General features: G+C 35.0%; 22 protein-coding genes across 32 annotated transcripts in view; 8 read left to right on the plus strand and 14 right to left on the minus strand.

The window, feature by feature from the left end:
* LOC18025210 (alpha-glucosidase 2) overlaps positions 1-5218 on the minus strand; it is an 8170-nt gene extending 2952 nt beyond the window's left edge. Inside the window, exons 1-16 of one of the 3 annotated variants that reach the window (XM_024159350.1) lie at positions 5026-5218; positions 4248-4515; positions 4068-4136; positions 3854-3991; positions 3637-3754; positions 3365-3447; positions 3150-3245; positions 2870-3038; positions 2633-2775; positions 2454-2540; positions 1890-2075; positions 1333-1500; positions 1028-1148; positions 866-935; positions 303-390; positions 75-195 (exon numbers count right to left, since the gene is read on the minus strand). In XM_024159350.1, coding sequence (XP_024015118.1) covers positions 75-195; positions 303-390; positions 866-935; positions 1028-1148; positions 1333-1500; positions 1890-2075; positions 2454-2540; positions 2633-2775; positions 2870-3038; positions 3150-3245; positions 3365-3447; positions 3637-3754; positions 3854-3991; positions 4068-4136; positions 4248-4515; positions 5026-5189 — 2089 coding nt within the window. In that variant the 5' untranslated portion in view covers positions 5190-5218. Of the gene's footprint in view, positions 1-74; positions 196-302; positions 391-865; positions 936-1027; positions 1149-1332; positions 1501-1889; positions 2076-2453; positions 2541-2632; positions 2776-2869; positions 3039-3149; positions 3246-3364; positions 3448-3636; positions 3755-3853; positions 3992-4067; positions 4137-4247; positions 4574-5025 lie in introns of all 3 variants that reach the window. The other 2 variants (XM_006405937.2, XM_006405938.2) reach the window with 2 other exon arrangements.
* Positions 5219-8639: 3421 nt separating this feature from the next.
* LOC18024020 lies at positions 8640-8832 on the plus strand. Its single transcript, XM_024160033.1, is given in 2 exon segments — positions 8640-8662; positions 8664-8832. Coding segments are annotated over 2 exon segments (159 nt in total). The 3' UTR covers positions 8800-8832.
* Positions 8833-10521: 1689 nt separating this feature from the next.
* On the plus strand, positions 10522-10963 carry LOC112089020. The gene has a single exon (XM_024159892.1). It carries the CDS (start codon positions 10588-10590, stop codon positions 10720-10722), a length of 135 nt encoding a protein of 44 aa, XP_024015660.1. The 5' UTR covers positions 10522-10587; the 3' UTR covers positions 10723-10963.
* Positions 10964-15804: 4841 nt separating this feature from the next.
* Positions 15805-17140, minus strand: LOC18024993 (adenylate isopentenyltransferase 7, mitochondrial). Its single transcript, XM_006405940.2, has one exon. The coding sequence runs from the start codon at positions 16928-16930 to the stop codon at positions 15932-15934; it is 999 nt and encodes a 332-aa protein (XP_006406003.1). The 5' UTR covers positions 16931-17140; the 3' UTR covers positions 15805-15931.
* Positions 17141-23889: 6749 nt separating this feature from the next.
* On the minus strand, positions 23890-25939 carry LOC18024994 (ribosome production factor 2 homolog). The gene is made up of 6 exons (XM_006405941.2): positions 25803-25939; positions 25364-25567; positions 24824-25069; positions 24434-24676; positions 24268-24333; positions 23890-24157 (listed from the first exon to the last, which is right to left on the minus strand). The coding sequence occupies exons 1-6, from the start codon at positions 25869-25871 to the stop codon at positions 24041-24043; spliced, it is 945 nt and encodes a 314-aa protein (XP_006406004.1). The 5' UTR covers positions 25872-25939; the 3' UTR covers positions 23890-24040.
* A 218-nt stretch (positions 25940-26157) lies between these two features.
* LOC18024995 (dual specificity protein phosphatase 1) lies at positions 26158-27838 on the minus strand. 3 transcript variants are annotated; one of them, XM_006405942.2, is made up of 6 exons: positions 27744-27838; positions 27328-27475; positions 27109-27244; positions 26887-27007; positions 26608-26753; positions 26158-26481 (listed from the first exon to the last, which is right to left on the minus strand). In XM_006405942.2, coding segments are annotated over exons 1-6 (591 nt in total). In that variant the 5' UTR covers positions 27746-27838; the 3' UTR covers positions 26158-26443. The 3 variants fall into 3 exon arrangements, with proteins under 3 accessions (XP_006406005.2, XP_024015146.1, XP_024015144.1); XM_024159378.1 differs by having other exon boundaries at positions 26174-26476; XM_024159376.1 differs by having other exon boundaries at positions 26194-26354.
* A 16996-nt stretch (positions 27839-44834) lies between these two features.
* On the plus strand, positions 44835-47765 carry LOC18024996 (probable disease resistance protein At5g66900). Its single transcript, XM_006405943.2, has 5 exons — positions 44835-45432; positions 45526-45917; positions 46025-46380; positions 46468-46673; positions 46793-47765. The coding sequence occupies exons 1-5, from the start codon at positions 44835-44837 to the stop codon at positions 47623-47625; spliced, it is 2385 nt and encodes a 794-aa protein (XP_006406006.1). The 3' UTR covers positions 47626-47765.
* Positions 47766-52412: 4647 nt separating this feature from the next.
* Positions 52413-53071, minus strand: LOC18024997 (plant UBX domain-containing protein 12). The gene has a single exon (XM_006405944.2). It carries the CDS (start codon positions 52926-52928, stop codon positions 52476-52478), a length of 453 nt encoding a protein of 150 aa, XP_006406007.1. The 5' UTR covers positions 52929-53071; the 3' UTR covers positions 52413-52475.
* A 936-nt stretch (positions 53072-54007) lies between these two features.
* Positions 54008-55950, minus strand: LOC18024998 (endo-1,3;1,4-beta-D-glucanase). Its single transcript, XM_006405946.2, has 7 exons — positions 55710-55950; positions 55531-55552; positions 55122-55248; positions 54865-54955; positions 54635-54724; positions 54403-54503; positions 54008-54329 (listed from the first exon to the last, which is right to left on the minus strand). Exons 1-7 carry the CDS (start codon positions 55855-55857, stop codon positions 54189-54191), a joined length of 720 nt encoding a protein of 239 aa, XP_006406009.1. The 5' UTR covers positions 55858-55950; the 3' UTR covers positions 54008-54188.
* A 397-nt stretch (positions 55951-56347) lies between these two features.
* Positions 56348-63815, minus strand: LOC18024999 (non-lysosomal glucosylceramidase). 4 transcript variants are annotated; one of them, XM_024159270.1, is made up of 19 exons: positions 63479-63815; positions 63264-63382; positions 63047-63157; positions 62909-62965; positions 62665-62741; positions 62480-62579; positions 61902-61975; positions 61713-61813; positions 61528-61631; positions 61038-61091; positions 60898-60953; positions 60770-60808; positions 59951-60092; positions 59572-59756; positions 58985-59052; positions 58752-58824; positions 58565-58626; positions 57249-58464; positions 56348-56880 (listed from the first exon to the last, which is right to left on the minus strand). In XM_024159270.1, the coding sequence occupies exons 2-19, from the start codon at positions 63342-63344 to the stop codon at positions 56628-56630; spliced, it is 2853 nt and encodes a 950-aa protein (XP_024015038.1). In that variant the 5' UTR covers positions 63345-63382; positions 63479-63815; the 3' UTR covers positions 56348-56627. The 4 variants fall into 4 exon arrangements, with proteins under 4 accessions (XP_024015038.1, XP_024015039.1, XP_024015037.1 ...); XM_024159271.1 differs by having other exon boundaries at positions 63264-63350; positions 63468-63815; XM_024159269.1 differs by having other exon boundaries at positions 63468-63815.
* Positions 63816-68914: 5099 nt separating this feature from the next.
* Positions 68915-69930, minus strand: LOC112088843. Its single transcript, XM_024159144.1, has 2 exons — positions 69420-69930; positions 68915-69330 (listed from the first exon to the last, which is right to left on the minus strand). Exons 1-2 carry the CDS (start codon positions 69928-69930, stop codon positions 68915-68917), a joined length of 927 nt encoding a protein of 308 aa, XP_024014912.1.
* A 2196-nt stretch (positions 69931-72126) lies between these two features.
* LOC112088844 (F-box protein At3g28330-like) lies at positions 72127-75164 on the minus strand. The gene is made up of 3 exons (XM_024159145.1): positions 75107-75164; positions 72524-72943; positions 72127-72302 (listed from the first exon to the last, which is right to left on the minus strand). Exons 1-3 carry the CDS (start codon positions 75162-75164, stop codon positions 72127-72129), a joined length of 654 nt encoding a protein of 217 aa, XP_024014913.1.
* A 206-nt stretch (positions 75165-75370) lies between these two features.
* On the plus strand, positions 75371-76468 carry LOC18025146 (putative F-box/kelch-repeat protein At3g22730). The gene is given in 3 exon segments (XM_024159146.1): positions 75371-75407; positions 75410-75555; positions 75557-76468. Coding segments are annotated over 3 exon segments (1095 nt in total).
* A 2234-nt stretch (positions 76469-78702) lies between these two features.
* LOC18025147 (putative F-box only protein 9) lies at positions 78703-79802 on the plus strand. The gene is given in 2 exon segments (XM_006405951.2): positions 78703-78838; positions 78841-79802. Coding segments are annotated over 2 exon segments (1098 nt in total).
* A 287-nt stretch (positions 79803-80089) lies between these two features.
* Positions 80090-86136, minus strand: LOC18025148 (mediator of RNA polymerase II transcription subunit 33A). 3 transcript variants are annotated; one of them, XM_024159440.1, is made up of 13 exons: positions 85803-86136; positions 85532-85642; positions 84955-85266; positions 84479-84798; positions 84287-84378; positions 83702-84014; positions 83362-83572; positions 82973-83087; positions 82723-82884; positions 81983-82640; positions 81537-81743; positions 80357-81421; positions 80090-80276 (listed from the first exon to the last, which is right to left on the minus strand). In XM_024159440.1, exons 1-13 carry the CDS (start codon positions 86072-86074, stop codon positions 80266-80268), a joined length of 3849 nt encoding a protein of 1282 aa, XP_024015208.1. In that variant the 5' UTR covers positions 86075-86136; the 3' UTR covers positions 80090-80265. The 3 variants fall into 3 exon arrangements, with proteins under 3 accessions (XP_024015208.1, XP_006406015.1, XP_024015207.1); XM_006405952.2 differs by having other exon boundaries at positions 80090-81418; XM_024159439.1 differs by having other exon boundaries at positions 80090-81421.
* Positions 86137-93189: 7053 nt separating this feature from the next.
* Positions 93190-95788, minus strand: LOC18025149 (ribonucleoside-diphosphate reductase small chain A). The gene is made up of 9 exons (XM_006405953.2): positions 95431-95788; positions 95034-95194; positions 94887-94935; positions 94383-94509; positions 94239-94304; positions 94043-94159; positions 93785-93947; positions 93616-93686; positions 93190-93506 (listed from the first exon to the last, which is right to left on the minus strand). Exons 1-9 carry the CDS (start codon positions 95585-95587, stop codon positions 93392-93394), a joined length of 1026 nt encoding a protein of 341 aa, XP_006406016.1. The 5' UTR covers positions 95588-95788; the 3' UTR covers positions 93190-93391.
* Positions 95789-98275: 2487 nt separating this feature from the next.
* On the plus strand, positions 98276-100631 carry LOC18025150 (endo-1,3;1,4-beta-D-glucanase). Its single transcript, XM_006405954.2, has 7 exons — positions 98276-98495; positions 98632-98653; positions 99182-99308; positions 99550-99640; positions 99799-99888; positions 99992-100092; positions 100265-100631. Exons 1-7 carry the CDS (start codon positions 98348-98350, stop codon positions 100403-100405), a joined length of 720 nt encoding a protein of 239 aa, XP_006406017.1. The 5' UTR covers positions 98276-98347; the 3' UTR covers positions 100406-100631.
* Positions 100632-109259: 8628 nt separating this feature from the next.
* Positions 109260-111795, plus strand: LOC18025151 (protein DETOXIFICATION 19). The gene is made up of 7 exons (XM_006405955.2): positions 109260-109626; positions 110030-110574; positions 110660-110746; positions 110843-110899; positions 110984-111222; positions 111351-111469; positions 111565-111795. Exons 1-7 carry the CDS (start codon positions 109348-109350, stop codon positions 111664-111666), a joined length of 1428 nt encoding a protein of 475 aa, XP_006406018.1. The 5' UTR covers positions 109260-109347; the 3' UTR covers positions 111667-111795.
* A 184-nt stretch (positions 111796-111979) lies between these two features.
* On the minus strand, positions 111980-116529 carry LOC18025152. Its single transcript, XM_006405956.2, has 14 exons — positions 116492-116529; positions 115902-115983; positions 115512-115615; positions 115278-115404; positions 114823-114917; positions 114386-114509; positions 114211-114291; positions 113998-114096; positions 113756-113911; positions 113612-113666; positions 113467-113537; positions 113080-113124; positions 112685-112855; positions 111980-112590 (listed from the first exon to the last, which is right to left on the minus strand). The coding sequence occupies exons 1-14, from the start codon at positions 116527-116529 to the stop codon at positions 112138-112140; spliced, it is 1701 nt and encodes a 566-aa protein (XP_006406019.1). The 3' UTR covers positions 111980-112137.
* A 3633-nt stretch (positions 116530-120162) lies between these two features.
* On the minus strand, positions 120163-120634 carry LOC18025300. The gene has a single exon (XM_006405957.2). The coding sequence runs from the start codon at positions 120632-120634 to the stop codon at positions 120218-120220; it is 417 nt and encodes a 138-aa protein (XP_006406020.1). The 3' UTR covers positions 120163-120217.
* Positions 120635-121093: 459 nt separating this feature from the next.
* LOC18025301 lies at positions 121094-127455 on the minus strand. 2 transcript variants are annotated; one of them, XM_006405958.2, is made up of 23 exons: positions 127158-127455; positions 126433-126618; positions 125172-125495; positions 124977-125078; positions 124832-124891; positions 124530-124759; positions 124326-124449; positions 124054-124234; positions 123935-123963; positions 123710-123858; positions 123531-123633; positions 123324-123419; positions 123161-123216; positions 122947-123070; positions 122791-122853; positions 122629-122688; positions 122395-122556; positions 122243-122316; positions 122063-122156; positions 121828-121964; positions 121675-121755; positions 121465-121570; positions 121094-121366 (listed from the first exon to the last, which is right to left on the minus strand). In XM_006405958.2, exons 2-23 carry the CDS (start codon positions 126607-126609, stop codon positions 121286-121288), a joined length of 2613 nt encoding a protein of 870 aa, XP_006406021.1. In that variant the 5' UTR covers positions 126610-126618; positions 127158-127455; the 3' UTR covers positions 121094-121285. The 2 variants fall into 2 exon arrangements, with proteins under 2 accessions (XP_006406021.1, XP_024015659.1); XM_024159891.1 differs by having other exon boundaries at positions 126433-126670.
* A 9101-nt stretch (positions 127456-136556) lies between these two features.
* LOC18025302 (cyanate hydratase) overlaps positions 136557-137458 on the plus strand; it is a 1556-nt gene continuing 654 nt past the window's right edge. Inside the window, exons 1-2 of the mRNA XM_024159129.1 lie at positions 136557-136918; positions 137013-137084. Of these exons, the coding sequence (XP_024014897.1) occupies positions 136647-136918; positions 137013-137084 (344 nt within the window). The 5' untranslated portion in view covers positions 136557-136646. The remainder of the gene's footprint in view (positions 136919-137012; positions 137085-137458) is intronic.

Below are 137458 nucleotides of genomic sequence, written 5' to 3' on the forward strand. Positions count from 1 at the left end.
TAAGAACTGTCGAGAAAGACCATATAACCAGCCTACTATGCATACAAGTTGTCTGAATCAGAAGCTCAACTTACCATTTTCATCTAATGACACAAGTAGGGTTAAGTCATCTGACAGACTAGATTCCCCAACATGTAGATGTGGAGGACCAACTGATATGATGGATCCACCTTGTAAGTATAATGTCGGCAAATCCTGACATCATGATTGGATTAACCAACATGTAGAATATACAAACACAATTGAACTTCTTCAAAAATACAGAAGAGAGAAGAGGAAATCGAAAGTGTCAGTAACCATACCGGATGTGAATCTTCAAAATCAAACCTCAACCAAATTCCTCTGGGCAATATATGCTGCAACTCGTGTGATCCTTGATTAGAAAAAGTGCTAGCCAATGATAAAACAAACCAAAGACAACGTGATGAGTTTTGGTTTGGCAGTTTATAAACTACACAGCAATTATAAGGATGAATAAACAACATATTTTCCTGAAAGCTTTTACAATAAATGACTCAAAAAGATACCAGACAGCGAGAGAGACAGATTAATAGGTGAAAGATTTATGATAGCCGTAATGTTATCCAGTCGTGATAATCAGAAAATTGTTTGATTTTAGGCCACTTGAAACACCTTTATGACCAATCCTCGTTACTTGTCAATCAGTGTACCTAAAAAATAGATCTAGTTCAACATTCTAAAACTCTCAAATCTGATCATTTGTACCGAAGTAAGTGAACACAAATCACATAAAAGATTTTAACTCATGAAGCCCGCAAGCTTTGAGAAAAGGGATGCAATGATTCAGAAAATCAAGATGCAAAAAAGGAAGATTCATTATTCCATGTCTAGGGAAGAAGAAAACCTTGCATGGATAAGAAGTGAACCCAAAAGAAAGGCATTTTCAACTGTCCTTAGCCGGGAATCTTTAGGATCTGCATATACGAAGTCAAGAAAGAAAAAGAGAGCCTAAGACATTATTGCATAAGTTCAAAAGATGCAATACAATATATCACACAAAGGTTACCAGCAAAAAAGATCGGAGCTGCAACGGGAGCACCAGTTGTATGAGCAATGTAAAATAGGGTGTAAAAATGTGGTAGGAGTTGGTAACGCCTCTTCAGTGCGGCACGACAGACTTCCTCACACTAATTAAAAGACAACAGTTAATAAGTAACAAAATAAAAATAAAAAAATCCTTGAAACAAGAATGGTTGATTTTGTATAAGAGATTGCAAAGTTACTAGTAGTTGCAAGTTCTTTGGAGAAAAGGTAGTATTTGTCCATAGCGTAAAAAAATTGAATTGTAATGCTGAAATAGGAAAAAACCACCTCTTCCCCAAAGGACCATGGTTCATGGTCATCAGTACCAGCCTCAGAATGACCACGACAGAATGGAAACATAGCTCCAACACCCATCCATCTTCCAAATAGCCGCGGAGTGGCATTGCCAGCAAAGCCACCAATGTCTGGCCCTGATAAGGGCTGACCACTAAGCCCCTGAATGCAAGTTATTAACGGTGTTGCGGATTGTTAATTATGGCCTGAGCAAGAAAAACTTTATCATTTCACATAGTTCTTTGCCAAAATTAAGAAATACAGAAAAAGAAAAAAAACAAATCTTTACTCATTTCTGCTGTTAGCTCTACTAAAGTGAAAAAGAAATATAAGCAACACTAGTATTCAAAAGAATAAAAGGAAATTACTAATGTAATGAAATCAACCAAAGCAAATGCTCGTGACTACTAATTCTTAGGTTCTCACTTGAAAAGATAAATAAGGAGTATTAGGTGGACAAACTAGACTAACATCACTCATCATAAATGATAATCACACACCCAATGTTTTAATTATGTGATAAGGATGCAGTGGACTCTTGAAATTCTTACCAGCTGAAGTACCATGGATATAGACATATGTAAATGTTCCCAGGTTGAAAGGTTATCTCCTGTCCAAGTCGCAGCATATCTCTGGCTACCTATGAATCCAGCCCTTGTCAAGACAAAAGGTCGCTTATTCTTATCAGCTAGCTCCATCCCTTCATAAGTTGATCTTGCCATCAGCATCCCGTACACCTAGACAGGACAACGGGAAATTTTGATAAAATTAACTAAATACAGGTATAAAAGGTATCTTTCCTAGGCAAAACGCATCTACATTCAATAACCAAGTTCTTTTCACTTGTTTTTCAAATGTCCTTTTTTATCTCCTCAAATTTAAATTACCCTCAGCATAGACATTCATAAGAATCTTCTAGTAAGCTCCAAGAGAAAATTTCAAGAGCAATAACAGAGTACAATACAAGACGAGTAATAATGGCCTGTATCTGTCTATCACCCTATATCTATATATACATACTCCAGAAAGCAAGGACCTACAGCATGTTTATATAACTCGGATAAATTCAAACATGCATAGAGATAATTTGAAACTTGATAGAACAAGAGAAATACATTGTGGTAGTGTGAGTGGTTTTGAACACCTCCAAGCTCATCATCTCCTCTGTGAATATTGTTTTCAGGCATCGTCTTTGTCACGACCTGGACATTGACAAATAAGACCACATGAAAACTCGATAAACAAAATTATTTAGAAAATTCCAAAGGATGAAAGCAAAGTATACAACGATTACTTTAAAAATGGCTGGCTCATTCATATCATTCCATATACCATCAACACCATTTGAGATAAAGTCCTTAACCAAATTAGCCCACCAAGAGCGAGCTTCAGAATTTGTATAGTCAGGGAAAACGCATGGCCCAGGCCATACCTCACCTAATGAAACCAAACATAAAATTCTGTAATTTCTGAATAAATTCAAAGAAACATGACAAGACAACATGAAAATCATAACAAGGAAATGAAATACCAGTAAATGGCTTCCCATCTTTTCGTCTAATCCAAACGTCATTTTTACTTCCACCATCGTAGACATAATAACCTTCCTCCTTCTTTATTCCAGGGTCAAGCATCCAGATCGCTTTGAAACCATTATTATGGAGATGTTTTGCCAAAGCACTAGGATCCGGGAAACGCTCCTGAACATAGCATTCCATATAATGTCAATACCTAAAACTTATAAAATTTAGCCTATGTAAACAATGTTAAGAACGGATAAAAATCCACTTGGGACTAAAGAAAAAATATGCCTTGTCGAATGTAAAACAACGAAAGCCATCCATGTAGTCAATGTCCATCCATATCACATCAGATGGAATCTTCTTGTCACGAAATGTTTCAGCTATCTGCAATCATCAACACAATGATGAATGGCATGACAGGGAGGCCCAAAAATTTCAAACACTGACCATAACCTTTCATTCTTTCATTAGCTCAACCAAACAGCCATAACAAAAACACTGACCTCGGCTACTCGCTTGTCAGACATATAACTCCAACGGCATTGATGGTAGCCTAAGGCCCACTTTGGAGGCATAAAAACAGTTCCTGATAAGTAAAAATTATAAGTTATGTAAAGCAAAGTGATGTTTACTAAAAATAGGAGAAAGAGAGAACAAAAGTAAAGAGGAAACACTAGTCTCAAACAACATGTCACTTCTAGTCACCCAGCCAGGTCAATAGTTGAAATATGAAATGTTTCAATGGCATAAAGAAGAAGCAGAATTAAGAAATTACCAACGGCGTGAGACAGGGATTCCAAAACAGCAGTCGGTGAGGAGAATGGACCAAATGTGATTATTGGATAGGATGTTGGTGCGATAATTCGTATGATTCCCTCTTTCCTTAGATCAATCTAAGGGCAAGAAAAATATGTTATACAAGGAAAATCACAGATTAGATTGCAGAGCAAGTCCGCAAAAGAGGGCTGGCACCAGCTAGGATATTCATATACCTCACACTTTCGCGTTGTATCAGCAAGAACACCTAGTGTTTCTCCACTTGGAAGGACGGCTAGTACCCATGGATGTGACTGGTACAGTGAAGTGGTTCCAGACCCATATCCCCATGCATCAGTGTTCCATGTAAAAACCTGAAAAATATGTTCACCAAATCAATTAGGTGGAAAAAAAGAATAGATGATGTAATGTAAAGTGAATGAATCTCACCCGTTTCCCTGTTCTCTCCAACTGGCCACCAACTTCTCCAGTACCATAAAACGAAGTTCCCGGAGAAAACTGCATCAAAACTTAGCATTAAAGGTTATAACTTTTTGCTCCCGACTCATAGCTAAACTGACACATTTATAAAACAAGTTGTAAAACATAAAAGAAAATAGAAAGGCTAACCTCAAAGGTGACGACTTGTTTCTCCTGAAGACAAGCACAAGTAGGAGTATACGCTGGAACATTGTGACTTATAATTGGCACTTCACGGTCCTTGCTGTTCTTAAAAGAAACACTTGGAAACGCTGATCTTCTATGCTCCACAGAACAGTCAAACCGGAAAACTCCTTGCTCCAAGATTGGCTCAAAAATCATACCGGTTGGAGCCATCTCTATAGTTTCCGAATCATCTCCACGTAAAGTCATCCTAACTAAAGATCTGTTTCCCTTTCTTCTGCATGCAAGGTGGTAGTACTAGTAAGTACTCCTTGTACAACTCTTTTTTAGTTCTGTATGACATCTCTCCCAAGCAAATAAGGGCATAAAGAAAGAAACAATTAGTCTCTATCTAACGAGAAAAGAGAAAGACAGATCATCATGTCGCAAAATCCAAGCAAACTAATTAGAGTCTAGTCTTAGTTCTTGTGATTGTGTATCATTGCTAAGCCTAAGCAAAAGGGAAAATCAGATAAAAGATTAGACGGAAAAAAGAAACACATACTCTAACAAATAGTCTCCAGCTTTTAAACATCATACTCTAACACAGCAATCGTTAAGCTTTAATTTGATTTCTTTTTTTTTAATTCAATGTTCGAATAGAATTAATACTCATTTTCGTCAAAAAAGCATTGATAGACACCAAAAATAGTGGCAATTACCCAGAAATCAAGCTCAACAATCAAATTAATCCTAAAAATGAGAGAAATCAAAGAGGAAAACTGTAATGGAGCAAAGAAACAACCTGGTAACGACGAGAGCGGAGGATCTGATTGCAGGAAGGAAAAGCGACGGAGCGATCGGATTCAGCGACGGAAGAAAGCGATCATTAGAGAAGAAGGAAGAAGAAGAAGAAGCTCGAGCTCCGCTAGTGAATGATGACGATGATACTACTCCTGCTAGTTCCATTGGACTCGGCTCAAAGTTGTGATTTTTTAATATTACTCACCGATTATTTCCACTTTCTTTTCTTCTTTTTTTTCAACAATTTTCCACTTTCTTTTCTTTTTGAGTAATAATTAAGGAGGACGAATATGAAAAAAAAGCTTTTCACCAAAACAAAAAAAAAACAAATTAAAACTTGATAAAAGTAGTGCCATAAGAATTATATCTATGTGCAGTGCAGATGTTACTAAGTTTATTGAAAGATGATTAAATATGCAACCTTTACATTTCCAAAGGTTAACTTAAGAACACAAAGTTTAAACATGAAGACCAAAAACAAAAACAAAAACAAAAAACTCGAAAAATGAAAAATCTAGAAAACCATCAAAAAATCAGTTCTAACTAATAATAGATAAAAAGCACTACTAAAAACCAAGATATGATATTTCATATCATCCCAATTTTTTTATGTTTTCTTTGAATCCAGTTATTTGGCATTTTATAGGAGACTGTTATCAAAAAGTCCTCCAGTCTTTCTTAGCAAGCTCATGGAACAACAGCATCAATGAATTTTGTTGCATGAAATTATAATGCTCCTTCAAATGTTGTCCAATATCCAATCAATTCCACAAACATAATTAATCTTCAATCTACATAGCAAAAAATCGTTTAGAATAAAATGTTCCAATATAATCTTTACGATTATAATATCACACTTGAGGAAACAAAAAAGAAAAAAAAATTGTTTGTAAACAGCCCAAAGCCTAAAAAAGAAGAAACAAAAAATGCATATGATGAACCCAATGCAACTGGTATAAATTTGGCGGGTATCTACAGTCACATAAACTGTTAAAGAACCTCTTATTTCCCATCTTTACATAACCAAAGTGACATGACTAGACACTTTGGATGGTGGGGAAAATAAAAATGAAAATCTACTTTTTGTTTGGAATGTTATGTCAAATAGATTCAATTTGGAATAGTCTTATATATGAAACCAAATTTCAGAAAACTGGCCTAAAATTGTCTTGATTTGTAGGATGCAAATTTGAACCGGTTTGCTCCGCATATCTTTGGTCCATTACAACATCCACGATCAATTTTTGTCGTTCAAAGCGTCCACAATCTTAACACATACAAATGCTTCTAATTAATTTAAATCTGAAATTTATGTAACACAATATATAATGTATATATATATATAATATAGCAAGACTTTATCATTATATATCAAAGCCCTATGAAGTTGGCCATATAAATGATCTTGATTTTTGTAGGATGCAATCATGCAAGTCTGAACCTGTTTGGTCCACATACTTTTTAGTCCATTACATCATCCACAATCTTAACACTTACACATGCTTCTAATTAATACAAATCTTAATCTGATATAACACAATAATATAGTATAAGATACCATATACCAAGATATGTAATTATATTGCTAGAAAGTTTATCAGAATAAAACAAAAAAAGATGGTGAAAATTATTAAATTGGAGTGGCATTTCTGTTTGAAAACTGATATTTGGAAGACAAGAAGATTATGTTTATTGTGTGTGTTCAAGATATGAAAGGGACAGCTTGTAGGGTTAATACAACCAATTCAAGCTAATTGTTGAAGATAATATAAACAGAAAAGGTAGTTGTCTTTTACTATCACTATTTAGTTTTTGTTTTTCTTTTGTTTGTTTGTTATTATTGTTATGATTTTTCTTTATCACCTTTCTTTACCATATTTACCTATATCTGATTCAATCTATATAATAACTCATGTTTACAGATTACAACCGATATGATTGTGATTTGTGAATAACATAAAAATAGAGGTATTGTTTTAATCTACACTAATTTTGAAGGTGTAAAATAGGTCTAGATAATTATAATTTTTTGAGATACTAGTAATGAAAATTTGATAAACCGTGTACATGAAAATTCAGTATGCTTGCGTAAAAATGACGTTATATCTTACTATAGTGATGCATGGCTTTATGATATCCTCAAAGAACAGGAAAATCAAATATGCGGATACCAAAAGACAACATATCGTCTTCTTCCACATTTCTCGAGCAAAAACCTAGTTAATATACCATACATTTGTGGACCTGATTTGTATCACAAATTTCAACACTACAACTATGAAACGAAGACATTTCTACATAAAAATGAATAAATAAATCAAACAGATAATGTTAACTAATTGGGACTAATCGATACAAATTGGAAAAGTTAAGAAATGATAAGTTAGTGGAGGAGGAAAAAGCAGAGTCAGAATTAAATGAAAGACGAGCTTAAGAACGTGTATTTATGCAAAATATTCAAAGAGTTGCATGAGGTTGGGCACGTGAACTTGCTTCACTCTTCAACCTACAGGTGGACCCTCTCCGTCCATGCGCCAATCCATTAATACTTGCATTTATATTGTTCTTAATATTGGAATAGTTTGTAAATAAATACCTTTATGTTGTTTTCTAAATGATATAATTTATATTACATGCATTTGAGTTAACTAAGTACCTGCTTTTATATAATTTTTAGGCTTCACAAATGCTTCTTATAATAGGTGTGCTTTGGATTGAAAGCCTTAGCTTAATACGGATCCATACTAAGACGTATCAAACATGGGAGATGAGTTATGTTTGGTTATATATTAGTTTTAATATAAAAAAAAATCAGTTATCATTACAGTAGGGAATGTGATGCAGCGAGATATTCCAAATATCTTTAAAATTTATTTATATATTTAGATAATTATTATTTATTTATATTTTAATTATATTTATATTTATCTTTTAGAGTTTTTTTAGAATATTTTAGAGTTTTAGAAATTTATTATAAATAATTTATTTAGGGTTTTTATTGTAATCATTTATGGTTTGATTAATTAAAGAAGATTTTTTTAAAAAAAATTGATAAATTACTGTGATTCATAAACTCTAGTTTCTAAATATTTTTAGAATCAATGGATTTAGTTTTATCTCTAAAAGCTTCGGCTCCATCAGGATGTATGCAGGATCTACCATTTCATGGTCATCAATTATAACTGCGGTAGCAAATAACTGTATCAAATTAGTGTTATTGTTTATTTTTTGGTATTGCTATTTAATTACTTGTTATCTCTTATCTTTTCTAACTACTCTGGTAACGCTTACCGTCTCTTTCCGCTATAAACTTTTATTGCTTTGTGTACTAATCAGACTTCATCTTATATATATGATTAAATATGCATGGCTACCTTTTTGTATGTCTAATTGTACATACACCCACAAACATATGATGTAAATAACCATATTCTTTTTATACAATTATAGGTATCTTTTGCACGTAGGATTCCGACAGAGTTTCATGGTGTTTGGACACTTTGTATATATGTTGGAGGTTGAGCTCAAGTGTATAGGTGTGGGATTGTCGCTTCTTCCTTTGGTCGTACGTGCAGGTGTTTGCATGTATATAAATGTATGCGTGTGTATGTATATATGTGGGTGTCCAACATATCTGGAATTGATGAGGCAGTTGATGGAAACGATGAAGGAGAGGTTGGAGAAGATGAAGAGGACAATGAGACAACAGAGAGCAAAGCTTCATATCATCAGAATTTGCATCACTTTGCTTATCTCTTCTGATAATAACTCTTGATCTCCTTTTCTTGTTAATTGTTAACAATTCCTTTTTTAACTTAGTTTTTTAATCAGTCATCGGCATTTTTGCTTACATAATGTAATAAAATGTAATCGTCGGACTTGTACATATATTGTAAGCTTGAATCAATACAGAAGAAAGGTCATTTAATTTCTTTTCAAATTTCAGCGACATATAATCCTCAAGATCTCATGGACAATTTACCTGCCAAAGTATAGTACCCGCTACAGTCTAAATTTACCCCAAAATTAACGAAATATATTGTTATATGAAGTACTTGTATATATATATGTTTAGTACTTGTGTGATTGATAGGATAGACTTAAGGTGCATTTATAATCCTTATTGAATGGCTATAACTATTGGATACAAGTATATATCACTTTATTTTGGATAAGTAAAAGTAAAACACTATCAAAGACTAATAATAATAGTTCGTTTATTTTTCAGCAATATTACTTCAATTAAAAGGCCAACACTTATCTTAAATGTTATAATAAAAACAGAAACAAATAATGGTACTCGATAACCCGACCAGTACCAGCACCAATGGGTAACAGCTGCGTGAGGCATCATACGTGTACAACCAAATGAAACACCATACGTGTACAACCAAATGAATCGAAGTAACAAAGTCACAACTGCTTAGTTTAAGTTCTTTTTATGTCCCACACATCTACACTTAGTGAAAGGGATTAAACAAACACTTGACCCAAAGACCCGACAATTACTTGAGTTGTGTTCATTCTTGATTCATATCTAGGGGTGTTAAGCAGGACAATCCAACCCGATTCTGAATTATTATCCAAAATATCTTGCGAGTCTGAGCCCATTTTTTCTAACTCACTACAAATATATATATATATATATATATATATATATATATATTAATTTCTCATTGACATCCATGGAAAAATGGCCAAATTTCATAGTAAAGTTTTTTCCGACGACCAAAAATTTATCGGAAATTTCTTTGCTAAATTTTGGGATTCAAACCCAAAATAGGTTGATTTTAAGACTGGCTGGAATTTACATATCATTAGTCAACAACAATAAAATTAGAAAAGAACAAATAATATAGAGCTTAAAGATGATATAGTACTATTGGTTCCAAAAAAGCTTATCAGATTGATGTCCAATTATTTATGGATTATTTTAATTTAAGTTTAACAACAAATTCGTGCTTGAGGCTCTACTAAGACTTTCATCCTATGGCCACAAACGTAGCCATCTCAAATTTTCTGTTTTGTTATGGACGAAAATGAGAAAATGAAGAAAAAGTCTTAAACTTAGAAATGTCAAATCGGGCAAAATCGGAGAAAAATATGCATGTAGTAACATGCTCTATATATGAGAACTGCGAATAGGAGTTGTATTTGTACATATGTACAAACACGTAACTGTTCGACTTGTTTTATCATTACCTTTTTTTGGGGTAGAAAACGTGATAAGTGAGAGTGATATGTGAAGGCAAAGCGAGTGAAGGAAGAAGACAAGAGAAGGAAAACAAGTAAACTCAGCTTTGTCTTGTCCATCTTCTGTAGAGTGGGATTCCACTTTTTTTGTTCTTGTCACCTCTCTCTCTCTCTCTCTCTCTCTCTCTCTCTCTCTCTCTCTCTCTCTCTCTCTCTCTCTACCCACACGTATACTTAATGACCACTTTAGCCTCTATATATTCCACAACTCTCTGTACTTATAGCTACTCAGGAACCACTTCATAATAGCACATAGAGGTCTTAAACATTAAAATCAAACACATATAGAGGTTGTGATTTGTGAATAAAGATGAAGATGTCGGTAGGACGAGTTGGGTCAGGTCGGATATCGAAGCTCCGGTGCTGGGATTGGTGTAAGGAGCAGAGAACACGTGCTTATATCATCTGGAGGTGCTTGCTTCTCTTGTTACGATGGGATGACTAATGATCGAACAAGAAGAGTGATCAAGCCTAAAATGATTCATTAAAACAGTCTGTACAAAGTGGAAGAAAATCAATGTAGATTTGGTTTAGAATGTTTTCCTTTGAGTCTTATGTATATATGGTTTTTTACGGTCAGTTTATTTAGTACACTTTCAATATATAATGTTAGTTGCTTCAGTTATATACTTTAGTCCACGTAACGTAAGTAAATCTGACCATATAAGGCTGGTATTAGATGTTTTAGCCGACTTTGTACAGTATTTTTTCACTTTATTTACATTGCTTATGATACTATTTATACTGGAATTGCATAAGCACCGATTACTTTATTGACAAAACAAAAATAATATGATCCAGGAAAAAGTTTCTCTAAGCAAATACTCGTTTAATTTGTGTGCAAAGACTAGGGCCTAGATGAGACACATTATTCGTGACTTATTAAATGGCGTTGAATCTTCCACTTCTATGTATTAATGACATAAATACAGATTTTGATTGGACATGTGAGGATACAAATTTGTTCAAATTATTATCTTTTGGTATCATCATGACATCATCATCAGGTATCATTTTCGTCACCATCATCATGATCGTTATCAATGATCATGATCATACAAAATTAAATATATGAAATCATTTATTTTATATTATTTTGCTAAAAGTATATGAAATAGTTATCGTGATCATATAATCAAGCTGGAACAGGATTACCTCCAGCCTCCAGGAGAAACTAATTAGGCCAGCGAATCACTAAGATGTTTGTTTAGCAAAAATAAAAATCACTAAGATGTTTTGATCAGCAGCCACTTCTAGTGTCTTCTTGGTTCGGTTAATCCTAAGGCCCAGTCTCCATATGTTTTGGAGATAAACGCATCCTATATATTTGTTTTGGCAATAGATGTTCTCTTTAAGATGACAGTAAGGCGAGATCGAATGACCGATAAAACTTAGTCATTGGCCCGGATACGGCCCACGCAAGATCCAAATAAAAAAATATATGAGTATTTTTGACATCTAAAGCATTTACGATGACCAAGTGACCAAGTGACCAAGTGTATGAGAAAAGAATAGCATGTATTTGTTAGTAAAATTATGATGAGAATGAGAATGAGATGCCCACGGGTTACACGCATGCATAAGATTGTAACAGTGTCTCCAAGGCTCCCACAAAAGGAGAAAGATGACAACGTACGTGGAATAATTCACTCTTTGGAATAAAAATTGTTTTAGAAATTAAAATTCTCCTTTTTGTATTTATGTGCATATAAACTGAACTTAGGCTCCATTTGTAAAAGTTGATGTTGACCTTTTATATTCTTCTTGTACTTATGGAAAAGCTAAGAATAATAAAAACCAAGACGCCTAAACAAAATGGGCTTTAAACAGAAAAAAGCACATCTAAATAATTAAAAGAGACGAAGACCTACAAAATCGAAGGCCTAAAATTCTGCAATTGTTAGATTCCAGATAGCTACGAGCATTGGTCATATATTCATATTCCCACTGTTTCATATTAATTCTTTTAGGTATGCTTTTTGATTCATGCATAATTTTATATTTTCACTGTCAAATTTCTATAAACTTGTAATTTTACATTTATCAACCATATTATATTCTACGGTGATATACATGGTCTAATGTTATTCAGTTATAAAGAAAAATCATATTAAACATCCTATCTAACGTCATATACCCGCTTAAACTCTAGTTTTGGTGTACAGAATTTAAAGATAACTAGATAAGCATGCTCCGATAAGGAATATGTAAAATGCAATCGATTGATTGAAAAAGTGGAAATAAAAGAGTAAGGAGTCACTGAAGTTGGACCAATAAAATCTGTAAATAAATACTTAGCGCACCACAAAAAGATTTACTTATTTTTATAGAAGCTTTTTAGGGAAAGATTCGCCATTTTCTCCTAAATATCATAAGAGAATTTCCATTTGCGACACAATATAATAAATATAAAGTATTGAAGGGAATAAATAAAGAGCAGCTTTTAGTATTTGCAGTGTTCAATTTCAACCATTGATTTGTCATCGTTTCATCTTTGAATTAAGCCCTAAAAACATTCTACTCATATCTACAATTCTATAGTGCCCATTTAGAGCCGATTCATCATCATTATTATTTATCTTATTACTTAATAATACAATTTATTATCAGATGAGTTCTTCTTTTTTGTCAAACTCATATGAGTTCGAAATTTGCTTTCATTAATCTTTTGTTGTGTGCGGCACACATATTGAAGCACACAGTGTGCCAACATCTCTGAATTAATCGTGGCCGGTAAGACCATGTTCAATGGTAACAACTTTTAAGAGGTGCTTAAATATTATTTAATTATTAATTTGAAGTTAAGAATTCTTATTAAGCAATTCTGATTTTGTAAGCTCCAATGGGATGCCCACTATTAAGTGTCTCAATGCAATGCAAAAGCTGCTCAGTGTCAAAGGCATCTGGAGAAAACCAAAAAAAAAACGCAGGCGTTGAAATCAACTAAAATGTTCTGAGCTGAATATCAGTGTGACAAATCAAAAAAGAACAATCAAAGAGAAATCCATGGAAGAACCAGTAAAAAATATACCAGGATGATCGAAATTGTATTCTTACGCATGCTTCAGTTCTTTAGATGTCAGACCACGGTAAAAGAATACTAAGCAACAAAACAACATCAGAGTAAAGTAAAAGAGGGGATTTTCAGGCAAAACAGTACATCACATTTCCAAGCTCCCGAGTGATTTATGCTGGTAAAATTCATGAAGAACCCAGTCGACGACGATCCAATTCCTTGCTTTGCTCTGGGAGAGATTTGAGAAGATAGAGGATTGGAGGAATCTGGAGAAAGTCGGAGGACTCCGGAGGGGTTAGAGGAAGCCGGAGGAATTAACTCCATTCGGCGGCACGATTCCAGACGATCCAGACGGAGAAATCAATGTTCCGAGTTTTTTTTTTGGATGGAGAAGAAATGAAATTTTTTCCCACGACCCAGAGAAAAAATGTTTTGCATTCACACTTGAAGCCTATCAGTTTTTGACACCTGTCTAGTAAGCACTGATGCTTAAAACGCTTGTTTGAGCGTCGATGCTTAAAATAATGGAGTATTTAATTTTTTTTTTATTTAAAATCACCTAAGCATTCCTCTTAAGCGTTCACATTGACCATGCTCTAATACTCTCTAAATTTTTCCATAGAGAAATTGTAATGGCCGAATATATAGTAATTAATACGAATGAGAATCCAAGTCCTGAACACGATTTATTTCTTTATTGCTTTCAAGCTCATCTCAAATTACTAACCCCACATATCATTATCAGAACAGTCACAATTGTAAACCATAAGAAAAAGAAAAAAAATCATCTATTTCCTCAAATAAAGAGGGAAAAAAAATTATAAACCAAAGATAAAGGGAAAGAAAGACATCAGATGCTGCCTCCTTATGACATTTGTTTAGTGCTTTTTTTTTGTTCATCACCTCCTAAGATGCGTTATGACTTGACATTAGTACAATCAAATTTAATAGATGGGTCCATGAATAATAATTATAACCAAAACAACACAAAAACACTAATAATAATAATTGATTTATTATACTAAATGAACTAATGCCTCTCATTCACAACTGTACGAAACGTCATTTATTATGATTGATGCTAACTTCTCCACACGCTTTTGCTCTTGTGTACGGAAGATCCTAAATTTTTAAACTGCGCGTGCAATTTCTCCGACTCGTTGACAGAGACATGTTAACCTCACTTGCATGCCACGCGCCTTTCCACGCGCTCATACCCTTTTTTCCTTGTTCTTTCTTCGATTCTTCCCCTTTCCCAACTTATTAAAGATTCCTCCTCTCACTTTTTTAGTTTTTGCTATAATTGTTCAAGAATTTCATTTACTTTAACTGTTATAAATTTTGTAGCTACACGGAAGAGATCTTTCTCGAAATCAGTTTGTTTCTCATAAGTAAAAGTATACTGACGAGAGTCAAACAAAGGAGCTCAAAGATGCATGTACTAAAATTTCACATAAATAGTAGATCATGTGACTTGTTTTTTTCCGTTTATAGTATCTTTCAGTTCAGCAACACATACAGTATATAGATGAGAAACACTAACGTTCATAACAGAAACAGAACATACATGTATGAAAATTAATATACATGTATTATTTGTGATACGACTAATTTCATATGATATTTTTTTTTTGTTTCTGTTAACTAATTACTTTGAAGTTTATACTTGAAATCCTTTTCTCAACAAAAAAGTTTATAATTTGAAAAAAAATCATATCTTTTAGACATTTTTTAAAACTTGTGAAACAATGAACGCAAGAAAAAGAAAAAAGAATTCCCTTATTTGAGCTAGTTTTGGGTATACATTAAGAGTGGGTTACTGCACATGTTCCAAGAAAATATATATTTTAAGGATATTTTTATTTTGTCTAATATTTGACATTGAAGGCCCGTATCAAAAAAAAAAAAATTATTAAACATGATTTATAGACTATGCTAGTGTTGTTGAGTTAATTATGGACTTGGTTTTTTATTTGCTTTTCGCATTTGCATTTAAAAGTTTGTAAAAGATGTTTAGAAACGTTAATTAAAATGATTTATTTGTAATATGAACTACTAATATCCATGATAAATTAAACATCACAAAAGAAATATAAATCAATGAAACCATAGTATGCTTCAAAATATATATTGGTCTATTGGGCATAAATACTAACTGTTGTAATCCAAAAAGACGTTTTCAAATCAGGGGAATTTAACTGTTATAATGAATTGTTTAGTTTCAGCCAATAACATGAATGCGTAAATGTAAGGCCAAGAGATACCAAAACAACGAAAAAGCAAGAATTATGTGTATCATTTAATATAAAAATAATATTTTTGTCTATTTTATGTTTTTATATCAAAAGATATAATACACATAATTTTAGATATCGTGGCGCAAAGAATGAACTTTCGGTTATCGAGAACTCGTAGTCAAATAGGTATCAAACAATTAATATAAGCGAATATAAACTATACAAACATTTAAAGACAAAAGAAAAAACACTTTGATGTTTTTCTTTTTTTCTCCGAGGTACTATACTAACACACCTGTACGTTGCAAAACCTCCGGGGAATCACCACCACACACACGAAAATTTTCAACTCTCACACACTCCAAAAAAGCTTCACATGATCAAAGACAAAAAAAACTTTTTCAAATCATATTGTGAGCCCTACTTCCACTTCCTCGGCCGTAAGACGCCGCACCAATGGTGCTCAAACAATGATCAACATCATCATTTCTCATCACTTGGCTATTATAAAACTTATCTACGATTCTCTCGCTCGGTCTCGCTACTAGATTCTCCCAAGCCTCCTCTGCTTCTTCTCCGTTACGTCTCAAGAACACTTCCGTTGCGTCCACACGGTGCATAGACAACTTCCACTTCTTGCTCAGACGTTTAATCTTTAGTAATTGTCGACAAGCTAGTATCTCTGTATTCTCTTTGATCTTTTTAACCGCTACGTCAAGCATCTTTCTTTGTGTGGCACGGTCTACTAAAGATTCGTAACGTAAGTACTCGTGAAGCTCCGGGACTCCAATAGCTCTTCGTATCCCGACAGAATAATCCGCTTTTGGATCATATATTTCTCTTACTTCCTCGAGTAATCCTGCTTCCATCATACGATCGACACGTTTTGAGACGAAGGAGTTAAGAACCGGTAAGGAAACGTCGACCCAAATGAAACAGCAATGGTAGTTGTTTAACAAGAATCCAGAAGAATGATTCGCAAGTGCTTCGATGTATGAGTTTGATCCACCGGCTACTATAGGAAGCTTGTGGTTTGCTGAGAGTGTTGAGATTTCTTGTGACGCAAGTCGGCTGAAGTCGGTGGCCGTTAGGTTTCCGGCTTCCGAGTCAAATACTCCGAGCAAGTGGTGAGGCACACCTCGGCATTCTTGAGGTGTGACTTTGTTTGTAAGGACGTCAAGGCCCTTGTAAAGTTGGATCTTGTCGGAGTTTATGATCTCTCCACGAAAACGTGTTGCTAGGTCGATGGCTAGACGGGTCTTACCGGATCCTGTAGCTCCCATCACGAAGACGACTTTTTCTTGGGGAGGGAGGAAAGAGTTGACGTTGACCATGGAGAGTTTGTTCTTGAAGCTCAAGATTGGTTGTACCTGCTTCAGTGCTGAGATTGAGAACTTCATGATGAATTGACTTTTGAGGTGGGAGAAAAGAATATGTTTTGTTGTTTTGTCTTTTTGTGTGACCACCTCAACGAGTCTTGAATCTTCAAAAAATACTTAATACTTCTGCTTAGAAAGATCAAACTTGAGTGCGAGAGAAAATTTGTGAGAGGTAGAAAATGGTTTACAAGCTTTTAAGTTTTGAGTTGTTAGGAGGCTATATATATACACATAGACAGTGCCGTGTTTTCTTTGACTGAAGCGAAGAATTAGCCTACGACCTTATTAAAATAGATTTTCGAGGCCCCATAGAATAGAAAATCCGCCTAGCTAGTAATTTCACAACTAAACATTTAAACTATAAAATAAAGCCCCTTATAGTTTGTTCTTCTTGATACCTTAATTCCAATTTGAATGAAATTCAGATGAAAAAAAAATGTTCTTCTTTTGTCTATCTAAATTTAAGTTCAAGCATGCTTAGTTATGGTTTAACTATTTTTTTATATTAAATTATCTGAAATATTAGTACTAGTTTATTATTTCTCAATTGGTCTAATAGGAACTTAAAAAATTTACCGGTCCTATGTGGATGACTTAAAATCTAAAATTTACATATTTTATTGGCAAAAAAAAATAAATCCAACCTTGTTTTTTTGGGTGTGGTAAAATTGCTTTAAGATATCTCTGAAATACTATGGACTTATTTGGATACACTGTAGAAATAAATCTTAGGGAGGTTCACTGCTCACTAACCGAGTTTTATTTTAATCCATAGTCGCATCCACATTTTTATATCCTTAATTTCATATGATCAAGTTTTAGTTAACATTTTGTAATTTATGAGCTCTTGATCTGACTAGAGTAAAAAATTTGAAATTACAAAACTTACAATTTAAGCTGTGAGAAAAAAGAAAGTTGTCAACAAATATTGTACCCTTTTTTGTTGTGGGTCATTCTCGCCGTCCTCGTCGAATCTTAAACACGTGTGTACCTGTTCCCTGTCCGAATACGGATAGTGTTCTGTTCAGATCCAATGCATAGATATCACACAGAGCTAAAGATTGAAATACATGTAACCCATTATTACACATACTCATCATGTGAATATATGTCATAATGTTTTTGTTTTCTATCGCCTTATCCCCATGTATTCATATGTGTGCGTGTGTATAATTATCCTCTAATATAAGGATGTCCTAGACGCGGAATAAATATCCTCTAATATCTCGTATGATATATATAGAATTAAAAGAGGAAGTAGATTAAAAGAGGAAGTAGAGAGAAATTTTGATTTTTCTTTGGTATATACACAAACAAACAAGAAAGACGGTGTTATGGAGTTTATCTTCCGTCATAATTTGGAGGCTTTACGTCATATCGGACGCAAAGCTGTTTCCAAGCTAGTGTGGGACACCACAAAACTTAAAATCAATCAAGATTTTAATAATAACATTGCCCCCACATCTTTTATCATCTTATCGTATAATTTTATATATTACTTACTATATCACACGAGCGGGAAAATTAAATAACGCTGTTCCACCTCAATCTGTGGCCACGTATGTAGAGGTGAGGGCTCCTAAGATAAAATACGAAAGTCATAGTTTAAAGCTCCAATACAACCTAAGCTCACTATTTTGTGTTTATTTAGTAAAACTAAAAAACAAACATTAGTATTGTTATTTCTACTTTCTACGGTTCTACCCTATAGCAATACATTTCAGTTGTCAGCAGCCAATTTATGCTTTGTTTGGCTATCTTTCGTCGTAGTGGTAAACGCTTCTACCATTTAAAAAGTAAATAATAAAAAGTAGTTAAGAAACAACTTGCATAGATTGAAAAAAATATATATCGATAGGAATACGCTTTTCTTATGATTTTCATCAGTTGTTTTGAGGCAGTGAACCTGTTTATGAACAAAACAAAATTGTAAAACATCTAATGATTTGAAATGAAGGGAATACAAATCTTTGTTTTTTAATCTATGATTAGTCAAATCCAACAAAGAGTTTGTGGTTTAAAATTAGGATTCCCAAGGCTCTCAGTGAGTATTTTATTACTAATATATTCTCACTTTGTTCTTTGATTCTATCCGTAGAATGAAACAACGTTGCCAATTTGGGTGGATTTGATATTTTCGGAAATCAGTGGAAAACGAGAATTTATTTTTCCATTTAGTGGGTTCTGATGCTTAATTACACTTATGTCGTTAATACAAAAATTTTAATTTTGTTTTCTAATTAACTAACTGCTTTTTTCTTTATATAAACAAAATTGATTAAATGCTTTCACATAAAAGTAATAGGAGTATTAAATTCTGGCTAAAAACAAAACAAAACTGGACCCGAATAGCATTAAATAAATCACAATCACGTCAAAAAATTCCTAATTACAATTAGTGACATTTTGAGAAAATTATAGAAGATAACCAATATTTTACACTCGAGAAGCTAAACGATGGATGTATTAGTGACCACTATAGCTGAAGAAAATGATGAGGTGAAAATTGGTCAAACCACTAGTTAAAAGATTAGTTATCGTACATGCTTTAAAAAGAAAAAATAATGATAATTTGATCAGAGAATGCGACAGTTACTGTTGAATGAAGCGTTCTATAACATCGGAAAAAGGCTTGTTCTTTCACAAACGAGTCCATAGGAGACAACATTTGTAAAGTATGTTGTAGTTAATTGTTCATGAAAGGTATACGGATTAAACGGATTCATAAGATGGCTTTAGGCATCAACTTTTTTCTATACATCTTAAGTTTCTAAGGAGCTGATGGTTATGGCTTACTGCATCTATTAGTATTCTTGGTTTGTGAGGTTGCTGTTATGGCTTACTGCATCTAGTATTCTTGGTTTGTGAGGTTGCTGTTATGATGTTGATGAGTTATAGAGGATTGTGAACGATAGATTCTCATATCTCTGATGTTATTGAGAAATGTGTGTAAAAACCTTAGATATCACTTAATTTAGATGTTCATACTGTATTATAAAACAAAGAGTAGTAATTATTTTACCAATTATAATTTCTTAAAAAGATTGTTTTATATATCCACATTCACTATTTGAATTTTTGATCACCAATATTCTATTTTTCTTAGAAATCAAGATATTACAAATATTTCACTTATAAAGTTATATCTTTTCATCGTAAACATCGTTATACATCGGCGGTATGAGCTTATAGCACTAATACTACTTATAACTTCTCCACCATCATAATCCATAGACTTTAATGTATATTTTCAATTATGTGGAACTATATTTGTCTGACCTTAGATGCACTACTTCATTTTTTCTTAAACAAATATCAGCTGAACTATATTTTTTACTATGAAATTTTTTCCATCTTTTTATATCCTCACTAAAACTGTAATTATTTTTGTTTACTGGATTAAAAGATTATTAAAGTCAAGATATACCCCAAAATAAGTACCAAACCGATGATTTATACAAGATAAAATACTTTGTGTTGTTAAGTTTCAAAAATCGTCTGTTCTAATGTGATATAGCCAAGTTAGCATCTTGTCCTCATCGATTTTATCTATTCTATAAAAAATTGCATGTAAGCAAAAATCACTTTATTTTCTAGCTATCTAATTATTTATTCTTCTACTAGATTACATTATTTTTTATATACAGTTTTTTTAATAGGTGGTTTAAGTCAACTCGTGTAGGAATAGTCATATGACCTATGGGATTTCACTAGACTTGATTAAGATATTGCACCTCGACATAATGTGCCTCCTCACAGATTTCTTTATAAGTGTTAAGTATCATTTTAAAATTGGATTTAACAATATCATACTAAATTCATAATGGAGCATAATCATTAGCTTATGACCGTCAAAGCAGTGGCTCTAGTTACTTAAGGTTGCTTGCTTAAATTTATTAAGATTATCTTCATTGCATGGTTTGTCCTCCACCTCAAGAGTTATTATTATTCCCTCTCGTTCGATTAGCCGCTTCTTTAAATCCCAGTTTATGTTTATGATTCGTAAAAAAAAAAATCGTTATTATTCTTTAGAGAATAAAGAAAATGGATACTCAATTGGGATTTTTCAACGTTGGAACGATGAACTCAACGCTATGAATTAGAAATATGAATCTCAGGAAAAGGAAATATTACTGATAGTCAATATTAAACAAAACAATAAAAGCATTGAGAAACCCCATTTTAGATTGGAAGATTCTTTAAGCCGATAACTGTTTACCACAAAGTCTTATTTTTTAAGCAACAAATAGAAAAATTATAGTTAAAAATTGCAAAGACGAAAATTAGAATTGCTATTACATTAAAAATGAACCAATATAAATTGTATATGTTTTTTAAAGGTTAATTTGTGATATAAATCCTTATTCCGAACAAAAAATACAAAAATTTATACTTAAAAAATCTTTTGCATTTTTTTGCATAATACTTGTTGCATAATATTTTTTGCATAATACTTTTTTCATAATATTTTTTGCAAGCCATCGTTAGTTCTATGATATCCCTACCAGTATATAACTAAAACAATTGATAATGAATGCGCTACATATATTAACTTAAATTAAATATACCAAAAAGTAAAAAGAAGCGATGGAAAAGAGCACAAATGATCGCATCATACGTGTAACCACACAATCTATGGCATTAGATAAGTATTTGTTTATGTACTTAAAGTTTTCGTCTTTACATTTATAAATTCTAATGGAAGAATCTTTAGGTAACATTATAAGTTTCTTTAACATGATCTATAGGTATTTGTTTATGTACCCAAAGTTTTCGTCTTTACTGAACAACTTGGCCAAATTTTTTTTTTTTGTTTGAGAAAGGCTTAACTTGGCCAAAGTTATATATATTATCTATGCAATATACTTTTTTCAACATCATCTATCATCTATACTTTTTTTTCTCATTATGAAATGAAAAACTATAGTGGAAGTAAGTCAGTAACATTGTTACTGGTGTTGTTAGTGATATTTGGAACGATAAAGATCCATAATCGTGGACAGTAGAATTTGAATTTCCAATTAAAGAGGGCTTAAATTGTCAAAAAAGGGAAAAACAAATTCTGATGCGAAGTGTTGGTGATTACATCATAATAAACTAATAATGATTGCACAAGAAGTCGTTGACTCATTGTTATTCTGAGCGTGCGATTTGTCATCATTAACGAGTTCAATTTGTTAAATTGCTGAAGTATTTGTGGGAAAACAGAAAAGTGTTGATGATTTAATGATGGTGATGGTATATAAAATATTCTTAGTATAGGAAACAAATAGTGGAACGAATCCATTATATATATATATATATATATATATATGGACAGTGAATTTTTCACTGTTTCATTATTTTGTAAGAGTAAACCATGAACTATAATTTATAATTAATTTACATAGTAATTGTTAATGTGTAAACAGACACAATCGGTGTATATTTAATTTTAGTCAATGGAGATTTATGTCAATTTCTTTCCAATAGACCACCGATAGTGTACAACGGTATACGTGCATGCATTAAGTCAAAACTTGCAATACAAATGGACTGTCTTTCTACGCGTATGGACTATAGAAGAATACTTATGTCCCAAGCAGCGTAATTAATTTAATAGAATATATATAAGAATAACTATTATTAAAATAATGACTAATCATATAAATTCTTAAGTGTCGTTAGGGGTTAGTATTCTACAAAAAAAATAACTAAACATATTTTTCTCTTTTTGTTTATATTCCGTAAATAACTTATGAACCTTTCATAAATCGAAGTATATTCTAAATTTTAATCAGAATAATCGCATAGTTCTATTTCTTTTGTTTTGATATTTGAAAAAAAAATATTATGATTCATTTTATTTTTGTTCATCAAAAAATTTTGCTTATTATTTTTTAGTTTTGTTTTATTTCTATTTTCCATTCAATTTGAAACAAAACTAAAATAAGATAAATTTATACATTTCAATTATTCAGATTTTCGACCTATTTCCAGGCTAAAGCTAGGCAATGGGCTAGGAAAGCCAACTTTTTAATTTTGTAATAGGCCACGGATTTTATTTTTGATTAATAGTTTATAGGTTTCAAAATTTAAAAATTATATTTTTCTTTAATTTTTTTTCCATTAAAAAAACTGTTTGCATCACAAAAAATCACATATTTTTTCTCAACTCGGTCCAGACCGGGGCTGCCCGTTTCCGTAAAGTTATCATGACTTTCCATTTGTTAACCCCTAAACGGCTAAACAAAACATTATTATGTTAAAATAACAATATTTTTTCCTATTTATTGCTCTTATATTGGTTTTATTTATTTGCTAAAGTTCGTTCGTTTCCATATCTAATTGAGTATGGTTTGAAATCATGGTTACGATTGCGTTTGGTTTAAAATGTATATAACTGTTGCATATAAAACTGAAAAACAAAAATGTTGAAGAAGAGTCCGTAGGGTTAGGTTTAGATTATCGAGAAGGTATAAGCCTAATGCGGATGATAGAGACGGTTAACTGAATAAAAAGCTTAGTTAGGCTTTGAACTCAAATATGGATCAGTCAATATCATTTAAAAGTTGGTAGGTTAAAAAAAAATACGCCACTTTAATCATCATTTTGGACTGCCCTCCTACGCAAATATAACTTAACAAAACTCTTTTGGCCTAAATACCTAGTAATTAACAATAAGAACAGAAGAATATTCACCGAAAAGTGAGGGGACGTGTTCTTATCTGCCATTCTTTTACCTGCATTGTTTTACAGTTCTATGCCATTTTAGCTTTCTTAAAAACGAAATTCATTTTGAAAACCTACAATTAAATACCAAAATGATTTTTTTTTTTTTTAAAAAAAGTCTAAACCAATTTCTGACCGTTGAAAAGCACACACTGTTCGAAGCAGCAACAAAACTAAACAGGTTTTAGGTTGTTAGTAATCAGAGATAAGACGAAAATGTGTTTCCTCATCTCTAAATACTCTTTTCTTTTGCTGCAGAAATTTTAAGATAACAAAATGATCTCGATAAATATAAGCGTAGAAAAAAACATTCAGAAATAGATTCTAACGAAAAACAAAACTCATGTTACACTGCAAAATCATCTCATCTTCCTCGCGTTGAAACTGTTGTCGACGCAGCCACGAGTGGTTTTGTGAGTTTTACTCAGACTCTTTTTTCTTTTTGGAAGCAGACCCTTCTTCCTTGTTCTTCCGCTTAGACTCTCTTCGCTCTCTCTTCACTCCCTTGGATTTATCAGCCAATGGCATTTTTTGAAGCTGCACAGAGATTGAAACAATCAGTTAAAAGATAATGAATGATCTCAAGAAATTGGATATATATACATATGTATCTGCTTTGCATATTTTATGTGTACTATCTTTCTTACCTCCTGATCTGGAACATAAATCTTCCCAAGCTTCCCTCGAACTTCATCTTGATCAACGTTTTTAATCTGTAGAATTGGATACAAAACGATAATGATTGGTCATCCATTTCTCTAAATTTTGAAGGAAACATAAGATGAAAGTTTAGAAATCGTTTGTTTGTTTTACCTTCTTCTTAGGCTTATCCTTGGATGTTTTCATTGCTTCTTTTCTTAAGCCTTCGTTGGGAAGACGATTACGCCGGATAACCAAGTCCATTGATGGACCGACTTCAACAAGCTCTATTTTAGGCACGATGGTCCCTGACTTTTTAAGCTTAATCGCGCAATGAGTGAGAAAAACCTTGTTTGGTGATATCGCTGAACATATGTAAGCACGATCTAATCCAGTAAGATTTAGATTATCAACAACCTGCAGACAAATAATTCCACTTCTTTCAGATTCTGTTATAAGCCAAATACATTCATAATCAGAATCAAGAACCATTAACGTGAAATCATATTCCTCGACTTTGGTTAAAAGCAGGCCATAAGGGTCAAACATTTCACGAAAGCATACCTCGCCTCGAAACAGATCAGTCAGGACTTCTTTTAGTTGCTTCAGCTCTTGAACATTCTCAAACCCTTCTCCAGTAAAGCAAATGAAAGGCTTGGATCCTTCATGAGGTGCTATTTTCTTGTCATAGGAAAACGATAGCAGCGATTTAAAGTTCTCAATCCCAACTTCTATAAGATCATAGACGCGGTGGTCGTACATTCTTCCAAGTAAAAGATTGTCAGGTCGTTTCTTTGAGTGAGAGCCATACTGCAACACAAACCATTACCCAAACCAATGTTAAAGACTCACATCAAAGTAAGTTTGTAGTAAAGCTACCACAAAAGAAAATATACAAAGGCAAACAAGATAGCAACAGGATGCCTTAATATGAACTTATATTCACAGGTTCTACAAATAATCAAGAATCTAAATAGAAATGTCTAAGATAATTGCAGAAGAATCAAGAATCTATGCAGAGAGATCTCAATTTTGTCACACCATAGCTGCAGCAGCTGCCAAAAGCTTTTCAAAATGATTCTATTATGAAGAATATAAACTTACCACAAAAATGCTACAATCTGTTTTGAGAGAGAAGAACTCCAATGAGGTTTCACCTCCACTCTCAAATGGCCTAATATTCTCATTCCTCCTCGAGTATTTAATGGCTCCTCCCTTCTTAAGACGGTACAGCTCCATCAGTACAGTGCTAATCGTAGCGCTCGTCTTCGTTCCATGAAGTATCAATGTCTTCTTCCCCGTCTCAACCTGGAAAATTCCGAGATTTAGGGCAGGTTTATGTCAACTAATCAGATGCAAAGTGTGTAACTTTCGAGAGATTCTTCAGAAATTGAATTCCCATATAGATATCAAAACAACTAATTAAAACAGCAACATGATTGATTACTTCTCGTTCTGTGAGCTTAAAATCTGTTTCCTATCTTATTCTCAGATTTTCAGAGAAACGAATCAAATGCATAAGAAGGAGATTAAGAAAACTCACCAACTTAGGAGCTCGCTTTTCGAGTACACGCTTGGCTTTGCCAGTCTTCGGAGTTCGTATTTCCATCATGACTGTTAAAATCTCCGGCAACTTCCACAAAACGCGACGGCTCGGAAAGAAAGAGGAAGAAGAAGAGGTTTTTCGACAATTGATTTGGGAGCCTAGGGTTTTAACTTCACAATTGGAAGCAAATTGTAGTATAGTCCTAACGTTATTACTTGTTTTCTAATTCACCCCAAACTCTTTTTTTGTGTTCAAAATAAGACCCCAAAGTTTAGCTGGGTCAACGACGGGCTGAAATTAAAAGTATTGATGGCCCATGAAACTTTTACGTAATTAACATTTTGGACATTGATTTACAAAAGCTTCACAGATTTACAACGACATTGATGAAATATTGAAACTTTACAGAGTCGTTTCCAAGTTTGAGTTTGTCAAGGAGAATCAACAAAAGATATGATGATGCTTCGTGTGAGATTTACAAGTTTCCCCAAAGACACGATCTTGGGTGAACTCTTCAGGCTTGACATTGTGCAATCGGTTCTTGCTTCTCTGTTTTATAGAGAGAGAGGAAGATGCATGTAAGAGTTTATTTACATGAACTGTCTTGTTCCTTTCTCCACAACACTTGCTTTTCATCCTCAAATGGAACAAGTCTTGTCACTCAAATCTTCCTTTACTATTTAAAAATAATCTCCAGCTTAGATTCACCACAGGGATTACAAGAACAGGACCAAATAGTTTTACACACCAAGATGTCATAAGTAAGTGTGCATATGAGTTGAGAAATACAGAGAAGACATACCTTGCAAAGACTTTTCGAGGTCTTGTAATTGCCTGATGAAACCGGCATTAGGACTAGCAACGGGTCTTTTGCTCTTAACATGTTGCATTGCTTGTGTTAAGGTCATTCCGTGTTTCTTCATGAGGTAAGCAACAACTATAGTGACACTGCAAAGTGAACAAAAGAGCAAAACATTGAGGTCCATCAAACAAAACAAGTTCTGTTCCAAATTTGGGTTACCAAAACCACTTGATGGCTGAATATCTAAGAAACCATACAAACAAATAAACAAAAACTGACCTCCGTGATTTTCCAACGAAGCAATGGACAAGCACACTACCTCCTTGTCTCTTGGCTTCATCGATGAAATCAACACACTCATCGAAGTAAATTTCCAAATTCGTGTCTTCCTTATCCACAACTATCACATACAAGCAAGAAGGTAAGCCACTCAATCCCAAAAGGGCACAAAAACACATTTTAAAAGGTGAAAACTTTATAAAGATCATTATGTTATTATACCTCGAACAACCTTGTAGACAAAGTCATCAGGGTGAGCTGGTCTCAACGAGCTAGCTACAGTTAAGATATGTGTAACGTTGTAAGACTTCAATACATTCTTGTTGCAGGCTGCTGCTACGGATCCAAGATAGAGACCCTGAAAGGTTGATTCAATCAAAAAATGGACCATGAGAAACAAAGAAACAATGGCTAAAAAAAAATGAAGTCTTTAAAGTGGACCTCTTCAATTTGGGATGGGACATTGTCTTCTCTATAGGTACGAGCAACTTTGATAACACGAACAAGTGCTTGTATCTGATTCTTCACGGTTTCGTTATACTGATCCATCGCTGGTAAAGAAGAATCGGATCCTCTGTCTCTAGAACTCCTGAAAATGGAAATGAAATCACATCGACATATTAAAATTACAGAATCGAAAAATCGATTCAACAAATTTCGATCGTATAAGGAAATCAAAATCCTGGTCAGCGGAAATTGGGTATGAAATTGGATTTTTGCAGATATGAAAAACCAAAATCTACGAGTTTTGCATCATCATGTGAAAGTCTGCAACTATTGACTAGTAATGGGATTTTTAACATCAAAAGTTGAATTCGATACTCTGGATAATATACGGAGAAGGAAGAAGATCTTACATTGAAGAAGATCTAACAAACAAGAAGAAGAAGAAAACGAATCGGGGAAAATGGTGGGTGAAATTCGAAACTGCATGGTCTCCAGATTTTTTGGGAAGGAGGAGAGGGAAAAGGGGCTAAAAGATAAATTTTCTTTTCTCAAGGACAAAATATATAATTATTTATTTATTTATCCCAGTCCTATTATAGTAATAAAATTGAAGATTGATGCTTTTTCTTTTTTTTTTGGGGACGAAGAACATTGAGTCTTATGATACTGTTGTTTGTAGGACTTTTCCGACTAAAACTATAAATCGTTTCAATTTCGGGAAATTGCGCGGCAAGCGTGAAGCAGGAACAGAGGTTTTTCGTTTTTTTTTTGGTTTTTTTTTCGATGGATTTTGAAGTCAACGAGTACGGGAATTCTTTGCAATTAAGCTAAAGCTTTTGAGTCTTCGTCTTCCTAATAGAAGTTTCCGAGATTCATAGGAATCAATGGGTCAATCTCAAATTGGTCAAGTGGGGTCTATCTGTCTATCGTTTCCCCTTCTTAAATATTCAGCCTTTCAGCGAATATTTAGAATCTACAGACAAAATCTGAGAGCTTTATCACTTTTCTGAATCTGGGTTTTCTCTAGTTTTTGCCAAAGATGAACAAGGTGGCTGAATTGGGACCAGGTGCTTTAGCCTCTGAGCTCCTGAAATCGCTGATTACAGAGGCGAAGAGGGTGGTGGAGTTCAAATCCGTGTATAAGGATCTCGCGTCGATGATGGAAGAATTGCGTCCGATAATCGAAGAGATCGAAAAGTTGCAAAAGGTCGAGGAACTAAAGAATCTCAAGGACACAATCAACAAAGCTCGTGTACTGGTTGAGAAATGTTCACGCGTCCAGCGATGGAACTTTTTCTTGAAATCTTATTACAACAGGAAAATCGTGAGAATCAATAAGGAGATGATAAACTTCTGTCAGGTTCAGATGCAGCTTCTTCAATACAAGAACCAGTTGCAGACTGGTAAAAAGCTCGATCGTTTGAATGCTCAAAGACCGTGCGATTATTGGTGTTGCTGTTGGTGTTGCTGTTGTCCATGTTTTTTTACCGGACCCGAATGACTCGGAAAGTTTTTTTGGGTTGCCGGATCACTGGTCAACCTGGATCAATCTCAGTCAACTGCGGATGTTTGTTTTTTTCTTTATAAATTTTATCATTTTTGTTACATTTTTTCTGCTGAATAAAAAAACAGAGTGTTTTAAATTATGTCACTGAATCAAATTAATTATCATATATCTTTTTTAGTATAATTTTTATTTTTTTCAATAAAATCTATACTATTATTTACAAAGTTAAAAATCTTAAATATCATCTCTACAATAATCGTCCAACGTATCATTAATAAAAAAAATATTATGTGGTGTTATCATTAGTTATCATTGATTGATCATTAATCCTACGTGTTTACATATGACATGAATTTTCTTTCAATAATGGACCAACTAATTTGTTTATGCATGGGTCATCAATTTTGTTCTTGATCATAGCCACCGATTCTGGTAATGTGGTACCAACGTCGAAACCTTAAACCCTAAAACATCTATCATATTATATATATCTTGTATCATCTACATATTTTTAACATATAACAACCGTCTTCTAAAATCTAGCAACTTTTACAAAACTCGTCCACCTCATTTTCACAAATTTATCTTTTGTATATCTCAATCTGGTTTAAATTATATCATTTGATTAGTTGGTTGTTCTTCTGTGCTAACATTTTTAAATGTTTTATTCCGATCATGATTCTTCTATGCTAACTGGTCAAATATCTATGTTTTTTCTCTATTGTGTTCTATATTACTATGCATCACATCTACCTTATTTTTTAACCCATGTTTTACTCTTTATATGATTTATCATCAAGATATCATATTTGTGTTCTTTGTTTTGCTTTGTAATTCTATATATAAAATTTGTTGCTTCCGTATTAGATATTCATGTTCTTTTTTATTAAGTTTTTCCTATAGATATATTTGAGTTATTGTTCGTAAATATAAATTTTTGTTTACCCCTGATAAGAGATAAAACCAGGTGAAGGAAGGAGAGTCACAAATACAAAGGAAGAAGAATGTTTGCTAGAAAAATATTCAGGTCGTAATTTTCATCATCCTTGTAATTTGTTTCAGCTTGCTGGAACTACATCGTAGTATCGAATAAATTGATGATTCTCTGACACCAGAATCTAAGAAACATATATGACTGAAGTTCTTGTGAATTGAAGAATGAACATACTCACATGTTGCATTTCTTATATGTTTTGATGTGTAACAAGTAATTCTTGTGTCGTATAACTTCGTTTCTTTAAAATTTTAGTTTTTGAATTAAATTTATCCTAAAACAGTCCGTCCTTTGATTGCTTCTCTAAAACCCAAATCTTACAAGACATACCTTATACGGTATCTTCGAAGAAGAGTTGAAGAATGAGATGAAATCTTGAATAGGTTTCCATGTTCAGAAAACTCAAATCAGATTGTTATGTGTTTCTGAAGTTCATTGGTTTACTTGAACACGAGCCAACAGAGATTGAACACTCAGACATTGAATTCAACAATACTAAAACACATCTGAACCCCTGACTGAAATGCGTGAGGAAAACACGATAGCTAAAGAAAACAATGGGTGAAACAAGGAAAGATAGTTGAATGGCGAAGAAATATGTGATTGATATAAAAAAAGTGGAAAAAGATGACAAAGGCTTGAAGGTAAAGAAGAGAACAAAAGAGAGAATTAAGGAGATAAGGCTAAAGCTATGTTGTAAAATTTATCATTAATTTAAAAAGAATAAAAAGAAGAAAAAGAAGGGAAAACCTAAGGAGATCTAAGTTATGAATATAGAGAGGGAGGAATGCAGAGAGAAAGAGACAGAGAGATGGAGAGAGAGGTAGAGAAAGGGAGATACAAAGATAGGGGGAGAGGGAGAGGGGGAAAGAAGGAGATACAAAAATAAGGGGAGAAGGAGGGCGAGAGAGACAGACAGAGAAAGAGAGAGAGAGATGAAATTATTGTCCATGCAAGTAAACGAATCAGAATACCGAGGCGAAAGAAATAAGAATCGGAAAACAATCATTTTGAAAAGATGAACACAATGAAAACTAAGAGGAAAGAAAAGACAACAAAATCAAAATAAAAAGTTGGAGAGACATAGACGATGATGAAGAAAAGGATGAAGGATAAGAAGATTGAAAGATATGTAAGAGGAAGAAGAAGATGTCAAAGAAGAAGAAGTATAAGTAGAAGTCAAAGACGATGAAGAAGAAGCAGGAAAAAATGAGGAAGAAGAAACTCTAAAAGATGAATAAAAGGAAGAAGATAAAAATGAATTTGATGAGAAAGAAGAAGAAGAAGAGCACTACAAGAAAACATCAAAAATTCCAAAATTTTTTTTTAACAATAATAGTCGTTGGAAAATTTCCAACAAAAATCTTACAATAGTTTAACAAAAATTAATATCGTTGGAAACTCGTCACAATATTCCAACAAATATGATTTTTCAAAATTGTGTCAGATAACTCGTCAGTAAATTGTCAAAAATTTCTAATAAAATAAAGCTCGTCAGAAATTACCAACGAAATTTAAGTTGTTAAAAATTACTGATATATTATTCGTCGGAAATTTATCAGTTTGTCGGGGGCTAATTTCCAACAATTTGCCGACTAAATTTTTTGTTGGAACTGTTCTGATTATCTTTATCACTAAAAGAATATCGAAATCGTAATTTTTGTTGAAACGGTTGGACCACTAGATCAATTAATTAATATTTTTATTAGAAATAATATGAATATAATATTAATTATCTTCAAGATAATATATGAATCACATACAACATAATGATAATCAACTAAAATTCAAAAATCGAACTTGCTATTATATAGATAAGTAACAAAATTCTCTATAGTAAAAAAAATATATATTATATATATTTATTATATTTTAAAAAAATATCATGGTCGAAAAAAAAGAAACAATAGAAAAAAAAAACTATTGATAAAAGAAAAAAACTTCTTATTGTGAATAAAGAATCTGATGGATTAAAATAATTGAAAGTTACAATTTTATTCAGAATCTGATGAGTCGTTTGATAGACTAGAATCATCAGAGTCATAAAATTCTCCAACATTGGCATCATCTTCCTCATCTATATCATCAAGTAATTGATTTTCAACATCCACCAATATTGTGTCTTCGAGAGAATGTTCAACCACAGTAGTGACACCTATTGAATTTTGTTGTAATGGATCATGATCCTTCACTCCATCTATTCTTCCCCGTGGATTAATTTGTGCAACTGTGATTCATGGATTGTTGATTTGCTTAACTCTAGGATATGGAAGGTAGCACACTTGGTCGGCTTGGGATGCAAGAATAAATGGATCATACCTATTTAGTTTTCCATTTGAATTAATCTCTGTAACGCCAAATTTGGTAAGCTTAAACACCACGTCCATTTGTAGGATTATACCATTTGCACTTGAAAAGTACACATTTCAAGTTGATGAATCCAGGATATTCAACTTCTATAATGTCTTCTATCACACCATAGTAGTCTGTATCCGTCGTATGCACAACAACCCCATAGTTCACCGTCTGCCTATTGTTTGAAGTGGTTCTTTTCTTAAACACATATCCTCTAGTGCAATATATTGGCGACGAAATCGTTTCTGAAAGTGGTCCTCCGACTAACTCTTCCAGCCAAGTTGGATTTACTTCACCCCTTGTAGACGCTGATTGAGCCTGAAATATTAAATACTAATGTAGCCACTTGCACATTTCAATAACTAAATGATTAAAGGAAAATAATTAACTCACGTAGAATTTTAGCCACTTTGCAAATTCTTCTTGTTTCATGATTTCAATTTCAGAATCACTTTTGCGTGGGTGTGCTTCCTTGACTTGTTTAACAAATATGCTGATAAATTATACAAAGAAGTTAATACCTACAACACAAAAAATGAATAATTTTTTATTAAGTAATAAAATACCTCTCGTATGATAATACTTCTTCACAATTACGAAGTATATAAGTATGTATATGGTTATACTCTTCGTCTGACAACCAAACAGATTTTCGTTTTCCACTAAGCCGTCCGACTTATACTACAAGAAAACAATCGTTTTCCAATGGTCCATTACGACGGTTTTCAAATCGTCGCAAGAGTACACCGATTTTACGACGATCTAACATCTAATTTTAAAACCGTCGTAAAATCATCGTATATAAAAATCGTCATAAACTCGACGTACAATTTACGACGAATTACAACGATTATACATCGATAACGAGAGATTTGCTAATAAATGTAAAATCGTCGTAAATTCGTCGCATAATTACGACGAATATACGACGACTACATTTCGATGTACATGTTACGACGATTGTACGTCGAAAAAGGAGTTAGGTGAAAAACATTTAAAACATGTTTACCTAACAATTGTAGATGAAAAATTTTATCGCAAAATCGTCGTAAATTCGTCGTAATATTATTGTTGAATGTAAACCATCATAAAAAGTCGTCGTAAAAGCGTTGTAAAGCCCGAAATTTTCCTATAAATAGATCTTCATTCCTTCATTCAATCACAACACATCATCATTCAAACATAAGAGCATCTTCACTGAACTAGATGTTGATGAAAATATTTTCTTAATAGACCCTCGGAACAGGCAACTTGAAGATCTTCCCGATGATACAGAAGAAGAAGGTGATGATGAGTTTGCTGAAACCGATGATGACGATTTGGCGGAAGAAGACGGTGATGGTGATGAAGTAATAGAGGAAGATGAATCTGATTGAGTTTCATGCATTGTATTTAGTGAATGTTTGTTATTATGTAATTTGTAACTTTGTTTGTTTGAATTTTTTAAAAACCATAAAATTCGATTTTACGACGGTTTTACGACGGTTTTTCTAAACCCTAAACCCTAAGTCTAGGTTTTAAGCCCTGAATGAATAGGGTTTCAATAACCTTTGCATTGTTCTTTATGCAATATCCCATTTATAAGATTTAGGGTTTACTCACTTTTTTAAAAAACATCGTAAAACCGTCGTAATATAATCGTAAATTTACGATGGTTTTACGACGACTAAACCCAAAACCGTCGTAAAACCGTCGTAACGTTTGCACCGGATATGCTCTTGATCCTAGGTACGAGGTTATAAATGTTTAGACATTACGACGATTTTACGACGGTTTAGGGTTAAATAGTCGTAAAACCGTCGTAACGGTCAAATGCTCCTATCACGACACGTGTCATGTCATGCAGTGGACCGACTGTTCTACAACCAAATCGTCGTAAAACCGTCGTAAAGTTACGACGATTTTACGACGATCACAAAATATATATAAGGAACGCGAGAATTCCCCCTTTCGTCGCTCATTCCTCTCTTCTCCCCTCTCTCTCTACAATACTTTCTCTCTCTAATCCCTAAACCACTCCCTCTCTCCCTACTCTCAGAGCCAAAAGTTGTAAGTTTTTTTTTTAAATTAATTTCATTACATATTATTTTAGATTTAGGTTCGGAATTTAGATTTAGGTTCGGAATTTAGATTTAGGTTTCGGAATTTAGATAGGCCCGAATTTTGTAAATTTTAATAAATATTTGAAAAATTAATAACAAATTTTTTAAAATTTTGTAGATTCTATCTCGATGGCTCCTCGGGCTAAGAGATTTCACTACCGACAGCTCGTCGATTCTGACGGTACGGCCCCGTCTACCTCGGCGACCGGATCAGCCATCCCGGAGTCCTCGGAAACACAACGGACGGTTTCCCAACCGGTCGTTGTTCCGCAGCCGGCACCGCCTCCACCACCACCAGCAGAACCAGCGGCTCCCGCATAGGCCGAGCCTGAGGCTGATCCGATCCCGCCTGTACCGTATGCCCAGTTTACGGTACAGGATCTTCTGGCGCAACCCGGTCGTGGGACCATGAACAAACTCGACCCGGATCGAGCCCCCAGCACCTATTAGTACGTAATTTTTTTCCTACAATATTTTTAAATTAATTAATATTTATTCTTATATATTTGATATTAATTTACTTTTTCTCTTTCCATTTGACTAGGTTTACGACCGACAATGCAGTCGGTCGTAACGTTGCGGATATCATCAAAGGGTTTTTTGTACAACCCCATACCAGCTGGAAGAAGCTGGATCAGGCCACACTTGACACTTGGTTCAAGTGTTTTGCGGTAAGTAATTTATCATTTCGTTTAATTTTAATTTTAAATTTTAAATTTTTACAATAATTACTAACTTTTTTTTTTTCCTAGCAAAACTCGCATTGGGAAACATCCGCACACGGACGTGTGGAGACGGCCTTCAAGGAGAAGGTCAAATTCCGCCTCAACAACACCGTTTCCGACTGGAAACGGAAGTGGGAGGTTGATGGCGACAAGGCCAAGCCGGCGCCTATGTCCAATACCGTCTGGCGGGGCCTTGTCCAGTACTGGTTGGATCCGCACAACCAGACTACGGCCGCCAAGTGTTCCGGATCTAGGTAAGTCGTAGTTAATTTCAATAATATTTACATTATTTTTTTCTTATAATAGATTCTAATCAAAAAAATTTTCAGGAACGCTACTGACGATGCGGGAAATCGGAAGAACGTTTCGCACACTTCCGGCCAGATTCCTTTTGCCGGAAGACGGCTTATGATGGTAAGTAAATTAAAATTATTAATTTTTTTGTTTTCAAATAATTAACTCTTATTTCTTGATACTAATTAATTTTTTCATTTTGATTTTGTAGGTCGAAGATAACGGAGGAAAACTTCCTCCGATGACGAAGGTTTTTGCCGAGACGCATAAAAAACGTAACGGCGAATTCACGGATCCTCGGGCGGAGGAGATCTACAACGCCGCCTGTGCGGCGATCTACAACGCCAATAATTATTGGAAAGTCGAAAAAAATGCCAACCGAGACATAACAAACTCAGCAAACAGGAAGAGCGACCGTCGTGGTTTAGGGATGGCTAAGCACACATGTGGGTCAGAGCCATATGTCCGGAGAAGAGAACGGATGGTAATCTTTATTTTTATGCATATCTAATTTTTTTCAGTTCACTTTTCTTATATACATATGTTTACTTTTTCCAAATGATTAGGGGGACAAGGTGACAGGAGAACTCCCGGATATGGTGACTTTTATGGAAGAAACCCATAAGAGAAAGTCTGATGGGGTGTTTGTGTGCAAAAAAGCTGAGTTGATTGCTAAGAGGTGCCGAGATATGGAGCAGCAAATTCTCACTCAACAGACTCAAGATGATGGTGATGCTCTTGAGTCTAACCATCTTACACAGGCCGAAATCGATGGCATATTCCAAGAGGTAAAACATTAAGAACTATGTAGTGTTTTCCTTTTATTATAAATACTAATTAATAAGCAAAAAAGGAAAAATGCATTGAAATGGGATATAGATGAAGAATACGAGTAAAACCCGAAAAAAGGAAAAAGTTATGGAAAGAATTGATCAAACACAATGAAAAAGAATAAGGGAAATACGAAGAAGAAAAAACTGAAAGATAAAGAATATGAAGAAGAATTAAACAAAGAAAGAGGAAGAAGACAAATCAGAAGAGAAAAAAGAAGTAGAAATAGAAGACAATGAAGAAAAGAAATAAAATATGAGGGATAAGACATCCGAAAGATAAATAAGAAGAAGAAGAAGAAGAAAAGGCAAATACGATCAAACATAATTTTTTTAATACATGATTCTTTTTATTGTTTATACGTATTGTAATTGTCTAAGCTTTTTGGCTATAACTGGTCGTTGATTTTTGCTCTCTTATAGTGCGTATGTGCTTCCTCTCTTTCTTTGTATTTTTTGAACATGATTATCGTGTCATCTCTATGTAGGTATTATAGTATTGATATTTACGATCTACCTACACCGATATTGGATAATTGGAAGTTAATAAAGAAAAATAAAGAAAAGATGATAAAGAAGAACAACCAAAAGATAAAGAGGAAAAAAAAATGAATAACCAATATGTGGAAATTAAGAATTCGTGTTTGTCTTAGTTCTATTGGTTTGTGGGTTTCATACACTTATTTAATATTGGATTTTGAGTATTTAATTTTATGAGTTTGTTTTATTTTGATCATATACGTCTCAATTTTTCTAATTATCTTGATTCACATAATATAAAAATTTGTTTTATAATTTTAAATCTCTCGGAGGCTAGCGCAAGATGCAGACAAGACACCTAGTTTTAAAGAAAATATACACTAAGTATAGTGATCATTATAACTATATTTTTTTATCATCTATAATTATATTTTTCATTCTATTTTCCTTTTCATTCTATTTATTTTCTTTTAAAACTATTAAAGTTTTACTAGAAAACTTTATCTTATAAAACTTATTAATGTGTTATAAAACTTATTAATGTGTAATGGTGAGAAAGTAACAAACCATTCAATAAATAAATAAAATAAAAAACAAACATTTATTACTACTAAAAACATTAAAACAAAAGTATATTAATTATCTCATAAAATCCAAAAAGTAATGTATAAAACTCTAGCCAATATCTCTTAATTTTGCCGGCGCCTCCTCTTCTTCATCTTTTGGTACTCTAAATTCTTTGAATTTCTTCTAATTTTGCTTTTCAGAACTGTATATATATATATATATATTTATATATATTTTAAAAAGAATCTTATCGAAATAGTAGATTATTCTTTTTTATCGATAAAGTTATAAACTGTTATTTTCTTTTCCAAACCTGTAACATGTTTGGGTGGAGTTTTTGCTGGTTCACCGGGTATAAACGAGTTTTTATAGGTTTAAACAGTTTAATAGTATTCCAAATTTTCAACAAAAACCAAACCACAATTTTGCGAGGTCACAGTTCAACAATCGGACCGTCTGATCTGATCCGGGTCTAAAAACATTGGGGGTTGGATTTAGCCTAAATCTGGCCCACAAGCGTTTAGTCAGATGATCGTCATCAAAAAAATCTTGGGCCCTAAAAGCTGATGTGATCATGGAACCAGAAACACAAGTGGAGGTTTCGGAATCAGCCTTAGTCGTTCTGGAGGGTCCCTTAACGTGGTCCAAGACCCGGAAGCTTACTGGGGCTGTTCGGAGTTTGCTTGAAAGAATCAAGAACATGGAGGTTCATGGCTGGATCAATGATGATCAGCTTACACTTGCCATCTTAACCTCAATATCATACTAGAAATCGGATTGAGGTTTGGCCGGCGTGTAAGTTCATGGTATTCTTTTTCCTGTGCTCGGTTTTGTCTCAATGGGTTTTCCGGGTGGAGGTTTTAACGAGGCTATGGGCTTACATTCCTTTCCCGGCCCAAACTCATGAAGAATTCCAAGAGTCATCTCGGCTGGCAGTCCAAGAGTCAGTCAACGCAGTCAAGGCAGCCGAGGAGTCAGTCCAAGCTTTATTTATTTCGGTCTTAGCTCCATTTAATAAAATTGTCTTTACCAAGTATGGATTTTCGCCTGCTCCTTCCCCTATATAAACGATGTAGAGATCCCAGATCTCAGGAATATTCTTTTTTTTCTTAATAAATTTTTTTAGAGAATTCTCTTTTGTTCTTCGTGAGTTTTTCTGATTACTTGGTGGTTAGTCATTTGATCATTTCGGTTTCTCAAGTGTCCTCTATTACACTTGACGCAGCCTTCACCCAGTTGTCTCGTTGGGACGTTCAAGTAGTTAAAGGGGCTTAAGGATTTTCGGGAACTTAGTTCTCACGCCTTAACATCTTTTTTCCGCGGATCCAATCAGCTAGCTTAGTCACCCACTTGTTTCAAACATTTCACCGCGAGCTTGGACCTAAGGATCTTTGGGTTTTAACCCACCCCTTAGCATCTTCTCCGTGAATCAGCCAAATCCGATCAAGAGTGTGATTTCCTTGGGAAGATCGTATCAAGTGGTATCAGAGCCACACCCTTGAAATCGGTATTTTCTATCCTTTCATAGTCTTTTAAACTTCTGCCTTATCTTTTTTTTTTTTAAATCCCAGATCCTTTTAAAAAAACAAGACAAAAAAAATGAAAATGAAAAAAGAAAGATCTGGTTGAATTCGAAAATTCTTTTCTGTCTATCTACTATTTCTTCTTCATAATCCACTTGATATTCTTTTTTGGTTTGGGCTTAAATCGAGGTTTTCTGTCTATGTACTCTTTTTCTTCTTCATAATTCGCTTGATATTCTGTTTTGGTTTGGGCTTAAATCGAGTTTTCGATCTAGTTCTACAAGAACCGAGGAGAGTTTCTAGTGTTGTGAGGACATTAAGAGAGACTGAGTGAAACACTGAGTGAAACACTTCTGAGGAAATTTTATTAACTTGTTGTTCATTTTGCGAGGTACATCATGTGTTCTAGTGAAGATCCATCCCCTGTTCGATCATGAGAAGTAAGGGACGCAACCATGGTTCATAAAATGGATCAGATTACCCGGATGCTGAATCACATGAACCGGCATATAGAACAGATGGAGACTACACAACCCATAAGAGCTGATGAGGCCGGACCTAGCGAAGGTGGTTGAAACCATACAGGCCAGAGGAGGAGAACTCAAGATCGGGAAGAGGTTGTCGACGAGAACCCATTTTATCATGACGGACACTCCTCGGGTGAACGCAGGAATGGGCATAGACGAGGTCGGGAGGATCGCAATCAGCCGAACTTAAGCTCCGAACTATGACCGCAAGCCAAGACGAATTGATCGAGATCAAAATCAAGGTCGAGACGAATCAGATCAGACTCGGGGACGGAATGACAATGACATCGGAGGACTTAAGCTCCGGATCCCATAATTTTACGGACAAAACGATCAAGACGCGTTCTTGGAATAGGAGAAAAAGATTGACATAGTCTTTGCGTCAAAACTTTTCCGAGAGGAAAAAGATTAACATTGCTGCGACCGAGTTCCATGGTTATGTGGTCGACTGGTGGGATCAGGTTGTGACGAACCAAAGATGGAACGGGGACCGACCCATTAGTACATGGGATAAGATGGCAACTCTGATGAGGCATCGCTTTGTACCTACATACTATCACCGTGAGCTACACACTAAGCTCTGACGGCTGACCCAGGGAACAAAGAGTGTGGAAGACTATTTCCAGGAGATAGAACGGCTTATGCTAAAAGCCGATATAGAAGAGTCGGAGAATGCTACCATGGCGCGTTTCTTGAGAGGTCTGAACCGTGACTTGCAGAACCGAATGGAGTTGCAGGAATATGTAAACATGTCCGAGATGCTACACAAGGCTGTGTTGGTGGAGCAACAGCTTAAGAGGAAAGGCGTTTCTCGGCCAACTTATGGTTCCAGTTTGCGGCCCAGCTATCGAGACGAAAAGCCAAGCTATCAGCCGAGGTCCGATTTGAAGTCCAACCCGGATCTCAAGCGCAGTTCATCCGCATCGAAATACAAAGGCAAGACCGAGGCTAATCCGGTCAGAAGCAGAGATATTGAATGTTTTAAGTGCCGAGGCAAAGGGCTCTACGCCAACAGGTGTCCGAACCAGCGGGAATGATTTTACTTGACTCGGACGAGATTGTATCAGATGGCGAGAAAGATACTAGACCAGTTTTTGACGATGATGAGGAGCATGCAGCCAAAGCTGAAATACTCGTATCCTGACGAGTTTTGCTAACTCAGGAACCGGTCAAGGAAGAAGAACAGTGGGAAAAATTTTTCCATACCAGATGTGTTGCTCAGGGAAAGGTGTGCAGCCTTATCACAGACGGTGGGAGCTGTACGAACGTTGCTAGCACTATCTTGGTGGAGAAATTGAACTTTGTCACTCGGAAACATCCGCAGCCATACAGCCTTAGGTGGTTAAACAATCAGAGACAGTTGAAGGTTACTAAGCAGGTTTTGGTGCTTTTAGCCATTGGCCGATATGAAGATGAAGTGGTGTGTGATTTGTTACCCATGGAGGCCGGCCATATATTACTCGGGAGACCATGACAGTATGACCGGAGGACAGTACACGACGGCTTTACCAACAAACATTCCTTCGAGTTCAAAAGCCGGAAGATTACCCCTGCACTATTATCACCCGCGAGGTTTATTTAGACAAACTCAGACTCGAGCAGAACAGCAAAGGAAAATCCGTTGTGAGTGATCCCCAAAACACTCTTTCTACTAAATCTGAGAGTGAAAGTTCAAGGAAAACCCAGCAAATGGCTTTTGAAAGTGAACCCGAGAGGTCATACACTTCTTTATTCGTGAGGCCGAGTGAGATTAAACACGTCTTGCTTTCTAGGCAGCCTTTCATCCTTCTCTTGTTTAATGATGCTTTGACTAGCATATCTGACTCAGATCCGGTTCTTCCGAGCAGTATTTTATCTGTTTTGCAGAAATTTTCCAATGTGTTCCCAGAAGACAAGCCTGGCGGCTTACCACCAATCCGAGGGATCAAGCATGAGATTGATATTGTGCCTGGAACCTCATTACCAAACCGGCCAGCTTACAGAACCAATCCAGTTGAAACAAAGGAGCTTCACAGGCAGGTTGGCAAGCTTATAGAGAAAGGCTATATCCGGGAAAGCATGAGTTCATGTGCTGTACCCGTTTTGCTTGTGCCAAAAAAGGACAGAACCTGGAGGATGTGCGTAGACTGTCGGGCCATCAACAACATCACAGTTAACTACCGCCATCCCATTTCCAGGTTAGAGGATATGCTCGATGAGTTACATGGGTCTAGTGTGTTTTCAAAAATTGACTTGAAAAGTGGTTATCACCAAATCCGGATGAAGGAAGGTGATGAGTGGAAAACCGCTTTCAAAACCAAACACGGTCTGTATGAATGGCTTGTCATGCCATTTGGTCTTACTAATGCACCCAACACTTTCATGCGTTTAATGAACCATGTCCTTAGGTCTTTCATAGGTGTCTTTGTTGTAGTGTATTTTGATGATATTTTGATTTACAGCAAGACTCTAGATGATCATGTGGGACATTTGCGACAAGTTCTAGAGGTGCTTGGGCAAGAAAGACTTTTCGGCAACTTTAAGAAATGCTCTTTTTGTACAGATAATTTTTGGGTTTTGTGGTTAGTTCACAGGACATACAGGTGAACGAGGAATTGATTAAGGCCATTCGAGATTGGCCAAACCCTAAAACGGTCGGAGAGATCTGAAGTTTTCACGGCCTAGCCAGTTTCTATAGGCGATTTGTTCAGGATTTCAGCACCATTGCGCACTACTAACCGAGGTCATCAAGAAGGATATGGGCTTCAAGTGGGAACAAGCTCAAGAGGATGCATTCCAGCTGCTAAAACTCAAGCTTACTCACACCCCTTTACTTATTTTACCAGATTTTCTCAAAACTTTCAAGATTGAATGTGATGCTTCTGGTGTAGGTCTAGGAGCCGTACTGATGCAGGAAAAGAAGTCGATTGCTTTCTTTAGTGAGAAGCTTGGTGGAGCCACGCTGAACTATCCGACTTATGATAAAGAGTTTTATGCCTTAGTCTGTGCATTTCAGACCAGGCAGCACTATCTCTGGCCGAAATAATTTGTGATCCACACCAACCATCAGTCTCTCAAACACCTTAAGGGACAACTGAAGCTGAACAAGAGGCATGCTCGGTGGGTAGAGTTCATAGAGATGTTCCCTTACGTAATCCAGTACAAACAATGCAAAGAGAATGTGGTGGCCGATGCCTTGTCCCGACGCTATGCATTGATTTCAACTCTTGACGCCAAGATCCTTGGGTTTGAAATGATCAAGGACGCCTATGCCACCGATGGTAGTCTTTCTTTCTTTCAGGAAGTCTTTCTTTCGTGTGAAAAATTCACATATGGCAAATATTTCTGAAATGAAGGATTTTTGTTTTATGAGAACCGACTATGCATCCCTAACTCTTCATTGCGAGAAAAGCTTATCAGGGAAGCACATAGTGACGGCTTAATGGGACATTTTGGTGTGGCCAAGACCTTTCACATCTTTCAGGACCACTTCTTCTGGCCTCATATGAAACGCGATGTGGTACGGATCTGCGGCCGATGTACTACTTGTAAGTTTGCTAAGTCCAAAAGCCAAAATCAAGGTCTTTATTCCTCTTTACCCATTCTTACCAAACTATGGACATACATTTTGATGGATTTTGTTTTAAGTTTGCCTAGGACTCGGAAAGGAAGTGATTCGGTCTTTGTTGTGGTAGATAAGTTCTCGAAAATGGCCCATTTCATACCTTGCCATAAAACCGATGATGCATCGAAGATAGCAAATTTGTTCTTTAGGGAAATTGTTTGTTTGCATGGAATACCTAGGACCATAGTCTCGGATAGAGATACCAAAATTTTGAGTTACTTTAGGAAGACCCTTTGGTCTAAGTTAGGAACAAAACTTTGTTTTTCTACTACTTGTCACCCGCAATCAGATGGTCAGACCGATGTGGTTAATAGGACTCTTTCCACACTTTTGTGTGCTGTGATTAGGAAGAACATTAAGTCTTGGGAAGATTGCTTGCCTCATGTAGAATTCGCCTACAATCATGTTGTGCATTCTACGACCTTATTCTCACATTTCAGCTTGTTTATGGTTTTAATCCACTTACGCCTCTTGATCTAGCTCCTTTACCTTTGAGTGAGCGTGTAATCATGGATGGTAAGAAAAAAGCCGAGCTGGTCAAGCAGATGCACGAGAAAGCAAAGCAGAACATTGAACACAAGACGGAGCTATACCGCAAGCATGCAAACAAGGGCCGGAGCGAGAAGATATTTGAACCAGGCGACCTTGTGTGGATTTACTTGAGAAAAGAACAATTTCAGGAGGAAAGAAAGTCCAAACTCTTGTCCAAAGTGGACGGACCATTCACTGTCTTGGAGCGGATCAACAACAATGCCTACAAGATTGATCTCCAAGGTAAGTATGTTGTGAGTTCTAGTTTTAATGTGGCTGACATCATTCCTTTTGTTCCAGATGGACCAGACTTGAGGACAAATCCTTTTCAAGGGGGGGGGGATGATGTGATCATGGAATCAGAGGCACAAGTGGAGGTTCTGAAATCTGCCTTAGTCGTTCTGGAGGGTCCCTTAACGCGGTCAAAAATCCGGAAGCTTGCTGGAGCTGTTCGGAGTTTGTTTGTAGGAATCAGGAACATGGATGTTCATGGCCGGATCAATGATGAGCAGCTTACACTTGCCATCTTGACCTCAGTATCGTACCAGGAATCGGATTGAGGTTTGGCTGGTGTGTAAGTTCATGGTACTCTTTTTCTTGTGGTCGGTTTTTTCCCAATGAGTTTTCCGGGTGGAGGTTTTAACGAGGCTATGGGCTTACACTCCTTTCTCGGCCTAAACTCATGAAGAATTCCAAGAGTCATCTCGGCTGGCAGTCCAAAAGTCAGTCAACGCAGTTAAGGCAACCGAGGAGTTAGTCCAAACTTTATTTATTTTGGTCTTAGTTTCATTTAATAAAATTGTTTTTACCAAGTATGGCTTTTCGCCTGCTCCTTCCCCTATATAAACGATGTAGAGATTCCAGATCTTAGGGATATTCACTTTTTCCTTAATAAATTTTTTTAGAGAATTTTCTCTTTTGTTCTTCGTGAACTTTTCTTACTATTTGGTGGTTAGCCATTTGATTATTTTGGTTTTTCAAATGTCGTTCATTACACTTGACGCAGCCTTCATCCAGTTGTCTCGTTGGGACGTTCAAGTAGTTATACTTAATCTTTCGTTGTTGTTGCTGTTTTTGTCGGGTTTGTCTTTAATTTTCTTTTTGGTTAATCTGTTATCTTTATAATTTCTGTAATTTCTGTCAAAAAGAGAAAATTAATAATATAATTTTCACATTTTTTTAAAAAAAAAAAACTATAAATCGTTTTAATTTCGGGAAATTGCGCGGCAAGCGTGAAGCAGGGACAAAGTTTTTTTTTTTGTTTTTTTTTTTGTTTTTTTTTGTTTCCGATGGATTTATAAGTCAACGAGTACGGGATTGCTTTTGAGACTTCGTTTTCTTTGTCTATCTGACTATCATTAGCCTTTCAGCGAATTTCAGTATCTACAGACAAAATCTGAGAGCTTTATCACTTTTCTGAATCTGGGTTTTCGCTAGTTTTTGCTAAAATTTTGTAACAAGGATGAACAAGACGGTTGAATTGGGACTAGGTGCTGGTGTGGGAGCTTTAGCCTCTGAGCTCCTGAAATTGCTGATTGCGGAGGCGAAGATGGTGTTGACGTTCAAATCTGTGTATAACGATCTCGCGTCGAAGATGGAAGAATTGCGTCCAACAATCGAAGAGATCGAAAAGTTGCAAAAAGTGGAGGAACTAAAGAATCTCAAGGACACGATCATCAAAGCTCGTGTACTGGTTGAGAAATGTTCACGCGTCCAGCGATGGAACTGTTTCTTGAAATCTTATTACAACAGGAAAATCGTGGGAATCAATAAGAAGATGAAAAACTTCTGTCAGGTTCAGATGCAGATTCTTCAATTCAGGAACCAGTTGCAGATTGATAAAAATATCGATCTTTTGATTGCTCCTGGACCGCACGTTTACAGGGATCTTTGTTCGGTTGCAAAGCTTGATATAGTTCCTGTTGGTTTGGATTGGCCATTGATGGAGCTAAAGAAGAGGCTCCTTGACGATTCTGTGGTTAGTCTTTTGGTATCTGCTCCTCCCGGTTGTGGGAAGACCACGCTCGTTACTCAGCTTTATCACGACCAAGACATCAGAGGTTTCCATCTTAACCATAACCATATATGCATACATGTCTTAAAGTTTCAATCTTTACACCTTAACTGTATCTCTTGTTCCTAATCTGTGGCAGGAAAGTTCAAGCATATCTTCTTTAATGTTGTGTCAAGTACTCCTAACTTTAGGGGAATAGTACAGGACTTATTCCAGCACAATGGTTACCAAGCACTTACATTTCAGAATGATGCTCAAGCACTTGATGGCTTGAAGAAACTGCTGGAGAAACTCAAAGAAGATGGTCAGATATTGTTGGTATTGGATGATGTGTGGCCTGGAGGGGAGTCCTTGCTTGAGAAATTCCGAGGTTATAAGATTCTTGTGACCTCGCGGTATGACTTTCCGAGTTTCGACTTCACTTATCATTTGCAACCTTTGAAAGATAAAGATGCTAGGTCCCTTCTCATTAAGTGGGCACTGCCGCCTCACCACACAGTCACAGATGAGTATGAACATCTTTTCGAAAAGGTAATTAGTTTTTATCTCTATGGTAATCTAAGCTTTTGGTTGTCTTTTTAAAAGGAAGCAACAAGATTCATCTTCTTTCTTTGTTTTTCACATGGTGCGGAGTGTAGATATTAAAACGCTGCAATGGATTCCCACTTGTAATTGAAGTAGTCGGTGCTTCACTTAAAGGACAAGCTCTACATTTATGGAAGGGCCAAGTGGAAAGCTGGTCTGCAGAGGAAACAATTCTTAGTAACCCTCGTCCTAAAGTGTTACAATGTCTGCAGCCTAGCTTCAATGCCCTGAAACCCTATCTTAAAGAGTGTTTCATGGACATGGGCTCATTTCGTGAAGACCAAAAGATACGTGCTTCGGTAATAGTTGACATATGGGTGGAACTATACGGTAAAGGTAGTAGTCTCCTGTACATGAAATACCTCAATGACCTTGCTTCCCAGAATCTGCTTAAACTTATTCCTCTCGGGTATGTTGTTTATGTGTGAACATTGTGTCTTTGCACCTTATTGCCATGTCGATCATTTGATGAAATTTTTTTATTTATACTTACCAGGAGTAATGAGCACAAAGACGGATTCTACAATGAGCTGTTAGTCACTCAACATGATCTCCTGAGGGAGTTAGCTATCAATCAAAGCGAATCTGGAGAGTTCTTGGAAAGAAAAAAAGTAAATTTGGTGATACGAGGAGACAACTATCCAAAGTGGTGTTTGAATCTAAAACAGGCTATCAATGCCTGTCTCTTGTCTATCTCTACAGGTATTTCTTTATGGTCCTTTTATCTAAACATTTTAACATAGTGATTATATCTGCTGTTTTTAGAACTATGGCTTTCCTATAACAATGCTTGGTCTTTCTTTTTTTTTTTTGGGTTACAGATGATTCATTTTCATCAAGCTGGGTGGAAATGGATTGCCCCAATGTTGAGGCTTTAGTCCTTAATCTCTCTTCATCAAACTACGCTTTACCAGACTTTATTGCTACAATGAAGAAACTGAAGGTTGTGACTATCATAAACGATGGTCTTAAGCCTGCAAAACTGACCAACTTGTCGTGTCTCAGCTTGTTACCGAACGTGAAACGGATCAGATTGGAGAAAGTTTCAGTCACGTTGTCGGACATTCTCCAATTGCTACTCGACGGTCTCAAAAAGCTATCTTTGGTAATGTGTAGTTTCAATGAGTCTTCCAACGACACGAAAGAAATAGATGTCTCTAAAGCTCTATCGAGTTTACAAGAGATTGACATAGACTATTGTTATGATCTCGATGAGTTACCTTACTGGATCTCTGAAGCTGTTTCATTGCAGACACTTAGCATTACAAACTGTAATAAACTCTCCAAACTTCCAGAAGCTATAGGAAACTTGAGTAAACTAGAAGTGTTGAGGCTGAGTTCTTGTATTAACCTTTCCGAGCTGCCTGAAACCACAGAGAGACTCAGGAATTTGCAGTTTCTGGATATTTCTGATTGCTTAGAATTGAAAAAGTTGCCACTGGAGATTGGTAAGCTGCAGAAACTGAAGAAGATCTCAATGAGGAAGTGTGGAAGATGTATATTGCCGGATTCAGTGAAGTATCTAGAGAATCTGGAAGTGAAATGCGATGAAGAGACTGGGATACTGTGGAGAAGATTCAAACCAGTAATGAAAAATTTGATAGTTCATGAAGAGGAAACAGAACATAACTTGAACTTGCTTCAGATATTTTAAGTTGATTTTTTTTTAATTTGCCGAGAAGTTCGGCATTTGACACTAGTCTTTGTGTGCATGGAGGCAGCCTTTATTCTTTTTGAGAAGAACCTTTTTCCCAAATGGATTCGTCCTAGTTTTTTCCCTGTCTAGAAAATCACCAGTCCAAGAGTCACTTGGTTATATATATTTTCTTTATGAACAATCACTTGGTTATATATATTGATTGAAAAAACATTTTCGTAGATTGCTTGAGCTCTGCTCATGTAATCCAATATTTGGAAACAATGGTGTATGTTTTTTTTTTCTTTTTTTAAAAAAATATATTTTTAACTCGATGCTATACAAAACATTAAGTATTTTGATTAATGTTTGTGTTTTTTTTTCTTTCTAGTACACTACTCATGAATATAATATCTAAAGTACGAATCTATTTTTATTATTGATGGTTTTTGGTTTTGTTTGATTCGGTTTCGGATTTGGTTTTGATTTAGAATGATTTAGTGAAATAGATCCTTAATTTTTTTTTTAAAAACATAGTCTCGTTTTTCGGTCAGGGTTTGATTTTTATTTTCGGTGTTTTAGATTTAGAGAAAATAAATATATTTCAACCCTATTATAAATGGTTTGGTTATCAAATGGTTAATCCGTATTGAACACTACTAATTTTTTGAGGAACTAAAACACTATAGATAAATCTACCAATTATATAATTGGATACCCGAATATTGAAACAAATAATCTTGACGGAAACCAGTAAAAAATTAAAATAGTTCTCAAGTGATATCTTCCAAGTTTTTCCACCTTTGTTCAACTCAACCCAACATATCAGTTTTCATAACCTCAAAATTTGGTAACTGAATAATTCTAATAGTGATTTCATGAAACAAATTAAAGGTTAACAAACACGAAAAAGTTTAATACATCCTCCATGATATTGACTTTGAAACTGTCTTTATGTTTATCGATGGTTTGGTTTTATTTGATACGATTTGATTTCGTTTTGAATCCAAATTTTCAAGAAATAAATCCTTTAATCAAGTGGTGGTGGTGATAGTGGGTGGTTCCTTTCTTTGGTGAGAGTTACTATGTTGGTTTAAGTCAGAGATCGACTCCCCACGGAAGCGGAATTGTAACATTTAATATTTGATCATCAAGACATTTACATTTCACATGGTCTTTTCGGACTCTAGGATTAGTCGATGTTGGAAGAATGATGCGCTGGTCTACAGTCAAAATTAAAAATCCGAAGTTGTGCTGCCGACGATTCTCTAATTCAGCTGGATCACTTGAGTTATATATAAAAAAAGAAATAATAAATTATTTAATATTAAAAAACCAAAAAATTAAATCCTAATTACATAGACAAAGAGAACCAAAATTGGCATCCAATTGATGGCCAATGATACCTTTCATCTTCAAATGCAAGAGCTCTCTTTTATGGAAACCTATAAACCAACATACTTCAAGCTCTCTTTGATGGAAAAAGTGAAGAACTGAGTTAAAATAGGATTGGCATCTTCACTTTTCATGAACACAGAGATGATGATAGTTCTGAAAAATGTCAGCAGCTCATCCTTCATTTGAGGACAGATTTGTAGAATGTTGAATATTGTGGAGCGTCTAACAAAAATACATTCTTTTAAGGGAGCATCTAACAAAAATACATTTTTTGTTAGATACATTGTGGAGCATCTAACAAAGAAAATAACGAAGAAACGTAATTCAGAGACATAGAGATCTTCATCAGTTTTAGTTTTGATAATGTCATTCATCATCCTTAAAGCATTTACAAAATCAAATTCCAATACCTCAAGCTTTTCTTGGTTACACAATCTGAAAAGTTCTGTAAAATTGATTTGAGACAAACTAAATTAAAATAACCCAATCATTTTAAAACGGTTATATAGATTTATTTCTATATCAAAATCTGAAACCCAACACTAAACCGGAACCGAACTCCTAAGCGCAAACATTAATTCTGCAAATCCTAAACAATTCCTCAAATCCTAAACATTTCCGCTCAAACTAAAAAAAAACCTTAAATTGACCCAAAACTGAATGTTTATCCTAAAATCAAAGAATTTACAGGTGAAAGCTACATGTCGAGAACCTCTAGATGTTTACTCTGATGTTGGGTATATCTTGTTCTGGGAATTCATCTGCCAGAGGGCAATTCTCTTAGTCCCAAAAAACCCCAACGATGATGTTTGATCCATAATCAACTTAAACCTGAAAAAAAAAGAAGGAATATTTACATAATTTGGTAAAAGGAATTCTAACAAAACAAAACATCGAAAAATCATTAGTGCAAGAACGGATACATACATTATTTTCTGATTCCATGTAAGAAGAATTCAATACATTATCGAAATGTGTCCCCAAATCAGAAACTGCCAGAACACAAGATCAATAAAATAAGATAAGAATATTTACAAAATTACAAGGAAATAAGCGTAGTAAAAAAAAAAAAATTCAGAAACGGTTGTCTTACATACAATATTGGTGTCATCGCTAACTCTCGATTTGGAATTTTTTTTGCATAAGACCGAGTTATAGATTGGCAACACTCCAGTTGAGTTAGCTTGTTAGAAAAAAGTATGAGGCGATATCTTCTTACTCAGTTCTGAAACTAAATTGAGATGGTCATTTGTAACTCTTTGAGTGTAAAAAATTATAGAATATTTCTCAGCCTTTCTGGAAGTGAAATGAAAACATAACACCAAATTTTCCAAATTATGGCTGAGTTCATAATTGAAAAAATAAGCCATTGAACCAGAAGAGATTTGAGATTGAGAAAAATAAAGTTGAGATCGAGAAAGAGAGAGTTGATATTTGATATCAAACACTAATTCTATAAATCCTAAATACCGGCAAAGGAAGATTAACATTGGCATTAGGAGGATCATCCCGATCATCAATTTTTGCAGTCAACAAAGAAAAAACAATATTTTGGATTTTATTAAAACCAAATACTAAATCTGAACCGAACAAAAAAAAATTATAATCTTAAATAAAAGGTTTTTTAAGGATTTATTTTAAAAATTCAAAATCATACAAAACAAAACTAAACATAAGAAAAAAAGTAACTACATATTTTTTTCAGTTGAACTTAATGATGATGGATTTTTTAACTAATTTTTTTTAGAAATCACATCAGTCAAAACTAGTTTTTTTGGCTGAACACAATTACACAATGATGATGGATTACAAAAGTAAGAGAACCAAGAAAAAAATATGGTGTGCACAAAAGATGAACCTAAATAAGAAATAGTACATAGACTTAGTAAAAATTTACATTCTTAATCTAAAAAACAGAGAGTTTAGCTGTGATTGAGAATATTTTCCTTTTAAATGAAAACTGCTGAGAATGTGTTTTTTTTTTTTTTTTTTTTTTTTGCTAACAAGAAAAACAGATACTTGTTGTTATTAACAATGCTAAATGTTGTTCTATTATTGATGTCTTGATAGTTTAGTTTTGTTCGATATGATTTTGATTTGGTTTTGATTTGAAATTTAGATTAATAAATCCTTATAAACTTTAGGAGTACGAAGATCTCAAACAGTTTTTAACTGAACTCTTCAATCAAAAAAAAATTTGAGGGGTACTTGATCCCAATATGTTTATTGGGATGATCAAATGAATAGGATATGTTAAACACCTAGATGATACTTCATCCAAGTTTTTATGTCACAATATCAAAGAATCTAGTTATCTCCAAATATGGAAAAAACTAAATATTAATTTTAGTTTACGTCAAAAATATCAATTATCTTTTTGATTAAAAAGTTAGTAAAATTTGTAAACATGCAGTACACTGATAAGAGATGATTTTGCTATTCTAATGCAAAATTCCAATGGTCAGTTGGTCACCAACAAAAATAATTGATATTTTAACTTTGTATTAAACTTTACACTGTATGTTTAACTTTAGACTTTCTGTATCTAATGTTATCATTTTTTAAATACACAATAAATATGTTTAATCTTTTTTATTTATAATTGGATTTTTTATATAATTTTGTATAAAGAAATTTTGGGTAATTTTAGATAAGATTTTGGTAATTTGGATATATATATATATATATTTATTTTTTTTTAAATAAAGTAGAGATGTTCGGTTTGGTATGCAGTTTTGTTTTTCAAATTTTTGAAGTTCGATTAACAAATATTTTATCATAAAAAAAGTCCACTCTATTATCAATAGTTGATTTTGTTTGATACGGTTTTGATTCAAAATTTAGTTAAAAAATCCTTAAAAAACCATTGGTTAACTCTTTTTTTTTGGTTTGGCTCGGGTTTAATGTTTGGTTTTAGGTTTCGATAAAGAGAAAATATACTACTATCAATTTAACCATTTTTAAATGGTTCGGTATCTCGATTCGGGTTCTTTGTATCAAATCCATTTATCCCTAGCTAGAACTATAAACAATTTTACCAGTTAGATGATTGGCTACGCGAATAAATATAATGGAACCAATAATTGACTGAAACCTGTAAAAATTATTATGTTCTTGCCTATATTTGCTGAAGTTGTTCCACCTTTTGTCAATTCAACCCAACAATTGTTTATCGTCACCTCAAAATATGGTTAACTGATTAATTCTAATAGTGAATTATTAATCAAAAGGTTACCAAACACGAAAAAGTTTAATACTATTATTGACTTTGAAACAGTGTTTATGTTTATACGATTTGATCGGATTTTTGACAAATTTACACAACTGAGAATCTGATGAGATCTTTTTCGTGTATTTGCGATTTCAACTGTTTTTTTTTCTTCTACAAATCGATAATGAAGAAATACAAAGAGATAATAGTAGAATCACTACAAAGTTATAATTTACAGATCCAAAATCTACAAAGACCTTCACGCCCAAGTCACCGAGATCAACGAGTTCGCGAGCCCAGATTGTTCGAAAGTGGTGTTAGATCCGTAACAAAGAGTCTTGTATTCACCAGGAAACGCTTGAATCAGCTTGAAAGGCTTGATCCTCTCCGATTGATCAATCTGGGAATAGCAAAACGACCAGAGAAGCTGAACCGATTCCGATTTGAGGAAACTTCTCTGAACTCTTCTCCCGTCGGGTAATCGAACGCAGAGTCTGCACAAAACGCTCCGATCCGAATCGCTATTATTTGGCTCTTCGGGCAATTCTGGGAATCCGATAAAAGCGTTTGAAATTAAACACATAGTGGTGCTTTCGGTCGCTGCTGCTGATGCTGCGTCAGACCAGCGTTTCGGGCGTTTGATATCCACGAACGGCGATAAATTCTCCAGCAAGGATTGACATTCGAGCATCGTGAATAATCTTTTCGTCATTGATCGGAATCGATTCCTGCTGGTTTCGGAGGAAATTAGGAAGATAACCTAATTTTCTCAGAGTGGATTTTGCGATTCAATAGCAGCTTCTCGGTTAATTTATAGAGAGGCGTGTAGAGAGATAGAGAGAGAGTTTCCTTTTCCTTGATAATAGATTTTTATTTGGTCCCAAAAAAATATATTATTCATAGAGATATTTCGGCGTTTTTTTTTGTTGTTTTTCATAATTTGATAGCATAAAAGTAAAACTACGTAACAGTTTTCCTATTTTATTTTTTTAAATGCGCAGAGTAGATTATGAGGAATTTACCAAATACTATTATTGATCATAAAAATGAGATTTGCTTCTCTATAAAATCCTCAACTCCTGAATTTAGTATCTTTCTTCGAATATCAAATAAAAATAGATGAAGTTTATGCAGTAATATTTTAAATAATCTATGGATCATTTTCTAATAAAAAAAAATTAAAATTGCGAAAAGAGCCAAAGTAGTTCATGAAAACAAAAACTTAAGTTGGAAATTTGAGAAACGAAATCTCTTTTTTTAGTGAAGATATTGACCCCGATCAAAGAGGTAATAAAAGATAGTGAAAGAGAGAGAGTTTCCTTTTCCTTGATCATAGATATATTTATAGATTTTTTTTGGGTTTTTCATAATTTGATAGCACAAAACTATACGTAACAGTTTTTTTTTTAATTGTAATTTTTTGTCACATTTTAATTGTAATTTTAAAATGCTCAGAGAGAAGATTATGCGAAATTTACCAAATACTATTGATCATAAAATTGAGTTTTGCTTCTCTACAAATCCTCAATTTAGTATCTTTCTTAGCCTATCAAGTAAAGATAGATGAAGTTTAACGGGAGAATTGGTTTTATTTTCTTTTCAAAATTTAAAACTGCTAAAGGAGTCACAGAAGAACTTAATTTGGAAATCTGAGAAACGAAATATATATTTTTTTGGGTGGAGAAAACATTGATTTCGATCAAAGAAGAAGTTTTGACAAACTTTTGCCATCCAATTCCAAATAAAGATAATGAGAAAGGGAAAGTTTTGCCACAATAACTTTTTTTTTTAAAAATAATGATGAACAAAAGGCATCACAGACTAATCTCATAACATGGTAACATACTTCAAAAGCCCTATAGACAGTAGAGAGTAGAGACAGAAACCAACTGTTTATACTTTTGTTTCTCCTTATTTTCATTTTATGAAACAAATAGCTAACATGATCACTTAAAGAGAGAGCATGGATCAATCATTTGACATAAGTCACAAACCAATCAAGCATCTCCTTGTGAGCTTCTTCTGCAGCTTTAACCGCCTCTGGATCATCAGTGTTGTACCTAACTGTCCATCCGTGCGCGACTTTCGGGTATATCTTCACACAACTATTCACCTACAGAGCCAGTTTACAGTTAGGTTTCTTCTTCTTTCTCAGCTATCTTAAGTTGCAGAAAAGCAGGCTTTACCTCGGATTTGGAAGCAAGAATCTCCTCAAACTGCTTCAAGAGTGATGGTGGAGACAAATTATCAAACTCAGCTCCTAATATAGCAATTGGAACCTTCCCACCTGCAGGAAACCGTGAAAGTCGATTAAGGTGTTCTAATCAAAGACCTGTATAAGTATCAGCAACTAGACCAATCACAGTGTGTCTAAGTTTATGTGAGCAATCAAGATGGAATTATATTAAAGTCACTTACCCTTGATATCATCAACAGAGACAAAAGAAGGATGAAGCAAAACAGCTGCTTGAATAAGCTCTTGCTTAGACAATTCCACCACCACTTTTGCTGAAGATCAACAGCACAAGAGAGAAAAAGAAATACGCATTAGACATTTCCAGGAAATACTAGTGATAGAGAGTGACAATTTCTCGGCTTAGTAAAATTGGGAGAAAGTATAGTTCAAGACAATAGAGAAAAACACTCACCACCCCAACACATCCCTGCAGCTCCAATGGCGGTTATGCCTTTGTTCTTTATGGCTTCAAGTACTGGCTTTGTGTCTTGAAAGCCTTTATCCTGGAAAAAGAGAACATGGAATTTCAGGTGGGATTTATCAAAACAACAGAAGAAGAAGGCATAACACCTAGTGGAACTTGTGAACAACGATGTTACAGTAGAACAAAAACTGCAAGAAAATGTTGAGAATGTAGAGGGAAAACTGTATTTAAGGAGGAAGACGAACAGGGCCATGGTCTTTGATCCAGACAGGAACTTGTCTCTCCTGGTTAGAGGGATTATAAGGATCTCCATAGAAGTAATCAGGAACCACAACATAGAATCCAGAAGCTGCAACCTTATCCGCAAGCGCCCTTTAACATAAAAATAAGTTTTTTTTCACTCCATAAACACTGACTTTAGCAACAAAGAAAAGAACTTGCAGCTCAGATCATCCAATGAAATCAGATAAGAAATAATTTCGAATTAGACAAACCAATCAAAGATTACACCTTTTACAAAAATTGAGATTTAACTCATATGTAGCTACTGAAAACCATACACTTACTCTGAATTTGAAGCAACAAAACCCAAATCAACAAAAGATTCCATTTTCAATAGTCGAATCGATGAAGAGGGAAGAAGTAATATAATACCTCAAGTTTGGAGCTTCGTACCCTGTGAAGATTATGAACGAAGCTAAAGTCAGAATACAGTGATGAAATGATCAAATAAAAAAAGGGGTCCAAATCAAAAACCATTGTTACTCGATCATGTCTTTGACTAAAAGCAAACGACTTTAATATCAGAGCAAAGAAGAAGAAGTATGATTTACCAAAAATATCAGAAATGAGGAGGATGCACAACTTGGAATCGAGAGAACCGGAGACGTAGGCATCGAGTCCACCCAGCTTCTCGACATGACCCGACCCGGAAACCGGGTTAAGAGCCGGCGGGTTTTCGCAGCACTGAGGTCCCGACATTTGTTTGTTCAGAGAGACAGGAGAAACACAAACTCAATCATACGTTTTTTTTGTTGTGCCTTATTAAATATCGCTGGTTCTCGTGTCATGATCTTACGGTTACTAATAGGTCTTGTGCTTTAATGTCAGGAAACATCCAACGGTCTAGAATTAGTAATCGATCTCAAAATTCTCTGCAAAAAAAGAATCTGTGGAAGAAAACGATTATTTTCTTCCAATTTTTTTACTTTATTCATAAACATCTCAAGTTAACGGCGACATTTATTGTAGAGATTCGTAAAAGAATCGACAAATTGTTATGAAGCAAACGCAGCCACATGTGACTTGTGTAAGCTCTTGCGTAGACAGTTATGCTGAGATTATTAAACACAAGAGACATAATTGAGAGACAGCCATAATGGATTAAATATGTTTCAAAAACATTTGATTAGCTCCATTGTTACAACAAGAACTGAGTTTGTGCTCTCGAATCCCTTATTCTTGACAAATGAAACCAACAAATCATAAGATTAAACACATGATGTTCTTTTGAGGTTATTAACCCAAAAAAGACAAGGGTTAAGTTACAGACTTTTATCATCTTCCTGCAAAACATTAAGTCTCTCCCTCTCTCTCTCTCAGCAAAATGTACAGCAACATTATAGGAATGTTTCCATTATCTTTCATGGAATATTTCCCACCTGTAAATATATTACAACGCAGAACCTCTATGTCGGCTAATTCCTTTTAAATAAAACTGTATTCTTTCTTTTTAGTTACTCCGATTATATTCAGCAGGTACAGTTTAGTTTAGAGTTGCCAAAACACTTAGCTTTGTGTTTGACAACTTTGACGTTGTGGGAGAATCTACGGCTTCTAGGGGACATGTGAACTCTGTCCATCATGTTGATCTTAGGAGCATCAAGAATTGCCTTTGGCAGCGATAATGCCCATTGCATTCCCCATATTGCGAGCGGTCTCATGTATATCAATGACCGGTAATGCCCATCCATTGTCCAACCTTCCGGTGTCTGGAACCAATATCTGTATCCAGTCCAAACTTGTCAAGTCAAAGAAACCTCCAAAAAAACTAACACACACCTCAACAATCAAAGTCTAAACCAACTAGCAACACCATTTAATATTTTCTAACATTTTGACCTTCTGTATAGATTCCTATACATAAATTCTTCCACTATACGAGTATTTCACTATAGTAGTTGTTTTAATTCTTGGAGATATCCTGTTCTCGCCGCATCATCATTATTACCATACTCATTTTTTTTCATTCTTATGTATATTTATTACTACTTTCCAATGTTTAGTAGGTAACCAGTGTCATTTTGAAACGTCTATCTATGTTTCTGTGTGTGTGTGATACGGATAACATTTGACAGACTGGATAAACTTACCCGAAACCTTCTTCTGACCAGCCAGCTGTGAAAATTCCCTCAGCGGTAGTGAACCCTTGTTCTTCCATTCCAGAGAGGATCATAGTAGCTGCAGCTGCATAAGTGACACCTGTCCATATCTCACGCGACTGCATGCATGTCTCATCCACCTTCCCATCAGGATGCATCCCATTTACAGCACCCATTCTGCCTCCTTTGGTCTTCATCACATTGAAATCAAAGATCTTTTGCAAACTGCTTCTGATTTTGGATTCCTCAAAAATTGGAGGCAGGCCTGAAGATGCCGTATACCATTGACCCGCCAGCTGATCAGTCTGTATGGATTTGCTGTTGCTGCTCGCTCCACTGTCATAATTGAGGTACGATCCGTTCCATAGTTTCGTTTCCAGTGCTGCCTTTGCATTCAAAAACTTATTCTTACACAATTCTGCAAAGAACTTATCACCGATTTGAAGAGCCATTGCCGCTGCAGCTTGAAGAGCCGCAAGCCACAGGCAACCGCAGTATGCACTCACACCATGAACGGTCCACGTATCATATGTCTGATCTGGGAAACCGTCATTCTCTATTAGATCGTCATTGTCTCTATCAAATTGTTCCATGTACTCCATAGCAGCACGAACTGCGGGCCAAACGTCTATTCCAAATTGGTAATCCCCTGTAGCTGCAAAATCTCTATACACCTGAAGCACAAACTTTGGGTTGAGATCCTTCCACTTGCTTGTGTCATGTATGTTGTAAGCATTCATTTCGTTCCATGGATCATGCATCCCTAGATCGTGAGGAACAGCGCCTCTGACCTTGCGAATTCCCCAATTTCCTTCTGCTAGGAACTTAACCTTTCTCCCATCTTCAGACAACACAGCTTTAGCAAAATCCCGCTGAATATTCAGTTCGATCTTTGGGAATAGCATAAGAAGCGCATACGATGCGTAAAAGTGCACATCATATGTGTTCCACATCACATATTCCACGCCTTCCAAGTACAGAAACCGGCCAACATCATCGTCATCATCTACGTGCCTAGTGTCGACAAATAAACCATTCTTCTGGTGAATAACTGATGCTTCCCCATTGCTTTTTATTCCATTGCTGTCGCAATCATTAAGGTTATTCTGCTGGTCTTTACTGTCAACTCCACTTGCTTTACCATCTGGATTTCTTGAATTCGATTGTTGAAGCTGACTATCCCCATTGGCATGGAGTGATGCAGAGTCTGCAACCGAAAATGTATGAGACAGGCAACAAAATTTTCAATCACAGAGACAATTTTATACTCAAAATTTGCATTTGAAGCATATACTGTAGATGTGTACCTATCCAGACTGTACCACCGGCTACCAAAAAGTAAAGCTCATTGAACAGAGTGAACTTGTACCTACAAATAGCAAAAACAGTTCAAAAATTATTATTAAACGTTATCCATAATGAAATACATGAAATAATATTAAAAGTTACTCAGAAAGTAACTGCAACGCTTTGAGTATACAAAGAAGCAGTTACCACTCAGGGAGTCTGTCATCTCCAAGAATAGGATTTTGCCATGCTTCAATATCTCCCTCCCATCTCTTATAATCTGAATTTGAAAACCAAAGCTAGTCACTAATACATAAGCACCATTCTGTGTATGTGTAGTAAGTTTCAATTAACAGCAGTATGAGGTATACATCCGAACAAAACAGAGTCAACTCAAGTGGAGCATAAGACGCAAAGACATTGAGACCACAGGTACATACGTGTTAGTGCATCATGCACAAGGTCTAGAGCTGCTCTTGGCGAAGTTCCATAATATTTAGTGTACCTCCTGCAGACCAAAGACAGAGAATGACAGAAAATAGAGCTCAGATAATCATCAGCGTTTGACATAAATAGTACTTGATATCTTATATCTAAAAGGCATGTTCTTCATACACTCAATTCAACCACAATGTTTAGCTTTGTTAACCAACTGATACCAGAAAGGGGATATTCAGCCATTCAGGCATTCTCTTCACTTTTAGTTTGCTGAAGTGGCAACCTACATTTGCTTGCGCACTTTTAAAGTATAATAACTAGTGTTCCTAGCTCTCAGATTCAGTCTTTTGGTCGAAATTAATCAAATGAATAAAACACATGGCTGAGAGCGTTAACAAAATTTAAAAGGAGATCCAGCATCAATGAGAAAATGTAAACTATATGGTACATAAAAAACTGACGCAATGGAAAGGAGAAGTGGCCATTTTCATGACAACAATACGAAATTAGGTTGGTGACAATAATTGAAAAGTAAACAACTTTATCTCTCGATTTTAGGAAGAGACCACAAATGTTGTACTTTATTTACCTATCATATGTGCTTCCCTTTGAAAATTTCACTTTTGGTGATGACCACGAAAGAGCAAAAGATACAGTGCACCTGCCATGAGCCTCTACCCATGCTGAAGCTGAGACAGCTGCACAAATAGTATCTCCAGCTGATGAAGGCATACTCGGCCCACTATTGAAGTTTGCTTGATCAAATTTCCCATCCTTTTAAAAGGAATATCTGAATGTCAGTCCCTTTAGAAATTATAACAATTACTCCAGATATATGAAACAGACGTTCTTATATGACTTGACACTTGACAGTTCAGGAAAAAAAAAAATCAATTATAGAGTCAATAGCATGTTTCGGCCAAGTATGAAATATGCAGTCTGCAAACGACGATGCAAAGAATTTTCACCTTTTCCATCATATCCCACATATCCTTTGCTGTCATAGAACTATCTTCAGACAATCCAAAGCATGGTAAAACAGTCACATTCACATTCTGAGTCTCACAAGCAGAGATCGCAAATGTAACAGGAGGGTTACCCTTGCCTGTCCTGAAAATTTATCACATATTAAAAAAATTATATATATAGTTTCGCTTACAGAAAAAAAAAACACAACCTTCTAATGTAACAAGTTTATATTCTACCAAATCAACTTCATCCATGGACCATGTAAATAGATAAGCCGGAAAACAATGTCAAACACTCAAACAGCGATAAATAGTGTAAATTGTTTAGCAAGAGAATTTATTTGGAGATCCTTCCTTTAGGCAGTGAGTCAGGATAACGCGCCCATCATTAAATTAATAGTCTAAATGCAACAGATCGGGCCTTCACACGTGGAGAAAAGTCTATCTAGGGAACATTTTCCTGATAAAAGTGAACGGGAAACTTCTCGCTCAACTAGTTGTGTTCTCTAGGTAATCTAGGTAATGTGCATTTACTATTGACTAACAAGGTGTCTTTAGTCGGTGAATTTGTCCAGTGATGAGTTGGTACAATCATATCTTTTGTTTGTTCATCGGATCAGTTATTTGCACACTTCAACTGTAAGGAATGGAACTGCTTTTAACAAATAACACTTCAGGTACTACCATCTTCCTAATCGTTCTCCATTAAACCATTAAGAAAGAATGGCAATGTGGACCACACCTTTCAAAGCATTGAATCTAACACGAAATATATGCAAACCAATAGTAGTTTATAGCTATTAAGGAAATATGTCGTACTTGTGATGTAAGAGGACACCGGAGACCCCATCTTCACCACTGCAAGGAAAAACGAACCAAACGAAAAATTACACATTGGCTTAAAGCCATAATCACTTATGGAAAAGATGTCGCATATTTCTGCTTACATGAATGGCTCATTCACATGACCCCCTGACATATGCGAAGTCCCACCAATTGAGTTCTGCACAATACAAAGCTGGTAAGCATATCTTTCCCCTGCTGTTCAACAGATAATGTAATAGAAATGAATCAGATGCAAACTCACCGCCCATGTAAAAAGAAGGCTGACTTTTGCCCTTTCCTTTCCAGTGTTTACCAGCTAAAACAAAAGTAGCAACTCATAAGGTTTTCCTCAGATTCAATTAGAAGGTGATCAACACCTTACATATTAATAAAAGAATATGTAGAGGTTCACTAAGTAACTTGCTCCGCCATCAAACATTCAGAATCAAAGTATTAAATCATGTTCCTAGGATGGATGGGGTATCCCAGCAAATAAAATGTCTCACAAATTTGTGGTCTAAGCTACAATGACGAGCCCATGGCAAGTCCATCTACATTGGCGCTTTGATAACCAGCTAATCTAAGGAAATGGTATTACTACAGACCCATACATATGGAATGTATGCGGTCTAGATATTCAGAAAATATAGTATGCTCAAATATTCATCCATTATTTAGAACTAAGAATTTTTCTATTTACAGAGGCAGCGCCAACTCCATATGAATATGCACTAGATGAAAGGATTACTTACTGTATATACGAAAACAGATGCTGGAAGACTACTATCTCGGTAATTGTTAGGTATAAAAGGCGATATTTGCCGACATGAAATCTTTAACTCTGGGTCAGGTTCACCTACAAACAGAAGTACCATTACAAGTGATATACCAAGAGAAGTATGCTAGCATTAAAAGACCAAGTCACGAAGGTTGGTACCATCATATATAGTCCAGGCCCGAGGAAATAGTGCATGATAAGTTGAATGCTGGCCATTCAGATTCCAACCCCATGAAGAAATACCCTTATCACGCGATTTTCTGAGACCATAAAACCAGTCCAAGGTATGTGGATTAAGAAAAAACTGGCATTGTTGAAATAGAAGATACCTATAAAACAAATCCTTACCCTAAACTTCCATGCTGGCCTGGCGCCAAAACTGATGCATACTTTTTGTGCCCACCATCTCGAGAAATAAAAATCTGCAAAGAGTGGGGCAAGGAAATGTTATAAGAAACACAAGTGACAAACATCTCTTGAAAATTTTGGCAGGTAATTTACAAGCAAAAAAACATTTGTCGAAATTACATACAAAGAGAAAGCCTACTAGTTAAATGACGATCAAAACATACAAATACTAATAGTCCAGTATCGGCATAGCATTGAAAGGATATCAACTGTGATGGAGTTACCATAAAACCATGACGGAATTTTTTGCACGAGTAAAATTTGCAATTGAAGTAAGAACAACTATAATGGAGGATTTTCGCAAGAATCGATGTCTATGCACTTGCAAAAGATCATAATGTTTCAATGGTCAGCCTTCATTCTTTACGACTATACAGCTGGAAGAGTAGATTTCAAGTGCAAGATCCAGAAATAGTAAATCCGACAAAGTATAAAAAGCTACAATGAGGACGAATAATGTAAAAAATGGGACTAACGATTCAGGGATCACGTCCACTAATGTCATAGAATAAACTTACAGAAAACTGGTTGGACATCATAGGGGATGGATCGCACGTTCCAGGAGTAATTTGCCACTGCTTAAATTCACCCCTGAAGCCCCTAGATATGCTTCCACTTCTGCAATTACCAACAGCATTGGTCAAACCAAAGCTGCGAAATTATGTCCAATAAAACCAAAAAGCAGAGGCTATCTGCTATTTACCCCATTCCTCCGAGTGGAACACCTTGGGATGCAGATGGTTTGCAGTTCTCCTTGGTGAAAGGATCAATAGGTGCTTTCTGTAGCAATCAGAAGTTAATTCTTCACAAAAAAAAGACCAAAACTTTGCAATATTACCAACCATAAATGAACAAAAATTCTATTAAAAACATTCATACAAAAAAAAAATCTATAAAATGAATATTTATGGTATGTATCAAGAGAATCTAGTGTTCCAAGGAGTTACCCTTCCATGGGAGGCCTCTTCTCTGACATAAGACCATAAGCGTATCCCCAAGCGTACCTAAAAATCACATTTTGAGAGTTTGGCATAAACCAAAACGCAACTACGAAATGAAGGAAACTATATATCTTGGATACATACCATTTTAATGGCTTCTCTAAACGTTATAGTGAATTCTTTCAAGATATTTGCATGGCAGTTTAATCTCCTCCTCCATGCGTGTGGTGGCGGAGCAGCACTATCGAAATCTAGCTACAAAATTGAGCAAATCCAAAAAAGGAAAAAAAGTCAAGTCCAATTTCTCCCAAATGGAAACGAATCTTTCTCCAACAAAATCTGAAATTTTTATTAGACTTACTAATTGCAAAGTGTTTCTGCTGATAAATTCCTCAGCAGGCCATGAATGCTTTCTACGGTGAAACAAAGTTGCGCCCACCATATCCGACTAAAAACAAAATTTCTCGAATTCTACTAACACTGATACGATCAAAGAAATTGTGGGTCGCGATTACGAACTCACAAAAAAGAAATTTGTACTTTACTTTGGAAAAATCGAATTTACCTTGTTCTTACATCAAAGGTCTTTTCTCAGGGAAGATAAATTTGCATCAAAAAGAGGCTCAAATGAAATCAATCTCGGCATCCAATTGTTGCTGTCAAAATTCTCAAGGCTTAAAGGAATAATTGCATCACCGTCAGACGAATCGGAGAGTCAAAATTGCGGAGAATCAGAAATCGAAAACTGATAAAAAAAAATTAAAACGATGATCAATGAAATCAAATCTAAGAAACGGTGAATCTCGAATCAATAAGAACCCGATCAGAATTGAAGAAGATCGAGAGGAGGTTGTGTAAAAGATGAAGTTCGTGTTCGGTGATTCTTTGTTTGGTCAGAGAAGTGTACCTTTTAAGCGGTAAAGCGAATGGATTAAGAACACCAAAGATCTAGACTTTACACATATCAACGGTGTGTACACAAATACCCAAACCACCACTTTTTTTCCTTTTTAATTTTAAATCCAATCATCATAAACTGATGGCTTCAATTTTCAAAGGAAAAAAAATACTTTATAGTATAGATTTTTTTTGGGTGCACATGTATAGTCTGAAAATTTTACAATTGATTACAAAGGAGTTGAAATCTAAGATTAAAAAAGGTAAAAATTGTCTTGTTTTTTTTTGTTAGGATGATGTAATTTATGGGCAACATTTGCTAAATAACATAATGACATTTTCGTAAATAAATGATACTCAATTATATTTACTTTATCATATAAAATTACATTATGACCTAATGACATTTTTCATGATTAAATGCATGCATATTATTGCTAAAAATCATAAAAGTTATCTTACTTTTGAGATAAATACACACAAACATATATATTATGACATTTATATAAATATAGAGTGTGATGATTGATGAAAATAGTAAGATCATTACTTTACTTAGTAATTTTGAAAGCTAGACACTTTTTTTTGCATTCCTAGCACAAAATAAGAGTCCAAAAAAAAGAAAAATCGCTATTTTTTTTATATTATAGGAGATTACAAACAGTCGGATAATTTTATTCGTATTGTCGAATAATAGTTGCATTAGAAATTAACATGCACATTATATGGAGTAATATTTTTTAAATTATTTTTAAATTCAATTTTAATTTTTTGGTTAAATTAAAATTAGTAACAAAAATTCTTTTAATATAAAATATAAATAAATAAAATTGATGATAATTAGATAAGAGTACATATATAAATATCACACAACCGATATTTACTTGTATATATATCATCGAATAAGACTTTGAGCTAGTTTGATTATGCGGTTTAATTATTAGTAGTATTTAAATGTGAAGTTGATATAATGTTAATATATATATATATATACTTATATATATACATACATGGGTTATATCTAAATATATATATTTATAAAATAAAAAAAATTAATTGTGAATGTTTTATAAGAGATCAAAGTATCAAACTATCATTTTTAGTTAGTAAATTATATAATATATGTTAATAATTATTATATATACGATTGTCAATGTGGATAAATCCGTCTACTTAATTTATTTTTATAATTTATGAAAATATTTTTTCGGTCAACCCATTAAAAAAAATCTAAATTTTGAAAAAAAATTATTTCAGTTTGTTATAAAAAAAATTGACTTGATTTTCGAGAATAATACTAATTAATTATAAATGTACAAATGCAAAATATTGCAAAAAGTTAAATAGATTTTTTCATATATATGGATTGATTATTATTTAAAATAATAAAATATATTTTAATATTTTAATAAGTAAAAAAACTTAATAAAATTTTAATTTATATTCATATATATTCAAAACAAATCTGAACTCTATATTTAGTTATCTCTTACAGAGAAATATTTAATTGAACTTCTATATTTTTTTTTTTTGAACAACAAAAGATATTATAACTTAACCGGAAATGGCATGGCCAGAGTACAATGCGTTTTTAATTAAGCGATCAACAACATCATTAAAACGTCTAGGAATAAATTTAAAGGAGATAAAGTCAAACATCTTTGAGAGGTAAGAGATATCCTCAAGGATTTCATGTAGCTCCGAAAGGGGAGATTTGGAATTGATGGACCTGGTTAGGAGTAGGGAATCGGATTCAACTGAGAGATTCCTTATGTCTTCTGAAGCAGCGAGAGAGATAGTTGTGCGCATCGCCATCCCTTCTGCTATTAATGGGGATGGGACACAGTCAGTTCGTAGAGAAAAGGATCGGACCGAGCCAGTTGCAGGGGAAGATAGGGTCCAGCCGAAGCCAGCCATTTCCTTGATCTTGCACCAGGCTGCATCGGTTTGACACTTTACTCCGAGCGGTTGCACAATGCAGGGTTGTGACACCATAGGATGAGGATCCTTGGGTTTATTCACTTGAGCAGAGCACCATTCCAAAGCATCCGAGATTGCCTTGTTCAGGACGTCCATTTCTGAAAAAGATTTGGTATTGAAGACCAGATTGTTCCGCGCTTTCCAAATGTTCCAGCAAAGCCAAGGTGCCAGGACACTTTTTGGGAGATCAGTAGAAGGGATGCATTCAGAGTCTTTCACCGATTTCCATAGATTAGCAAAGTGCTGAAGACCCTCATTGTCCGGTCTTGATGTTAGCGGAGCTCTCTGCCAGATGGCTTTAGCAAACTCACAGAGGAAGAGGAGATGTTCAGGCGTTTCCTCGAGGCCACATCTACAGCACAGAGGGTTAGCATCAGGAATGCGAGTAGCTAAATTAGCCCCAACAGGAAGAGCTCCTCTCGCAGAGCGCCACAGGAAATTTTTAACTTTAGGAGCAGTCGGGAGAGACCATATATCCGGTATCCAGTCGACCTGGTTGCTACAAGGAGGGTGTGGAAACTCCTCGAGAGCAGCAAAATAGCCAGATTTGGTGGAGTAAATCCCGGATTTCTCCTTCAACCAGATCCTCTTATCATTAGCTTCGAACATGCTCGTCTTAATGGATAAGACAATCTTGGCCACCTGGGAGATGGTATCCAGGACTTTCAAGGCATTCCAGGTTAAGGTGGTCAGGTCCAAGAGGTCAGAGACACGAAGATTCTCGTTGTCCTCAAGGCATGGTCCTCCTGGAGCTAGAGGGGAGGAGGTGGAGAGCCAGTTGTCATTCCACACATTAATACTCTTGCCGTTTCCCACGGCCCAACCAAGATTCTTCTTCAAGAGGTCTCTACCGATGAGCATGCTTCTCCATCCATGTGACGCCGATGAAGGGCACACGGCTTCAAGAAAGGAAGAGCCCCTGCAATATTTTCCGATCAAAACACGGGCCAGAAAGCTTTCAGGGTTCTGGAGAATCCGCCAACTCTGCTTGGCGAGGATAGCATCGTTGAAACAGGCGATGTCCCTAAAGCCTAATCCACCATTCCTTTTGCTTTGGGTGAGTTTATCCCAGGATACCCAACATAACTTCCTCTTATCCAGAGTATCATCCCACTAGAAACGGGTAATGACGGATTGAATCCTCTTGCACAGCGATCCAGGGAGCTTAAAACAGCTCATTGCATACGATGGCATCGAGGACAACACACTTTTGAGGAGAATCAATTTGCCCGCACTAGAAAGGAACCTGGATGACCAACCAATAGCCTTCTGTCGAATCTTATCTACGATGCTCGTAAATAAATCTTTCTTGCGGCGGCCAAAATGTTTGGGGAGCCCCAAATATTTCCCAACTCCTCCATCTTTGTGGATATTTAACGCATTCATTACCCGGGAGCGAATATCAGCAGGGGTTTTCTTGGAAAAACTAATAGAAGATTTGTTGAGATTTATGGATTGACCAGAGGCTTTCTCGTACTTCTTCAGAATATTAGATAGAGCAGCTGTGTTGTCAACACTGGTGTTGCAGAAAATCACCGTATCATCAGCAAACAGAAGGTGACTAAGGCGGGGTGAATGTCGAGATGCCCGAATACCTCTCAGTGAGCCATCAGATTGAGCTTTCCGACACAGACCAGACAAAACTTCACTACACAAGATAAATAGGTACGGAGACAGGGGATCACCCTGTCGGATACCTCGAGATGGTTTGACAGAGCCACTAGGTCCATCGTTTAGGAGGAAAGAGTAAGTTACCGTACTGACGCAGCACATAATCCAGCCAATCCAGCGCTGGTGGAAGCCAAATCGAGAGAGGACCAGCCTGATGAAGTCCCACTCGAGGCGATCGTAAGCCTTAGACATGTCCGTCTTCACGGCCATGGAGCAATGGCAGTAGATGTTTTGAGGAAGTGCAGCATCTCGTGAATTATCAGGACATTGTCCGTAATTGCTCGGCCAGCGACGAAGGCCGATTGGTTCTCAGAGATGAGAGTACCCAGGATCGGTTGGAGACGTCTTGCTAGAAGTTTAGAGATGATCTTGAAATAGACATTGCATAAAGCATTTGGTCTATAGTCAGACATTTTCTTTGCACCTTGACCTTTAGGAATCAGTCTAATGAAGGTATCATTACTATTAGCCGGTAAAACATCACTGGAGAAGAACTCCTGGATTTCAGAGACTATCTCGGGGCCGATGGAATTCCAATTTGAGTGGAAAAACTAGCGGGAAAACCATCCGGTCCGGGGGCCTTATCCGCGTGGATAAAGAAGGTTGCGAGCTTGATTTTTTTCGCCGTTGGGTCCGCAATTAGACGTCTGTTCGCGTCCTCCGAGATCATAGGGTCTAAGGCTTCCTCCACTATGGCGCGTCTATCATTGTCTTCCGAAGTGAACAGTTTTTCGAAATAAGAGACCACCACATCAGTGATTTGCTTGTCACCGAATTTGGGGACACCAGCGTCATCTTCAATGACAGAGAGGTTGTTCATAGCCTTCCGGTTTTTGGTGATAGCATGAAAATAGCCCGAGTTTCGATCGCCGAGGCTCAGCCAAAGGCTTCTGCTCCGCTGTTTCCAAAATTCTTCTTCATCTTGGTAGGCTTTTTGGAGTTGTAGATTCAGAGAGGAGATTAACGGTTTGTCGTTCACCGGAGACGACATCGCCTCTTCAAGAGCCAATTTTACCGATGAGATGACTTTTTGACTGTTTTGGTGATGGGTTTTATTCCATTCAATTAAGGCTCATCTGCATTTTGTGAGACGGTGAGCTACAGAGCAAGGTGGGCGTTGAGCCCAAGTGGATTCAATGGGCTTAGAGACTTCCGTATTGCATCGGAGGCGACGATCGTATCGGAATGGGCGTTTCCTTTTCTTCTTCGAGACTTCAAAGTGGGACATGATCGGACGATGATCGGAGCCTTCGAAGGACAGGTATTCACTTCGCGCTGAGGGGAATTGCTCGATCCAGTCGCTATTGGCCATCGCTCGGTCAAGGCGGCACCGGACCAAGTGCTCGCCTCTCACCCCCCCCGCCATGAGAGGCAGTCCCCAGAGAAATTCAGGTCGTACAGATCACCCTCAGAGCAGAATGAACGGAAATCAATGAAGGTGCCTTCTGCTCGCACCGCACCACCTTACTTCTCGGAGTTGTCAAGGATGTCGTTGAAATCCCCGGTAAGAAACCATGGGGCTTCGCGAAGGGATGAGAGGGAGATGATAGAATCCCATACCGCTTTGCGTTTGGATCGCTCAGGGTCCCCATGCACCAGCGTGATGAACAGGAGTTTGCCTTCATAGCGAATGGAGGTGTCGATGTAATTTGCACATGATGAGATGATTTCCAAGTTGAGGTCTTGCTTCCAAAAGAGAGGCAGTCCTCCGCCACAGATATCATGTGGGGGAACCAAATGGTGGTGATCATATTTGAGACTCTTAAGTTTGTTTAGGATAAAGGCGTCTGCATTTTTGGTTTCAGAGAGGAACAAAATATCCGGGAAGAGCTTGCGCCGGATATTCCTTACTCGTTGGGCTGTCAAGGGGTTCCCCAAGCCTTGACAGTTCCAACTCACAACTTTTAAGGAATCAGACTTAATGGTGGATGAAAATCCACCTGCCGTTTCTTCGTCTTAGATGTCGGACCTGGAGCTGGAGGTTTGGGGTATGGATTCATGTCCCGAGAGCCCACCTCATCCAGAGGGTTTACAGCACTAGGGCCACCAAACTCTCTCGAAATTGTTCTATCACTCCCTCTGGAGGAAGATTCAGATGGATGTTTCCGTTTAGGAGGAAGCGCACGACGAACCTTCCTGATTTTTGTACTAGTTTTTGCCAGGGGTAGGGGGCTTCGAGGGGGTTTTTTGGAGCCCGGGGGTCGTCCAGGTTTCCTCTTAGGAGGAGGCAGAGGCAAGATACCTTGGCCCTCACCATGAGAGATCACACTCTCTGGGTTTATAGGACCAAGACAAAGCGAGACAGGGATGCGTTCCGAGGATAGAGGGAGAGCCAGCGAGGTATGTTCATGAGTCTTGAGGTTTGATTGAGCCAGGTGAACAGCAGATTCTAAGAGTTGCCCTGACTCCTCTGCTTGTCTAACTCGTTCCTTTCTTGCTGCTTGCTCTGTAGGGTCGGGAACACTGGAATATATGGTCATGACATTCCTGAGCTCGTCAATAGCCTCATTTAGAGCTCCTTGAGGAATGAGTGGGGGTGGTGTCACGGGGTTATCCCTGGGCTCAGAAGCTGATCTCGTCGGTCGGGAGAATTCAATGCGTTCACCCCTGGGAAAGGCCACTAGAAGCGATTTCACGGAGCTTAGCCCGCTCAGCTTTCCCTGGCCGATGAGATGAACTCTGTGGTTTGAGGGAAGCTCCAGAGAGGTCAGTCCTCCCTTTGGGGAAGGTTGAAGACCTTCTAGAGTCAAGGCTGTCGGCGGCCTCAAGTGCACTGTTGGGGAAAAGAGCTCTTCGGCCAAGGGGTCCGTGGTGTAGAGGCAAATGGGGTTCCCGTCTTGGACTACGACGAGGATTTAAATCCCGATCGTATTCTCCCTTCCGTCGGGGTTCGACGCGATCTCTCGTTGACTGAGAAGCTCTGGCTCGGTCGATATCATTCCTGGCATCAGAGGGGGCCAGGTTCTGTTTTCTGGGAGATTTGGAGTTAACAAGCGATGCTGTGGGGAATTCCTCGCATTCCTTGTCCTCATGGATAAGCATCATGCAGCGAGAGCAATGGCGCTCCAATTTTTCATAGACCAAGGAGGCAAGGACCTCCTCGCCATCCGGGTACTCAACAATGGAAGTGGTGACAAGAGGCTTCAAGCCATTGACGTGGACTCTGACTCTAGCTGAGAGTGACGTGATTTCAACCTCCTCGCAGCCCAGGGAGTCACTAAGGCTTCTAATGGTTTCCTGGGTCCAGAGGTGAACCGGGAAACGCTGGACTTGAATCCAGAACGGGATCAGAGACGGAAAAGATCTCGAGATCGACGGTTCCCAGCGCTGAATAATAAGCATCCACTTTGCATAATGGTAGAGTCTGTTATTGAGAAGAAGTTGCAGATCTTCTTCATTATCAAACTGGAATTGGAAATGTCCTTGGCCAAGGTCTGCACCTATAGGTCGGACAGAGGTTTTCCACCGGTTGGTGAAGAAGAGAACAATGGACCACACATTTTGATACTTAGGATTTGTAACTCTCCCCACAAGGGTGAGGGAATGTTTCAAGAGAAGGGCTGAGTTGTCCGAATCTCTGACCTTCACACGCACCGATCTTGGGTCGTGAGTAGAGGTGGCGACAGCTTTTCCTTTATCCTGGTAGGGGATTCTGTGAGACATCTCGGCTAGGGGAAGGCAGCGAGGAAGTTTGCTAAGGCTTGAAGGATTATCAAGAGGCACGCTGAGGGAAAGAGACTGAGGAGGGGGTTTCAGCGATTAGACATAGGATATTTCATAAATAGAGGAGGGGGAGGGAGATGGTGAAAGGGGAAGCACAGGTAACATCCGGGTTGATGGAGAAAACGGCGAGGCGGACCCTCCGACAAGAGTCGGGGGTGGAACCCAGGGAAGAGACACCAGAAAGTGGTTTTGGATTTGAAAAGTTGTTATTTTAGAAAAAACAGGGTAGGAAACAGTCCCTTTCAGACAAACAAGGTGGTTAGAAACAACCTAGGAAAACGGGCCAGAGAACGTTTTTTAAGCTACTAGTCTTCACTCATCGTTTTAACTTTGGATTATATAATTGAACTTCTATATTTATAAAGTTTATTTATGTAATATTTTCTAAGTAAAGATTTATTTATATAATATTTTCTAAGTAAAAGTTTATTTATATAATATTTTATAAATAAAATTTATTTATGTAAAATATTCTGTATTATCTTATAAATAAAGGTTCATTTGCATCTATGCAAATGTCTACTCAAATAATAATATAAGAGATTTGTCACGTTAGTACGGATAAGCTTTTCTTACAGTTGAGTGATTTTTGTGTATGTGCTAACAAGTGTTGTTCTTTTAAGATATCTCTTCAACCGGACAAGAAGAAAGAAAAAAGAAAAAGCTCAAAAAGAAACGAAACAACATCATCCAAAATCAAGAAGCAATATTGTACATGTCTCATGATGGTGAGGAAGGGATCCAATGCAGCCAACGCGGGTGAACAAACCTTAAAGTGAATAGTTCGCAGAGGTTGTCCTTGTTCTTCTTTGAGTCCCATTCTCCGGAAAATCTAAGAGTGCGAACGTCGCTGCTACGTTCCAAGTTGTTGTGAAAACCAAACTGTCGTTAGGAAAAGTTTATAGATGCAAACATCTTGTTCCACGACTAGATTATGTTGCCGTCAAAAGGGTTTATATGCCCAAGTGAAAATAATGTTCCTTGGTAAGCAAGGAGATTTCAGACACTAATTGCCATTCCCAGCTCTTTAGCCTCCACATATGTAACTTAAACTCATAGCCTTTACAGACGATGTTGGTATACATGACAAATCCTTGAGAAATTGTGCAACTTCTTGTGTATATCGGATCTTGCCATTCATCCGGGTAACGTGTAAATCAGATTCCTCGTATAAATCATGGGACACAAGAAACTCACCATGATAACGAAGTGAGCTGAAATTGTAGCCGAACCAGTAAATGTTTCCGTTCAAGGTAATGGGATCGATGTTAGACACACAGGTCAACTCAGGATGAAAATAAAGAGTGTTGTAACTTCACAAGTCTGTCTCAGACGAATATACGAGTAAACCCAAGACACCAGTTTTGATGTTAGTTCCATCCATCAAAACAACTTTGTAACCTAAAAGGACATCCTTTTCAACTCGTGTGGCGAGTCCAGGTTTGAATGACTCATCCCGTTGACCTAGAAGACGAAGAGGGCGAAGAGGGAGTTTCACACACTGTCGTAAAATAGGATTAGCCACATAGTAGGTTGGGCTTGATTTAAACCCAACCAAAATCAACCCAACATCGGTGTAAGCCAGGACGCTAATCTTTTCCTTTTGGGTCTTATTCTTGAATGTTTCTCTAAGGAAAGAGAATACGTAAGAGCCTAGAGGTCGTGCAAGTCCCCAAGTCTCGCATCCGTAGTGAGCCACGACTTCTTTCCGAGAAATCCTGTTGACGAGCGACCACGAAGGGTGCGAGTTTGATGATGAAACAGGAAACGCTGAGAAAAGGATATTTTTTTTCCTTTTCTCCCTTCGTACATGTTTTGGAAAGTTGTTATAAAATATACAGTATTATACTAAGTTGATGAAGCCGGAAAAAATTCAAATTCGTTAGCAATAATATTAACAATATGCGCCGTTTTGTGGATTTGGAAAACGATTTCACCCAACACGACGTCACTATAAATTAATAATGTTGAGACTTTAATATTTTATTAATTTATAGAGTTATTAATTAATAAATTTCAAAGTAAAAATATTCTTTATTTTTTATTAATTTTTTAAAAATTGTATAATTTTTAAAAAAATCTTTCTAAAATTTAAGATGAGTTTCAAAAAGATTTTAATTTAAAATAAATAAAAGCATCGCTATACTTGTATTTTCGTAGATTATCTCATGTATATGTTTAAATCAGATTTTGTTTATGATAATTATTAATTTATAATATTAATGAGATCATATATTTACATAGAAGTTTTGTTAAAATTATTATCTTATCGAATTGTGTTATATTTTGAACTCGCCCAACTCGGGACTATGAAAATTATTAATTTAGAATGTTTATTAATTTATCGAGTATTAATTTATAGAGTTTCTACTTTATTTAGTCCAAGTCGATCTCTTTTCTTTTTTTTCATAGTTACTAAATTTTCTATATTTTTGTAATTAAGTTCCTCCTATTTTAGTCTCTATGGTTTTAATTTTGCGTGTTTTTGTTTTTTTCTTTTGGGTAAAACAAGATTTTTATATTAATCTCTTACTCTTTATCAGAGAATAAATTGTTCAAAGCAGTACGGAATTGCACTAAGATGAGAGATTTGTTATCAGAGGACACATATGAATACAAACAACGAAGCTATCGATATTAAACAAGCAAAAATACAGATGCAAAACCTGGCAGATCGAGAAAGGAAGAAAGTTTTCGGAGCTCTAGCTACTTTAATTACACTAACACATGGGCAGCAATCTATAGTGCTAACGGAAGAGAGACGAGGTTCCCGATTACCTGAGTTATAAAAAAGAAAAAACCAATATAGAACATGCATATGTGTTTCTCTACGTTATTCACCGAAAAACACGTAGAACGTAAAAGCTGCAAAGTAGTCTCTACTTCTCATGTTGAAGGAATTTACGGTTTGTCCAATGAGCGTTAAGATCAATCTCAGCGTCGCTTCGCCATCTATAGAGTTTAAGGTTCCATTAAATGGTTCCCATTTTAATTCACAACAAGTCGATATTGAAGTCTTTTATTGCGATGGTTGTTTGTTGTTGTGTACCACCAAGTACAGTATAGACTCATGCTTTTGGAATCCATGTGTTGCGGGAAACAAATTAGATCCAAACCAAAACTCTTTACAAGAAACACTCAGGGTTTGCTCTAGGATACCAAAACAACAAATTTTACTGTAGCTACATGTGTGGGGAGTGGGACCAAACACTTTGCCATTGAAAATGTTCTTTTCTCATTTCTAAGTCAAAACAATAACGTCATTTTAGTGTAGACAATGCGAATATGCAATCATGATGATATGAAATGAAAACAACATTCATTGAAAGCATGTGACAGAGCTTAATTTCTAAGGTCAGCCGCAGTGCCGCACCAATTTTATTTCAAAGATATTATAGTTTGTTAAGAAAGTATCTTTTTAGCTCAATAAACATGATAAATAATCACGCAACAGATTTTGTTAGTAAAAAAAAGGAATATGAGAGTGATGTAGTTTTTCGTGATATATAAGACAAAAATTGGATCAAAATCTCAAAACCCTAATTTCTGCATACGGAGTCCTAGTCGCTTTTCTCTTTTTTATTTTTCTTGAGAATGAGATCACTATTGGGCTTTTTAAGCCCATATTCAACTCCCTATTAGTATGATATTGTTCGCTTTGGGCCTAACTGACAAAGCCTGCACGGATTTGTTTTTGGGTTCCTTCCCAAAAGGCCTCATACTAATTAGAGTTGGACATTACTTATATAGTAGACCATATTAGTCTAAACTTCCGATGTGAGACTTTGGATTGATTTCCAACCATCTCCCCCTCAAGCCAAAGACTCTATAACTCTTGATCTCAACATACAGCCATACTTAATACCATCTTGTACTTCGCGATTCTTGTATAATCGCGAAGTCATCTTCTAGGGTTTCTTTCCCACAACGAACATACAGCCCAACCCACTACTCCAGGTCCATTTTTCCTTGACCTAGGCTCTGATACCATTTATTGGGCTTTTTAAGCCCATGTCCAACTCCCTATTAGTATGATATTGTCCACTTTGGGCCTAACTGACAAAGCCCGCACGGATTTGTTTTTGGGTTCCTTCCCAAAAGGCCTCATACTAATTAGAGTTGGACATTACTTATATAGTAGACCATATTAGTCTAAATTTCCGATGTGGGACTTTGGATTGATTTCCAACAATCACAATGATGATATCCAATCTTCTTCCGGATTTGTTAGAGGAAATAGGGTTCCTGCGACGGATCTGAAACGGCTGCGACCAACTTGCAAAAGATGGAACGCTTTGTTCAAGGACCGAGGATTCACCAAGAAACACCATCGTAAAGCTCCAAAGCAGTCTCTACTTCTCATGTTGAAGGAATTTAGGGTTTTTTCCAATGAGCGTTGAGATAAATCTCAGCGATCCATCTATAGAGTTTAAGGGTGCACTTGCCCTAATGGATTTTTACCACTCTGATTCACGACAAGTCGATATAGTCCGAGTCTTTCACTGCGACGGTTTGTTGTTATGTACCACAAAGCACAACAGACTCGTGGTTTGGAATCCATGTTCAGGGGAAACAAAATGGATCCATGCCAAAACTCGTTTCGAGAACCACTCGAAGTTTGCTCTAGGATACCAAGACAACAAATCTTGTCGTAACTACAAACTCTTGACATGTCGGGATCATTACGACACAAATAGAGAGTTTGAAATCTATGAGTTTATCTCTGACTCGTGGAGGGTTCTTGATGGCGTCCCTCGAGACAACTTCATACATATATGTGGGGGAGTGTCTTTGAAAGGAAATACTTACTGGGTTGCTTCAGATAGAAAAGACTACAAGTCTAAATTCTTACTCTGTTTTGATTTCACAACAGAGAGATTTACACGTTTGAGTCTTCCTCCAACTCAGACGATGACGGGTACGAGTTTATCTCTTGTTAGAGAAGAGCAACTCTCATTGTTGCAACAGAGCTATCTTCAATTAAAGATGGAGTTGTGGGTGACTAATAATAAATTTGATACTGAAGAACCATTGTTGTGGAGAAGATGCTTTACAGTGGATTTTCAACATTTTCCGCTTTTCATGACTTTTTTACTCGATGAGGAGAAGAAAGTGGCCGCGTGTTGCAGACAAAGTTGTTGGTACAGAAGGAACATGGTATACATTATTGGAGAAGACGATGAATGTTACACAGAAATCCCTTTAGGTAGATCTACAAACAAAGCATGGATGCCATTTATTTTCGATTATGTTCCAAGTTTGGTTCAAATCCAGCAATGTAAAAGAAAAGAATGAGAAACTAGTCAATAGAAATTTGTCACAAGTTCTTTTTCTTCATTTTTGTTTTCCTTTTGTAAAACAACGTGATGCAATTAATATACTCATTACAAAGAAATGAGAAGATGGCCTAACACTATTGTTTTATGTTTTGATATGATCAGGAAGAGATAAAAAGAGACACAGAGACTGTTAATGTTGTTGACTTGTTTTCCACGAAACAGTGTCACACGTAACACAAAACCTCTTTTCTTTGTTTCTTGAATAGTAGACCTAACCATCTTGCTATATAAGAATCTTATTTCTTTACAAGATTTGTCTCTTTTCCAATTCGCTATACATGCTTGTTAGATTCATCACACTATACTACAATTACAGAGGACAAGGCACAAAGAAGGAAGCAGAACTAAGCAAAAACATCTAACATCCATCAAAGCAATCTAAAAACTACCTAACAACCTGGAAGAGGTCAAAACTTGTAAGAAGCTAAGAACGCAAATGAATGGTAACCAGATTTTACCGTATAATGGCCGGTCTTTGTAAAATACCAGCCTAGAGAATCCGGTTTGTATGTATTGCTTATAGGCATACTTCGAATTATTTTTACATCCGCGGGATTGATAATTGCATTAATTAGGCCTAAATTCCACGTATTTGTTGTTGGATCAATCAGGTGATTAACCTTTAAATTCGGGTAATAGTTATAACCCTTATATATAGCAGATTTCGGGCGAGAGGAAGGAATCCAAGAGTCATTCAATTCAGAGATAGATGTGCCTGATCCAACTCTTTTCATTAGCCCTTTAATAACCAGAGTCATGCTGAGATAATGCTACGCCATCCATATGACGGAGAGTACGATTTGATAGGATCAAGAGGATCCGACTTCCGGAAGTACCGTCCTTTAAAGACCCTTGAGAACAAAGACTGTGGTTTGTCTATTGATCGCCACATCTGTTTAGCCAATAATGTCGTATTAACAGTATCCAAATTACGAAAGCTCATTCCTCCCTCTGATTTGTCTTTACACATTTTTGGCCATGCCAACCACTGCATTCCTTTTTTATTCCCATTTGAAGACCAGCAGTATCGCAATACCGTACTAGTTAATTTTGTGGTTACTGCTTTTGGTAGACGAAAGCAGGACATAACAAAAGTTGGCATTGCCAATACTACTGATTTAATTAGAACCTCTTTGCCTCCTTTTGATAATAACCTTGAGATCCAGCCATTTACCTTATCTTGTTGTCTCTCTACTACATAATTAAAGATTTTACTCTTTGCCCCTCCAAAACTTTCTGGGAGTCCTAGATAGTATCCTATGCCTCCTATATTTGTTATGCCTAAAAGCTGTTTTAGCTCGTTTTGTACAGTAACAGGAACCTTGTGACCAAATTGTACCGATGATTTATCATAGTTTATTTTTTGTCCTGATACATTCTCATACTGACCAAGTATGTTTAGTATCATTTGACATTCCTCCTTTATAGCTTTACAAAAAATAAGCTGTCATCAGCAAATAGTAAGTGGGATAACGACGGGCTTGCTCTCGCGATCTTAAGGCCCGTTTGAGATTTATCATTTTCTGCTTTTTTTAATATTTGCTATTAAAACATCTGTATATAATATAAATAAATAGGTGATAAGAGATCTTTTTGACCAAAACTCTTTTTTGGGTTTATTTGTCTTTTTGGTTGGCCATTTATAAAAACTTTATATTGAACCAATTTAATGCACCACATCAATGGCACCACATCATCCATGTAATCTATTTCTCTGTAAACTTATATTTTGTGATTTTGGCAAGTTACATAACCTATATTTAAGAAAATTCTGAGATCTTCTGATATTGTGGGATGATTATACCAGACATTATTTTATATCTTATATAAACTTTTACGTTTTCTATAAAAAAAAGGATTTCTTCTAATTTGGCAGAATATATTTATTTTAATTGTTGATGCAATCAGAAAAATCTACATTAATTATTTTAAAAATTTGGAATATTTTTCTACTACAAGCTTATATATAATTCTTTGTTTTAAATGATTAGATTCAATGGCTGACACAATACGGACATTGGAAACGTACTATTTAGATCAATAAACATGGTAAAGAATCACGCAACAGATTTTGTTAGCAAAAAAAGGCATATGAGAATGATGTACTTGGAAATATATACATATATACGGAGAGCCCCTAGTAGCCCCTAGTAGCTCTCTTCTTTAGTTCTTTTCTTGGGGGAGATTACAATGAGGATGTCCGAGCTTCCTCCGGATTTGTTAGAGGAAATACTCTCCAGGGTTCCTGCGACAGCTCTGAAACGGCTGCGACCTACTTGCAAACGATGGAACGCTTTGTTCAAAGACCAAGGATTCACCAAGAAGCACCATACAAAGCTCCAAAGCAGTCTCTACTTCTCATGTTGAAGGAATTCAAGGTTTGTCCAATGAGCGTTGAGATCAATCTCAACGATCCATCTATAGAGTTTAAGGATGCACTTGTCCTAAAGGATTTTTACCACTCTGATTCACGACAAGTCGACATAGTCCAAGTCTTTCACTGCGACGGATTGTTGTTATGTACCACAAAGCACAACAGACTCGTGGTTTGGAATCCATGTTCAGGGGAGACAAAATGGATCCATGCCAAAACTCGTTTCAAGAAAGACTCCAAGTTTGCTCTAGGATACCAAAACAACAAATCTTGCCGTAGCTACAAAATCTTGACATGTCGGAATCATTACAACCCAAATGCTGTGTTTGAAATCTATGAGTTTATATCTAACTCGTGGAGGGTTCTTGATGACGATGTCCCTTGGGACAACATCATACATGTAGGTAAGGGAGTGTCTTTGAAAGGAAATACTTACTGGGTTGCTTCAGATAGAAAAGACAACGAGTCTGTATTCATACTCTGTTTTGATTTCACAACAGAGAGATTTAGACGTTTGAGTCTTCCTCCAACTCAGACGACGTGTACTAATTTATCTCTTGTTAGAGAAGAACAACTCTCAGTGTTGAAACAGAGCTTTTTTCCATTAAAGATGGAGTTGTGGGTGACTAATAATAAATTTGATAACGAAGCTGCTGCGTTGTCGTGGAGCATATGCTTTGCAGATGATTTAGAGCTTATCGAATTACGTTATCCGCTTTTCATGACTTTTTTACTCGACGAGGAGAAGAAAGTGGCGATGTGTTGCAGACAAAGTTGTTGGGGCAGCAGGAACATGGTGTACATTATTGGAGAAGACGATGAATATTACACAGAAATCCCTTTGGGAAGATCTACAAACAAATCATGGATGCCATTTATTTTCAACTATGTTCCAAGTTTGGTTCAAATCCAGTAAGGTAAAAGAAAAGAATGAGAAACTAGTCGATAGAAATTTGTTGCAAGTTCTTTTTCTTCATGTTTGTTTTCTTTTTTGTAAAACAATGTGCTGCGATTAATATACTGATTACAAAGAAATGAGAAGATGGCCTAATACTATTGTTTTATGTTTTGATATGATCATGAAGAGAGAAGAAGAGACACGGAGACCGTTAATGTTGTTGACACTGTCACACGTAACACAAAACCTCTGTTTTCTTTGATTCTTGAATAGTAGCAAAGATAGATCATAATGCAAATTGTAGACCTAACCATCTTGCTATATAAGAATCTTATTTCTTTACAAGATTTGTCTCTTTTCCAGTCCGCTATACATGCATGTTAGATTCATCACACTATACTACAATTACAGAGGACAAGGCACAAGAAGGAAGCAACACTAAGCAAAAACATCTATCATCAAAAGCAAAGCAAACTAAAAACTACCTGAAACCTGTAAGAGAACAAAACTTGTAAGAAGCTAAGAACGCAAATGAATGATGAAATCAATTGTATGATCCATTGTTTCAATACCTCCCATGGAGAGCAATAAAACCGCTAGATCCTCTTTCCCCCACTGTCTCAGTCCGTTGCTCAGACTCTTCAACACTTCTTTATCGATCTCTCTGACCCAACGTGGCAAACAGCTCACCATTAGACTCACCACACCGGAAATATATGTCCTCCAAGTTGCTGTCTCGCATCCCACTGATATTTTCCCGTCCAAGGCACTCGCGAGGAACTCCAAGTGGCTTCCCAAGATTCCTTGGCGGCGTTTCGATGCAGCTGATCTCGAGTCCACTCCCCAAGCGAATGCTCCACATAAGACCACAAAGTAGGCAAGGGCATGCCCTCTTAGTTCCGCAACTAGATCTGATGGTTGTTCTCGGTCTGACTTGTCAACCGATAGAAACCAAGACGGGATGGTTTCTTTGATGAGTAGGTGGACCACACCTATGCCACCGGTTAGCCATACCAATGAGGCACTAAGCGAAGCAGCAAGCTTGACTTGAGTCATTGCTGTCGCTAGTGAACTTTGTCCGTATCTTGATCCGTTCCTCACCGTCTTCAGCCTTTGCAGATTCTCCTTCGAGAGCCTGTTCTGGGCTATATCCTCCACGGAATGTATCAAGATAGAGAAAATCTCTTCCGTTACAGAGACAGTGTCTCTGAGAGCACGATACATACGGAGATAGAGAATCCCTGGTGCTACAGGAGATATCCCGCCATAGAAATGGGAGCCAAATCCATGGCCAAGAAGAGCTCCAACACCACCATCATTTGACATGGGGCCAGCATTTAATCCGAGAGTGGCACTGAAGCAGTTTCTGAGGAGCTGAACCACCGCGTCTGGGTTGTGAAGAAAGACGGTGCGAGACGCAGAGAAAACAAGGAAATCAAACCAACGTTTCGCCTTCTGGGTCCATAACGAAGCAACAATAGGCATGCAAGGCCAAGGGCAGCCTGCAGCCAAGCATTCCAGAGCTGGGCCAGCCAAATTGAGAAACCGTTCAGAACCTTTGTCGATTTTGTAAGTAATGGTCAGACTTACAAAAGCGGCTAAAGGTAAAGGAAGCGTTGCTGGAGAACTCCCTCCTGCTAATAACACAGTAATAATCAACCATAAGTTCACAAAGCTTATTTTAGCGAGAGAAATTTACAGAGGTAAGGCAAACATACAGCATTGGTGTTTAATAAAAGTTTCATAATTTACCTGGAGCAAGGCTAGGGATATCAACTCCTGTTGTCGCGAGAATTTTCTTTATATATTCCTCAACATTGGATAGATTTGTAGCCGGACTTGGCCAATCCACGCCGTTCATGAATGCTGGCTTCCACACACCTCTACTCACCTCAGACGAGAAGTAGCTAACTATTGTTGCTAATGATGCCGGGAGAAAGTCTGCTAAATCTTTCAGCCCTGAAAGAACAACACTTGTTAGCACATAAACAAAGATCATTTTACTGTAAGAAAAGCATATGATTTAACAACTGATCAACACAGTCAGACATCTCTCGCTGACATTCAAAGTTGCAAAAGGTCATATAGGCGGATGTTATTGCACATGAAAACACGATGAGAACCTCTCTCTCTCTCTCTCTGTTTTCATATTTATGCAAACTGATCGAATAAAACAAAAGAAAGCATGAGACACAAACCTGTTGCTAACTCACGAGGAGAAAGCCTTCCATGAGTACAAGCTGTTAAAGCAGCATCTACAACATATGGAACGGCTTTGAGGATATCCCAAGCAGGAACTTCGGGTCTTAGAATGCTATCTTCACTCGCAGCTCCCGATGAACTGCTAGTGCCTGAATTAACTGGATTTAAAGTCTGATTGCCTCTGAATTTTCTGAATATCATGTGGAGAAGTGCTTCAACTGTCTGGTGGACGGGAGATCCATGTGTAAGTCCAGATAATGTGGAAGCTATGCATCTCTGGTGCTGCCTATACCAGATTTTCAGCTTGGGGAACGAGTCAACAAACACGGGTTGGCAAGATGCGGACCTTGCAACTTCTGAAAGTCTCTTTCTGTTTCGGTCTCTATTAAGGGTCTCCGAGGAAACAAGATGAGAATTACGCACTAAAAGAAGATGTTCGGGAGTGAGTTGGGAGCCAACTGTGGGCACATCTCCTACACCATGCTCAATAGGAGGATGATTGAATCTCCAAAGCTTTAAAAGAAGAGTGAAAGCATTTGAGAAAACAGAATATGCTGAGATATTTTCTCCAGAAGGAAGACTCCATGATACACTTGGAGTGTAAGATCCAAACTCTTCACAGATTGGCATTAGTGAGCAAGCAAGTTGCGGAACCTAAAGAGTAGTCATCAAAACCACACATTATATCTTGCAGCAAATTCGGTATTCCAAGACAATTGTCGCATAAATCACATACCATGCCATGTAAAGAGAAAATCTGAATGCTGTCAACAGATCCTATTCCAACAATAACAACATTCAGCATGCAGGCATAATCAATCAAATGACTTTCAGCCCCGGAGTAATCTGCTGGAACGGGTGGGGAAAGCAATCTTGTAAGAAATTCAACAGTGTGTTCCTGTACATTGAAGAAAAACAGATTAAGCAAACTGGTGTAGTCAAGCAGGAAACTCAACCGAATATTCACTGGTAGACATAATGCCAACCTGTATGTTCCAACCCCGTGTGAGAGAAGCCCCACAGAGCACTGTAGCAGCAGATATCTTCTCATCATCCGATCCTTTGACTGCGACCTCATATAGTTTCTCGAGCTCTGCTAAGCTTCCATCAAATCCATGAGCTTAAATTTCAGTTGCTTTACTCTCGGTAAATCAATAAAAAAAAGAGCATCTGACTCTTCCTGGCTAAGAAACAAAAAGGAATAACTGAAGAAGAGGCAGAACTTAAGTAAAACTAGAATGCAACCACTATTCTCTCTGTTGTGACCTTGGATTAATTTTTCAATCTTATAAACTACAACCAGCCATGATTTGGAGGGAAGACTATGTGGATAATAAGAAACAAGAAACAAAAAGAAAATAAGAACTCATTCTACCTTGAAGCAGGAACTGAAACTAATGCTTTCACCATCGCCGCATTTAGTGGGGCCCCTTTCACAAATGACGACCAGCAAGGTACTTCACTCGGCAGGCTGTGAGGTATTTGGTTGATTCGGCCATCAACATAGCCAGCCCACGAATAGGCCGACGTATCCAGTATATTTCTTGCAATACAAGCCTCGACTATCAGGTGGCGCATGTTTCCAGCTACGACATATACATAATATATGTCAGAAGCCATTACATCAACAAATGAGGGCAATCAAAAGACATTAATCATGAAGCACACGAAGACAAAGAAATTGGTTTAACAGAGCAGAATTTTTATTAACTTACAACAGTTGTTAGGCATGTCCTTCATGTTTATGACATCAGAAGATGACTTTCCAACATTTCCACCAGACAAAAATATGATTGCCTTTGTGGCAGCCTTGTTGGCAGCAGAAACAACGCAATTTGGAGGATGCAGCAACCCAGAGAATTCACCAAGGACTTTCAAACTTGTAATAAGATCATCTCGCAGCTTTTCCATGGCAAATTCATGCTCTCCCTCTTCAATAAGGCTCGCGACCACGAGAGGTACAATACATAATGACATGCACAGCCTTGTGTCTAGTCGAGGGATAGGTCCCTCAATAGGATCCCTTTCCTAGCAATAAAGAAAGACAAGAAAATCAGAAGGGCCATTGGATGTGGAAAATCTGAACTTATCATGGATGATAGACTAACAACCAAATAACAGAGCTTTCAGTCTAGCCTGGTTGACTCAAGAGCAGAAATGAACTTTAAGAAAAAGAAAGTCTTGGAAATTATAGCAGTGAATTATAACACAACCAAATAACAGAACCAATCACAAAAATACACGGTGTAAGTAAACTTGGCAAGAAAGAGCAAATCCAAACAGGAAGAGATTAGTCTAACCCTTTGAACAAGTCGGAGAGCTGATATCCAAAGACCCAAGAAGGTGTCATGCCATGTGCTCCCATTAATTTCTTTAAGTGTTTTAACTAGCCCTGAAAACATTATTTTTGTTTGAGTCATCTCATTATATATTTGAGATATCTCCTCTTTCGTTAAAGCCACAAGTGAAAGAAGATGGAGTATGCAAATTACCGGTAATTATTTCAATTGCACTCGTTGGATTTACTTGATATCCATCCATAGCATCTTCAAATACCAGATCAAGAGGAAGCCAGAGTGAAGAGAGACTTGCTCCATGGCATAAGCCAGCAAAGGAAGCGAGAGTTCCAAAATCCACAATTGGATTAGATTTCCGTAATGAAATTACTTTGCTGTCAGAAGAATACCCAAATCGTCTACTTGAAATCAACTGCAACAGATCCCCAGAGGTTATAGCCTTTGAATTTCTTAAGGCCGATGACTTTTCTCCAAGCACCTGTACTCTCCGGACAAATTCATGCCAATTTGAAGCCCTAAAAAGAAATAGATAGCAAACATTCAGTTTATAATTAAGCAAAATAGCTGCCAATGCAAAACAAAAGCTTTACTCTCAGCTTTAAACGACTAATCCAAGCTTCAACATAGCAGATTGATTGTGGATATGATTTCAGATCAACTATGATGCATACCTGTTGGAGGATACCAAGTAGAGGAAACTGGAGGTCACTGTATTTCTGAGGAATTCAGCAATCATCTCAATAGCCATGATGGTATTCAAAGTCTGTAACTTCTCGTGAGATCCTGTCTTTTCATTATATCTCTCAGGAGCATTAGTTTCCATATCTTGGCTTAGCTCTAGTAAACCTTCATCACTTAAGCATGCATCTAGCAGTTGTGACACCGTCTTAAAAACGAATTCTACTAAAAGTACACCAGGTTTGCTTGTTTCCAGACCAAACAACTCTGGAAGACGAAGAATGTTGGCTACTGATTTCATAACGCTGTACACAGAAGAAGGGAGATAAATTTACAAAGAAAACAAGAATGCCAAGGTAACAACAACTAGTATGCCAAAGAAAAAGCAATTGTATTCTCTATTTCTACTTTTCTGAATAATGACCAGAAATTTAATGATGCTTATCCAAACAAACATTAGCTTTTCATATAAAAGGACTCAACTATGTTTAGTAACAAGTCCCAGATTAGAAAGAGCCAAACATATCAATGAAACAGTAGTGAGTAAAAGTATCATCAACAGTTACTTACTTCTCGTAGTGAGGTCCGGTAATATGATCTTTAATCCTGAAAATATTTCTCTTGAGAAGCTCCAGGTAAATTCTGTAAGCAGCTATTTGCGTAGACCGGTTTGGAACAACTCTGCAAGAAACCAAATCTAAGATCCATTTGCAATTGTTTCATTGTCGCTACTTTCCAAACTTCAATTCACCAATTTACAAAAGTTCGTCAATATTTAGAACCCTAAATTTTCCGGGAAGAAACAATCAAATGAGCAATAAAACAAAGATGGAGATTAAACCTGTCAGCGAGCAGAGCAAGAACAACGAGAGGAGAAACAAGCTTCAAGGCCATAGCTCTTTCAAGGAACTTCCAGAGAACAGGGACGTTATTATCCCAGCAAATGTACGAAACGAGAACCTCCGCGAGCTCCGTCGACGGGAAGTCCACGACGGATTTCAAGCTCGCCGATAAATGGGAAGCCCAGTGACGAGCATCCACGGACTGTTCCTGAGACATCTTCGTCAGCTCAATTACTCCGTCCCAGACGGTTCTCCGTCCGGGAACCACCATTTTTTCCGTTCAATTTTCAATCTCTGTGAAGATTTCAGAGAGAGAGAGAGAGAGAGAGAGAGGGCGGTTAAAGAAAGAAGAAACTTTCAGATTTTGATTTGGGAAAAGAGAAATTACGCGTGTGTGTTTTGTGTAACAGTGTGCGCCTACGAAATGACCATATAGTCCCTGTGAGAAAGAGAGAGAGAGATTCTGACTTGTGACTTGTGAGTGCGTGTGTGAACGTCCCGAGACAAATTATGAGAAAGATGTCAAAAGGCTTCTTTTTTTGTTTTTGCCAAATCGGAAAATGTTTTTTTTGGGTGATTTTCTTGAAGGTGTTACTGGACTAATTTTAGGCTTTTTTACCGAACTATTTTCTTGAATCCATAAAAGCATTTTTTCTACGTTTTAAGCATTTCTAAATTCAAAAAATAGAGGCGAATAATATTCATCTATGTATATTTCTGAAAATTAAATCAAATTTCAGTTTGGGAATATATCTTGATTATTCAAAAAAATTATATATTAAGGTGTAGATATTTGCTTTAATCCGACGGCCAAATAAATGTAATCTTAAAAGTTAAAATTGCCAACCTTTCAAAGTCTCTCTAATAAATTAATTAAAAAAAAACTCTTTTTAGATTCCATTATTATTTAACGCTAATAAGTGAAGATATATGTGCTAAGAGGTGAGCTACAAAGCCATGATTTTGAAGTCTGACTTTGGGGATAAATTTGCATGTAAGATTAATGCAAGAAGAGCTTTTAGGTAATAATGCAAGAAAATACCATTTTAGTCAAAAAGTCTGCCTTTGGTTATATATCTAATGGATAAGCATTACCATTTGTTGACATTGCCATTTTATATAGATCTTTAATTTCTAAATTTAACGCATGGAATAATCAGAAATTCTATTCTGATAAAGAGTGGTCAACAACATTTCTTCCGGATTTTGGAAATTTTGTAAATTTTGGCATCCAATTGAAAGAATAAATTCAAATATATTTTTGTTAAATGAAAAATTAATCATTGACATTTTGAGTTAGTTTTAGTTATAAAAAAAAGTTGTATATTAAATATAATAAGAAAATTTAATTGCAAAATTAAAGTAAGAAAGAAAGTACAAAAGATGCGGAACCTAAGAAGTTGGTGAATTGAAGAACACGAAAAATGATGGATGACCCAGTCCCACATGAATCCAGCTTTTATATTCTCTTTGTTCCATAAACAAATGGGACAATATCATCTCTAGATCCAAAACAAGGTGCATCTCTCAGGTAGGTAATGGTTAGATTCGAGTAATTGCCTTTGATAATTTTATAATTGAATTTATTAATGTACTATTGCTCAGTTGGATTGTATTTATTGAGGAGATGTGCCAATGAATTTTCAAACTACGATCCCAAGAGATTTCGTACTAAAACTTCTCTATAGCATGCATGCGATTTTAGTTTTTGTGTTTTTAATAAGAAACGATTTCAGGTTTTCTCGTTATGTTTTATTTTAATAACTCTTTTTGTACCAAGTAGTATTCAGGTTAATATAAGCACATAAGTAATATTTTTAAGATAACAAATTGTGTTTATAATGTTTCATATCCAAAAAAAAATACAATCAAGAAAATTTTCATTAGTTAATTATTTAATATTTTGATTATTTTTCTTTAATGATAAGTCAGGGCAGATTTCAATAACTTTCACTACTTAATAATAATGGTATTTCTCGAAATTTCATAAAATTGGAGTTTTAAAAAAAAAAATCATAAACTAGTAACTTATGAGGATATGCTAGTAATTTGTAGTTTAATAAATTTATTTATATGTTTCTATAAAATTAAGTGTAAATTTTCAATTTTCTTCAGTATTTAGTGAATCTTACGAAACTAGGTGTTTAGCCCGCACCTTGTGCGGGCGGAAATGTTTCATTAAAAATACTTATTCAAAATCGCTAATTTATTTGAAAAACTTACTCAAAATCGCGTTGCGCGGACGGAAACATCATCTTTTCTTTCAATTTTTTTTTTGTCTTGTTCTTTCGATTTTTTTTCTTCCTATTATTCTTAATATAGTCTATATTTTCCAATTTCTTATTGTTTTACATAAAATATTAAATAAACAGACTTCTTCTTTGTGTTTTTCTTTTTTTTTTTAGTTTTATTCCTTCTTCGTATTTTCTTCTACTATTTATTTTTGGAAGTTTGGAAGTTTTCAGATGTATATTTTCACATATTTTATAGGCTTGATTATCTTTGTATAAACTATCAATTTCAAAAAATCTTGCAAAGTGAAGCACAAAGATAACATAAACACATATTATCCGAGTATTCTAATATGAACTCTCCTCTTAAAATGAAGTTGAAATATAGTTTGGAAGCTAAAACCAAGTCACTCTTAAAGTTGTTATTCTTTATTGCCTAAAAAGTAAAACATGTTTTAATTTTTAATCATAAAAATTAGAACTGTATTCACTTCTTATATTTTGTAGAAAGAATAATCTTCACATAATGAATTATTTATTATTTGAGACATATATTCTTCCAATTATTTTTAAAAAAAAATATTAGATTCTTAAACAATTATAAATGAGATGACTCTCTCATAGGAGTTTCTCACTTTCCCTTTGATCGTTATGTAAGGTACCTACTGGTATTATCTTGACTATTTCCTGGTTTTTAAAACTTTACCAATGTACTCTGTTATTGAGATTTACATAATGAGATTATTTTTTCTATAAGGCATTGAAAGAAGTAAAAATCTTTTAATTAGCGGAGTGATGCTATAGGTTTTTTTAGGGGAAAAAATATATTCTTTATTTATCTTAACCAATATATAGCTTCTCAATTCTATAAACTTACAATTTTTCACATGTCCCTCCGAATTGTAAACCAAATACTTGGTATGATCCTTAATTTTGAAAATACCATTTGCAATAAACCATACGGTTTTTTGCACCAATAATATAAATCTGAAGCTGAAAGATCTCTCACTTACCACTTGGATCTTTCTTAGACCCTTGTCAACCTTTGTCATTTGAAAGAAGATCTAGAGTCTGTTGTTGATTTGTGCTCTCATTGTGTTCCACATCAGCAAGACCATTCTCCAAAGCTTTCACGTGTTTTTCAAAGTAGGTTTGGTTACTTTAGTCAAACGAAATCATTGAAACTTTTGGATGGTTCATTAGTTCCGGAGACAAACTGTTCCAACTACATCTCTGCACAATGATGAAGCCTCTTTCAAATACTCGAAAAAATTGTGTCTTTGCATGTTCATTATGAGCAAGGTAGTATCCATATGCAAATGTCCAATTCAAGACCCTCCTACATTTCATTATCCAATCGTAAAATCAACCACATAAATACTTTGGTCCGTTTAAGAAAAATGTTGTAACAAAAGTCTCACTGAAAGTGTCATTACTAATATTCCTAAATTAGCATGATTGCAAAATTTTACCAATAACAGTCTTTAGTGAAATCACACTTTCTGTTCAACGATTCCACAAGATTTAACATGAAAAATATAATTTTAAAACCCTGATTGGTCTAGTTTTTTTAAATTTAATCAATAATTTCCCATTTATATTCCATTATGCATCATCCTGGTTCACCTTGAATAACCATGTATTTCGCACGGCCAAAAAAGTCTGGTTGGGGCAAGAGTCTCGGGCTCATCGAAATCTTTATTCCAACGATTTCTTCAGTCTTTACTATAATTAGAGTGAAGAAGCAGAGCGATCAATTCGACTTGGCTTGGAGAACAGTAGAAACTCGTTCAATATGGTCTCTTTTATGCTTGTGAATTTTTTTTTTTTTGTTTTGCTACGATTTTATGCTTGTGAATATATTCTTCACTATAACTGGACATCACAATAAACAACGCTAAATCAGTATGATTAGCATCACTTTGATTCCTCAAAATTTAACTGAGATGAATACACCTTAAACATGACCAAACAGAATCTCAAGTCCGAAGCAAACTTATTTTTGGATAAACCAGACACATTCCGAAAACAGAAACAAAGTTGAGATGGAGGAGCATAAACAGTATGGGATCCGATCGGTCATAGACTTATAGAGCAATATCGATGGAAATTAATCGCAAAGCTTAAATACTCAATCGTCCTCATTCATCATGAACACAGACCCAAAGCTTTTAAACAAAAAACCCTAATTCAAAAATTTTAATAAAGCAATACAACTCAAACGTCAAAACACAGAAACCACCAGTTGAAGAAGAAGCTCTGACTAATCGGAGATTAGGGCTAAAGTGAGAGCCTTGGGGCTTTCATATACAAAACCATACAATTTTATAGCATTAAAAGATCCAATATTAACTTCATGGTAACAAAATTTGGTATAGTTAATTATAAATAAAACTTAATTTTAACCAATTAAAGGATATTAATGACCTTTTAGAAAGGGACAAAAAAATAATTAACCACGCTGAGATTGAATGAGAGGTCTTTAAAGCTAAAATTCACTTCGCTTTTAATATATACTATGATGATTAGCCACCTAAATTGAATAAGAGAACTTATACCGAAAAATTTACTTCGCATATAGTATATATGATATCATTTTAATGTTTTTTTTTATCAAATTCCAATTTTTAATAAATTTTTAAAATTTAAATGTTTTTTGATTAAATTCTGATTTATATAATTTTTATTAATTTACAATTTTTGATATTTTTTAAAATTTAAATATTTTTTATTAAATTCCGATTTTAATAATTTTTTATTAATTTACGATTTTTAATAATAAATTTTATTAATTTTCGATTTTTAATAATTTTTTTATTAAATTTTATTTTAGAAAAATATAAAGGGGGTAAAAGGTAATTAACCACTCTGAAATTGAATGAAAGGGCTTTAACTCAAAATTTTACTTGACTTCTCCGTAAACATAAATGAAACAAACTTAAATTATTCTTTTTTAGGTAGTCGTTTTTGTTGGTAAGACGATTTCATACATACAACTTCAGTTTTTTTTCCTAAAAAGGAATTAGAAAAAAAATTCATGATTTAGATTGGTCCATTTCTTTCAATGAACGAATTTAAACTCTACGATTATCAATAACCAATCACCATTGAAATCGTAGTGAAAAAAAAAAATCAAATTTCAGTTCTTTAACTTTAAGATGAATCTTTCAACTACTAGATCACCATTTGATTGTTTACACGTTATCAGTTAGACAAACAAAAAAGAAAGTAGGATTTAACCAACAAAAACAAAAAAGATTGTAATATTTTCCTATCACCCATAAAAATCAAGGTCTACGAAAAGGTAGCAAAATAGAAACATTTTTTTCTGACAACAGAAAAGTATAATAATATTGACAAGAACAAAAAAATGAAAAAGATAATTGGATTAGTGGTTAGGAGTAGGTGGAGATGATGCTAGTGGAGGTTGGGGATGGTCCATCACCAGTTTCTAATCGAAGATAAAGTCCTACCGTTTGCTTTAATACTCGAATTGTAATGCTGCATGTTTCTACATTTTCTGAAACTTGTTACAAATACATCAATATGTAATATCTACAGCTTTTATTCCGTTAGAAAACTATAATCAATGTTCAACAAAAAGTAAAATTTTCAAGTCAAACAAATGATCTACATCTTAAATCATTCTTTTGTTTAATCATCATAGACTACTAGAAAGATGCTAATCAAGATTTGTCGATCAAGAAAGGACAGCTTGTTAATCATAAATTTGGAAAAAAAAAAAACAAAACAAGATAATCTTGATTCGTATAAGTCAAATCTCTAAACCGAAGGAGAGAGAGAGAGATAAGTGGAAAAGAGATTGGACCCAAAACAAAAAGTCCCTTTTGATTCTGTTAATTAAGGGTTGTTTGGTTGATGTCTCCTTCAAGTAAGAATCATATCTTGGTTGGTGAACACACACAAACACTAGTCACTAATAGTGTGGCTCATGTTTTGTTGTCCAGTTGTCTGAAACGACGGCGTTTGTGGTTTCAGATTTAGACTGCGCACCTTCTCATCTTCACACCAATTCCCATAGGTTTTCATAGTACCTTTTCTCCATTATCCAAGTTTTATCCATTGATATTTTGTACCTTATAATTAGTTGATTTAGTAGCGAATTTTTTTTTCTTATTTCTTTAATATATGAGAAGTTAACTGGACTAAAGAACCAAATAGTAACGATTTTGGATTAGAAAAAAATAGTAATGGATTGAGATAACTCGAGTATGTGAAGTGTACCTTTGAAAACAGATATGAGAATTTAGATTTTGAAGACGGTATGAGTAATTCGGATTTTAAATATCATTAGCTGAAGTTTCACCATATATAATCAACGTTAGATCCAGGTTCAGATAGATAACTGCAAATTATTTAGGATAATTTTTTGAGTCATCCAAAAGACTAAGAGAGTAAGTTGAATATCTTAAAAAAAGTTGTTGAATCTATGCCCTTACTCTATAGATTACTATGATCTAACCAAATAATAAACGATAATAAACAAAGACTTTCTATAAAGTTAAGCAAGTGGGAGTTGTAAAAAAATGTCAATTGGGGTTGTAGAGCTTCTTAAAACAGCTAAGCCGCACCATATAATATAATCATTTCATGTTTCTCCAACGAATTTTGGAGTGTTTTGGCCTAATAGTTGTTGGTGTAATGTTAATTAATTATCATTACATCTTTTCATTGTCACATGGTGAACCAGATTGATAACGACATGTGCATATGGTTGGCTTCTTGCATTAGAAGTCATAACTTGCTGGCGACTATTAATCATTCTTTAATTCCGATATTTATAAGAGTAGTATATGTCTAAGTCCCAAAATGATTGCTTTTGTTTAAAGACTTAAAGTTTTGTTTTAGTTTCATTAATGCATTATGGGTGCATTATAAACGTGGTTTAGTTAAGTACCAAACTAGTAAATGAAGACATGAGTAACAAAACCGTGGAAATTACTCCACATTACAACAAACAAAAAACAATGGGATCCATTTTCTTATACCTTATCATTTCTCTTTCAAATCCTAAACGAAGCAAATGCCTATTTCTTCAAAATATCAGCATTTTGGTTGAGTAAGTTTCTTAGTATTTCATTTATATGTTTTTGTATTAAGTAAGATGTAATTTCACACAATAAAGAAAGGCACAAGTAATGCTAAGAGAACATAACATCCGTTGCTAACCAAAGCCAAACTAAATGTGAATTAAAGTTGAGTATGTTTCTTCTTCTTCTTCTACTACTACTACTACTACTACTACTAACTATTAGTCTACTACATTGTTTTTTTGGGCAAAAAAGAATGAGAGTAACTCATAAACAATCCGATGAGCCCTTCCAGATTCGATGGGTTCAAAAGTCCTCGTCAGTCTTGAATTCGTAGTTCTTATTTCCATCTTGAAGGCTCGACATAACCGATGCCTTCTGATACTCTCCCACTCTCTTCTCAAAGAAGTTTGTCTTTCCTCTGCAATTTTGACATAAAAGTACCATGGCCTCAATGAAGAGAATACTATTCTTGATATGGTTTGTGTGTCAAAAACTGTGACAAACTCAGAGATATATTGACTACTTACTGTAGAGATATGAACTCCATCCAGTCAAACGGATTTTCTACTTTGTATCTCCTTTCACATCCCAAGGTAACCTAGAGAAAAACGAGACAAATCCATGAGCTCAAACTAAAAGCAAATTCATAGTTTAAAAATGCAGTAAACAAGAACGATTAACATTAATTTCTTTTACCAGAAGACGGTCTGCGACAAATTGTATGTACTGACTCATGAGGTTTGAGTTCATTCCAATCAGATCACATGGAAGGGCCTTACAGACAAACTCTGTCTCAATTTCCACTGCTTCATGAACAATCTGATAAACTTTCTCCAGGGGAAGCTGCTTCTGCAGCAAACTGCAGAAAAAAATGATTAAGGAGATTAATGGATCATAGAGATGTTGATAAAAACCCAATGTGGCTTACTGTTATCATACAGAGCGTTTTCTTACCTGTACAAGAGACAAGCAAAGTCACAGTGTAGCCCCTCGTCTCTCGATATAAGCTCGTTTGAGAAGGTCAAACCCGGCATAAGACCTCTCTTCTTAAGCCAGAAGATGGCACAGAAGCTGTCCAGAAAACATGTAATGCTTATACACGAAGTCTGCTTTCAAGAGCTACATATACGCAGCAACCGGAAAAAGATACCTTCCCGAGAAGAAGATTCCTTCCACGCATGCAAAAGCAACCAGCCTCACAGCAAAAGACATAGGACTGCAGACAATGGAACACTGTCAGGTAAAAGTTGGGATCATATCTTACAACTAATCACACTTTGTAAAGGTTGGATACCTCTGAATCCAATCTAGAGACCATTTTGCCTTCTTGGAGATACAAGGAATGGTCTCAATAGCATTGAACAATCTATCTTTCTCCTGCGAGTCTTTAATATAAGTCTCCAGAAGCTGGCTGTACATTTCTGAATGTGACAACAACAAAAAAATGCTTCTAATCAGTTTTTCGTGGTAGAAGCGTCAGTGGAAAACTACAACGTTACAAGTATATAGATAAAGCTGATACACAGAGGGCAATTTGCAAGATCATGACTTAAGGTCTAGTCCTATTCAAGACTATTCGCCTAAATCTAGAAACAACCAAACCCTTTCAAGCTCCTCTTGGTCCACATATGTTTATGTTAATTCACCATGACCTGACTTAAGCCTTTGTCCCTTACCATGACTTTAAATGGAACATAACAGCGTAGGTATCTCTATGAAAACATACAATCTATTTCGCAACAGGTTTACTCACAAAAGATGTGGACTTTGACAAACTTTTCTACAAACAAAGCCGTACCCGAATGAATGTTCTCCATGGCAATTTGAAACCCATAGAAAGCACGAGCCTGAAAAATCCAAACAGAGAGTGTCAGCTTCAAGATATTTCATGCCCCAGCATATTTCACACTTTTTAAGCAAACATATAGCTAAGTGAAATCTTCACCTCTGGAACTTGGACATCATTCAAGAATCTAGCAGCCAAATTCTCCAAAACAATTCCATCTGATGCGGCGAAAAACGCAAGAACATGGCTGATAAAATGTTTCTCCGATTCAGACAATTTTTCCCATTGTTGCACATCCGTGGAAAGATCAACTTCTTCAGCTGCAATGAATGAGTCAATCAATAATGTAAAAACCAAATGATGATTACACACACACACATCACAAAACCTAATCAACTACGAGTTTGGATAACATTACAATCCTAAAAGAAGAAGCTTTGCATTTACAAAGTCGAAGACTTTCTTCATCAAATTGCATTTAAAGCACCAATTTTTCAGAATTCGAGAGCATGACAATATTAAGCTAATCGAGAAACAAAGAAAAGAGAGGACTAACCAGTCCAGAAACTGGCCTCAGCCTTCTTATACATCTCCCAAATCGACTTGTACCTAATGGGGAACATAGAGAATCTCTGGTTCTGTGCCATCAAAAGCGGCTCCTCCGATTCTTCTCCATCCATCTCTCTGCTTTGACCGTCCTTCAGCGAACCCATTATCACGAATTCGTCTCTCAATTTCTCAATCTCAATCTGTTATCTCTGAGGTTTAGAAACAGAGGGTTAGATAGATAGAGAGCAGGAAAAAAAAAACGAAAACCCTAAACAAAAAGCCCTCGGAAACCGACAAGAAACTGAAACGCTCTGTAGATTTTGTCTCTTTTCGATGACGACTACGAATCTCGTGATTTTTCAACACAAAATATCTGGCCACCAGAAATTAATGAAGAATTATTAGAAAACAAATAAAAGCCGTAAGAACATAGGTTTACAATTGTTACAAAGAAGATGACAAAAAAAAAAAACAATTGTTACAAAGAAAAAAAAAGAACATATAGGTTTACAAAGAATGAAAGAACGTCAAATAGTTTAATTCGAAGTTCGAACATTGTTTGGTTTTTTTTTTTCACTCACATAGAATCATTCAAAGTTCTAACATTGTTTGGTTTTCTTTACCTCACATAGAATCATTCAATCAATCAAGGTGATGGTTGAGCAACTCCTAATTTTTAATCTTTTGTTTTCTTGTTTTATAAAGACAACAGTTATATTTTCTAAGTAGTACTTCTATAAAATGTTCTAACATTTGCAAATATTTTAGCATCATTATTGTAATTATCAATCATATATTTCTTTGGGGTTTAATTTGTAATCATTCATTTTTGGTTAATTTAAAGTTTTAAACAAATTAATATTGTCTACACTCTCCAAATTACATTTACAGCAAGTTAGAATGATCAACAAAAATATTTTGTAGAGCAATTATTAAATTGTTTGTTGTATGGAGAGAATAACATGAAATCTATGTTTTTAACCAAAAAATAATAAAAATGAAATAAAAAATGATTCGTCGAATAGAATATTTTTTATGGCAAAAAAAGAATAAGAATGGTTTTTATATATTAAGAAATTGATATTTAACACATAATTATTACAAAATAATATAATTCTTAAATTATACAATATAACTAAAGACTTAGACAAAATAGTTTGAACGAAAATAAAGAGTTACATCCTCTTCGTCTCGTTGTTCGACGAACGACATGGATCGATCCTGGTCTCATCTCAAAAATTGAAGGTTCTCCCAATTTTTCCTAATCCCAATCGATTCTAATCCCCACAAACCAGAATAATATCCTTTCAATTCTAATCATGACAGAGCAAAACAAATCCCTTTTAATCTTGTCCTAAAAGGTAAAAACCTTTATATTACTCTTATTGTCTTTATATTGCTTATTTTACAAGCTTAAAGTCGACACCATTGTTAAAAGTGTGAAGATTGAAAACAATATCATGTTCAAATTTTGGTCACAAGGTTTTAAGTTTTTTATTCAACTCTTCAAGTATTTCAACCAAGAGGAACTTGAGGTATTGGTGGTTTCTGGATTGTATGCTAGAAATATGTTTGTGTATATATCTAATTTGATTGTTTCACTGATTAGGATAATGATGCGTTAATTTTTTTCGTTTTCTTTAGGAGTTTGCTGCTTCAAAGTATATGTTGCTTACCCAATTGTATGGTGGAATTGATCTTCTCCTTAAGATGTGTGACTACATCAATCTCTCCATGACAAACTATTCAAACTTCTTTCGTCAAAAATGCTTTGATTGCGCTGAAGATTATATATGTTTGATGGTTATTAAAAGAAATTGACATAAATATGTTTTCTTTAATCACTCACAAGAATGAGAATTTTGTGGTTGCAAGGTTTATAAAAAAGTTAAAAGTTGGTTTTGTTTTTTTTTCATCATCTAGCTTGGCTGGCTTATCAGCAACTCTACGGGCAAACTGATGGTGATTAAAAAAGAAGGAGAAGAAGAAGAATCATCAAAGCTTTCATCGGTTTTGATTTGATAAAAACTAAACGCGTGATAAGCCTCAAACTATATATGAAATAATCTCTGCGGATTGATTTTTTTTAGGATTTAGCTTCTTCTTTTTATATTCGAAAAGGTTGATGAAATTGTGTACAAATCGTAACACAACATTTACTTACAAAGATTGGGTTTGGTGGAATTTTTATTTATTTATTATATTTTGTCGAAGTATCCCATATGATGATGTGAGAGCTGACGAAAAGAAGGGTTGATTTCATTTGACAAGCTTCATTGAGAACATTTTAGCTTGAATACAATGGAAAATTTACAACCTTGGGTCGACCAACATGATTGTCAAATGCAATATTTACTGATTGTATAAATCTTAATATTTATAAAAATAATTTTGACAAAAAATAGCAATGAAACTAAAAAAAATGACAAGTGAATTACTTAATTATACTTCATATTTCAACTCCTTTTAATTGAATAAAATTATGAATTTGGCATCAACGTTTATCAGTTTGGTACAAAAATATCATCAAATGACAATCATTTGATGATCGTCATTTAAAACAAAAAACAAAAACAAAAAGCTAAATGTTTATAATTTATTAATACCTCGATCAAATTTTGTCTCAAAAAATATATAATTTGATCCACTATTTTGATGTAAAATTTAAAGTTCTTCGCTGTGATAGATTAACAATTTCATTAACTTTTTCTATGGTTATTCATAGAAAATAAACTTTTTTACTTTTTTCTTTTGTGTGTGGGAAAAATTATTCATTAAAATTTTGTATTGTTTTTTGAATTACTTGAAAAAGTCCACTCTTTATTTAACGCACGTTGACTTTTTAGGTACGCACGTGTGGTTGATTGATCTACTACAGTCCGTTTTAGACAACGAAGCTATGTTTTTGGTCGGCGAAGAGAGAAATGTCGGATCATCAGTGTACCGAGAACCCGCCTAATCTGGATCCAAATAGCGGGTCGGGTCAGGTCGAGAAACTAGGCGGCCTCGACACTTACGTCTCTGGTTCCACTCATTCAAAGCTCGCCGTTGTTCTTGTCTCTCATGTTTTCGGTGAACTTCTTAACCCTCCGATTTCATTTTTTTGAGAGAGAGACTACTGAGTAATAGTGTTCTTTCGAAAGTCTCAATCTTTATGAATTTTTGGTTTGATTTTGAGAATCTGAAAACATTTTATCTTTTCCTGCAGGATATGAAACTCCACAACTGAGGTACGGTAGCGAATTTGTTTGTTAATTGCTTATGAACTGTATGCCTTTTTGTTGATTGGTTACAAGATCATCTTTGGTCTTTAAGAAAAGAGTAGATAATATTTGCAATCTAATGTGTTACAGTTTGTATCACGTTTTGTTGGTAATGGAACCCAAGAATCTTCATTAGTTTTGAATAAGTGATCTGTTTGGAGGAGTCTTGTTGTGGAGATTGCAGTAAATAAACAACATTAACGAAATGCTTGAGCTTTTTAGTAGGAAATTCTGACTTTATTTTAAAAGGGTTTTGTAAAGTGATTGGACAGATTTACTTGTTTAGTGGTCATTCTTGTAAAAAGATTAATAGTGTCATTGGGAGATTTGCCTCTTGGTGTTAGTTTCTAGATCAATTCTTGCTGCTGATCGTAATTGTTTAAGAAAGTTTTGACTTATGTTTCCATTTAAGCTTTCTTCTTTTCTCTATATATCACTCGATATAAGTTTCGTTTTTGTTGTAAGTTGCTTTGGATTTTTCTCTTCTGTAAACAGGAAACTTGCTGACAAAGTTGCAGAAGCTGGTTTCTATGCGGTGGTTCCCGACTTCTTCCATGGAGATCCCTATAATCCGGAGAATCATGATCGACCACTTCCTGTCTGGATAAAAGATCATGGACAAGTTAGTCTTCTCTTCATTATTCACTGTTCCAAGCCACTTTTGTTTTGCCTTGTCTAAACATAATGGCTTTGTTTCCGAGGTTTGTAGTGGTCTACTCCTCTATACCTTCTCAGGATAATTTGAATGCATTATTGTTTGTTTGTTTGTTTTTATTGATTATTGCAAAGCTAAAATTTAGAAAACGCTTTATCATGTTCTGCATTGAATCTATCTGAAACGAGTCCCTGTATTGAATTTGTAGGATAAGGGTTTTGAGGACTCAAAGCCAGTAGTTGAGGCCTTGAAGAACAAAGGCATAACTGCAATTGGAGCAGCAGGGTTCTGTTGGGGTGGTGAGTTTGGTTTTCTTCTTCCCATTTTAAGAAATTGTTCTCTATATTTTGTATATTGTGTTTACACAAAAAATGGGCTTTTCTATATTCATTTTTTATTTTCGGGAGTAGGGCTAACACAAAACTCTTTTTGTTTTCCTCTTGTGTGTTGATCACAGCAAAAATCGCAGTGGAATTGGCGAGGCAAGAACTTGTTGAAGCTGCTGTTTTGTTACATCCTTCTCGTGTTACGGTGGATGATATCAAAGGTAAGTTCTTTGTATATGGACTACTCTTTTACTTGCTTCCCTCTCCTTTTGTTGAAGTTATACATGATAATGACTCTTGAGTGTTTCGAAATCTAAACCCCAGAGGTCAAAGTTCCAATTGCTGTATTAGGAGCTGAATTTGATCAAGTGTCTCCTCCAGAACTTGTGAAGCAATTCGAAGATATTTTTGCTACTAAACCTGAGGTACTTTGCTCCACTCATCCACTTATCTTATTGTTTACAGTTTCTAGCAATGAACTATTTGATATATCTCTAGCTTCAGAATATCTTCAAGTAGATAGTTTTTCATTATTGCAATTCCATTGACCGGAATCACGAGGTAGAGATACTAATCAGCAAGCAAGTGATGTTTCAGGTGAAGAGCTTTGTGAAGATATTCCCGAGAGTCAAACATGGCTGGACTGTTAGGTACAACGAGAATGATCCATCAGAAGTTAAAGCAGCAGAGGAAGCTCACAAGGACATGCTCGCTTGGCTCATCGACCATGTCAAGTGAGAACTTGGAACTGTCTAAGCTTTTGCTCTGCACAGAATCAATAATGAGACCTAGAAGCTGTAAGAAAACTGTTATGTGTATTACTGTTGAAAACAATCAATGTGACTAGTAGTATCTTTAACCTTCCTCAGGGTTGGTTTGGTATGTTCTTGAGTAGTGCTAATGGACCTTTGGGCCATAGCCTTAGGCCTCGTCTTATAATTATTGAAATAATGGGGAGGACCAACTTCAGTTGCATTTTTTTTCCTATATATACAACTTTTTCTGTCTGATTAAAAATAAATTTTCTTTCCAAAGTCATTAATCAGAATTTCAGAAAATGAAATAAATGAGATTGTGTGTGTGAGGTTGAAACTTGATCAGTGAGATTGGACAATTCTGGAATCATACTTACACAAAAGATCTTAATGCATCAAAGTCATCATCGTAAATTCGTAATTGATGCGTTTGAGGCATATGGAAAACGTTTTTTTACAGTCGAAAAGATTTCAAGGACCACGTCTTCTTTTAACTATACTAGATGAATACCTGCATGTATACGCGGGTGTTTTGTTTTTTTGCTTAAACATATATTATAAAATTGTTATAAACAAATGGACTTTTAGTAACCGGCCCATTAACCATCAGGTTAATGTCTCATGACCCATTAGGGTTTCTGATACATTAGTTATGTAATGTATATATACACTACTTATGGAAACAATAAGATAAGAGTTTTTCCCTTAATACGTTATCAGCACGAAGCTCAACTTCAAACGATCATATCTCTCAAAATACAAGGAGTTAGAAGGCGATCTACATATTATTTTGAAGCCCTGGAAGAGAAGAATCTAATGGTGAAAACCGCTCCTCAATCCGACACCAGACGCGCCCTCAAGACTCAAAACAATCGGCGCTGTCCCACCTTAGCGGGTGATTCTTTTCAAGCGGTGGTTCCTCCATTGTAGCAGCTGTTCGTCCTCTCTTCTGGCCATCATTCTTAGGAGTTTCCAGTAGATATCTGTGGTCTTTACCTCCCAGATCATAAGCCGGTCAGAAATCCATTTGGCGAAAAGATATGCAAGACAATATGGATATCATTGTGGATAGTAGATCGAGCCACACCATTCTAAAAGACAAGAATTACTTCATAAATTTAGTAATCAAAACCGCAAACATTAGCACTATAGCGGGTAGTTCGAGCCTAATAGAGGGCCATGGCCAAGCTAATGTGCTGTTATCAAATGGCACATATCTAGACATCTCTGATGCCTTATACTCACCCAGTTCTAAGAGAAACCTATTGAGTTTCAAAGACATAAGATTGAATGGTTTCCATATCGAAACTCAGGATGAAGGGAACAAAGAGTTTTTAATTATCACTAAAATGATAAATGGCCATAAACAAGTTTTTGAAACTATACCCGCCATATCTACTGGCATTTACCATGCTAAAGTCAGTATGATTGAGGCTAATGCTGCTATCAAAGCACGGTTTTTAGATTACACTATTTGGCATGATCGCCTGGGTCATCCCGGTGCGAACATGATGCATAAATTAGTCCAGAATTCTAAAGGGCACAGCCTTAAACCAAATGGTATTTTCCCTCAGCACCTCAAGTGCACAGCTTGCTCACAAGGGAAACTGATTACCCGACCTTCACCAGTCAAAGTGTCTAAAGAGACCTTGAACTTTCTGGAAAGAATCCAAGGAGACATATGTGGACCAATTCACCCACCTTGTGGGATATTCAGATATTTCATGGTCCTCATTGACGCATCGACCCGCTGGTCGCATGTCTGTCTGCTCTCTTCTAGGAACCAGGCTTTTGCTAGGTTATTGCCCAAATCATCAGATTACGAGCCCATTTTCCAGACTTCCCATTAAAGACTATACCTCTTGATAATGCTGGTGAATTCACTTCCCAAGCGTTTAATGAATATTGTATGTCCATGGGGGTAAGTGTTGAACATCCCGTTCCACATGTCCATACACAAAATGGATTAGCTGAATCCTTCATTAAACGAATTCAATGGGTTGCTAGACCATTACTCATGAGGTCACAACTCTCGGTCTCAGCTTGGGGACACACAGTCTTACATGCCGCTGAACTAATACGCATACGACTATCTAGTGAGCACAAATATTCACCATCCCAATTGCTAACGGGTCATGAGCCAGACGTCTCCCATATTAAAACATTTGGGTGTTCAGTCTATGTACCCATTGCACCACCACAGAGAACTAAAATGGGACCTCAAAGAAGGATGGGAATATATGTTGGTTTTGATTCTCCCACCATCATAAAATATCTCGAGCCAACTACAGGAGATCTGTTTAAAGCCAGATATGCAGATTGCCGATTTGATGAATCGGTATATCCTAGATTAGGTGGTGAGACAGACAAGCTGGTAAAAGAACTTTCATGGAATCAAACATCCACACAATGGCAAGATCCTCGGACTCTAGAATGTGATTCAGAGGTCCAAAGAATTATACATTTACAAAAGCTAGCTAATCAATTGCCAGATTCCTTTGCTGACCCGAACAAAGTTACCAAATCGTACATACCAGCTTGTAATGCACCAGTACGAATAGATGTCCCCTCAGGGAAAAGTCAAGTTGCTATAGAGTCTGACGCACGTAAGAAACGTGGCAGACCACCAGGTTCCAAAGATAAGAATCCCCGAAAATCAAAGAAAGGTGCAATGATTGAAACCGGGATTCAAGAGAACACGGATACAGCCTCAGCTGATACTTACCCTATCGAACCATCTCAAGAGGTTTGGGACGCCAAAACTCAAGGTTCTAAAGGGATTGATAATAATGAGATCTCAATCAATTATATCATATTCGGTTCTCTATGGAACAGAAAAGATGTCGACATCAATGAAACTTTTGCATACAAGGTAGCACTTGAGATTGCGCACACGCAAGAGGATCTAGAACCCACGTCTATAATTGAGTGCACTCGTAGATCAGATTGGCTGAAATGGAAAGAAGCCATAAACGTGGAGTTAAATAGTTTAAAGAAACGGAATGTGTTTGGTCCGATCTTAAGGACACTATTCGATGTTAAACCAGTGGGAAACAAATGGGTCTTTGTGCGTAAAAGAAACGAACTCGGCGAAGTCGTTAGATACAAGGCACGCCTTGTAGCACAAGGATTCTCACAGAGACCCGGAATCGATTATGAGGAGACTTATTCTCCAGTGGTGGATGCAACTACATTTCGATTCCTCATAAGTCTGGCCATAAGAGAAAACTTAGATTTGCGGTTAATGGATGTTGTAACCGCATATCTTTATGGACCACTGGACAGTGAAATCTATATGAGATTACCAGATGGTATTGAGCTCAAAGATAAGCATGCATCTCGTGATAAACACTGCATTAGGCTGAACAAATCCTTATATGGACTGAAACAAAGCGGACGTATGTGGTATAACCGGTTAAGCGAATATCTCATCAGAGAAGGCTACGAAAACGATCCGATCAGTCCATGCATCTTCATCAGAAAATATCAAAACAAAGGATTTGTAATCATAGCAGTATACGTGGATGACTTGAACATCCTCGGAACATCTGGTGAAATCGCCCAAACAGTTGAATTCTTAAAAGCAGAGTTTGAAATGAAAGACCTAGGCAAAACTAAATTCTGTTTGGGATTACAACTTGAGTACGTCAATGACGGAATCCTTGTGCATCAATTAGCATACACTGAAAAGGTACTCAAGAGATTCAATATGGACTAGGCCCACCCATTGACCAGCCCAATGGTTGTGAGGAGCCTTGGATTGGATAGTGATCCATTCGGTCCAAAGAAGGACGATGAAGAAATCCTCGGTCCTGAAATGCCATACCTCAGTGCCATAGGATCATTAATGTACTTGGCTAGTCACACTAGACCAGACATCTGCTTTGCCGTGAGCCTCTTAGCTCGCTTTAGTTCGTGTCCAACTCAAAGGCACTGGAACGGTATTAAGCACATCCTTAGATACCTTCAAGGTACTAAGGACTTGGGATTATTTTATTCTAACCATAACAAGGATGGTCTAGTTGGTTTTGCTGATGCAGGATATTTGTCAGATCCGCACTGTGCCCGGTCTCAAACCGGTTATGTTTTCACGCATGGAGGAACATCCATATCTTGGAGATCCATGAAGCAGACTATTGCCGCTACCTCATCCAGCCATGCGGAAATCTTGGCCATTCACGAAGCTAGTAGAGAGTGTGTTTGGTTGCGGTCCATGACTCAGCATATCCGATCAGATTGTGGTATGGACGAAGATAAGGAGCCTACGGTGATGTATGAAGACAATGCAGCTTGTATCGCTCAACTCAAGGACGGCTACATCAAAGGTGACCGGACGAAGCATATTCTGCCCAAATTCTTCTTCACTCATGAGCTACAGAAGGATGGTCAGGTCAAGGTTCAGCAAGTCCGATCAAGCGAAAATTCAGCCGATCTATTCACTAAATCATTACCGACTTCTACACTCTGGAAGCTCATTCATCAGATAGGAATGCGTAGACTTAGAGATCTACAGTGATGCCTAAACCAGGGGGAGTAATGCGTGTTGTACTCTTTTTCCTTCACCATGGTTTTTCCCACTGGGTTTTCCTGGTAAGGTTTTAATGAGGCAACGTTCCCCAGCGCATTATAGAGATCCCGGTTTTGTGACAGGCACGGTTACCTTGTCCAAGGGGGAGTGTTATAAACAAATGGACTTCTAGTAACCGGCCCATTAACCATCAGGTTAATGTCTCATGGCCCATTAGGGTTTCTGATACATTAGTTATGTAATGTATATATACACTGCTTATGGAAACAATAAGATAAGAGTTTTTCCCTTAATAAAAATTACATTTTTCTACAAAATTAACCTATTTTTTATTTTTGATAATATAAATATCATCCAAATTTGTAAAAATATACTCATTAAATATGATTTTTATTTTAATATAATTTATTAATAGATATTTTTCTATAAATTTATATATTCTAATTTTTTGTATTTGGTAATCTGAATATCATATGAACTCGTAAAATGTAGTCATTATTTTTTGTAGATGTAATACTTGTTATTTTTGCACCCAACCAAATACTTTTTCATTATTATTCTCAACCTGTTTTTTTTTGTTAGTTAATTTTTAATAATAAAAATATGTATTTTGTAAGACAAATTTATATCTTCACCAAATCGTATTTGTAATGTATTTTTTCATCATTCAGAGATATATTTCTGCATATATTTTTTGTTAAAGATTAAAGCAGAGAGAGTGAGAGTGGAAAAAATACGATATGTAGTTAAGCAACCTGATATGCTATATCCCAAACTGACCTTATTAATGGTTCTTCAACTTATGTCTAATCACTACAAATAGGAAGAGCGAGGAAGATGGTTTTTGTTGAGAGACTTGGTGGCTTGGAAGTAAAGAGCAAGTATTGAAATTAAATGAAATTAAACCCTACAAACTCGTCCTGTTCAAGGTTTATTTGAAGAATTAAGTCCTTTAAAAAAAATTCTGCATTACCTTCCATTGCAAACATGCCTTGGATATCATAGATGAAGATCAGAAGCCTAAAAAAACATATGAGATACAAGCCAATCAGGCAACCAAATGATAAGGACATCAACTTTTTGCCCATATCTATGACACTTTTGTCTCAAACTCCACCCTCAAACTTCCCTTCTTGACGAAAACTTATAGCTACCATCCCATATTTAATATTATAACTGAAACTTCAAATCATACATCGAATAATAAAGTAAGAGACTTTCAACTAAAATTCAAAATAAATTTCATTAGAACTTAGAATTTCAAGAGCTGACCTTGAAGATTTGTCATTGATTTGCTTAAACAATACAGCTCATTTCCTTGTCTTCTTTTACTAATCAATCAAGATTAAAGAAAATAAAAAAATCAATGAACATAACTTGAACCTAATCGTTTGAAATTAGCTTAATTTTTTTGAGATGAGCTTTTTCTTAACAATCAGTGGAAAATTCCCAACGGGAACAGTTATAAGAGCTTACTCTTTACTTCGAATCCTCCCTTCAAAACCATCTTATCCTCTACTTTCTGTCTCGTCTCACCAAGTGTCTTCTCCATGTTGTCGTACTTCTTCTTTGTGCTCAAACAGTGTTGTGTTCTTCCTTGTTTTTGTTGATTTCTGCCCGAGACTTCAAATCTCAACCCTTTGTCCCGGTGGTAGTGTTGTCATCGGTGGGTATGTATTTATATAAAGAAAATGGATCAATATCTATGTAAACAAAACCAGAATGAATTCAATACAAGAGCTATAATGCAGCTCTCAAAAACTCATAAATCAAAGAGGAGACGTAGAATAAAAAATCTTACCTATTGACTTGTGGAATTTTGAGTCGATATTAGAAAGCATTGGAGATTGTTTGAAATTCCATCTTTCCAACTTCCAAAATGAAAATTAATTTGCAGTTCATTATGAACCATAAATTAATATGCACTTCTTTTTCGGTTTTTGTGTTCAATTAAAAAAGAAATTAGTATAATTTAATTATTTAATTCTCTCATAATTGTTTTTTAATCTGATGTGTCAAAAAAATGGATGCTGATGTGTCAACCTTGTGAGACTCAACTGAGTCTTTATATAATAGACTAGATGACTACCCACGCAAATGCATGGTTTTTTTTTTAATTATTATTTATTTAATGCATAAAACCTAAATTAAATTTAGATTTTTGGTTATTTTTGGATATTCATGTAGGAAAAATTAGTTTTTTATTTATTTCTTAAGGTGTTCTTGTTTTGGTTAGCTTTTTTATTGGCTTTTTTTTGGATAAATTTTTTTTTTGTTAGTTTTTTACATATTTTCTTAAGGTGTTCTTATTTTTGTTGGCTTTTATATTGGTTTTTTTTTTTCAAAAAGCTTAATTAACTTTCCTTTACTAAAAACCGTTAATTTCTTCTTTTAAGACTATATCATCTTTTTTTTGGAATATCATAAACAAATTTGATATGAGAATCCATCAAATCTAGATATGTAATCTATATTTTCTTTTACTGGTATCAAAAGTAGTAAGATTATTCTCATGATTATTCAAACACAAAAAAAATTGCGGCATCAAATAGTTCTTTAAATCAGAGTAGCTTACATGATCATTATACCACCCATCTTATGGTAGAGACTTCTTTTTCTGTTATGTGAATAAAATTCAACCTAGAACAAACCATTAGCGAATTTTTACTTTTTTGTAAAGCTTACTCAAGTTTACTAAATTCAGTGCGTGTTAATTATCTTTAACTTACCTAAACAAATGTTTCATTTTTTTCCTTGCTTGTTTCCAAGCTCTTTACTTTGATTTCCATGCATGTATCGCATTCAATGATTTGTTATAGTGTTTTATTTAAACCATGTTAAGAAGATCATTGCATCATCAACATGGAAATATAACGCTAAGTCGCTAACCATTTGCCAATATAATTGATCCTCTTCCCTCCATTAAGCGAACCCCTATAAATTCCCTAATAACCAAAATATGAAAAGTCATAATAATTTTTTTTTCTTTTTTTATGATCATAAAGTCAAAAGATGTTTAGTAACAAAACTTAAATTAGTAGCAAATTTCTCTTTTGAGAACCCAAATAAGCAAGATAAAAAAAGTTTATCAGTAATTCTCAGAGTAATTAATCATCTTTCATAAGTTCATAGTCACCATAATTGAGAAATGTATGTAGCAAATTAACATTCAAACAGTAAAGTAAAAAAAAATAGGAGAGTTCTTTATCACAACAAGCTTGGAAGTCGTCTTGCTATTTACTATTTATAGAATTCTTGAACAAAATTCTTCTTCTCCTTTAAACGAACACAATTGAGTGTTATCGTTAATGTCTCTGACCGTAACCAAGAAATAAATCTAAAACTGTGGATCTATGGACAACGTTTATTGTTGTAGGCTCTTACATAGAAACCTGCATAAGATACAATTTAAAACTGTAGATTGGAGATTTATCAGAAAATTTTGAGTTATCTTAACTTTTTTCTTTTTTTTTTCTCTTTCATATATGCGTTGAAACATGTAGAAAAAAAATCTTCATATTAACAATGTTTGAAGCGTCATCATTAAGAATAGGAGACATCAAAAGCTGGAATTAAAAAGCCATCATAATAAATAATCAAGTTATAGGAAAAATGATTATGAAAATAATTAGTTTTAATTTAGTTTTTTTAATAACAAATAAATGAGTTGATGTGTCATAAAAATAAGTGCTGATGTGTCAAGTTTGTGAGACTGAATCTTTATATAATAGATTCGCTGTAAATGGGGGCAAATCAATATATTCAAACAATAATTATACGTTGTTTTCCTTTTTAAAATAAAGAAAGTAATGGTTTTATTTCATTATAAGATAATTATATGGTGCTTGTAAGTATTTCATCATTTTTTTTTATGTCTTTTATTTAGTGAGAAGACTAGTTATATTGACGATTACAAAAAAAGGAATTTACTACTTATTTCTCGTTGCTTGTCATGAACAACATTAAAACTAACAATATAAAATAGTTATCATATCATGATATCAATGTCGTCAATGATTTGCGTAATATGTTTCTTTAAAAAAGTTAGGAAAATTAAACTTTTTTTGTAAGGAAAATGTTTGTTTGACGAAAAAAAAATAGGAAAGAAATTTTAAGTGTATATTTATAATAGTACTTATAGTGTGGCAATAAATGGACAAAAAAGAGAGAAGGTAGAGAGAGAGATAGGCCTCTGAGTCACTGACTTTTGAGTTATTCACATCTTGCATCTGCTTGACTTAATATATAATAACATTTTTGCTTTTTACCTTCCTTATTTAATTCAGTTCTTCTCCTTCACAAATCACAATTCTCCTCTTCTTCTCTTCTTCCACTTTCAAGTTTTCTCAGCAGCCACACACAAATTAAGCAAACTCCTTCATCATAAAGAAGATTCAATGGCTGATCCCATCATGCTAAGCTCTCCATTGTTGAATGATCAAGAAGATGGAGAAGATGAAAGAGGAAGGACAAGCTCATCTTGTATTCAAAAAGTGATCGACGTGCAAGAATCCAAGGCTCAAATCATTTACTCTCTTCCAATGATATTCACAAATCTTTTCTTCTATTGTATTCCTTTAACCTCTGTGATGTTTGCTTCCCACCTCGGCCAACTCGAGCTTGCCGGTGCAACCCTCGCCAATTCTTGGGCCACCGTCACCGGTTTTTCCTTCATGGTACCATTCCTCTCCTATGCCTCAAAGCTTTATATTCAACTTTTCTATTGATTCCCAGCTGCATAAAATAACTTTATACCCATTTTTTTTTTATGTCTTAATGATTTTCTCAAATTCGGATTCTAAGTTTATATCCATGTCTCTAGAATTGGTTGTTCGAGTTTACATTTTTTTTCTTGATAATTGCGTATAGATCTTGACCAAAGTACATACTAATAATGAGGGATGTAATAAATCAGTTTTCTTGCCATTTAAGGCGTCTATCTTGAACCTATGGACACGTTTTGTTTGAATTTTCTTTATAACATATTTTCAAGAATATTTGTCTGATTAATGGTGATTAATAGACATATATTTTTTATATACTTAATGATATATAGTAACGTCCTTTAATTTTTATCAGACAGGGTTAAGTGGAGCACTTGAGACATTGTGTGGACAAGGGTTTGGTGCAAAAAGCTACAGAATGTTAGGGATCCATCTACAATCATCTTGCATCGTCTCATTAGTCTTCACCATCCTCATCTCCATTTTCTGGTTCTTCACAGAATCAGTTTTCAGACTTCTCAGGCAAGATCCTAACATCTCAAAACAAGCTGCACTCTACATGAAGTACCAAGCTCCCGGTTTACTCGCTTATGGTTTCTTACAAAACATTGTAAGATTTTGCCAAACACAATCCATCGTAACTCCACTAGTCATCTTCTCTTTTGTTCCCTTGGTGATTAACATCGCTATCGCATATGTTCTGGTTTATTTGGCTGGACTTGGATTCATTGGTGCACCAATAGCTACATCTATTTCATTGTGGATAGCTTTCCTTTCTCTTGGAACTTATGTGATGTTTTCAGACAAGTTTAAGGAAACATGGACCGGATTTTCGTTAGAATCATTTCGTTATGTAGTATTAAACTTGACATTAAGCCTCCCTTCTGCAGCTATGGTATGGTAAGTCAAGAACAAAAACCATTAATTATCATCTACTTAAAATCATATGCTTGTTGATGCTTAAGAGACTATGTTGTTTCAACAGTTTAGAATATTGGGCGTTCGAGATTCTTGTGTTCTTGGGAGGACTGATGCCAAATCCAGAAATTGCCACCTCTTTGGTAGCTATATGGTAAGCTTTATATCACTATGTAGTTAATTATTAATGTTCTATTTCATATCAACAAAAATAGCTCATTGTTGTGTGAAAAATGTTAAATAAACTCAGTGTCAATACGGAATCAATTAGCTACATGTTAACATACGGCCTTAGCGCAGCTGCAAGGTCAGTCATCTCATCTCATGAATCGTTTAAAAACTCTGTAAATTATAAAATGTAAATTGAAAATGTAAGTAACAAATGTTGCAGTACTCGAGTGTCGAACGAACTTGGAGCAGGAAATGTAAAAGGCGCAAAGGAAGCGACTTCTGTAACCGTTAAGCTGTCTTTAGTACTTGCTCTAGGCGTAGTGGTTGCTCTACTTATAGGTCATGATGGTTGGGTTGGGTTATTTAGCAATAGTCATGTGATCAAAGAAGAGTTTGCAACACTGAGATTCTTTCTTGCTGCCTCTATAACACTTGATTCGATCCAAGGTGTTCTATCAGGTAACAAAAGATTCAAGAACTCTTCTTCTTTCTTGAATCATAACAAAATATTCAAGAACTCTTCTTCTTTCTTGAATCATTAAACAACGAAAGAAAAAAAATCAAATTGTTTATATTTTGATTTAAAGGAGTGGCCAGAGGTTGTGGATGGCAGCGAATGGTCACGGTTATAAATCTAGGAACATTCTACTTCATTGGAATGCCTATTGCGGCCTTTTGTGGTTTCAAGTTGAAGTTGTATGCCAAGGTAAAATGCATGACTCTTTTAAGAGATTGGTTTATGTTTTTTTTTTTTGTTATTTTGTTATGTTAATGTTTGATTCATTGTTTTGGTGAAAACAGGGTTTGTGGATTGGTTTGATATGTGGGATATTTTGCCAATGCTCATCTCTCTTGCTTATGACAATTTTCCGGAAGTGGACAAAGCTGAATGCCTCGGTCTGAAACTAGTTAGTTCTATTTTGTACGTAGCTGTTATTGTGGACGAGATTAATATTCTTTTTTAATTTTCTCGCTGTTCTTGGAATGTAAGAGCTCAATTTTCACTCTAAGCTTTGAAAGCAACTTCTTATTGGTTTCTTTTCAAACAAGATAAACAATTATATATCGCATGCTTCAGAGATAAGAGATCATGATTGAAGATAAGAAGAAACAAAAGGAATAATTGAATCATCATCATATGTTTGTATCAGAAGAAGAGGATAAAGAACACTTGAACAAATACATGTGATGAAGAAAAAAAAAAAGCAGACCAAAGAACACAAACATTTGAATAAAATCATATGTAAACCCATAACCAAAGCCAACAATGATAACCTATCAAGACAAATCTTTGTAAAATAAAATCACCTATTTTTCGACATATATGCATATCACTGACTTCACACAATTTCAAAAGCAAACTCATAATTGGAACTATTTGCTGTTTTTGAAGAAGTTAAAATCCCACTTGCGTATTAACCCGTCTAAGACTTTCCCCGGTGCACTACTACTACTGCTACTACTACGTTCAACTGTCACTGTGGCCTTTGTAACTGATGACATGTCACTGGTCTCGCTTGCCTTCTGGCTCGAATAGCCAGGCACAGAATCCTTTACTGGTCTTGCTAGAGAAGCCGGGGTCTCACTTGGACCATTGGACTCGGAAGACGATGGTACTAGATCCCTGCTAAGTGTTGCTGGACTGGAAGCAGAATCAGTCTCTGATTGATTTGCTTTAGTTGAAGATGATTCTTCCCTGGAAAGAAGGGACTGTTGTACAGTTCGAAAAGCATTGCTTCCGTGAACTCTCTTCTCGGAAGGTTCTTTTTCCTGAAGACTTTGCACTTCCAGGTCCTTCAATGATTCCATCACCGCTTTCATAAGCATCTGAATCAGCAATAAAGATTATGAGAATGTCAATACAGCATGAGACATATTAGGAGGTTTAAATTAAAGTAGAATAACCACTGTTTGATCTCACCCTTTCTTCTTCCTCTGCATTAGATGGGATGTCCTCCAAGTGATACTCCACATATTGATCATCATCTAAAGCCAGCCCAAGGTGATGAGGGTATTGATTGCCGTTTGACAAATCAAAGCTTATCATATCAGTAGATGATGAACTGTCACGGCCATCATGATTCTCTTTCTCCTGAAACAGAATCATTATGCCAAGTCAAGAGATTCCCACGTCGTCTCTATGATTTCTTTTCTTTTCTATTAACAAGAATATACGATGGTCACCATGACGCATCTGTCTGTACTGTTGTTGATCTAATGACCAATATATGTTCAAACATGGTGACTACTGACTAGTAACCATAAACACATCACAAGAAGAGCAAATACGGAAGAGAAGAGAAACTGATCTTGTACCTTAGTCTCTGATGGAGAACCGTTAGATGTGACATTCGAAGGAACCTGAAGAAAGTATAAAAACAATTAAAAAAATACAATAGAGAAAGCTTAAAACTACAAGGCATAAACTTCAATTTTACTTTTGTCGCTTGTGTAAGAGAAACTACATTACTCCACTATATTTCATAAGCTTTGAACTCTTTCTGTAAGGTTCTATAATCAGAGAGATATGGTGTTCTAAATTATTAACTAAAGGGCTATGAAAATTGTAATATTGGAACGCTAGGGAGAGCAACTGATTGCTTATTCGTAACCATTTCTAGATTGTATGAGAATAATGGAAAACCGAACATCCAAAACCAGATTAGCAACTAAAAAGACCAAGATTAGTCAAGAGTTACTGACATCGGTGCGACTCATGGGTCTTTTCATGCGCACTTCATTAATTGCGTCAGAGATGCTACCCGCGGCTAAACCTGAAATATTGACAAAAGATGTCACCTTTGAGCTCAAATATCAGAAACTTTAGAGGAAAACAAATATGACTCACCTTTCTGTACTGAGGATTGTGGAATAGTTGTGTCATGCATAGTGCCCCAACTGCCCTGTACATAAAATAGACAACACTATTGACGTTTCTTGATGCAGGAAAAACAACACAACCAAACAGTCATATGTGCCATGGTCGCATTACCTTTGCTAAGTACTCATCCAACGGGTCATAAAATCTCGGCCCTACCACCTCAGGAGGTTGAAGGACGTTATGGAAAAAGATATTTATCGAATCAAAGTAGAATTGTGGCCGTGGAGAGTTGTGATCTCCCTCAAATTTGATGATATTTTTGTCACCCTACCATAATCGTAAGCAAGATGTTTATACCAAATCAGATAGAATCTAGCGGAAGAGAACATATAAGATCTAAATTGGAAACTTACTATGTAGGCTTCATATATACGATCTGAGTGATGAGGGCGAATAAAGTCATCATCTAAGGCATGTCCAAATAAAACCGGAACAAAAGAAGACTTTGCCACCTGCAGCGTGAAAGATAAATAGTTAAGCAATGACAAGCAATGGTGTTGTCGTATATATCAGAGCATGTTATGCAATCAAGTAGATAAAAGTGACAAATAAGTAGAGAATACGACCTTAATGGTGTTCAGATCCGTTATATCAAACTTTGCTTTTTTCTGAATAGATCTCCGCATAAACTGTATTGCAAATTTGACCTGAATATTCAGTAGAAGAGATTAAAATCATAAAATAAAAGCAATGTGTAGCAGACAGCACAAATCCCACCAGAAACATTATATAATTACTTACAGTAAACTTTGGTAGACGGAACTTATATGTATCTACAAGTTCCATCATCAGATCAACCAAATCAGAGAAGGGGCTGTCTAGAATCATTCCTGCAATTGAAGGATCCTCGGCTCCATACATCAGACTGTAACGGAAAGGATGATTCAGCACAATGATATCACAGTTTAGCAGGAAGAACAAGTGATTGCAATAATAAATTGTTTGTTTTATAACTTCATCTAATCTCTTATCGTGATTCCCGTCACGTGTGACATGTGATAGGTATGGCTAATAACCCGGCAAGTATCACAGCCCACTAAAACTACTGAAAGTTTCACAGTATAAATAAATTACCGGTACGATAGCTTTCATAGATACTGTCCCAAACCATTAACCGAAACTTTATGCAAGATGGAAAAATGAATATGCTCTTAGTACGTTGATAGACTGGAACCAACCTAGTAACAGCACCCATTGAACGCCCCCATAACCCAATCAGGGATATATTTGCATCCTGCCGCAAAAACTCAACCACAGCCTTCAGATCATCTTTCTGCAAGTACTCACATTCACAGCAGGTTCAACACTTGTCAGACGAATGATCACTCGTATCGCAGAGTAAAGCGAGACTTTATGGGAGAAGATAAAGACACAGAGAAACTGGCCGCGGACTAAAACACGCAATCCTACATGAAAATATTCCCTGATCTGTCTAAACATGAACTAGAGATTCTATAGCCACCAAATCACATGGAATGTCTCTGTAGACGATAGCAAAATCATATTGGTTTACATGGGTATAAAATGGAAAATAATGGTGCAAATTTGGACAGAGATGTTTACTTCAAAGTAATAATATATTTTGAAGAGTAGAAGAGACAAAAAAAAAAAGAACGATTAAAGGAGCACGTACTTCGTTCCAGCCTAGGGTGACATGTTCCCCGCCTGAGAGACCAGATCCCGAAAAGTCAAGCGTGAAAACTGTGATGTTTGAAGGCAGCAACATAATTGCGGCTTCACTGCCATCTGCTCTACATCCACTGAATGATAGCATTGCAGGACAACATTAAACATTGCAGAACCATATTCCTTATAGTTGATTCCAATACACTAGCTGAAATAAGATCTTTATCAAACGTTCCCGTACCTGTTTCCATGGCAATATATTACACAGGGCAAAGGCTTTCCTTCAGGGCGTTCAACTGGCATATAATGACTACACTGGAGAACATCTCCCCTACTGTTTGTAACCTGCCAAAGACACATCCGAATAACAATCAAGCCAGGAAAATAAAAACAAATAGCTAATGAAAACACTAATTCACTTACTATTTAGGAGTTCACAAACAATTCTTTTTCAGTTTTCTTTTACTTCCATATGCTTATTATTACAATGAGGTATACACACATCTTATTTCAAAAAAATAGTTTTGACTTTATAAGAACAAACAACGGTGGGACCTCCATTGTTGCAAATCCCATTTATTACTAGAAACAAAATAAAGTTTGAATTTTTAATAAGCTTAGAAAGCTTTACCTCTAAATCCTTTCTCTGATACCATCTACCTTTCATCATGAAATCTTTTTCCAAGAGATCATGTTCCGGGTCGTACTCAGCTCTGCATCACACAAGTCAAAAAATTGTTAGCTTATAATCTTCTTAGGTAACATTTATAGTTTAACTTCAACCAAGAAACGTCTCAAAAATCATGTCAAAATAAACTATTCTTGAATTTCCCCTAGAAATTATAAGAAGATTCAGAATCAGGACCCAGTAGAATCTGAATAGTAACTCTCAGTACGACTCAAGAGAGATCACGTGTGTGCCAACAAAAAAAATAAAGAAGAAGAATTTTGTTCAGAAGAAGGTCAAGCAAGCAAGTACAGAAAATACAAGTGCATGTAATTGTAAATTAGGAAGAAGACAAATTGAAAGTGGATTCGAAGCGGTCCACATAATTTTGCTGGCATACATCTAATCAAGTCAGGAAATCTAAAATTCAGTGAAATCCCAATTCTCAAACCGATTGAATCTAATACTTAAGACGAGAATTCGACAACCTCATAATCGAAAATCAAATCCCATTTGTCGATATGGTAAAGCGAAAAAAGATAGAGAAGCTTTACCTTGGAGGTCGAATGATGAAGTTAACAAGCTGCTCCATTCAAGAATTCAAAGCAATTACCACTGTTTTCTCATATACTCGCTTCTTGTGTTCTCTCGATTGGTCAAGCCGAGAAGAAACCCGAAACGGAAATTAATTAAAACCCTAATTAAAAGAAGGAAGAGAAGATGGAGTAGTTTTCAGAGAAGAATCAGTGAGATCGAAAGGGACGAAGAAGAATAATGAAAGAGAGAAACGAAGGGAAAGAAAAGAAAGAAGCTTTAGAACGAATTTTTTGGTTGTTATTGTTGAGCCTGGACTATACTGTTGTTTGTTTGTTTTTTTTTCCCTTCTTTTTCTTCAATTTCTGTTAATACATACGTTTAAAAATTTAAAACTCCTAAATAACCAGCAGCATTTTAAAATTATTCATTTTATTTATCTTTAAGGTGGGCATTGCGGTTATTTGGTTCGGTTTGAATTATTTGGATTTAAGTTTTTTAAGTTTTAGAAATAGATCTTTGAGATTATCAGTCTTATGTCAGTTTGGTTTTAATAATTTGGTTCGAGTTTGGTTTCGATTCCGTTTGGTTTTGGACAAAACTATTATAAAAAATCAAATTATCCATTAATTTTAAATAATATTTTGATTTTAAGATATTCTAATATATATTTAACTAAACATAATTAATTTTTTTTTTTTTTGAATTTTTCTTACTTCGATAAATTTTATTTCGTTTATACAATTTGAATTCACTTCATTTCGGAATCCTATACGGTATAGACATTTTTTACACTTAGTTAGTTTTTCATGTCTCATTTTCTTGAATTCACTTCATTTCGGAATCTTATACGGTAGACATTTTCGACACTTAGTTTTTCATAGGGGTGGGCATTTTGGTTTATTTTTGGGTTCGATTCGGTTTAGTTAATTCGGGTTTAATAAAATTCTAACCACTCAAACTGAAATAAGTTTGGTTCGATTTGAATTCGGTTTGGTTTAATTCAGTTTGATTTTAGTTCGGTTTAGTTTTAATTTAGTTTTAAAAAAATCAGTTTGAAGAAATAAATGGTGTGTTGGTTTAGGTGAAATTTCACAATTCACCATATTTCAAAAAATTAATATTATGAACTAACTAAAATGTTAAATGAAATAAGTAAATTAATTTTTTGGTTTGGTTCGGTTTAAAACCAAACCAAACCAAACCGTTTGGGTTGTGAAAAACTTCAACCAAATAGGTTATATATTAAAAATAGATCGATTCAGTTCGGTTTAAATTCGATTGGTTCAATTGGTTCAGTTCGGTTTTTTCCCACCCTAAGTTTTTCATATCTCATTTTCTAGGTCGAAGAACTCACAAAATCGTTCCACTTCTAAGTTCTAGCTAGAGTTCTAGTATTCTGTTAAATTCATCGCCGCAAGTATAAATGTAAAAATGCTGTAACATAATATTCATCAAAAAAATTTTGTTGATCATACATATTATTTTCCTTGAAATAACAGCCTTCTTTTTTTTTAAATTACAAATTATCAGCCTTCACATAAATCATCATGTAATGTAACACAACAACGTACGTATGACAAAAACAATCAAATTTCAACTAAATGTGTAGAGATTAGGTTACAATAACCCATTCTCTAAACCAATTTAGAAGAGCACGGTGTTAGGGATTATAAGATAAGCTTAACTTGAAACATTTTCAATTGCAATAAAGTTTCATGTTACATCATAAAACCAACAAAAACAAAAGTTGATAAATATTGCAGGATCGCTTCCACGATCTGCTTAAACTAATTTAAAGTTTTACCATAAAATAATCTATAAAAAACATAAAATTCGTGACACATGGTAACAAAAATAGTTACGAATTCACAGGTCGAATCCGATATTTATCACAGAAATCGGAGCTAGAGCAAAACAAATAAAAAAGAAAGACAATTATGACCATCCCAGCACCAATGCAAAATATGGAGCCTACGATTATTCCGATGAGACGAAGCTCCATACTGATTCCTCACCACACACCAAAAATTTGTTCTTTCTAACTCCTTATTTTTTTCTAATGTCGGGTGCAAATGTATATTTATAATATATATGTATCGTCAACATAAAAGTTAAAATTTACATTTCTGTAAATATATAAATCGGTGAAACTTGTAAACTTTACACATTTTGACATTAAAGAACATTAAAAAAGACAAAATTGGAAATTTTACATTTAGTCATTAATGACCACAATAACTAGGAAAAATGGAAACTTTACATTTAATCATTAAGGAGCACAATCAAATGATCAAGGCACGTGGTGATTAAAGAGCACATTTAGTCATTAATGATCAACGCATGTAGTGATTTAAGCCCACTGCAATGATTTACTAGTAACATTGTAGAGAAATCTCGATCCCTCTCAGCTCATACACCGATTCCACCTAACAACACGAGATCGGAGATTTCTGATTGCAAGATACACGAACAGAACAATTTGCAGAAAGTAAATGAGACGAGAGATTTATCCAGTTCGGGAGCAAACCGCTTCCCTACGTCTGGCCGAGGACTCCTCGGAATTCACTAGAACACTTCTTTACAATCGTCGTCTCTCACCGGAAAACTAAGAGATGTAGCTTTCACTCACCGGAATTACACTCTCTCTCTAGTTCTCCCCTTTCTCTCTCCTCACAATACAAAAGATTCTCACACCCGAATACAATTGTTTGTTACAACTTATTTCCAGTCTCTAACCGACTCTTATCCACATCGGAATACAAAACTGAAAAACACAGAGACGCCTGCGCGTGATCTTCACGCTCCAACGGTCTGATCTTCATCGAGCTGGAAATAGAGGTTTTTGAGTAGAACGACGACGTGTAATACAGAACCAACTTAAACCCGAGAGTCAATAACCTGATCTCTGAGCCGGTTCAAATCTAAGCCCCTAAACCGGAAGCTTCTGTTCCATTTAGTGTGTTATATCAACCAACATTCAACAAACATTTTGTTTCAAAACATTCTAAAATTTTGATATTTTCATTAGGTATTTTACTGAGCTGAAAGAAGAAAAAAAAAGTCCCCATTTCACGAGGACTTAACACAATTGGGGGAAATCAACATAAAGGACCAATCACTGATTTGGTAAGATTTCTTACATAATTCAACACTTTAGCCTCTGATTCACCACCAAAACCTCACTCGTCTCGAAGAGTCTTATATATGCATACATTGCAATTTGGGCCAACTGTTTGTAGTAAAAGAAGGACCAGTATGGAAAATGATAGAAGTTCTTTAACAACTTAGCAACCTTCGAAACTTACAACTAATTAAAATCAGTCCAATGCTGGGAAAAAACAATACCTCAACAGTAAGACAAAACGATTATTTGTTGTTCTTTTAGATGTTTTGCAGCTTACATCAATAAATATCTCTAGGCAAATCAACATTTACAGCTTGTTACACAATATGACGAAGTATCTCAATATAAACACAGAAAATAAAGATTGTGCTTGTATAATTTAGTTTTAAATCCCTTAAATAACTTAGGGGAACAATAAGAATTGCTATGATTTTCTAATGGCATAGGATGTATAGAAAATCATATTGAAGCTTCATTTGAATTTAAACTTGTCAATTAATATATAAGGATATTTTCATTAATATTTACTAATGAAAAACTATTTAACGTTAAAAATACCTTTGAAATCTTATTATATTATATGACGCAAACAATACAAAGCATGTTGTAATTTGGTGTATCACCATGAGAATTGCTTCTCGAATTTATTAAGAGGTGCGTTGTATAGGAAGAGACCGTCACGATAAATTCTCCAGAGACATAGTCCATCGAGTTTGCATCTTCCTCTGTCTCTATTGACATCAAAGATGAGGAAACTACCCTTTTTGCCTCCTGATGAGATATCACAACTCCATTGAACTTGTTGTGTTGTGTCAAACTGAAATGGAAAACCTTCACCACGATTTAATACCGACGTAAAAGTATCTCTTTTGGGCGGCGAGGTGCAGTGTATTGTGACCGGAGAAGAGCCTGGTTCAAGGAAGTTGATCAACTTCACGGTGAATATTGAAGCTTCATCAGCCGACGATGAAGAGATCAAAGCTAAGGCTAAGTAGACGAGGAAGAGGCTGTAGCCTATTGCTTTGGTTGTTATCATCTTACGTTAAACACATTTACCAATATTTTTATGAGTCAATTTATATAAGAAACTGATTTGATATATTGTTTTTAATAATTATGGTAAGAATGATCATAAAATCAAAAAAGACTTTAAAAAAAAAACACATGCCAGTTTTGGTAGAAATCAATATATTACTCACTCCAAAAATGGTGTATATTTTGTAATTCTCCACAAGAAGATCACCGATAATTGAAAGACTCATTAAAAAAAATGAGAATCTTGCATCGAAAGACATTTTATGAGAACAGTGAATCTTGCTTCAATAGACCTTTTATGAGAATCTGAGAACATTGTTGTATTTTCGTCATTTCTCTAGAGTCTCTCCATTTGTCGTAGTCGTAGTAGTAGTCACGTCTCAGAAAAGTTTTGGCATTTTCGGCTGGACCGTAAAAGATTGTATGAATCAATGACAAGCAGTGTTTTTCTTACAAGAGTAACCGTTAACACTTTAATTTATTCATCAAAACCTTCACAAGCAGTGTTTTTCTTACAAGAGTAACCGTTAACACTTTAATTTATTCATCAAAACCTTCACAATTATCACACCAAACAAATAAATAATCATAGATTTGATTGTATATATATAGACCGAAAAATATAAGCAAATAAGCAATCGGGTTGTTGCTCTCAGGAGGCATAATAAGCAGAAGGGAATCCTTTGTATGAATCAGCGAATGCAGCTAAATTCCCTGGACGCGAGAAAACCACCTGCATTGTATTGTATTGAAAGATTCAGAATCTCACTGTTTATAGCAAGAAATTAATGAAGCATGCCTATATTTATGGTGTAATGTTAATGTTATTACCTGGTAGTTTCCAAGGGTAAGAGTCTTGAAACCAGCTGCGCAATAATCGAAATAATACTCCCATGTCCTTATGAATTGATCATCAAATCCAAGAGCAATGATTGGTCTGCACAGATAAAAAGTGTTTTTTTTTTTTGTGTGGAAATGTGAGGAAACAGAGTGAAGTTAGAAGAAAAAACAGGGGAAAGATTTTCAATATTTTTATCTTACTTTTGTCTCTCCAAGAAGTTCTTCCTCCACAATCTCAATGTTTTGTAGTAATGAATTCCAATGTTCTCAACATGTTCAATGCTGTATTTATATTCAGTGTTAGAAGGAGTCAACGAAGAGATAAGAAAATATTTTGGGTGAAGAACAACTTACCATAGCCTAGAAGAAGAGGCCATAGCTGAAGTGACTCTTGCCAAAGAAGGAAGACATCCACCAGGGAATATGTATTCTTTTATGAAATCTGAACTTAGTCTATACTCATTGTAACGCTCTTCGGGTATCGATATGAACTGTTATATGTGGTCAAAACGTTATAAAAACATTTAAATGGTTGTGCAAAAAGTTGAGGAAAGGATGTCTTAAAAGAGAAGAAGCTAGGTATTATTACCTGCAAGACTATTAGGCCATCTTGTGCAAGTGCAGCTTCACATCGACTGAAAAACATTTCCATGAACTCATGTCCAACCGCTTCTAGCATCTCACTGATATATCAAAAAAAAAATTATTTCATAAGATAGATTCATTATAGAGTTATGGTAAGAGGAAGAGAGAGAAACAAGGGCTTTACCAAGATATGATTCTGTCATATTTCTGAGTATCAGAGAGTTGGCGATAATCACATAGCTCAAACTTAATCCGATCCTGGTGATTCAGAGGTTATATTGTTAGTCATAGCCTTGAAGATATAAAACAAGATCCAGAGATGGATATTATGCAAACCTCAAGTCCAGCTTCTTTCACTTTTTCTTCTGCATATTTAAGCTGTTCAATAGATAGTGTAATTCCAGTGTATTTGCATCCAGTTCTTCTCACAACTTCTATGGCCAAAGTTCCCCATCCACATCCAATCTCCAAAACCTCATGATTCTTCTCTATTCGCGCCTGAAAATGTCCCGCTCTGGTTATTCAAGAACATATATTTATAAATCAAGAAAATGCTTTTCAAGATGTTACCTTCTCAATCAGAAGAGATATTTTTCTCATCTGAGCAGTTTTTAGATCCTCATCATCTGACTATAACATGATAGTGATGAAAGGTACGGTAAAGTCAGAATCATCTTAAAATAAGAGAAACCAATGAAAAGTAAGTCCCCTGGGAGTTCTTTTAATGATTACCTTGAATACTGCAGAGGAGTAAGTCATGGTATCATCCAAGAAGAGACCAAAAAGCTCGTTACTCTGTTAATTAAGCCAAAAGGTAATTTGATGATAAACCCAAAAGACAGATGAAATGTTTCTATTTAAAAAGACATGGAGATTCAAGCCACATACAAGGTCATAGTGACGAGAAATGTTCCTGCGAGCTTGTGTTAAAGTGTTTTGCCTAGAAACATGCTTTAGAAAATATTTCGCAGATGCTACACCAGCTGTTAGAAACATGGGTGTCCACCATCCCCTGTGAGATCAAAAACACAAATCAAAGATTAGAGACAGAGCTTTTAGCCCAATCCTAAATCCTTAATGCAAATATTTTAAAGCTTTTAACCTTTTCTTGGCAAGATTTGATTTTGTTGAGCTCAGATCTCTGTTAGCAATGAGAATCTGTACAAATTTCATCAAGAAGTTAAAACATCACTGAATAGCACGAGCGAGACAAGAAAGAACAAGAGTAGACTCGGTATCTAAGCGTCTACAAGTATATTATTTACCATAATCAGATTCACAAGTCCTGAGTCTTTGTCAACAAAAGAAAAATCTCCATTGATATAAGCATCTGCGAGTCCTAAATCTGCTTGTGTCATAACCTGAGAAACAAGAATCAAGAATCAGGTTCTTGAGCTGTAGAAAGCTATTCAAACTTTCTCATTGTCTTAGATATATATATATATATATATATATATATATATATTACGTACCTTCCAGTAGAACTGAGGACTGTGAATTTTGAGGACAGATTTCAAAGAACAAGTAGAATCTTTTCCACCAAATGTGAACATTGTTCCTCCTTCTTCTAGTATTCTGTTCAGTTCATAGCGGTAAGTATTAATGTAAAAATGGAGGAACATAATGTTATTCTAAACTAAGTGAGCCTCACGTGACAGAGCCTGTTGATATGAACTGTCCCATGAATCTAGTAACGAAAAGCCGAGCTCCTGATTCTGTCAAAGAAGGGACCATATGTCGCGGATTGTTCAAAAGAGCGGCCTCTTTCCCCAACAACCCTCTTGCAGCAGCCATACCAGCCTGAAGATAGTTTTAATGAGTTATTACAAAATTCAAATGTGTAGTAAGCATTCATTATGTAGAATTCGATCATTACCTTTAGTCCGTCTTCATGAAAACCGTAACCTGAGAGGCAGATTCAGCAAAGGATATAAGAAAAGAGAAAACCTGGAAAGAGAACTCATTGCTTTAGGTTTTTAAGAATCTAGGGTTTACCCTGGTATGCACCACAGAACCACATGTTACGTTTTCCCTGAATCTTGTGAAGCTCCTGTGAAGCTGTCCAAGCTGCAACAGATGGCACAGGGTGACCGGTGGTCCATTTGAGCAACGTCTTCTTTGGGGTCTGGTCTGGATTAAGTGTCACGAAGAATGGTTCGCGGTCCTCCCCAAGGTTCTACATAGGACAATACACAATCAGATTTAGCTTAACGCTTCTTGCTTCTTGTAAAACCAATGTTAAAAAGTCTGTGGATTGTGTCTTATACCTGAAGTATATTGAGCCAGTATGTTACACATACTTTCTTTTCCGTGCTTCCTAAGAAATTCCATGCGCTCCATGCTGCTCGGTTGCGAGGCATCAAATCAGTGTCGTGATGGAGATATATATCGCTGAAATCAAGGAGGACAAGTTAATGAATCGCTTAAGCTTTTCGATCAAAGAGAATAAACAAATGTGTGGATTTTGAAACCTGTAAACGTATCGGAAAGCACCAAGAATCCTAGTTTCATCATATGTCACTTGTTCGCCAAGCAATCTAAGAGCATCTGGAGCGTGCATAGCCATTATGCACCTATCGAATTCTTCTTGAGACCCATCTCCACTTGTTACAGTGACACAACCATCCTCTGATGTCAAAACAGATTTTATGTCGCAGCTTGTTCTGATCTTGCATCCTAGTCGCTCCAATTCTGCCCTAACCTGAAACGTAGGTAACACGTGAGGCTCAAATGCAAAATATTCGCACAACACAAGCTTGGTTTAGTTTATAACCTTTGCAACATAACTCTGAGAACGTCCTGCGACGGTTAGCCACTGTGGCCTCCCAAAGATCTGGAAAAAACAACGAAATAATCAAGCAAGGAAACACTGAGAAAATTGTGTAAAAAAAGAAAAAAATTAGAGAGGATTAATGAACCTGAAGAAGATGGTGGTTGCAGCAAAACGAAAGAACAGAGTAAGCAGAGAAGCTTAAGACACCATCTGATGGACATGACCATATTGAACCACATATCGGAACCTAAACTCCACAGACATAGATACTGAGGTTACTTCTTGTCCAAGAAAACATCAAATAACATTTTCACTGATCAATTAAAGAAATTGCCCTTACCAAGTAAGCTTTCTGAAACAGCTCAGAGTATCCACGGGAGTTGAGGAACTCTCCTAAGGTTTCGTTTCGACTAATATCAGGATTAGACTCGAGCTCTTCGATGTATTTTAAAACGTCTTCTTTAAATTTAACGATTTCTCTGATCATCTGCCAAAAATAAGGATTCAAAGCGTTCTTCTTCTGAGCAAATAAGCCTGAGACACCATTGCGGCTTCCCCATTCACAACCTTTGCCATTGTCAAGGCTTACTGCAAAAGACATGTCTGAAACCTCCATGTCTACTCCAAGTTTCTCGAAGAAGTCCATCATGTTTGGATATGTAACCTATGAACATATATATGATCAATATCCAGAAGTTCAAGCTAGGAATAATTTAGAAACAATCTTTAATATGAATTTCAAAGATTTTGATATGTTATTACATTATTTTCATTACATTTTTAGACTAATTTTGTGTAATATATGAATCATTTGTGTATACAATTCAAGGCGTCATATAACTATTTGTGTACCATCACTGATTAACTATAATTAGTTTATTTAAGAGCTATGGAGAAATTGTGGACGTTAAATTGCTAACAATGAATAAGTTATATTTCGAAGTTCGAATGATCTCACATGATAATTTGTTCTTTTTTTTCTACAATAATGAGTTGTTCTATCATTTTCATTTCATATTCAAAACAATCATAGTATAAGAACGACAAAAACATCTAATCAATAAAAATTGCTATTGGTCTTTATTTGAATATACCTTGTTGATCTGATCGTAGGAAAAAACCTGATTCTTAAATAATATGTTTGACTTAATTAAAGAAATACCATGCTAAAACTTGTTGGTCAAATAAAAATATTCCAATTGCTAAACTTGGACAGATATATAAAGGAAATTTTGTCTTTGTTTTGAATACAAAGTATCTATATTTATTCTAAAGGTTCAGAAAGGCGAAAGCACAATAGATAGATTCTGGCAAAAAGCCAAAAAGAAAGTAAAACACAATTTTTTGTTAAAATAATATTTACATAAAAAAAACACAACACAAGGTATGGTCCATCTGTAGTAGACAGTGGACACATAAAGGCAAATGCCTCAATTATCATCACATTTTTCACGGAAATAGAAAATATAGGAAATATACAGTATATAACTTTATAATTAAAAAAAAAATAAACTTGTCAGAAAAGAAAAGTAAATACAATATTGAGCGATCGACAGAAAAATAAAAATAAAAAATTGAGCGAAAGGGTAAGGGATACGTACACGATTAAAGACCATGAAACCAAGGTCCAAGTCAACGCCATCAAAACGCACCGTTTTAGCATGACCTCCTAATGACTCTTCTTTCTCGTACAATACAACTTCTTCGACTCCTTGATTAGCAAGAACGTAGGCACTTCCTAATCCACTTATCCCACTTCCTATCACCGCCACTTTCATTTTTTTTTCCTTTATTTTTATTGACAAAACAAAATCTTCTTTATTAGTGAAATTTATCCTCCTGCATTGTAGAAAATAAGTTACATTGACCTATGTATATATATTCGGATTGGATTTCTCAACGGATTATGCGAAAAACGAGTTTATACTCCTGCATTTCGTACATAATTTAAAAAGAAACAATAAATCTTCTTTTGACCTACTTAATGTAATTTAGATATTTTGCATTAAAGACGAGAACAATGTGGTAGACTCGAATTTATTAGTGGCCCTTCTTCTTCTTCTACAATCTCATAAAACTAAAGAAAACAAAACAAAATTTGGTTTTTATTTATTTATTGTGGAATCTATAATATTTTTTTTTTCATTAAAGACGGCAACAATGGTAGACTCGAATCTATTATCTGTAGTGACTCTTCTTATACCTTCTCATATATATATATATATATATATTTTTTTTTTTTCGAAATCTACTCATATATGTATAACCAGAGACACCAATGGATAAATCTGTTATCAAAAAAGAGAAATGTAGTTAGTAATTGTACCTTTTACTGTACTTGGAACACAGTGGATCTGGAAAATGGAAATGGATTCAGAGTTCGCTTGAATGAGTCTTTAGATTAGATACGAAGATTTCCGGATTTCATGGAATTCTGAAACTGAAATTGATGGGGTTTTGTTTTTCTCTTCTCTTCTGAATAATGTTTAGAAAAAATGGGATTAATACGAAAAACCAAAGACGAGATTGAAAGTGATAAAAAATGGAGTGATATTGAAGAATTTAGGAGTAAGTGACTGTTATTGGATGAGTTGAAAAGGAAACACTTGTGCCAAGGAGATAAGCCAGCCACATTGTGTTTTGTGCTTATATGGCAAATCCCTATATATAGCCCACAAGTTTAGGCCCTGTTTGGCTCATTGTCAAATACTCAGCGTCTGCGTTTCTGAAATTGTCCCGTTTCCTATTCTTTTTTTTTTTAAATGTAAATCATTTATTCCATTTTCTAAGCTAATTTTCGCAGATGCTTCATGCTGAAGAATATCAATTCCTATTGGACCTAAGAATATCAATTCCTATTGGACTTTTTATCTTCCACTATTACTATTTTATGCGACTTTTTATCAAATTTTTTTGTTGTCAATTCTAATCCCTTTATGACATTTTCAGTTTGATTTATTATATTGATGATAAAATGATTTGATCCAATCCCATTCCCAATATGATTTCAATTTTTAAATCCGCTACACTTCAGATATATTTATCTCTGTCATTTTTTTTTGTTATCATCATCATAAATAGCCACGAAAAATGAAGAGTATACCACCTATCTCTTTCTTTACACTTGACATCTTGACATAATGTTTTTCTTTGTTTATTTTCCAATATTTTCTAATTATCGATCAATTTTTTTTCCAGAGTTTGATTTTCGATCAAGTTCTATAGTCTAAAATATTTATTTGAACATAAGAGACTAAAAGAGTCTACAGAAAATAACCATAGTGGTGTATATATGTATATATATATGTATATATATATAATTTCCATTTTTTAAAATGAAAAATTCGTTATAGCCAAATCTAAGTAAATTTTCCATATAGATAGGATTAGTCCATATTGGACATACTGTTATGTGTTAATCAAACGACCAAAACAAGTAACATTAATTTATTTTATTTTAAATACATTACGTACATTGTTGATTTTCTGTCTTTTATATATCATGCTATATGTATAATTTGAAAACAAAATGTAGACTTTTAAAAGAGGAAAAATTAAGATCTGAGAAGAATAAGAAATGTAAACTTAAAAAGTAAACAAATGTTAATTGCTTTTATAATGTTAATTGAATTAGCATTTGTCCCCTTAATGTTTTCTAAATAAAATGTATCCCCTTAATGTTTAATTTAAATTTCATCCAATTATACCCTTTAATTTCGAATTAATAAATTAATTCATTTTTTAAATAATATTTATTAATACAAAAAATACAAGTTGAAAAGAGTTTCTACTAAAAGCATTGAAAAAACCTACTAAACCCCGATACTATCTTTTCACCGTGTCTCCATCTTCTTCTCCGATTACAGTCATCGAAAAAGCAATTTCATGTAACTAACCTAGATCGTTTTCTTCATCAGCTACAAAAATCTATTTCTTATATGTCTCTGATTTCATGAACCACAAGTGACAAAGATATATAGCATGTTTAAAGCAGAAGATATGTAAACTTAGAGAAAATCTGCTTGATCAATGTGAAAGAAGAAGAAGGGAACGATGACACCCAAAAAAAATGTCAAAAACAGCTAAAAACGTGGAAAAATAAAAAATAAAATAAAAGATTTTCAAAATTTTTTAGATCTGGGAGTTAACTAATTTTTCTAGATTTTCTCAGATTTTGGTAGAAGATGTATTCTACGTTAATATAGAATGAAGACAATATGTAGAATAACCGTTCTACAATAACATAGAACATGGTCTAACAGGTAGAAGATGTATTCTACCAACATGTAGAATATAATTTATCCAGTAGAACTTGTAATCTACCGTAATGTATAATATAGGTAATATATAGAATACGTTTTCCACCAATCGGTAGAATATATAGAAACCTATAGAAAACGACTTCTATAGGCTGGTAGAATATGTGAAGAACCATAGCAATGAGATTTTACGTGGACGTAAAACATAGAACACATAGAGCATGCATTCTATCAAGCGTAGAACGAATTTTAAAAATATTTTAAAAATATTTTCTTTCCATAAATAATATCCAAAAATATTTTTTAATTCATTTTTAGGTATTTTCAGAAAATTTAAAATATTTCGAATTTATTTCTAATTATAACTGCAATAACTGATAAAAAAGGGTAACTATGTCAAAAAGTGAAAAAAATAGTAAACATTAAAGAGACAAATGTTAATTCAATTGACATTATAAAAGCAATTCTCCCAAACAAAAATCTATTTTACATCAACATAATAACAACAATTTGAAATTAGGTAAGGTAGCTTTTTGTTTCGTTGCAAAATTTAAAAATATAGATGATGATATGTTATCCGATTGATTAAATTGGTGTTATGTGCTTATATATAAGTGAATGCGTCCAACTGTATATAATTAAAGTTTGGTAAAAATATATAATAAACTTTTTCTGTCTAAAGGTATTTTTAATAATTTTGTTTTGAAAATTATGGTAATATTCAAGATGTTATGATATCAACATTAAAAAAAAAAATTGATCATTCTGGTGTAATTCTTTTTATTTTTACATCGTAAACAGATAAATTAAGAATTACAAAATTAAGAGAAAAAGTTGTATGAAACAGACTAACACTTCGAGATATCACGTCAATTCATCATAGCTCGTGTTTTTTTTTTTAAAGAAAATCATAGCTCGTGTTTTTCTTTTGAGAAAGAGGAGCTTTAAAATATGTAGGAAAACAACACAACTGATTTTCTAAATATGTTAGTAAAGACTAAAGACATAGTATATTTGCGTGACTGTGCCCATTTACACTAAAAACATGTATATATATGTATATATTTATGTTAGCAGTGGTGGATCTAGAAAAAAATTTAGTCAAGGATAATTTTTTTTATCACTAAATTCAAAATATTTTAATTAAATTTACTTAAATTATTTTAAAAAATAAAAAACAGAAAGAGGTACATGACCCGTTAAGACATTTACTACGTCCACCCCTGCATGTTGGTAACTTGGTTTGATTGGATGCAGTTTTTTTTATTGATTAATTTATGCGTGGTACGTATATGGAACACCTAACTGAAACTTTAAAAATTAAAAGAAGGGGCAATTGCATGGACCATATAGTCATAGACGCATTTTGAAAGACGTGGACTTATAGTAGAACCCATATTCATCCAACGGATTATATATTTCCACATGACCTAATCTCTCAAATAATATTGCAAATCATATTTAAGATTTTGATCCAACTCCAGGAACCTTTTTGTTTTCTTTCTCAACTAACCCCTTTCAGTCTTTGTTTTTCTTTTTTCCTTTTCTTGTCAACAACCCTTCCAGTCTTGTAATAATACTTTTTATATGTATAGTCTTTTATTTATATATATACAGCACAGTCATTGACGAAATAAATAAAATACATTCAACCGGCCATTTTGTATAAACAGACGCACATTGTATGAAATGACACAGATATTTCATATTTCTAAGCAATCCTAGGCTCATAGCACTAAAAAAACATCATAATGCATCATTTATTTTATTTATTTGTATTCTTTATAATTGATGCAAAAGAATTTTACATCATTTAAGAAAATGATTCTGAAATTGATGATGTAAATATTTTATATCAACTCATTAATAACTGATGTAAACTTTTTAAATATTTGCATCAATTATTCTAATTGATGTCAATATGTTCAATTGTTTTAAATGATGTCAATATTACAAGTCCAAATACTTTTGCATTAAAATTTAATCATATTTTTAGTTTGAAAATGAAGATTAAATCACTTAAAAAAAAGAAAATAGAATGATGCATTTATATATAAGATTTATAAGTTTTTTATATTTAAATTAAATTGGAATATTATTCTAAAATAAATATATATTTATATTTCATCTTCTTCTAATTTGGTCATTTTCTTCCAATCAGTATATGTTGCCAGATCTATAAGATTTAGGTGTGAATAATAAGAATAATGCAAAAAACTGACTGATTATGTGAAAAAATTGGTTTGTGGCCGCGAAAAAGAGTTGCAGAACTCGAAAAACCTAGATAGAAAACGAAACCAAAATTACAATTATGCCCTTTTAAAAACAAACCAAAATTGGAAGCATAATGGTTCGAATCCACGTACTTTGAGCAACAAGTGGTTCTGTTTCCACCAGACCACAAGAGTTTGTTAACGTTGTATGCGTTAATAAAGTAATTTATATACTATCAAGACCGTTAACAAAAGTGGCCAATAGTTAAAGTTGACAAACCATGACAGGTAAATGCAAAAATAACTGATTTTTCAAACTTATACAAATGCAAGAACAATAACAAATAAAAATAATAGAAAGGAAGTAGACTTCTAAACTTCTTTAGAAGTCTGCAAAAATAGTTAAATCAAACAAGAAAATTCATTACTTTGTAATTATAACACATAACAACGTCAAACTCATATAGATGCAACACAAAAAAACAAATAAACATGTCAAAACGAGAAAATCATTTTTACAAGTAACAAATATTTCAAAAATGAATTTTTTAGAAAAATAATTAGGCAGACTTCTTATGCAGTCTGCTGTGATATGCTAATACGTAACAGCAGACTTCATCTACAGACTTCTTTAGAAGTCTGCTTAGATGTGCTAATTACCTTTCAAACCAAAAAAATTCATAACTTTATAATTATAACACATAAACAAACCAAACTCATACATGTGCAAGAATCATACATAAAATACATTTAAAATTTAAAATTAAAAAAAGACATTACAAATAATTTATAAATTGCATTTTAAAAAATACAGACATCCGTTCAAAATCCGCCGGGGAAATTTCACGTTGAAGTCTTCTAAAAAGAAAAAGTTATTTTTGCATTTGACCAAATATTTGACTTTTCGTAGTAGACTTCTTTTTGCAGTCTGCGAGAAGAAAAAGTTATTTTTACAATTGACTAAAAGTTTGACTTTTAAAGCAGACTTCTTAAGAAGTCTGCTGACGAGTAAAAGAAGTCTGCTATAGTAAAGAAGTCTGTTTATGAAGTCTACTCTACAAAAGAAGTCTACTCAATGTTATTTTTGCAATTGACCAAAATGCTGATTTTCGAAGCAGACTTCTAAAGAAGTCTGCGCATAGCAGACTTCTTTAAGAGTCTGCTTGTAGGTCAGATTTGCATTTGACCGAATTTTAATTAAATAAATAGCAGACTGAAAAAGAAGTCTGCTTTCGCGAAACAGAGCTAAATGTTAAAGAAAATGAAGTAGATGTTTACCTACTTCCAATTTAAACTCAATTAACTTTGACAAACACCCAGAATTTTGTATAGCACCGATAACAAACTAGCTAAGTCGTTATTATGCAAGAATCTCCAAAAATAGATGGTTTATGAAATTGGAATTATAAAAATGAGCATGAAAGAGTTTTTTAGATGAAATTGGAGAGAAATTTGTAGGTAAAATAAAGTTATAAGCGACACAATAAGCATTTAGAGCTTCAAAATTGGTTGGACAAACATTTAGAGCTTCAAAACTGGTTGGTAATGGTGGTTGGCAAAATTGAAGAAGATGACATTTTCGTAAATAAATGATATATTTTAGGATGGTTGTGTCTTTTTAGTATTTTTAAGAAAAAAAAAATTAAAAACATAATGGCATTTTTTTGAATATATGTGGTTGTAAGGAGATAGTAGGGAGAAAGTGACATTTATTAAAGAGGGAGAAAAAAAAGTTATTTTTGCATTTGACTTCAAATTGTGGGTTATTTTTGAAAGTACCCCTTTTTTAATTGATACAAAATTTGTATTGTTTTATTCAAGTGATGCTAATATATACATCAATTATTTAATGATATAAAATTTTGTTTTGTATCAATATTGTTTAAGTGATGTGATTTAAAATAAATTAGCATCAGTTTTATGCAATGGATGCCATATAAACTAATAATAACATCAATTATATTAACTGATGTTAATACTGTATAATTTGTGTCACTTGTTAATAAATGAATCTAATTAGTATCAATTACTTTTCTGATACAACTTATTTGATGCTATCTACACTTTTTTTTTTGTAGTGTATCAACGGCGAAGTGATTGGCGGGATCAGTCTGCTCTTAGCTTAGTTTCCACTTTCCTATTAGAGATAGTTTAGAGAATAAGATGTATATTTTGCGAATTAAATATTATGGGCCATGAAAACCCGATTATGATGTGAAGTCCATGAAACTCAAAAGAAGAATTTTGCTAAATTACTTACTATTTTTTTCTTTGTTGACACCATTATTGATGGATACTTAACTATATCATGAAAACTGGTCAATGATAAGAGCATATTTAAGAACGAGTTTTTCTTTAAACCATATAAACAAATTAGATTTTGAAAACAATGAAACTGTAGATGTAGTTACCACTACAAAATGTTGGCCCAAAAATACAATTATTAGGCTAAGGAGGCTTTGAAATGCTCAGTGCTAACCAGGATCAAGCCTTTTCCAATTCTCATGCCACCGTATTTGAGGCTGCTTCTTTAATCCTATAATCCGTAGCATCACCTAACTAACATCGAAGAGCCATTCTTTCGTCTGATCGTGAAGTCAAGAAAATGTCATTCTTTCACCATGTGGCACAAAGTCGTGCATTCCAAAATGCCGTTAAAAGATAGGAATCAGACATGGACATCGTAATCACTGACCTTATTGGTTACAACCTACGATTTTGAAGAGATCATTATTGGTTATATCAAGACATGTTGACTGTTGGTTTATGGTCAGTTTGCGGTCGTGATTTGGCAGATATCAAACCGGTTTAATTAAATTGGTAGTCATGAGAAATTATTTCTTCTAACTTCTCTAAACGAACACATCTGATTCTACATATTGTCTCTCCACATTAAGTATATAAGATATTGAAGAGAGAAGAAAAGGTATATTTATAACAGTTGGTGATTGTTGTTAAGCAAGTCTCTGCATTAATATATAAGATATTGAGAAGAAATGGTATATTTATAACAGTTGGTGATTGTTGTTAAGCAAAAAGAATACAATGGTGAGAGAAAATATTTTAGAAAGAAAGTTTGGAGAAATCAATTGAAAAAACATTTGAACAGTGATAAGTGGTTGATTTCTATTTGTGATATTTTTTCCGATCTCTGCATCCATTTTCAGATTATATCTAGTCATATTTATCTCTAAATCATGCTATGTATGTGTTTAGTATTCACATCCGTTTCCACATAAAACTCTAACATTGACAAATATTGGGCCACTACAAAAACAAAGATGGTTGCTCCAATCACAGATATTTAAATTAAATATGCCCATTTCTTGATGCATGTTTTACAAACAAACCACTCGAACTAGACGATTTTACAATGGATTTGTACAAACTGTGGTTAATAATTGGGAAACAGTTTACAATTGTTGTGCAATGGCAAACAGTGTTCTCTCAAAACTGCTGAATCATGTTGCAGCAATGGGAAAACTTGGCTATCAACCTTGGAAGATCAGAAAAAATTAAGTTTTGTGGATGATATATTGGTATTCACAGATGGATCTCTGACTTCATTGCATGGTATTCAGAGTGCTTTTAGAAGTAAGTAGAAGAGCTCATTAATGGTGAATAAATAGTTAGTTGTATATTGATCAGAATTTCTTGTTTTGTGCTTATATTAGTCGTTGTTGCACTTCTATAGATACTCTCTCTCTCTGATGTTTAAGGTTTTTGCATATAGATTAAGAATTCATTTAGTTAATATTATTTATAATCATTTAAAAATAATTTAACCAATAAAAAAACAATTTGCAGAATATAAAATGTCAAAATAATAAAAAATTATTAAATTTTATATTGAAAAGTGTAAACATCAAATAATTCTGAACAAAAATACCTCCTAAAACATCAAATAATTTTAAATAGAGAGAGTATAATTTCTTAAACAGAAATTAAACATTAGCGCGACTACGTAAGTTCCCTTCCAATTTTATTACTTCTTGATTATTTAACGTCATCCAAATACTAATTTGACCGCCAGAGAGTGTTAAAAATAAGATTGGGGTATATATGACTTTCGATCATTTACTTGACTTTTCTTTAACAAAAAAAAATATTGATCGTTTATGTGATTGTGTCTATGTAAATTATGCTTATTCGAGTTGGTTGATCAAACCGCTTATATTTATAAGTTGAAAAAATAGTATCTCGACTTTTAAACTATTTTTATAAAGATGTCAATTTTTCTTTTTATAAAATAAAAATGTATATGAAATTGAGACATTTTTTTATCACAACATTAAAATGATCTTTGATTCAAAATTTCCCAAACATTTCTCACTGAGACAGCCATAGTAGGCTAATATATTTTGGATAAACTTGTTGACCATAAACTAAAGTCAATTCCAACAAAAATGTATATACTTTCAAATGGTACTATAAATACAACAAACGGTCGTCTAAAAAAAATACAACAAACGAAAGTGAAAGTCTAATCAATAAAACCAAAAAATCAAAGTGTTAGTCAAAGAAAATAACATAATTAAACAGAGATGAAAATTACCTGAACAGAGATGAAAATTATCTGATTATAAAGTAAGACGTGAAATCTGAAATTAATATCCCAAATTTAAGGGAGAAGACTGTCACCAAGTCAAATAAAATACAACTAAAGTTTTTTTTTTTTTTTTTTGAAACAAGGGTTAATAGACAACTAGAGTTTCTCTGTATTTCTTTTTTCTTATTCTCTATATCTCACAAATGATACGTTTTGTTATAAGCAAAGTTCTTTTGACTGTTCATAAATCTCATTTTATAGGGAATTGTCAATGTGTAAAGTGATAAGCACAAACTTTAACAAAGTAGTTTCACAAAGAGATTATTAATTTTCTCTTTTTCCAGAGCCTTATTATGAATCTGCTCATTTTCTTTTGCGTAAAATACCGTTTGGCGTAGAAATTTTTCTTTTTTGTCCTAAAGACTCATATCTTTTGTAAAATTGCGTCTATAAATATGTGCATTTTCCAAAGTACAAAACATTAATGAATTTTGACCCAAAAAGAAAAACATTAAAAATATTGTCTAGATGCGAGCCAGAATTTCAATTATTCTCATTTACAAGCTAATTTAGTACGCCATATTCCATTGAAAATATTAAAATCCACCAAATTAACCATAAACTTTCCGTTGTTATTATTTAATCCCCGAGTCATCTCAAATCGAACCAATGGTATATTGTTTGGATAGTTTTCGAAAGTAAGTGGCTTTTCTCGTAAATAATAAAATTATATCAGCGATTAGCCGAATGAATTATCCAGAGACCACAGTGAGAAAAGTGGAGATTGGTCAAAAATGGAAGCAGCGACGAAGCAGAGCGTTACAAATCGTCTTCTCGCCGTGAAGTCAGCCTCCGGCAAGACTTACAGCCAATTAGCGGCGGAGACCGGTCTCACCAACGTCTACGTAGCTCAGCTTCTCCGTCGCCAAGCCCAGCTCAAACCCGATACGGTCCCGAAGCTCCGAGAAGCCTTACCGGATCTAACCGACGAACTCATCGGCGCGATGATGTCTTCTCCTTGGAGATCCTATGATCCAAACCTCATCCAAGAACCCACCGTCTACAGGTTTTCATTCTTTCCTTATAAAGATTGAACCTTTAGCGAATTTGAAATTTTTGGGGGGTTTTGAATTTCTGGGTTTTAAAATTGTTTTCTTTAGGTTGAATGAAGCAGTGATGCATTTCGGTGAGAGTATAAAGGAGATTATCAACGAAGATTTCGGCGACGGCATGTAAGTTTTAAATTGCGCTTGAGATTGTTGTATTGGTATATGAATGGATCCACTATGTTCTTAGTATGTAAAGTCTGAGTTTTGGATGGCCACTTTAGCTTCTATTTGAAGTGAAAGTTTCTTGATTTATCGGTATGTCATTTGTTCTCTGCATTCATTTTGTTGCCAAAAATTACGCTTTAAGATTGTTGTATTGGTGTGAATGTATTCACTATGTTCTCAGTATTAAAACTCTTGAGTTTTTGATTGTCACTTTAACAGGATTATGATTTAGTAGAATCCTTTGTTTCTATTGAACTGAAAGTTTCTTGATTTATCGGTTTGTCATTCGTTCTCTGCATTCATGTTGTTGCCAAAGATTTTGTTCTACATGT

The sequence above is a fragment of the Eutrema salsugineum genome, unplaced genomic scaffold (genome assembly GCF_000478725.1).
Source record: "Eutrema salsugineum unplaced genomic scaffold, Eutsalg1_0 scaffold_13, whole genome shotgun sequence".
Taxonomy (NCBI): domain Eukaryota; kingdom Viridiplantae; phylum Streptophyta; class Magnoliopsida; order Brassicales; family Brassicaceae; genus Eutrema; species Eutrema salsugineum.

What these genes read in the sequence shown, in the direction of transcription:
- LOC18024996 (XM_006405943.2), top strand. Translation starts at nt 44,835, where the DNA reads ATGAACAAGACGGTTGAATTGGGACTAGGTGCTGGTGTGGGAGCTTTA. An exon ending in TCACGACCAAGACATCAGAG is followed by an intron (nt 45,433 to 45,525) that starts GTTTCCATCTTA and finishes AATCTGTGGCAG; the next exon opens with GAAAGTTCAAGCATATCTTC. An exon ending in CTTAAACTTATTCCTCTCGG is followed by an intron (nt 46,381 to 46,467) that starts GTATGTTGTTTA and finishes TATACTTACCAG; the next exon opens with GAGTAATGAGCACAAAGACG.
- LOC18025152 (XM_006405956.2), bottom strand. Translation starts at nt 116,529, where the DNA reads ATGGAGCAGCTTGTTAACTTCATCATTCGACCTCCAAG. An exon ending in GTATATATGAAGCCTACATA is followed by an intron (nt 113,912 to 113,997) that starts GTAAGTTTCCAA and finishes CGATTATGGTAG; the next exon opens with GGTGACAAAAATATCATCAA. An exon ending in GTTCTCCATCAGAGACTAAG is followed by an intron (nt 112,856 to 113,079) that starts GTACAAGATCAG and finishes ATTCTGTTTCAG; the next exon opens with GAGAAAGAGAATCATGATGG.
- LOC18024997 (XM_006405944.2), bottom strand. Translation starts at nt 52,928, where the DNA reads ATGACGAAAAGATTATTCACGATGCTCGAATGTCAATCCTTGCTGGAG.
- LOC18024994 (XM_006405941.2), bottom strand. Translation starts at nt 25,871, where the DNA reads ATGATGGAAATACGAACTCCGAAGACTGGCAAAGCCAAGCGTGTACTC. An exon ending in CAGATTGTAGCATTTTTGTG is followed by an intron (nt 25,070 to 25,363) that starts GTAAGTTTATAT and finishes TTTGTGTTGCAG; the next exon opens with TATGGCTCTCACTCAAAGAA. An exon ending in CTGATCTGTTTCGAGGCGAG is followed by an intron (nt 24,677 to 24,823) that starts GTATGCTTTCGT and finishes ATTTGTCTGCAG; the next exon opens with GTTGTTGATAATCTAAATCT.
- LOC18024993 (XM_006405940.2), bottom strand. Translation starts at nt 16,930, where the DNA reads ATGAAGTTCTCAATCTCAGCACTGAAGCAGGTACAACCAATCTTGAGC.
- LOC18024998 (XM_006405946.2), bottom strand. Translation starts at nt 55,857, where the DNA reads ATGTCGGGACCTCAGTGCTGCGAAAACCCGCCGGCTCTTAACCCGGTT. An exon ending in TACGAAGCTCCAAACTTGAG is followed by an intron (nt 55,249 to 55,530) that starts GTATTATATTAC and finishes TTTATGTTAAAG; the next exon opens with GGCGCTTGCGGATAAGGTTG. An exon ending in TGCAGGGATGTGTTGGGGTG is followed by an intron (nt 54,725 to 54,864) that starts GTGAGTGTTTTT and finishes GTTGATCTTCAG; the next exon opens with CAAAAGTGGTGGTGGAATTG.
- LOC112088844 (XM_024159145.1), bottom strand. Translation starts at nt 75,164, where the DNA reads ATGGTATCAGAGCCTAGGTCAAGGAAAAATGGACCTGGAGTAGTGGGT. An exon ending in AGTAGTGGGTTGGGCTGTAT is followed by an intron (nt 72,944 to 75,106) that starts GTTCGTTGTGGG and finishes TCCTTTTCTCAG; the next exon opens with CGTTTCCTGTTTCATCATCA. An exon ending in CATCAAAACTGGTGTCTTGG is followed by an intron (nt 72,303 to 72,523) that starts GTTTACTCGTAT and finishes ATGAATGGCAAG; the next exon opens with ATCCGATATACACAAGAAGT.
- LOC112088843 (XM_024159144.1), bottom strand. Translation starts at nt 69,930, where the DNA reads ATGACCATATATTCCAGTGTTCCCGACCCTACAGAGCAAGCAGCAAGA. An exon ending in CCCCAAACCTCCAGCTCCAG is followed by an intron (nt 69,331 to 69,419) that starts GTCCGACATCTA and finishes GGAACTGTCAAG; the next exon opens with GCTTGGGGAACCCCTTGACA.
- LOC18025151 (XM_006405955.2), top strand. Translation starts at nt 109,348, where the DNA reads ATGGCTGATCCCATCATGCTAAGCTCTCCATTGTTGAATGATCAAGAA. An exon ending in CCTTCTGCAGCTATGGTATG is followed by an intron (nt 110,575 to 110,659) that starts GTAAGTCAAGAA and finishes TTGTTTCAACAG; the next exon opens with TTTAGAATATTGGGCGTTCG. An exon ending in GGCCTTAGCGCAGCTGCAAG is followed by an intron (nt 110,900 to 110,983) that starts GTCAGTCATCTC and finishes CAAATGTTGCAG; the next exon opens with TACTCGAGTGTCGAACGAAC.
- LOC112089020 (XM_024159892.1), top strand. Translation starts at nt 10,588, where the DNA reads ATGAAGATGTCGGTAGGACGAGTTGGGTCAGGTCGGATATCGAAGCTC.
- LOC18025150 (XM_006405954.2), top strand. Translation starts at nt 98,348, where the DNA reads ATGTCGGATCATCAGTGTACCGAGAACCCGCCTAATCTGGATCCAAAT. An exon ending in GGATAAAAGATCATGGACAA is followed by an intron (nt 99,309 to 99,549) that starts GTTAGTCTTCTC and finishes TTGAATTTGTAG; the next exon opens with GATAAGGGTTTTGAGGACTC. An exon ending in TTTTTGCTACTAAACCTGAG is followed by an intron (nt 100,093 to 100,264) that starts GTACTTTGCTCC and finishes GTGATGTTTCAG; the next exon opens with GTGAAGAGCTTTGTGAAGAT.
- LOC18025300 (XM_006405957.2), bottom strand. Translation starts at nt 120,634, where the DNA reads ATGATAACAACCAAAGCAATAGGCTACAGCCTCTTCCTCGTCTACTTA.
- LOC18025149 (XM_006405953.2), bottom strand. Translation starts at nt 95,587, where the DNA reads ATGGGTTCGCTGAAGGACGGTCAAAGCAGAGAGATGGATGGAGAAGAA. An exon ending in GGAATCTTCTTCTCGGGAAG is followed by an intron (nt 94,160 to 94,238) that starts GTATCTTTTTCC and finishes TTTTCTGGACAG; the next exon opens with CTTCTGTGCCATCTTCTGGC. An exon ending in TTTGCTTGTCTCTTGTACAG is followed by an intron (nt 93,948 to 94,042) that starts GTAAGAAAACGC and finishes TTTTTTCTGCAG; the next exon opens with TTTGCTGCAGAAGCAGCTTC.
- LOC18024995 (XM_006405942.2), bottom strand. An exon ending in TCCCATCCCAAATTGAAGAG is followed by an intron (nt 27,245 to 27,327) that starts GTCCACTTTAAA and finishes TCAACCTTTCAG; the next exon opens with GGTCTCTATCTTGGATCCGT. An exon ending in TTCGTTGGAAAATCACGGAG is followed by an intron (nt 26,754 to 26,886) that starts GTCAGTTTTTGT and finishes TTCACTTTGCAG; the next exon opens with TGTCACTATAGTTGTTGCTT.
- LOC18025301 (XM_006405958.2), bottom strand. Translation starts at nt 126,609, where the DNA reads ATGAAAGTGGCGGTGATAGGAAGTGGGATAAGTGGATTAGGAAGTGCC. An exon ending in CTCAGAGTTATGTTGCAAAG is followed by an intron (nt 124,760 to 124,831) that starts GTTATAAACTAA and finishes CCTACGTTTCAG; the next exon opens with GTTAGGGCAGAATTGGAGCG. An exon ending in GACTTGTGAATCTGATTATG is followed by an intron (nt 123,217 to 123,323) that starts GTAAATAATATA and finishes AAATTTGTACAG; the next exon opens with ATTCTCATTGCTAACAGAGA.
- LOC18024999 (XM_024159270.1), bottom strand. Translation starts at nt 63,344, where the DNA reads ATGGTGGGCGCAACTTTGTTTCACCGTAGAAAGCATTCATGGCCTGCT. An exon ending in GGTGTCCTCTTACATCACAA is followed by an intron (nt 60,093 to 60,769) that starts GTACGACATATT and finishes ATAAATTTTCAG; the next exon opens with GACAGGCAAGGGTAACCCTC. An exon ending in TGTGGGATATGATGGAAAAG is followed by an intron (nt 59,757 to 59,950) that starts GTGAAAATTCTT and finishes TCCTTTTAAAAG; the next exon opens with GATGGGAAATTTGATCAAGC.
- LOC18025148 (XM_024159439.1), bottom strand. Translation starts at nt 86,074, where the DNA reads ATGGTGGTTCCCGGACGGAGAACCGTCTGGGACGGAGTAATTGAGCTG. An exon ending in CTTGCTCTGCTCGCTGACAG is followed by an intron (nt 85,643 to 85,802) that starts GTTTAATCTCCA and finishes GGTTTCTTGCAG; the next exon opens with AGTTGTTCCAAACCGGTCTA. An exon ending in ACCGGACCTCACTACGAGAA is followed by an intron (nt 85,267 to 85,531) that starts GTAAGTAACTGT and finishes TTCTGTGTACAG; the next exon opens with CGTTATGAAATCAGTAGCCA.